The 131,328-nt window shown below is 44.3% G+C and overlaps 1 protein-coding gene across 1 annotated transcript; it reads left to right on the top strand.

The window, feature by feature from the left end:
- The first annotated feature begins 19,098 nt into the window (after nt 1–19,098).
- LOC132821483 (tumor protein p63-regulated gene 1-like protein) lies at nt 19,099–89,029 on the top strand. Its single transcript, XM_060834076.1, has 5 exons — nt 19,099–19,663; nt 30,785–30,876; nt 37,070–37,246; nt 83,034–83,187; nt 88,325–89,029. Exons 1-5 carry the CDS (start codon nt 19,427–19,429, stop codon nt 88,517–88,519), a joined length of 855 nt encoding a protein of 284 aa, XP_060690059.1. The 5' UTR covers nt 19,099–19,426; the 3' UTR covers nt 88,520–89,029.
- The last annotated feature ends 42,299 nt before the right edge of the window (nt 89,030–131,328 follow it).

The raw sequence follows: 131,328 nt of genomic DNA, 5'->3' as shown, positions 1-131,328 counted from the left end.
TGGTCAGTGACAAGCAGTGTCCTTCACATCAAAGGGCAATGCTGTGTGATCAAACAGTGAAGGGGAGGGCAGGGATTAAATCAAAATAGAGTTGGAGGGGTAAATAATGCACTCCACTCCCTGCGGTGCCCACCTCTCCCTGAACAGCTCCAGGGATTTAGTGGAACACTCCTGTTTATTTTTTTTTTCACACTGATCCAGCTCCCTCAGAGCCAGCCCTCAGAGTGAACGCTCCTGTTCTTTTATTTTCGAACAGAGCCTGACTCTCCGTTTTGTTTTAGAACCTTTGACACTCCTGTTTATAGTTTTTTTTAACCCCCACACTCCCGCCTAACTGCGCTAGTGCTTATTTTTTTCCCCAGCACCCATGTTGTGTGTGTGTAGATGTGAGACACAGTGAGAGCCACAAGGTGCACGAATCTTTATTCAATTTCCACCACCAGGAAGAAAGGAAACACCTGAGTGGCCAGTGACAAGCAGTGCCCTTCACATCAAAGGGCAATGCTGTGTGATCAAACAGTGAAGGGGAGGGCAAGGATTAAATCAAAATAGAGTTGGAGGGAGAAATAATGCACTCCACTCCCTGCGACGCCCACCTCTCCCTGAACAACTCCAGGATGTTGGTGGACACCGCGTGCTCCTTCTCCAAGGACACCCGGGCTCTAACGTAACCGCGGAAGAGGGGCAGGCAGTCGGCACTAACGACCCCATCCAAGGCCCGCTGCCTGAACCTGTTTATGGCCAGTTTGGCCAGGCCCAAGAGCAGACCCACAAGGAGGTCTTCAGACCTGCCCTCCCTCCTCCGTACCAGGTACCTGAAGATCAGGAGCGTGGGACTGAAGTGCAACCAAAAGCAGAGGAGGAGGTTTTTAAGAAAATCAAAAAGGGAGTGCAGACGCCCACACCCAATATACACATGGTCCACGGACTCCACAGCGCCACAGAACAAGCAGTTGGGCTGGGAGTCCGTGAACCACCGCAATCTGCGGTTGCAGTGGACTGCTACATGCAGCACCCTCCACCCCAGATCCCCGAGAGAAAAGGGGAGGACTCCCATGTAGACAGCCCTCCACTGGGGATCCCCATCGCCCGGTGGCAAATGGGCACGCCAAGGTGTGTCCGGATGGTGGATGACAGAGAAGAGGTGGACGGTGTGCAGCAGCAGTCGATACAGGGCCCGCCTTTTTACGTCCTTAAAAAGGACAAAATTAAAATTCCGGAGGCGGCTCAGGATGTGGTGCACAGGGTCCCGCGGGAAGTATGGGACCTTGGGGCCAATGTGAAATTCCGTCCGGGCTGGGGTGAGCGTGGACGGGATCCCACCGCACACGTGAGCATTCTCCAACTGGTGCACTACGTCGGGTCCGAGCACCGCCGTTTTAAGGCATCGGATGGCAGTGGCCACGTACCGGACGTCTACCGCTGCCCTGCTCGCTATGTCCTGTGGCAACGTCCAGCCCAGGCCCCCAGTACCCAGCACGTCCCGACCCTGGTCAACCTCACCATCACGGCCCTCCCCTCCGACAGCCACTCAAACCCACGAGTACGGAGGTGCCAGAGGGTAGGTGCTACGCGATTCAACCATGTTCCAGACAGTGATCAGGTCCTGGTAAAAGACAGGCAGCGTCATGAGAGCGACCTCCAAACCGGCACTGTCGACGAACAGGAGCTGCGTGTCGTAGTTGAGGTTACGCACCTGGTGGAAAAAATATGTCGCCAGGGCGCACCACCTAGGAGGAGGCTCGATGTAAAGGTATCGCTGCAAGGTCTGAAGGCGGAACATCGCCCCTGGGTGTGGACGCACACCAGCGACTGACTGCCCTTCTCAATAGGGAGGCTCAGAACCTGCGCAGTGACCCAGTGCATCTTTTTGTCCCAGAATAAGTCGACCAACATTCTCTGGATGTCAGCGACAAAGCCAGGAGGAGGGACCAAAGTGATCAGCCGGTACCACAGCATGGCGGCCACCAGCTGGTTTATGACGAGCACTCGGCTCCTGTAAGATAGCACTCGGAGCAGTCCTATCCAGTGGCCTAGGCGAGCCGAGACAACACTCCTGTTTGTCTTTTTTTTTTGAGAGACAAGGTGTACAAATCTTTATTCAATTTCCACCACCAGGAAAAGTAGGAAAACACCCGAGTGGCCTGTGACAAGCAGTGCCCTTCACATCAAAGGGCAATGCTGTGTGAACAAACAGTGAAGGGGAGGGCAGGGACTAAATCAAAATAGAGTTGGAGGGGGAAATGATGCACTCCACTCCCTGCGACGCCCACCTCTCCCTGAACAACTCCAGGGTGTTGGTGGACACCGCGTGCTCCTTCTCCAAGGACACCCAGGCCCTAACGTAACCGCGGAAGAGGGGCAGGCAGTCGGCCCTAACGACCCCCTCCACAGCCCGCTGCCTGGACCTGTTTATGGCCAGTTTGGCCAGGCCCAGCAGCAGACCCACGAGGAGGTCTTCAGACCTGCCCTCCCTCCTCCGCACCGGGTGCCCGAAGATCAGGAGCGTGGGACTAAAGTGCAACCAAAAGCAGAGGAGAAGGTTTTTCAGAAAATCAAAAAGGGAATGCAAACGCCCACACCCAACATACACATGGTCCACGGACTCCACAGCACCACAGAACAAGCAGTTGGGCTGGGAGTCCGTGAACCACCGCAATCTGCGGTTGCAGGGGACTGCTGCGTGCAGCACCCTCCACCCCAGATCCCCGAGAGAAAGGGGGAGGACTCCAGCATAAAGGGCCTTCCACTGGGGATCCCCACCGCCCGGTGGCAAATGGGCACGCCAGGGCGTGTCCGGGCGGTGGATGAGGGAGAAGAGGTGGACGGTGTGCAGCAGCAGTCTGTACAGGACCCGCCTTTTAACATCCTTGAACGGGACAAAATTAAAATTTCGGAGGCGGCTCAGGTTGTGGGGCACAGGCTCCCGCGGGAAGTACGGGACCTTGGGGCCGATGTGAAATTCCGTCCGGGCAGGGGTGAGCGCGGACGGGATCCCACCGCACACCTGAGCGTTCTCCAACTGGTGCACTACGTCGGGTCCGAGCACCGCCGTTTTAAGGCGTCGGATGCCGGTGGCCACGTACCGGACGTCTACCACTGCCCTGCTCGCTATGTCTTGCGGCAACGTCCAGCCCAGGCCCCCGGCACCCAGCACGTCCCCGACCCTGGTCACCCTCGCCGCCACGGCCCTCCCCTCCGACAGCCACTCGAACCCGCGAGCACGGAGGTGCGGATTCCTGAGCAACAGCTCCCTGACGACAGCCGCTACTCCTGCCGGAGGGTAGGCGCGACGCGATTCGACCATGTTCCAGACAGTGATCAGGTCCTGGTAAAAGACAGGCAGCACCTTGAGGGCGACCTCCAAACCGTCACGGTCGACGAACAGGAGCTGCGTGTCGTAGTTGAGGTTACGCACCTGGCGGAAAAAATATGTCGCCAGGGCGCACCACCTAGGAGGTAGGAAAGCAGAGTTCAGGCAACAATGAGATCAGCCATGATCGAATTGAACAGTGGCAGGTTTGAGGGGCTGAATAGCCTACTACTGCTCCTAATTCTTATGATCTTTACTGTCAGTCAAGCAGGCTCCCACCATCCCCAACCTTCAAGAATTAATAAGCAAAAATTAAATGTTAGCTGGGATGCAAATGTAATGATTTAAGCACTGCTAACAAGTCATTACAGACATTAGAAGAAATTGAGGCTAAACAAGGAAAATAGATAATCGCTTTGGATTTAGCCTTTTGTTTACATCTTGATTGAGGAATCTTTTGCTTGGCTGTCTGCTGAAAGTCACCTTCTATCAGAAAGAGTCCACAGGTATTAACGAACTCCCTTGCTCCAAGCCCTCACTCACTGTTCCCACTTGCTGCTGGAGGCCCCATTATACAGGTCAGATACTCCAATCCATTCTGTGAGAATCTTCTTAAACCATCAACCACACCAAAGTGACCAGAGTAAGTGAGATGGAAAGGCTGGGAACCTCATTATTTTCTCCAAGCATTGGGACACCCCTAAAATCCAGTCAATAATTCAGAAAAGCTGATGAGGGATAGAGATAAAGGTGGCCGTACATTAACCCAGAACAGGTGCTAGTGGATTAGGGACTGGTTTTAACCTCCACCTCATTATCCAGTAGATGCTGGTAGGGATTGGACTGAAGTCTCCAGGAATTGAAATTCAATCTCTGGGAAACTGCTGTGTTCAACCCAGGAGAAAAATCACAGGGAGACTGAAGAAGATTGTATTTCTTTTAGTCTTTTCTTTGAATATTGCTGTTTACCAGATATCAAAATATTGAATAAAAATAAAATACTGCCTAATACAGGAGATCTGACAAAGAAATGGGAAATAAAGGCTGTTTGGACAACAATGAAGTATTATATAATTGGGACATTAATCTTGTTCCTTTCTAATTGGCACAGGAAGGCAGTGTACACAAAGATGGATGTGCAGCTGACTATTGGCTGGAATATGGGGTAAGTCATGTGAAACATCCAGGAACACATTGAATCACAGTTGGCAAGAATTGGCATTCAGTTACACTAACTGCACAGTTAATTCCTACAAAGTGACCAGATTGTGACAGTGTCTGAGCATTCTTTCAGACACTGACCTGTCCTCTTGTAACATTTTAATCTGTTCAATCCATTCTCTTCCTTGGGACTGTCATACCTGTGGGATTAATTTGATTGTCTCACTATCTTTCTCCATGTCCTCTCTCTTTTGCTATCAGTCTCTCTCTCACTCAGTCTCTCTTTTTCAAATTCTCTCTCTCTTATCTCTCTCTCTGTCAGCCTTTCGCTCTTGGTTTCTCTCTCTCTGTTCCTCTTTCTATTCTGTAAGCCTCAAGCCTCTCCCTCTCTCTCTCTCGCTCTCTCTCTCTCTCTCACACATCCCCAGGTTCTCGACCAACAAAATATTTAAAGGGATAAACAGACTGGGTTCAGTCAAGGTGTTTCCCTTTTTGGGGAATCTGGAAGCGGGGGGCAAAATATAAAAACAACTTAGAGCTGAGACGAGAGGTTTTTTGTATTCAGACAGTGGTGAATCTTTGGAATTCCCCAACACAGAGGAGGTGAAAACTCAATCTCGTAGAATGCTTCAGGTAGAGATCAACAGATTTCTGATTACCAATGGTGTACAAGATTATAGCGATGGGGTGAATACAAGAAATTGAAGTGTTAAATCAGCCATCTTAATGGACTGAATGGCTTACATCTGTTCTTATATTTCTACATTCTTTCTTGGTCTCCCTTTCTCTTTCACTCTCTCTTTCTCTCATTGTCCCTCCCTCAGTCTCTCATTCTCTTGGTCTCTTTCCCAGTCTTTTTCTCAGCTCCCATTTCTCACTCAATCAGTTTCTTGATTTCTCAATCTCTCAGTCCCTCGGTGTCTCTCTCTCAGTCTCATTTTCTCTTTCGGCCTTATTTACACTCTCTCTCTCTCCCACACACTCATTTTCTCAAATACTTTCTAATTTAGTTTCTCTCTTTCTCTCTCCCCCTCAAGTGTGAAAACCTCTTGCAAATTCTTGCTGGTTGCAATGGGTTGACTAAGGGGGAAGACTCGTTCTGTGAGAGGACTGCATTCATGAGGTCACCATTTCATGAGGTTTGGCAATTGCTAGAATCACTGCAGCTGCTGTCAATTCATGGAAAGGAGTTTACCTTTACACTTACTAAAATGTCAGCCTAGTTCATTTTACTCTCAGCCCTTTATCGCAATTCCTTCAGTGTCATTGGGTCAAAATCCTGGAACTTCCACCCGCACAGCATTATGGATGCACCTACACCCTAGGAGGGAAGTGGTTAAAGAAGGCAGCTGACCACCAACCTTTCAAGGGGCAGTTAGGGATGGGCAAGAAAGTGATGCTAAACCCTCATAAAACACTGGTTTTGCCTCAACTGGATTAATGCATCCAGTTCAGGCCACTCACTTAAAGAAGACCGTGAAAGCATTAAAGAGGGTATAAAAAGACTCAAGAATCTGAGGATAAGGAACTTCAATTACGAGGTTTGATTGGAGAAGCTGAAACACTCCTTCTTGGAGAAGAGACAGTTGGTTGAGAGATTTGATTGAAGTATTCAAACTCAGTGGGAGTCTAAGCAGAATTGTCAGAAGTAAACTGTTCCCATTGGTAAATGAGTGAAAAATAAGGAGGAACTGATTTTAGTAATTGGTAAAAGGAAGAAAATGCAACAGAAAAAAAATTAACTTACACAGAGGTTGATTTTGGACTGGAACGCACTGCCTGTGAGTATAGAGGAAGTAGGTTTAATCAAGACTTTCAAAAGGGAACTAGAGAAAAGTATTGCAGATTTAATATCAGGGGAGTGGAATGGAGGAAACTGATCTTTCAGAGAACCAGCGCAGACAGGATGGGCAGATTGGCCTCCTTCTGTGCTGTAACCATTCAATGAAGCTCTGATTCCACACATGCACTTCTCCACAGGCTGGTATCACATTCCTGGAATCCAGCGTCCTTCACAGCTACTGAGAGCACTGCAGAATTCCATCTCTGATGGGAAGGTCAAATGACAGTACTCCTGTACTGAGCTGGTTTGGTATCAGGCAGGAGAGTGATGAGGGGATTATAACTAAGTTCAATGTCCACGGTTTCAAAGTCCTGGCTAAAACTTGGAATCAGTTACAATGAAACCCAAAATTAGCAGCCAGGCCGACACGAAAGCATGTCTAGTGAGCATATACAAGAATTGGATCTGAGCACAGCTCTGTCTGTAAACACTTTGAGACTCTCTCATGAGCATTTAAACTTGTAACTGCATTCTGTGCAAACCTAACAGGATGGGGAGCAAATTGGCAGGGTTTACAAAGTTTACATGTGGCTCATGAACATGTCCAAACAGTATGATCCCATCCAAGGATTCCAGGGAAACATAAAGGGTAGATTCTCCTTCACAACATGATGTGATGACAATATGTTAAAAAACTAGAATGGACCCAAGAAACTATCACACTAACAATTCCTCAGAAAACTCATCAGAGCCACTTGTGAGCAGGCATAGCTCCGCTCCAGAAACTTAAGTTTGTTCTTGCAGAAACCTGGCGTATAAGGATCCCAATAAATTAGCACCTCTCTTCATAAAATGTGGAATTTCCCACTTCTGACCTGCTCTTAAAGTTACTTTATTTAATGACCAGACCAGTTCAGCTTCTGGTCAATGGTAACCCCCAGGATTTTGATAATCCCTTTGAATGTCAAGGCCGATTGTTAGCTTCTGTCTTGAAAGTCAGTTGTGTATAGCAGTGTGATGCTGCCATCTCATGGAATCCCAGTTCACAAACTCCAGCACTCTCTCTGTGAATAAGGAAGAAACATTTGACTTCTCACCACTGGCTCGAATCTCAGCTGTCTTACTGGTGGCTGCAATCAGGATTTCGACAGGAATCTGATGGGACAATGGGATTTTATGAAAGGACAATACTACAACATGCAGCAACAGATTTTTTTTATAAGATGAAGAGATACAGAAACAGTGAGACGGATAAACAGAAAACCAATAAATACTGACAGCATCAGTGGAGAAAAAACAGAGGTAAAGTTTCAGGTCTGAAACCTATCATTAGAACTGAAAGCAGTGGGAAATTTGTAATCATATATTTCAGATTGCCAGTATCTGCAGTGTTTTGTCTTAGTTGCAGATCGATAAGTAAATATTGTAGATACGTTTATAGAGATAGAATGGGAGAGTAACAGACAGAGATAAAGACATATGGGGTACCAACATTAAGTTTGGTAAAGCATTGAGTACAGAAACAGCCCATTCAGTCCAATATCTAGGTCCCATATGAGCCTCAAATCAATCGTCTTTATCTCACCCAAATAGCTTAACCTTCTGTTCCTTTCTGGCTCTTTTATTTTTCCAGCTTCACCTTAAAACCGTCAGCAATGTTGAATTTTTAACTTTATTTCCTTATTTTTTTCCAACTTTGTGCCTAAGATTTTATACCCAGGTACCTTTGTGCCTAAGATGGTGCTGGGAATGGCGACAATGTACATTTTCATTGTACTCCTGTATCCCTGTACTTGTAAATGACAATAAAATCTAATTCTAATTCTAATTCTAAACTAATTGTAATTCTAATTGCTCATGTTCTCCTCACTGTAACAGTGAACTCCACACTCTCTTGGTTATGAATGTTCATCCTGAATTCCCTGTTGGATGACCGGCTTTGTTTGATGACCCCTTCATTCTGGCCTTGTCTCTATGTCTATCCTTACCCCACTTCCATGAATTAGCCCAAAATGGGATTCAGTCAGGGAACGGGAGCAGAGCCAGCTCTACCTGGCAACATTCCCAGCCCCAGGGGAGTTCTAACTTCCAAGCTCCAAGCATGCACTGATCTCAATCTTGAGGCTACTCAATATCTGTGCTTCCATAACCCTCTTTGGTCCAGAACTCCAAAAACTAACCACACTCTGAATGAAGACGTTCTCTTTATTTAGTCTGAAATAGCTTGCCCCATATTCTGAGACTGTGCTCTGTCTGTGTTCTCCCAGTAAGCAATCTCCCAGTATCAGAGTCTTAAATGTTCCAATTAAATCATCTCTCATTTCTTGAATCTCCAGAGGATAGGGTCTAATTTACTCAATCCCTTCTCACTGGACAAATCTCTCATCCCAGCAATCAATCTAGCAAAGTATATAATTTCTCAGCAACAGCACATAGTCTCTGAGCGGTACTCTCATCAAAGACCAATGTCAATAGTTGTTTAATAGTTCAATTCTGACTATGGCTGAAAGAATGGAGACATTTTGTTACAGCTCTTTCATTTATAGTGATGCAATGGCATTGTGATATTTTAATTGATCGAGTAATCCAGAGGAGAAAGTGAGGTCTGCAGATGCTGGAGATCAGAGCTGAAAATGTGTTGCTGGAAAAGCGCAGCAGGTCAGACAGCATCCAAGGAACAGGAAATTCGACGTTTCAGGCATAAGTTCTTCATCAGGAATGAGGAGAGTGTGTCCAGCAGGCTAAGATAAAAGGTAGGGAGGAGGGACTTGGGGGAGGGGCGATGGAATCCAGAGGCCTGGGTTAATACTCTGGGGACATAGGTTCAAATCTCATGACGGCAGATGAATTAAATAAAGGCGAATGGTAACCATGAAACCATTGCTCATTCGTGTTAGACTTCCATCTGGCTCAGTGATAGCCTTTAAAGAGGGAAATCCTTACCCGACCTGGCTTACATGTGACTCAGACCCACAGTGGGCCATTCAGTTACGTCAACCACGAGATAGTCTTAGAAAAGAAATGAAATGGGATACACCAATTGGCATCAACCAAGTTGCTGGAAGCAACAACAATAATCTTGACTCTGCAAAGTCCTCTTTAACATGAAGGCAAAGTGTCAAAATTGAGCAAATTTTCTCACAGACTATTCACACAACTATACTCATAGCCATGGAATCATACCTTAAACATAAAAGCCAGATAACACTATGTTCTGTCCCATCACCATGACAGACCTAGCAGAGATGGTGGCATACAGTTGGGTAGCAGTAGCCCCAAAAGTCCTCATCATTGACTCCAGATCCCATTATGTCCCCTGGCATCAGGTCAAACATGGACAAGGAAAGCTCCAGCTGATCACCACATAGTGCATTTGGGCCAGCATTTGTTGCTTATTCCGAAACGATCAGTCAAGTGAATGGCTTGCTCAGCCATTTCAAGAGACTGTTAAGATTGTTATGGATTTTGGGAGACATGAGGCAAAACCAAAAAATAATAGAAGATTTCCTCCCCTGAAGGATATTAATGTACCAGAATGGTTTTAGTAATGATTATTGGTAGTTCCACGGTCACTTTAGCTAAAAGTATTAATTCCAGATTTATTGATTAAGTTCAGGTTCGTTCAGCCACTATCGTGGAATTTGTTCCGTATCCCCAGACTATTTGTCTGGGTTTCCAGATTACTGGTTTATTGATATTACCACTAAAGCCCCATTTAATGGGCTCCATCCCATGAACTTAGAACATAGAACAGTACAGCGCAGTACAGGCCTTTCGGCCCTCAATGTTGAGTCGAACTTTTATCCTACACTAAGATCAAACTAACCTACATACCCCACATTTTACGATCAGCCATGTGTCTATCCAAGAGTTGCTTAAATGTCCCAATGTATCTGACTCTACTATCACTGCTGGCAGTGCATTCCAGGCACCCACCAAGTTCATCTCTGAAATAGATTGTCAAAAGAGCCCCCTGCACTTGACATGCCAGTCAAAGTCTCTGTGAGGAGTTATCTCTCCCTACCAATTGCAAGCCCATCTTCACTGATCAATATAAGCAATGGGACTCCTATTATCCTAGTAGATTATATTTTGGCAACCTTGTAATTATTGCCCAAGCCACCCTTTCACCGCACAATTTCAATATTGAAATAGGGTGAAATCCTGCAGGATCATGGTGACACTGATCTGATCGTTTAGATTAGACTTAGATTAGACTTACAGTGTGGAAACAGGCCCTTCGGCCCAACAAGTCCACACCGACCCGCCGAAGCGAAACCCACCCATACCCCTACATTACCCCTTACCTAACACTACGGGCAATTTAGCATGGCCAATTCACCTGACCCGCACATCTTTGGACTGTGGGAGGAAACCGGAGCACCCGGAGGAAACCCACGCAGACACGGGGAGATCATTTCTAGTTATACATCATACAAACTCATGAATGGCCCTAAGGCAGTCACTCTTCATCTGAAAATTGCCCAGTCAACCTCACATTAGCCTGGAAAGCTAAGGTATCTCAAAACAGGTGAACCTAGCTATTTCACTCTGCTACTAAACACAAGCAACACAAGTGATGTCCATCACTAATAGGATACTGCCATCAAGCCAAAGGTGTGTTCTGTCCATTATTCAAGTTTATAATGTGGTATGTGAATCTCATTGCTAATATGATGCGGTATGCACATCCCAAAGAGAGGCAGATCATATCAAAGAGCATGTTCATTTGCTCTTTGAAACAAGCAAAATACTGAATGCACACAGCCAATCTGTGCAATTTCACAACACAGTGTACACCATTAAAACTGACACCATGTTTGGCAGCATCTGCTAAATAATCCTGAGTGTTTTATGAAATTATGTTGACAGCTAGTTTAAGGGTGGCAAAGTGACTTCACTGTGTGTACTGGAAGTCATTAAAAACACAGACGTAGAGAACACACACCTGATCATCAACGCCACACTCACAGGAATCCGATTCACGAGAGAGGAAGAAAAGGACAACCAGCTCCCATTCCTGGATGTGATGGTACAAAGAACACCGAATGGAGAATTCACCATGAAGGTATACAGAAAAGCCACACACACAGACCAAGTCCTGAACTATGAAAGCAACCAACCCAACACACACAAATGAAGTTGCATCAGGACATTATTCAAAAGGGCCACAACACACTGCAGCACACCTGAACTACAAAAAGAGGAAGAACACCTATACAAGGTATTCAACAAAAACGGATACCCACGCAATTTCATTAACAGATGCCTCAGGGAAAGACAACGAAATGAGGACATGCCATAACCCAAAGGACTGGCCACACTCCCATACATCAGGAGCATTTCGGAACTGACGGCCAGACTGCTGCGACCACTAGGACTCATAACAGCACACAAACCAACAGCCACTCTCAGACAGCAACTCACCAGAACAAAGGACCCGATACCCAGCATGAGCAAAACCAACGTGGTTTACAAAATCCCATGCAAGGACTGCACAAAACACTACATAGGACAAACAGGAAGACAGCTAACAACCCGCATCCATGAACACCAACTGGCCACAAAACGACATGACCAGCTATCCCTAGTAGCCATACACTCAGATGATAAACAACATGAATTCGATTGGGACAACATCACCATTATAGGACAGGCCAAACAGAGAACAGCCAGGGAATTCCTAGAAGCATGGCACTCATCCACGAATTCGATCAACAGACACATCAACATAGACCCTATATACCGGCCACTGCAGCAGACAGCTACTGACAACCGGAAGCGGCAGATTCAAACCACTATAAATGCCGGAGGAATCAGCACAGAAGCGCTTCACAGGAAGCTCCCAAGCACTGAAGATGTCACCTAGAAAGGGGACGAAACGTTTGCAAGAAAAACTCCCAGCTCAGCGAACAGAACCACAACAACGAACACCCGAGCTACAAATCTTCTCACAAACTTGGAAGGTGTATATATTAATACTCAGGACCCAGTTTTGGCCCCAGAAACAATGTGTACATATTGTTATGATCCCAGCTGATGTTACTACAGGACAAGTCACACACAAATTGAAAACTGGCTTGATAGATCATATTTCTTTTATATTTTAACAAGGTAATCTCTCACTGAAACACAAGCATGCAAAGTTGTCAATTCAGTTTTAACAATAAAACAAATTTATTATGCAAAATATGAAGATCAAATAGAACAAATTTAACCATTTTTAAGTTCATTTCAAGAGAAAGAGGGCCTGGGGTGTGTAGTACAACCTCGATTATCTGAATGAGATAGGCAGAGAATATTTTGTTCGAATAACTGATAGTTATGTTACACAAATCTAAAGACTTTGAAAAATATTATTAAAATATAATCTCATTAATCCCAAAATCATTCTTTATATCATTCATACCAGTGAGAAATCTCTTCTTTGTATACCCTGTTGGGCTTACGTTAACTGTTTCTTTATTTCCCAGGCTTGAGAGTCTGATAGCCACTTCCTCAAATCTTCATACAGTTGAGCTTATACTTTCTCAGCTTCAAATGACCACTTCAGAATTTTAATTAAGCACTTCTAGTCTGAAACTTTTATTAAATTCTTCACACTGACGTATTTGTATTAAGTCTAAACTGTCTTCTCTCTTTTCCAGGAGCATGTGCTTTACGTGTCCATCTTCAGCCAACAGCCAAACTAAAACCAAGGGTTTTTTTTCCACAAGTTGTGGGCATTCCCTCATCAAAAGAAAACAATAATTCAATCATGGATCTTCCAAATTGAAGAAAATATGTACATCTGTTTATTTTGTTCGCTCATAAAGTTCTCCATATAAACAAAAACCCAGCCTCAATTATCTGAACATTAATTATCTGAATTTCAGATTATCTGAACAAGACCTCAAGGTCCTGTAAAAATGGCATTAGGCAACTCAACATTCAGTTACCAGTTAAACAACATTATGGTGTGCACTGCCAGATAACCGAGGCATGTTCGAATAACTGGCACTCATAAATTACCGCTTGTTTATGATCAGATCAGTTATCTGAATGATCAGTTATCCAAATGATCAGTTACCTGAACACGCTAATTCAGTGTGCTGCATGCATGATGTGAGAGGTCAGGGACACTGATGGTGTCTCTAGCTCCTATAGCTGTGGAACGTGTGTACACATTCAGCTTCTGAAGGACCATGTTGCAGCACTGAAGAAAGAACTAGATGACCTCAGGCTCATTCGAGAGAATGAGAATTTTCTGGACAGGACCTTCAGCAAGATCATTATATCGAGCATACTAGAAGAGAGAGAAGGGAGATGACAATGAGCAAGGAAGAGATGATTGAAGTACAAGAGACCCTGGGGGAGGTACCTCTCGTGAACAGGTTGAATCTCTTGGAAACTGTTGAGACAGATGACACTGCCAGTCCAAGAGGCGGACAGGTCTGGACTGAAAGGGGCTTCTGCGGCAACAAGTCGGATTTGAGGATGGTGTGTTGCCTTCCTGGCACCAGGATCCAGGATGTTACCGACAAAGTTCAGGGAATCCTCAAGGGTGAAGGTGAAGAACCAGAGGGGGTGGTGCATGTCGGTACAAATGACATTGGGAAGAAGAGGAGGGGCATTCTACAGCGGATCTTGAGAGAATTCGGAAGAAGGCTGAAAAGCAGGACTTCCAGGGTGGACATCTCTGGTTTGCTTCCAGTTCCTTGGGCTGGAGAGGGCAGGAATAGGGAGATAACGGACTTGAATGTGTGGCTGAGGAACTGGTGCAGGAAGCAAGGATTTAAATTCTTCGATCACTGGGGTATGTTTTGCGGTAAGGATAAATTATACAAGAGGGATGGGTTGCACCTTAATGGGCAGGACACCAGCATTCTGGCAGGCAGGTTTGCCACTGCAACACAGGTATTTTTAAACTAAGTAGTGGCAGGAGGGGACAAACTGGAAATTTAAGAAGAAAGTTAAAGGGAAAGTGAGAATAAGAGAAGTTAAGAAAGACAACAGAATCAACGGAGCAGAAAACTCAAGAAGGGATCATATAATATGGTCAAGTAAAATAGGGATTGATATGAAGGGTGAGGGGAGTACAAATCAAGGATATTATATATGAATGCACAAAGCATAAGAAATAAGGTGGATGAGCTTGAGGCTCAGTTGGAAGTTGGCAGGTATGATGTTGTGGAGATAACTGAGACGTGGCTTCAAGTGGACAGGGCCTGGGAAATGAATATTCAAGGCTATAAGTGTTATCAAAAGGACAGACTGACAGGCAGAAGGGTTGGGGTGGCCCTGCTTTTGCGGAATGATATTCAATCCCTTGCATGGGGGGACACAGAATCAGGAGATGTAGAGTCAGTGTGGATAGAGCTGAGAAATTCTAAGGGTAGAAAGACCCTAATGGAAGTTATCTACAGGCCCCCAAACAGTACCCTGGATGTAGGATGTAAGTTGAATAAGGAATTGAAATTGGCCTGTTGCAAAGGTACAGTTGTTATGGGGAATTTCAACATGCAGTTGGACTGGGAGAATCAGGATGGTACTGGACCCCAAGAAAGGGAGTTTGTGGAGTGTCTCCAAAATGGATTCTTAGAACAGCTTGTACTGGAGCCTACCAGGGAGAAGGCAATTCTGGATCTAGTGTTGTGCAACGAATCAGATTTGATCAGGGACCTCAAAGTAAAGGCGTCATTAGGAGGTAGTGACCATAATACTATAAGTTTTAACTGCAATTTGAGAGGAAGATGGTAGAATTGGGAGTGTCAGTATTGCAGTTGAACAAAGGGAACTATGGAGTTACGAGAGAAAAGCTGGCCAAAGTTCAATGGTGCAATACCCTAGCAGGGTTGGCAGTGGAACAACAATGGCAGGTATTTCTGGATATAATGCAGAAGGTGCAGGATCAGTTCATTTCAAAGAGGAAGACAGATCCTAAGGGGAGGTAGGGGCAGCCATGGCTATCGAGGGACGTTAAGGACTGCATAAAGATAAAAGAGAAGTATAACATAGCAAAGTTGACCGGGAAGCCAGAGGACTGGGACACTTTTAAAGAGCAACAGAGGATAACTAAAAAGGCAGTATGTGGAGGAAAATGTGGTACGAAGGCAAACTGGCCAAAAATATAAAGGAGGATGGTAAAAGCTTTTTTTAGGTATGAGTAAAGAACAAAATAGTTAAGATTAAAATTGGGCCCTTGAAGTCAGAAACGGGTGAATTTATTATGGAGAGCAAGGAAATGGCCAAAGAGTTGAATAGGTACTTTGAATCTATCTTCACTGGGGAAGACACAAGCAATCTCCCAGATGTAATAGTGGCTGAAGGAGCTAGGGTAATGGATGAACTGAAGGGAATTTATATTAGGCAGCAAATGGTGTTGGATAGACTGTTCGGTCTGAAGGCTACTAAGTCCCCAGGACCTGATGGTCTGCATCCCAAGGTACTTAAGGAGGTGGCTCTAGAAATCGTGGATGCATTGGTACACATTTTCCAATGTTCTATCAATTCAGGATCAGTTTCTGTGGATTGGAAGGTGGCTAATGTCCCACTTTTCATGAGGGGAGGGAGAGAGAAAACAGGGAACTATAGACCAGTTAGCCTGACGTCAGTGGTGGGAAAGATGCTGGAATCAATTATAAAAGATGAAATTACGACTCATTTGGATAGCAGTAACAGCATCAGTCAGAATCAGCATGGATTTATGAAGTGGAAATTGTGCTTAACTAATCCTCTGGAGTTTTTTGAGGATTTAACTATGAAGATGGACAAGGGAGAGCCAGTGGACATAGTGTACCTGGGCTTTCATAAAGCCTTTGGTAAGGTCCCACACAGGAGATTAGTGAGCAAAATTAGGGCACATAGTATTGAAGGCAAGGTTTTGACTTGGATTGAAAACTGGCTGGCTGACAGGAAGCAAAGGGTAGTGATAAATGGATCCCTTTCGGAATGGCATGCAGTGACCAGTGGGGTACCACAAGGTTCGGTGCTGGGACTGCAGCTGTTTACAATATACATCAATGATATAGATGAAGACATTAAAAGTAATATTAGCAAATCTGCTGATGACACAAAGCTAGGAGGCAGGGTGAAATATGAGAAGGATATTACGAGAATACAGGGTGACTTGGACAGGCTAGGTGAGTAGACAGATGCATGGCAGATGCAGTTTAATGTGAATAAATGTGTGGTTATCCACTTTGGTGGCAAGAATAGGAAGGCAGATTACTATCTAAATGGAGTCAAGTTAGGTAAAGGGGCAGTACAATGAGATCTAGGTGTTCTTGTACATCAGTCAATGAAAGCAAGCATGCAGGTACAGCAGGCAGTGAAGAAAGCTAATGGCATGCTGGCCTTCATAACAAGAGGATTTGAGTATAGGAGCAAAGACGTCCTTTTGCAGCTGTACAGGGATCACACCAGGAGTACTGTGTGCAATTTTGGTCTCCAAATTTAAGGAAGGACATTCTGGCTATTGAGGGAGTGCAGCGCAGGTTCATGTCTATTGTACTCCTCGCTTGTCTCACTTGGATAATTGTACTGTACTCCCCAGGACATCTTTGTATTGCAATGGATTTAAAAAGAAATCTCCATGGCTACAGAAATAATTAAAAGTTAATCATTTAACCCCTTCTCTTAGAAAATCCATATTCCACTAAATCAAATTTTAAAATCCTAACTAACAAAACAAATCATTTTAAAATACATATAAATCACTCACCCTACCTCACCACAGTGGAAGTACAAGGGCACAACCTTCCTGAGAATTGGGTGAAATACTGATAAGTTTCTCATCCCCATTCTCCCACCTTCTTGATCCCCTTTACAATCAAGAACCTGTCTATCTCCGTCTTACACGCATGTAATGACCTGGCCTCCACGCCTTCTGCAGCAGTGAATTTCATAGATTCACCACGCTCTAGCTGAAGAAGTTTCTCCTTATCTCCGTTTTAAAAAGTCTTCCCTTTACTCTAAGGCTGTGCCCTCAGGTCCTAGTCTCTCCTACCAATGGTAACATCATTCCAACATCCACTTTGTCCAGGCCATTCAGTATTCTGAAAGTTTCAACGAGATCCTGCCTGGTCCTTCCAAACTCCATTGAATACAAACCCAGAGTCATCAAATGTTCCTCATATGTTAAGCATTTCATTCTCATGAATCTCCTCTCAACAACGTCAGGGCCAGTACATCCTTCCTGAGACATGGGGCCCAAAACTGTGCTCAATACTCCAAATGTGGCCTGACCAAAGCCTTATAGAGCCTCAGAAGTACATCCCTGCTTTTATATTCAGGCCCTCTCAAAATAAATGCCATCATTGCATTTGCCTTCCTAACTACTGAATCAACCTGCAAGTTTACCTTGATAGAATCCTGGACTAAAACTCCCAAGTCTCTTTGCACTTCAGACTTCTGAATTTTCTCCCCATTTAGAAAATAATCCATGCCTCTATTCTTCCTACCAAAGTGCATGGACTCATACTCTCCCATGTTGTAGTCCATCTGCCACTTCTTTGTCCACTCTCCTATCCTGTCCAAATCCCCTTCTGCAGCCTTCCTGCCTCCTCAATGTCCTTCTACCTACCTTTGTATCATCTGCAAACTTAGCCAGTAGGTCCTCAGTTCCTTCATCTATATCGTTAATGTATGAAATGAAATGCTGTGGTCCTAACACTGAGCCTTGCAGAACACCAGATGGCTAAGATTGATTAGATTCCCTATAGTGTGGAAACAGGCCCTTTGGCCCAACAAGGCCACACTAACCATCCGACGAGTAACCCACCCAGACCCATTTCCCCCTGACTGATTCACCTAACACTATTGACAATTTAGCATGGCCAATTCACCTAACCTGCACATCTTTGGATTGTGGGAGGAAACTGGAGCACCTGGAGGAAACCCACGCAGACACAGGGAGATTGTGCAAGCTCCACTCAGACAGTCACCCAAGGCAGGAATTAAACCTGAAGCCCTGGTGCTGTGAGGCAGCAGTGCTAACCACTGACCCACTGTGCCGCCGGTGGCACAGGCCAAGGTGGCAACCTTGGATCAGGGTGGCAAATTTTGGTGCTATGGTGTCCTCTGCCAGTCCCAGGGCAAGAGATTGACTCTCCTTTGCATCATCCTCTCCTTAATCATTTCCCACTCTGTGATCACAAAATGGCCACCATAATCCCCCTATCTGCTATGTCCATGACAAATGTCACAAACTATTCAGGACAGATGAGACTCTCAGTGCTTGTCCAAGTGTGCAACAACCTTTTAATGATGCCAGGAATGACAGGAATGCTAGACCATTCAGAATATCCAGGCAGTGGTGAGTTCTTCTGGCTTCAATGAGGAATGGAATCTGGCCAGCTTTGGATAAGTGGGGTCCCACAGGGACATGGTCGTGGTTAATGAGGTGAACTTGGACAATTGCATGAAAAAAATTCACTCGGCTTAAAGAGAAACCCTCCTCAAACTCAACTGAAAGCTTGTCTCTTTCCATGTTGTATACCTCAATGATGATGGCAATGTCATAAAATGCCATAAAAACACACCTGGTTTACTAATGCCCTGTAGGGAAGGACACCTGCCATTCCTAATATGCTGTGACTCACCAATGCAGGTGACTTGAATACCGCCTCAAAAATAGTATCAAATGATGGCCTTGCTAGCTATGTCAACATTGAATTAAAGACGAAAAGAAATGTGTAACCCGCGTTTACTTTCTGCTAATTCCAACCAGGACTGGTCCAGGATTTGCAGACCAGATAAAAGAATGCGAGAAGCGAAGCATAGTGTCAGTGTTCATTTTCGGGTTCTTCAAGTTGGTGACGCTGGTTGCTGAGGGTGGGGAGGTTATACTGTGCTCGGAACACCTTCTGAGAACCGCCCTAGCGATGAACCAGGAAGCAGGTGAGAGAGTAAACAGGTGGGAAAGAGGGATATTGGACTTCCAGCCTTCCTGAAAGGAACACTCCTTCTGCAGTCCAACAGACCACACTCACCCTCGGGGAGGGGAGAAAGAGACAGAGACCCGCCTGAGAGAAGGAGAACGAGACTTACCTGTGGGTGCTCACCTGTCTGCAGCCGGAAGTGTTGCTCTGATCATTGGGTCCCCCTCTGTGTGTTGGTGACACTCCGGCCTGAGCTGCTCCCCCTTCACCTGCCCATTGCCGTGTGGGTGGTCTGCTCTCGGTCTCCCGATGGCAGCGATCCAGGATCCGGGCCACTTCCAGGCGGTGGACCTGAGCAGCGAGACCGGCCCTGGAGCTCAGCAGACCGCTGGGCTGGAGAAGACGATGCTGACTGATGACAGAGAGGGAGCTGCAAGAGAAACCGAGGACAGGCTGGGCCACCAGGCTGAGAAAGACCAGGCAAGCCCAGCTCCATCATCTCCTACACCCTTGGACTACAAACTCAGGAAGTTCTTTGTGCTCCGGGTAAATTACTGCCTCGTTACTCTTCCTGACCACTTCCTTTTCAACATTTGGGAACTTTGTGGGGCTTTAGCAAGTCACAGTGGGCAAGAGGGGGAGACAGGTGGTTAAAGGCAGGCAATATAGTTCTGAACTTTGTGGAATTTGGGAACTGGTCTGCACTGGGATCCCAATCTTTAGGTGTCCAGTCACAACTTTCATTTATATAGCATCTTTAAAATGTCCTGAGATTCCTCACAGGAAAAGCTGTATTAGTGTGCCTAAGGAAGAATGTTTTTAGAATGTCCGAAAGTGAGAGAAAGACAGACTGGAAGCTGTAGAGAGGGGATTTCAGAGTTTACAGCCCAGGAAACTGAAGAGATAGTGGAGAATTTATTTTATCGCTGGGACGTCGGTATTGCTGGCTGGACCAGCATTTATTACCCATCCCTGGTTGTCCTTTAGGAGATAATAGTGAGCTGTCTTCTTGAATTGCCACAATCCAAGGAGCACCCACACTGCTGTTCAGCAGGGAGTCTCAGGATTTTGAACGAGCAGCACTGAAGAAAACAAAAATACGTATGCAAGTCCAGATGGTGAGAGACTTGGAGGGGAACTTACAGGCAGTGGCGTTCCAATGGATCTGCTACCCTTGTCCTTCCAAATGGTAAAGGTCATGGGTTTAGAAAGTGCTGTCTGAGAATGGATTTCTGCAATGCACCTTAGGTAGTTTATACACACTGCTGCTGTTGAGTGTCAGTGGTGAAGGGATGAAATATTTGTGGATGTGGTGCCAATCACATAGGCTACGTTATTAAATCAGGGAGAGCTCAAGGGGCTACAGTTGGAAGAACACAGAACTCTTGGGCTGTTGTAGAGCTAGAGGATGTTATGTAGGAAAGGGAGGGTGGGACTATGGGTGGGTTTGAAAACAGGTCTATTTATTGTCGCGAAAACACTGTATTGACTAGAATAGACAAGAGACTGGGTGAGGCTTTTAAAAGTTTGTTGAATCTCTGTGATCTGTTTTTTTCAATTCTGTCCAGTTCTGAATTCACCCCTTCAAAATGTGTAATGCACTGATAGAAGAGGAAACAAGTTCTCTGCATCTACCCTGTCAAATGCCTTAAGAATCATATATGTTTCAATGACATGTTCTTATATTCTCCTAAACTCCAGTGAATACAGACCCAATCTACTCAACCTCTTTTCATAAGAAAATCCCTCCATACCCGGGATCAACCTAATGAAAAGTGTCTGTTTTGACTCCAATGCCTGTATTTCTTCCCTTAGACAAGAGGAACAAGTATTCTGGCTGAATTGAGTGGTCTGATTAGAATGTTGTATAGTTTTAAAGAGATCCTGACTTTAGGAATCCATTTCCTTTGAAATAAAGGACACATTCCATTTGCATTCCTTATTATCCATTGAACGTGGATAGACAAGCAGGTGACTGGAAGAACACAGCAAGCCAGGCAGCATGAGGAGGTGGAGAAAAAAAGTTTCAGCTGTAACCCTTCTTCAGGACTGGGGATGGGGGTAAGGGAAGCTGCTGATAAAGGAAGGGGTGTGGGAGGGTTTTGGGTGGGGAGAGAGTCGGAATGGTGAGTTGGGGATAGGTGGACACTGGTAAAGGGTACGACCTGGTTGGCTGATGGGAGGAATAAATCTGGTCGGTAGCTGGAAGGAAGGGTCGATCAGAGGAATGGGAGGGAGTCGGAGGGACTGGAAAGGGAGTCAGGGGATGGGAAGGGAGGTTATTTGAAATTGGAAAACTCAATGTTGAGTCCTCCGGGCTGTAGACTGCCTAGGTGGAAGATGAGGGTTGTTCCTCCACTTTGCAATCTGATTCGCTGTGGCAATGGAGGAGGCTGAGGAAGGTCATGTTGGAGGAGAAATGGAAGGGGAATTGAAATGGACAGTGACTGGGAGGTCAGGTCAGCCACTGTGGACCCAGCTGGGATGCTCGGTAAAACGTGCCCTTACTTTACACCGAAATAGAGAAGACTTGTGATCCATGCACACTGTCTTCCAAATCTCTCTGCGCTGCAGCTTTCTGCAATCTTTCTTCATGTAAACAATATCCACTTCTTCTTTTCAGATAACCTTACATTTTCCAAATGATACTTCATCTGCCATGTTTTCATCCACTCGCCTAACCTGTTTTTAATCCCCCTGTAGACACTTTGCGACATCCTCAGCACTTGCCTTCCACAGACCTGACGATAACTCATTCACTTTCATCATCTGCAGATGGAAGTGGGGTTTCAGTTCCTGTTGAGAAACTGGAGACGGTGGTATTGTTCTCCTGAAAAGCAGAAAAGATGAAAGGAGATTTAATCGAGCTGAAATACAAGAAGGTGTTTGGTTGAGTAAATAAGGAGAGACCGTCACAGGTAGTGGTAGCACCCAGGAACTGGAGCACACAGATAATTGGTAAAAGAACCAGAAATGACAATGAGAAAAAAAACATTATTGACAGCAAGTTGTTATGATCTACAATGCACTCTTCTAAAGAGAAGCAGGTTCAATAATAAATTGCATGAGGGAATTAGGGAAATATTTGACATGGAAAACATTTCAGAGCTACAAGAAGCAAGCAAGGAGAGCGGGAATTACAGAGCACTGTGGCTTATTTCTTTATAAAAACACAATTGAAAAGCAGAGAAGTTATGTTAAACATATATTAGGGAATAATTAGACATTTGGAGTCATGCAGTGTTTTTTTTCCACTTTGTAAAAATGTTGCTGAAGCAGTGGAGAAGGTGCAAATATTTTAAAGGACAATATCAGAAATGGACTCTTACAGCAGTTTGGGAAGATTAACTCTGTAAGGCTGAGGGGTGAACTGATACAGATCTTTAAAATACAGAAATGACTTGATAGGGAACATATAGAGAAATTGTTTACACTTTTGCAGTGCCTAAAACTAGGAGTCATTCATAAAAAGAGGGTTTGTACTCATCCAATCAGAAATCCAGGAAAACCTTCTTAATAGGGAGACTGGTGATGATGTGGGAATTGCTCCCACAGGGTGTGGTCAGGGTGAATCATGTCAATGTATTTATAGAGGAGCTAAACAAACAAATGAGGGTGGAAGATATAGAGATACAAACATATGAATATAAGGCCATTCAGCCCCTTCAGCTTGCTCTGCCTTTCAATAAGAACATGACTGAGCTGATTGTAGTCTCCAACCCATAGACACTGATTATCTTTCATGCTCTTGCTTAACAAGATCCTATCGATGCCTGCCTTAAAAAATATCCAGGGATTCTGCTTCCAGCACCTTGTCAGAGAGAATTCCCCAGATTCAGGAGCCTCTCAGAGGAAACAAAAATTACTTCACCTGGTTTAAATGATTGATCTCTGATTTTTAAATAGTGACACCCAATCTAGTTCTAGTGTTGCCCATAGGAGAAAACATTCTCATCACATCTACCATGTCACGATCCCTCAGGATTTTATATGTTTTAATCAGTCACCTCTTCGCCTTCTAAACTCTAGAGGATATGTTTAGCCTGTCCATTGTTTACTCATAAGACAATCCATCCATTCCAAATACTGGTCTGTAAACCCCATCTGCGATGCCTCCAATGCATTTACACCTTTCCTTAAATAAGGTGACCAGTATTATGCATAGTAGTCCAGATGCAGTCTCACCTTACATGGTAAAGCTGAAGCACAACTCTCTACTTTAGTATTCAATTCATCTCACTGAGTGCTGAGATCACCTCATTGTCAATTTGGGTATTTGGATTTAAAACTAGCCAGTAGAGCAGAATATAGAGTCAGAACTCTGAACCATGTGCTGATTTCCTGACCGGACTTTTAAAACTTGGCCCCATTTTACTTTCATAAAGTTATTTTTATCCTGTCAAATTATTATATGGTTTTTCCAAGAGTATTGTTTCAACTTCTTTTGTAAAGAGTTTCAGCATTTTCCTGATAACTGGTCTCTAGTTTTATTCTCCCTCTTTCTAAATAATGGTGTTATATTTGCTAATTTTTAATCCACTGAGCCCATTCTACAGCCAGGGAATTCTGGAAGGTCAATACATGCATTAATGTCTGTAACTAACCAGCTCTTTTAAAAGATTAGAATATACAGCATTGTTTTAATTCCATTAATTTCTTCAAAACCTTTTTTATTAACATAATTAACTTTCTCACACATCAGATCATTGCTTCCCATATTATTTTTTGTGTCTTTAACTGGAAAGACAGGCACAAAGTATCTGCCATTTCCTATTTCTAGTTATAACTTTCCCTCCTTCTGCCTCTAATAGGCACAGATTTGGTTTTGTAGCTGTCATCCTGTCAAACTATTCAATCGGTTGCTTCCTGATTTATTTTCTCATAGAGTCATACAGCATGGAAACAGACCCTTCAGTCCCTGCCGACCATGTTCCTAAACTAAACTAGTACCCACCTGGCCTGCACTTGGCTCACATCTGTCTAAACATGTCCTATTCATGAACTTATCCAAATGTCTTAAACGTTGTAACAGTACCTGCATCCATCATTTTCTCTGGCAGTATATTCCTGTATGAACAACTCTCTGTGTAAAACAGTGGTCTTTTAAAAATATTTCTCCTCTCACCTTAAAAATATGCTTGGGAAAAGACCCTTGTCTTTCACCTCATAATGTTATAAATCTCTATAAGTAACCCCTCAACCTCCTATGTTCCAGTGAAAGAAGTCTCAACCTATCCAGTTGATCTTTATAACTCACGCCTTCCATTCCTGGCAATATCCTAGTAAATCTTTTCTGAACCCTTTCCAATTTAATAATGTCCTTCCTATAGCATGGCGACAGAACTATACACAGTACTGTGGAAGTGGCCTCACCAACATCCTGTACAACCTGAACATGACATCCCAACTCCTATACTCAGTAAGTCTAAGCAATGAAGGCAAGTGTGCTAACACCTTCTTGACCACCCTGTCCACATGTGACACAAATTTCAAAGAATTATGCACGTGAACCCCCAGATTTCTCTGTTCTACAACACTACCCAGGAAGCGAAAGTGAGGACTGCAGATGCTGGAGGTCAGAGACAAGATTAGAAATACACAGCAGGTCAGGCAGTATCTGAGGAGCAGGAAAATCGACATTTCAGGCAGGAACCCTTCATCAGGAATGATAAAGGCCTCCTGCCTGAAATGTCAATTTTCCTGCTCTTTGGATGCTGCCTGATCTGCTTATTTTTCCAGCCCCACTCTAATCAACATGACCCAGGACCCTACCACTAATTGTATCAATCCTGCTCTTGTTTGTTTTACAAAAATACAACACCTCGCATTTATCCAAATTAAACTCCATTTGCCCACTCCACAGTCCATTGATCCAATTGATCAAGATCTATGTGTAATCCTAGATAACCTTCTTCACTATCCAGTATGCTATCAATTCTGGTGTCATCTGCAAACTTACTATCCATGTTTCCTAAATTCTCATCCAAATCATTTGTATAAATCACAAAACAAAAGTGAACCCAGCACTGATCCCTATGGAACACCTCTGGTCACATTTTGAACTTTCTGTCTGTGTCAATATTTGCTTCTCCTTTGCTCATTTTTAACTTCTCATCCTCACAAACCCACTTTGCAGGTTTACTAAGCTTCTCGGTAACATTGCAGGACACCTTTTAATTTAAAAACAATATTCTTTTGTTGGGTGTTGGCATCACTGTCTCAGCCTGGACTTATTTCCCATTCCAAATTGCCCCAAAGAATTGAAATTTGTCTTTAACTTCCCGCTGTAGCCATGAATTGGTTATTTTTTCTGTGGAGTTTTTATTTCTTAAGGGAACATCGATTCATTGAGCATTATGAAATATATCTTTAAGGGCATGCTGTTTTCAAGGGGGTCTGTTAGCTCAGCTTGCTGGATGCCTGGTTTGTAATGCCAACAGTGTGGGTTCAACTCCTGCACGGGCTGAAGTTGCCATGATGGACTTTCCTTGTCAACCTCTCCCCTTGCCTGAAGTAGGCACCTCAGGTTAAGCCACCACCATTTGTCTCTAAAGAGAAAGCAGTCCCACTTTCAAACTTGATTTGAAGTTGAATCCTGAGTAAAGGTACAATTGGAACTCAGTGTTCATGTTATAGAATATTTATTGAGTCAAGGAGCGGAGCACTTTCAGAATCACAGTTACAATCCAGCTTCTGCGTGACTTTAAAACGTATTGGCAAATCTCATCTTAGCCTTTTTCTGTCCAAAGGAAACAGTCCCAAACTCTCCAATCTCTCCTCAAACTCAAGTTTCTCATCCCTGGAACTAGTGTATTCATGTCCTTCCTCTCTACATATCCTCAGAAGGGTACTGCCTGGTGTGCAGAAATGTAAATGTTAAAACCTTGGTTTAATTTGATGTCAATGCGTAAAATGACATTAAAACAGAGGGAACAGAAACAGCGAGTTTAGAGATATTGAGGTGTTTAGAGATATGATTAAGTAACACTGGGGAGCAATAGGAATATCTTACACGACGGTGAAACTATGGAAATCATCAACAGAATTCGTGATTGATAGAGACTGTGTCAAATTTTAGGAAACAGAAGTTTGAAGAAAATGGGAATATTAGAGATTAAGGACTGTATGATTTTTAATTTTTTATTCACATGTAGGACATGGGTGTCATTGCTGGCCAGCATTCATTGCCTGTTCCTTGTTGCCTTTGAGAAAGCAATGGTGTGCTGCCTCTTGAACAGCTTCATTTCGCGTGCTGTAGGTAGGCCTACAAGGTCCTGAGCGAGGGAGTTCTGGGATTTTGGCCCCACAGTAGTGAAGGAATGATGATACATTTCCAAGTCAATGGTATTGGCTTGAAAGGCAACTTGCAGGAGGTTGTGTTCCCATGTATCTCCCATGTCTTTCTGGATGAAAGTGGTCAAGGGTTTCAAAGGTGCTAATTAATGTTCTTTGATTTGATTTATTATTTACACATGCACCTAGGTACATTGAAAAGTTTTGTTTTGTGTGCATTACAGGCAGATTATACCATACAAATTGCATGAAGGTAATAGAACAGAGCAAGGAATACAATATTTTGTGGTAGGTATAGGACAGATGTTAGGGGTAGATTCTTCACACAGCGGGTTGTGAGTTCATGGAATGCCCTGCCCGTATCAGTGGTGAACTCTCCTTCTTTATGTTCATTTAAGCGGGCATTGGATAGGCACTTGGAAGTTATTGGGCTAGTATAGGTTAGGTAGGACTCGGTCGGCGCAACATCGAGGGCCGAAGGGCCTGTACTGCGCTGTATCCTTCTATGTTCTATGTTCTATTATAGCTGCAGAGAAGGTGCACAGAGAGCAAGATAAACGTCAAATTTAAAATATGAGTGGTCCATTCAGAAGATGAAAAAAAGCAGGAAAGAATCTGTTCTTGAATATACTTGTATATGTGTTTTAGCTTTTGTATCTTCTGTCCAATGAAAGAGATTGGAAGAGTTTATAACCAGGGTGGGAGAGGTCTATAATTATGTTGGCTGACTTCCCGAGGCAGTGAGAAATATATCAATGGGTGGAAGGTTGGTTTGCACAATGGGCTGGGCTGTGTTCACAACTCTGTAGTTTTTCTGGTCCTGGGAAGGGCAGTTGCCATACCAAGCCTTGATACATCCGGGTAGAATGCTTTCTATTGGTGACAGTTTTTATGGACATGCTGAATTTCCTTAGCCTTCTGAGGAACTGGAGGCATTGTTGTGCTAACTTGACTGTTGCATCAGTGTGAGTGGACCAGGACAGACTGTTGGTGATTATCACTCCTGGTGATGAATGAGATGATGGGATGAGGATATGGTTGGGTCACTGAGTTAGCTGCAATTGAATCACAGAAACACAAAATCATTACAGTGCACATGTAAGCAATTTGGCCTATCCTGCCTACACCAGCTCTTCAAATAAGAATCATTACTTTGTGCCAATATTTTACTTTTACCCCATACTCTTTCACACCATTTCTATCCAAATGGTCATCCAGTGCTGAATTGGAGTTGAGGGGTTCTGTTGGCCTGATTACTGCCTTGTGATTCCCACAGTGATGATGGTGTGTTGTGTGCAGTCCACACCACAAAGTGCTCACTATTGAAATACCCCCCAACAATTACTGGGCAGTGAAATCTATGTGGGTGTTAGGCCCTCTAGATTAACACTGTCCTTTCAGTTCATCCAAACTTTTGGACAGAATCTTGTTGAGATGTTGGGTTTCTCATCTACCGGGTAGGGAGATGAGGAGAGAGCTACAGAGCCCCTTTCAGGGAAGATCTACAGAATGTCAAACCAATCAAGCAATGATGAGGCCACTAGAAAGTTTTCCCCTCAAATTGGATCCTAGAGACATAAATCCCACTGAGTGAGAACTAACAACCAATTGGAGCCTGGAAATTCTTGTGCTCAAAAGTGCCATGGAGGAGGCTGTGGCTACTGCTGGACATGTAGCCACAAAGTCCCAGAATTGCAGGTGACCCAGGACATTGGCCTTCATTGCAAGAGAATTGGAGTTCAGAAGCAGACATGTCTTACTGTTGTCCTACAGGGCATTGGTAGATCACAGCTGGAGTATTGTGTGTGGTTTTGGTCTCCTGACCTAACAAAGGGTATACTTGCCATAGCAGAAGGGCAACAGAAGTTCACTAGGCTGATGCTGGGATCTGTCCTTTGGGGAGAGAATTGTTTGACTGAGCCGGTGTTCCCAAGAGTTCAGAAAGATGAGATGGGATCTGATTGAAATGTATAAAGTTCTAACAGGGTTAAGCAGTCTAGGTGCAGAGAGGATGTTTTCTCTGTTTGAGGAATGTAGAACCAGGGGACACTGTGTCAGGATTAGGTGAGGTGGGAGTGGGGGCAATGGGGAGACCATTTAGGACTAAGACAAAGAAATGAAATCTGCACTCAAAGGGTAATGAACCTTTGAAATTCTATTCTGTAAGACCCCCGTGAAGGCCAAGTCACTGAATATGTACAACTATGAGATAGATAAATATCTAGATTTTATAGGCATCAAGGAATATGGGTGAATGTGGTATTGAGATATAAGATCAGCCATAAAGTCATACAGCATGGAAACAGACACTTCAGTCCAACTCATTTATGTCAACCAGCTTTCCCAAACTAAACTAGTCGCATTTGCCTGTGTTCGGCTCAGATCCTTCTAAACTTTTCTTATTCACGTACCCATCTAATTGTCTTTTAAATGTTGTAACTGTGCCTGTCTCTACAACTTCCTCTGGTAGCTCATTCCACATAGGAACCACCCTCTGTGTGAAAAGATAATCCCTCAGGTCCGTTTTAAATCTTTCTCCTCTCATCTTAAAATTATGCCCTCTAGCTTTGAACTCCCCTAACTCAGAGAAAAGATCTTTGCTATTCACTTTCCCTATGCCTCTCATGATTTTATAAATCTCTATAATGTTCTCTCAACTTCCTATACTCCAATGAATAAAGACCCAGCCTACCCAGCCTCTCCTTATAACTCAAACCATCCAGTCCCAGTAAGATCCATGTAAACCTTTTCTGAACCCTCTCCAATTTAGTAATATATTTCCTATAGCAGGGCAGCTGGAATTATACACAGTACTCCAAAAGTGGCCTTACCTATATCTAGTACAATTGCAACATGACGTCTCAACTCTGATACTCAATGGTCCATGATCTTATTGAATGGAGCAGGTTTGAAGGGCCGAATAGCCTACTATTACTCCTAGTTTCTATGTTTCTATTTAACAAATGTAAGCAATGTGGGCTTTAGGGGTTCTTGGATTGGGGGTTATAGGTGTCAGAAGCAAAGGTAAAGGGGCTGGCCTCAAGTGGCTATCCCCACCCAATGTTCAGACCTTCGATCCGGCATTGATTGCTATTGATCAAGGACTCTTGAGGAAACAAACTGGCTGCAGGGTGATGTTTTTTGGCAGTGGCACACAGTGACAGGCCTGTCTGCAGCTGGCTTAGTCTCAGAGGCCCTGGACTCAGGCCCTTAACAGGTCCTCAATTGGCCACGTGTCAGGTTATAGTGGCCTACCTGCCCAGAATGTAACTCTGACTGAGGTTAGAAGACCATGCTGGCTGCCACTCCATTATTAATGTCCTTCCCATCTCCAAGTTCACCATCTCCTTTGACTGGAAAATATCAGACCTCACTTCTGGCATTCCCCTGGGCTACTAGTCAAAGACGAGGAGCAGGTAAGATATTGTACTGGACGCAGTCATGGTGTGGAAAGAGACCATTCAACCCATTGAGTCTGCACCAACCCTCTGAGAAGCATTCCACCCCAGGCCCAACCTTACACCCTCTACCAGTAATCCTGCATTTCCCATAGCTAACTCACCTACCCTGCACATCCCTGGACATTACTGGACAACTTAGCATTGCCAATCTACTAGCCTCACATCTTTGGACTGTGGGAGGAAATTGGAGCACGCAGAGGAAACCCACACAGACACTGGGAGAATATGCAAATTTCACATAGACAGCCACTCAAGGCTGGATTAGAAGCTGGGTCCCTGGCATTTGGAGGTAGCAGTGCTAACCACTGTGCCATCCCTCAATCATTCATCAAAGACAGCCAAGACCCGGGAGAAATTAGTCACACATTTTATCTCGGCGAATAAAGGAATTAGAATCAGACATTGAACATTCACTCTGACAAGCCTTCAACTCTACCTTTCTGTCCCTTCTCCATATCACTTGATTCCTTGAAAGACCAAACATCTGTTCATCTTAAACTTAAACAGAGCATCCACAACACTGCAGGTTAAATAATTCCAAAAATTCAGAACCGCTGAATGAAGAAATATCTCTTCATCTTGATCCTAAATGATCTGTCCCCATCCTCTTATCCTAGACAGTGGCCTTGTGTTTTAGAACATTCAGGCAGCGGGGAGCAACCCCCTAGTGTCGACCCACTCGAGCCCCTTCAGAATTCTGTGTGTTTCAATGTAATCATTCTCCTGGTCTCCAAAGTATAAAGGATGTTTGTGGGATCTGCTGGTGTATTAAATGTCTGTGTGATATAAGTGGCAATCATGCTCCAGGCATGTGAACAAGGACAGTAAATTTCAGCTGGCAGATACTTGTCCATGTGTACTTCCTTGGATGAATGGATTATTAATCTCAATTCTTATTTTAATGTCCTCACAGCCAGGAACATTTGACCAAGCATTGGCAGATATCAAAGCACAGATTAATCAGCAAGAAGATGGAACTTTACAAAGTACCTGGCTTCTTACTGAGTAAGTGTGAATACCTCATCTCCCTCTTTGGAAATGCTTTATCTTGACAATTACTGTTAGAAAGTCATTCTCAACAAAGCAATGCTGCTTTAATGGTGTGACAGGTAGATGTCAGAACTGTTTCGTCCTGATTCACAGAGTGCCTAGATTAAAAGTAATATGTGTTGTGTTTCTGGCTGGCCAGCACTTATTGCCTATCTCTTATTGCCCTAGCGAAGATGATACTGAGCTACCCTCTTGAACAACCGAAGAACATTGGGGAGTAGGGACACTATCAGTGCTGGCAGGAAGGGAGATACAAGATTTTGACCCAGTTACACTGAAGGAGCGATTGCATATTTCCAAGTCAGAATGCTGCATGGTTTTGTTCCCATGTGTCTTCTGCCCTTGTCCTTTTCTTTGGAAGTGGCTGTGAGTTTGGAAGGTGCTCTCTAAAGAGCTTGGGTGAACCTCTTCTGCAGTGCATCTTGTAGATGGTCCACTGTGCTGCTGCTGAGTGTCTGTGGTGGAGGGAGTGAATGTTTGTGGATATGGGGCCAGTCAGTGAGCTGAGTGATGTCAAGTGTTTTTAGAGCTACACCGTCCAGCTGAGTGGGGAGTATTCCATCTCCCAACCTGATGTGTGCCATGAAAATGGTGGACAGGCTTTAGGCAGTCAAACTGTGAGGTACTTGCTGCAACATTCCTAGCATCTGACCTGTTCTTGTAGTCAGTGTTTATATGGCTAGTCTAGTTCAGTCTCAGTTTTCAAAACCCCAGTATGTTGATAGTGGGGAATTCAGCGATGGCAATGCCATTGAATATCAAGGGGTGATAGTTAGATTCTGTGTTATTGGAGATGGCCCTTGTGTGGCATTTCTGTGGTATGAATGAGACTTGACATCTGTCAGTCAACACTTGGATATTAACCAGGTCTTGCTGTATTTAGACATAGACTGCTTCAGTATCTGAGGAGTAATGAATGGTGCAGATCATTGTAAAATTGTCAGCAAATGTCTTTAGATTAGATTAGATTACTTACAGTGTGGGAACAGGCCCTTCGGCCCAACAAGTCCACACCGACCCGCCACCCACCCATACCCCTACATTTACCCCTTTACCTAGCACTACGGGCAATTTAGCATGGCCAATTCACCTGACCTGCACATCTTTGGACTGTGGGAGGAAACCGGAGCACCCGGAGGAAACCCACGCAGACACAGGGAGAATGTGCAAACTCCACACAGTCAGTCGCCTGAGTCAGGAATTGAACCCAGGTCTCTGGCGCTGTGAGACAGCAGTGCTAACCACTGTGCCACCGTGCCACCCACCATACTTCTGATCTTATAATAGAAGAAATTATTGATGAAGCAGCTGAAGATGATTTGTTCTATGACGCTACCCTGAGGAACTCCTCCTGTGATGTCCTGGGATTCAGATTATTGACTTCCAACAACTACATTTTGTATTCACTACTATTAAAAGGTACTGTTACTTTGCGAATCCATATCCCACAGAGAATGAGCATGTGGGATACTTGGTATTTTTCTAGTTGGCAATCAGTGGCTAGTGATGTGTTTCAGGGACAAGTGTTGTGAGCACAATTGTTTACAATTTATGTGGATGATTTAGAGGTGAGGACCAAGTGTAGTGTGTCAAAGATCGCAGATGGCATATCTTAGTGAGAGTGGTAGAGCAAAGTGTGCAGAGGACATAAAGACAACAGAGTGATATAGATAAGTTAAGTGACTGGGCAAGGGTTTGGCAGATGGAGTACAATGTTGGTAAATGTGAGGTCATCCATTTTGATTGGAATAACAGTAAAATGGACTATTATCTAAACACTGAAAAATTGCATCAAGCTGCTGTGCAGAGGGAGCTGGATGTCTTTGTGCATGAATCACAAAAAGTTGATTTGCATGTGCAGCAGGTAATTAAGGCAAATGGAATATTGTCCTTGATTGCTTCACTGATGGAGTTCAAAAGCAGGTTATGCTGCAGCTGTATAAGGTGCTGGTGTGGCTAGGCCTTGAGTACTGTGCATACTTTCGGTCTTCCTACTTTAGAATGAATGTACTAGCCCTGGAGGGGGTGCAGAGGAGATGCATTAGGTTGATTCTGAAATAGACTGGAACTATACCCATTAGAATTTAGAAGAATGAGCGTGGAATCTCACAGAAATTTACAAATTTATGAAAGGAATAGATAAGATAGAAGCAGGGAGGTTGTTTCCACTGACAGCTGAAGCTAGAACTAGAGGGCATAGCCTCAAAATAAGGGGGAGCAGACTTTGGACTGAGTTGAGGAGGAACTTCTTCACCGAAAGGGTTGTGAATCTGTGGAATTCCATGCCTAATGAAACAGTTGAGGCTACCTCGTTGAATTTTTTTAAGCAAAGGTAGACAGGTTTTTGAACAGGAAAGGAATTAAGGATTATGGTGAGCAGGCAGATAACTGGAGCTGAGACCTCAAAAAGATCAGCCATGATCTTATCGAGTGGCGGAGCAGGCTCGAGGGGCTTACTCTTGCTCCTAGTTCTTAGATTCTTGTGCAACATAACCAGTCACTGAATGTAAACATGCAGGTACAGCAGGCGATGAAGAATACAAGTAGTTTGTTGGCCTTTATAATGAGAAGATTTTAGTACAGGAGCAGAGACATTTTGCTTCAATTTTATAGGCCTTGGTGAGACCACATGTAGAGCATTGTGTGGAAGGATATTCCAGCTATGGAGGGAGATCAATGAAGGTTACCAGACTGATTCTTGGGATAATAGGACTGACATTTGAAGAGTTTCACTGAAATGTAGAAGAATGAGGGGGTGATATCATAGAAATCTACAAGACACTAACAGGAGTTGACAGGGTAAGTACAAAAGGATGACTGAGGCATCTAGAACCAGGCATCACGCTGTAAGGAAACAGGATAGGACACTTAGGACTGAGATAAGGATAAATTTCTTCACCTGGAGAGTGGTGAACCTGTGGAATTTCTCTGCCATAAATAGTGCTTGAGACCAAAACATGTTTTCAAGTATTAGATAGACATAATTTTAGGACTAAAGGGATTGAAGAATATGCTGCAAAAATGGGAACAGGGAACTATTAGCATAATCAGCCATGATCATGTTGAGTGATCTACTCCTGTACTATTTTCTATGTTTATGTTTCTAAGCCAGTGACAGTCTATGTTTGTGGAATCCATATCCGAAAGAGAATCAATGTACTCAAGTGAGTGTCAATGTGTGTGGATCCTTGCCCCAGTGAAAGTCAGTATGTGTGGAATCTGCATGTCACTGAGAGTCAGTCTGTACGGAAACTCTACTCCAGTGAGAGTCAATATGTGTGGAATCTGTGTCTCAGTCAGGATCAATGTGTGTAATCCCTACCCCAGTGAGAGTCAATCTCTTTGAAACATGTATCCCAGTGAGAGTCAGTTTGTATGGATCCTGTTACCCAATGAGGGACAGTAGGTGTGGAACCTGCATGTCAATGAAATTCCATACGCTACTGAGACTAAGTGTGGAATCTGTACCCTAATGACAGTAAGCATGTGTGAAACCCATACACGAGTGAACATCAGAATGTGTGGAACCTGAATCTCAGTGGGATTCTGTACTTACGAAATCCGTATTCCAGTGAGAGTCACTGTGTGTGTGGAATAGTAAGGTCAGTGATTTAAAGAGATATAGAGGAAGGACAACTGAAAGTAAAATTGTTTGCCAGTTGATTTGCTGACTTTCTCTATTTCTGCAGGTTTAGAAACCTTTATCCTTAAATTGGACTGAACCCCTTGGAAATAAAAATATACAATGAAAATTATGTTCCTGAGTAACAAGAGTTTGGATTGTGTTTGGTTTACAATCTTCAATTAATTAATCATTGATTCTGATGTACAGTTTGGATTGTGGTGTGTCTGACTGAAAACCATTTTTTTTATATGACTTCTCTTTTTCATTTCTGGGGATCGGCAGTCCATCCATGTTCACTGCAAACCCACAACACCTTGACTGCACTTCCTCATATCCTACTTCCTGAAAGAATTCCCTTCTATTTTCCCAGTTTCTATCCATCTCCATCACATCTGCTGCGATGAGGCTGCAAGGGAGATACACCAGAATGGTTCTGGGATGAGGGTTTTTAGTGACAGGGTTAGATTGGAGGAGCTGGGAGTATTTTCCAGGAAGCAAAGAAGATTGAGGGAGATTTGATCAAGAGATGATGACAGCTTTAGATAAGGTAAAGGGAGAAGAGCTGTTCCCATTCACTCATGATTGAAGGACAGGGACTCAGGTAGGAATACGGAAGAGGATGAAGCCATTTGGCCCATTGAGCCTACTCCATTATTCAATAAAATCATGGCTGATCTGGTTGTGCCTTCAACCCAACATATTTACCCAACCCCACCCATAACCCTTGACTCCATTGTCTATTAAAAATTATCTATTTCAAACTTGAGTAAATGCAATGAATGAATTTTCACTATCTTCTGGAGAAGAGAATTCCACAACCCCTCTTAGACAAGAAAGGTTTTCTCATGGCTGGTATGAAGCTTATTCATGAACTGTCCTGCTTAGTTTTAGCCCTCTCCCACAAGAGGAAGCATCCTCCAGGTTTCCATCCTACCCCACCACCTCGGGATCTTGTGTGTTTCAATAAGATCATCTCTCATTGTTCTAAATTCCAAAAGATACAAGGTCCAACTTGTTCAACCTTTCCCTGTGAGATAACCCTTCATCCTAGGAATGGGACATGCAAACCTTCTCAGAGCTGATTTTAATGCAATTATGCTTTCTTTGAAATAAAACATCCAAACTCTCCACAGTGTGCCAGATGTCATCTCACAAATGCCCTCTATAGTTTCAGTAAAAGTCTCTTACTTCCTTATTCCACTCCACTTGCAAGAAACAACAACATCATGTTTGCCTTCCTACTCACTTGCTGCACCTACATATTAATATTTTGTAATTCATGTACCTCAGAGTTCTGCAACCTCTTTCCATTTAAATAATATGCTGCTTTTCTATTCTTCCTTTCAAATTGAACAACCTTATGTTTTGCCACATTATACTCCATCCAAGAAGTGTTTATCCACTCACTTAATCTGTCTGTATGCCTTTTCAGCCTCTCTACCTCCTTTTGACAACTTCACTTCCAAACTCTCCTTATGCTGATAGCAAATATAGCTCTCATTCATTCTAATGATGGATATGACTTGAAAGTAGTTGAGGGCCCAGCACTGGTTCCTGTGGCACTCCCCTAGTTACGGCTCGCTAACCTGATGTGAGGCTCTGAGTAAGCATACAGGGGAATATGAGACAGTATTTTTTCTACAGCATGTGGTAATGAGCTAGAACTTGTTGCCCATATGGGGAATGGAAACAAAGACAATTAATGATTTCTAAAGGACGTTGCAAGGGTACTTTAGTGAAATACAAGGAGAGCATAGAGAACTGGGGCTAACAGCATTGCTATACAGAAGGCCTGCAGGGAGGCAGTGGGCTGAATGGCGTCCGTATATGTCATAACAACTGTCTGCCTCTATTGCTATCCAATCTCAGATCATCCCTTTTGTTTTTGCCTTGATTTTCAGAATCTCATCCTTGTTTACAAATTCTTTCATAGCCTCACCCCTCCCAATCCCTGTAATCCCCAGCTTCACACTCTCGCTATCTCGGAGCTGCGTGAATTCTGGCCTCTTGAGAATCCTCAATTTTAATTGTTTCAGCATCAGCAGCTGTGGTCTTCAGCCGCATGAGTCCTGAAATCTGGAGTTCCATTTCTCACTTTCTGTCTTGCTGCCTTTAAGAAAGCTCCTTAAGACTATCTGTTTTGGTCACCTGCACAAATATTACCTACTGTATCTCCGTGTCCAATTCTGATTCATAATGCTCTTGTACAGTACCTTGAAACAGTATTATATTAAGGGTACTTTGTAAATATCAATTCCTTTTGCCCTCTCCTCAATTCCCTGCCTCTGTACTTGCTTAGACTCTGTTACATTAATGATTTTTTCTAATACGATGAAGATATTAGATCTGAAATGTCAACTCTGTATCTCTCTCCACAGACGTTGGTTATTCCCACTTCATTGGCTTGTTTCTCAGGTTTCCAGTATCAGCAGGAACCTACCTTTGTAACCCTGGTAGATTGGGCAGTGTAGGTTGCTGTTTTCTGCGGGAGGTGCTGACGTTGCCTTTTTGGTCTCATTGCAGAATCGATCATTGGAACAATGAGAAGGAACGGGTTGTTCTGATTTGTGAGAAGACCCTGCTCATCTGCAAGTATGATTTCATGGTTCTCACATATCAGTACTGTCGACGGGTGCCACTCAATTACATCGACAGAATCTATTATGGAGAATTCTCTTTCCCTGAGCGATCCATCAGCAGGTACCAATTTTCCCCAGATCAGTGATCTCCTCTTACTTTTTCAGATTTTTTCCAACTATCTCCACAGTAAATGTCACATAATGTTTTCATTTCCACTTCCAAACAACTGGGGTAAGATTTGAACTGTTGTCTCTGAACGATTAGTCGATGCTGCTGGACACTATTTCAAAAACATGACCATTCCCACCCCCATCACCCGACTGAGTGAGGGAGAGTGGTCTTCTTGTGAATACAAATTCTCGCCAACTCTCCTGCAAAATGAAAGAAGGAATTACTTTTATGTAGCTCCTTTCTCATCCTCAGGATGTCACATAGTCAATAGAGAGCCTTTGAAGTGTTCGAGCTGTCATAATGTAGGAATAGTAACAGCATTTATTTACAGCAAACTACAACCAACATCACAAAGGAACAGATTGTTTTATTCCAAAGATATGAAAGGATAAAAATTAGTGAAGATAGTGCAGGGAATTTCTGTGATCTTTCAATCCTGTTGTGGGAAGTCTTAAATCATCTTAGAGGGTCTTCGTTTAACACCACACCAGACAGACTGCACGACTTAGTGTGACGCTCCCTCAGTCCTGACCCTCTGTCAGTGCAGCACTCCCTCAGGACTGACCCTCCAACAATGCAGCACTCCCTCGGTACAGATCCTTTGACAGTGCAGCACTCCCTCAGGACTGACCCTCTGACAGTGAAACATTCCCTCAGTACTGACCTTCTGCCAGTGAAACATTCCCTCAACACTGACCCTCTGACAGTGACACATTCCCTCAGTACTGACCCTGTGACAGTGAAACATTCCCTCAGTACCGACCCTCTGACAGTGAAACATTCCCTCAGTACTGACTCTCTGACAGTGAAACATTCCCTCAGTACTGACCCTCTGACAGTGCAGCACTCACTCAGTACTGACCCTCTGACAGTGAAACATTCCCTCAGTACTGACCCTCTGACAGTGCAGCACTCACTCAGTACTGACCCTCTGACAGTGAAACATTCCCTCAGTACTGACCCTCTGACAGTGCAGCATTCACTCAGTACTGACCCTTTGACAGTGAAACATTCCCTCAGTACTGACCTTCTGACAGTGAAACATTCCCTCAGTACTGACCCTCTGACAGTGCAGCACTCCCTCAGTACTGACCCTCTGATAGTAAAACATTCCCTCAGTACTGTCCCTCTGACAGTGCAGCACTCACTCAGTACTGACCCTTTGACAGTGAAACATTCCCTTAGTACTGACCCTCTGACAGTGCAGCACTCACTCAGTACTGACCCTTTGACAGTGTAGCACTCCCTCAGTACTGACCCTCTGACAGTGCAGCACTCCGTCAGTACTGATAGTACTGTGCCATCTGATGCCATGCATGAGGGGAATAATACCGTCCAGTCAAAAAAGTGCTAATACCAATTGGACTTGAGTGATATTTGTCCCTAGTTTGGAATACAATTAAGTTTATTTTGACTGCAATGTTACTATGTCAGCAGAGGCTGTTTGCAGTAACTCCATGTCATTGAAACCTGTATCACTTGAGGGAAAAATACTTCCCATACTGTTCTGTGACTTTTCCACTGGTTCTTGGACCTTGGTTGTTTACTATAGGAACAGAAAGATTTGAAAAAATGCTAATCAAGCCTTTGCTACCCGAGAAGTTATTACCCGCTAATTGTTTTCTGTCAATTCAGAAAATTTGATCAAAAGTGTCTGTTTCTGAGGGGTTCTTGTTCTTTGCCCAGCCAGCTGGGGGCGCCATTGGCCAACTCTTGGAGCCTTGCTGCTATTTGTTTTATGTCTTCAGTGTGGTCATGAGGAAATGCGTCAATGGATAAGACTACACAGGGACCATCTATTTAACCCACTGTGAAGGATAGATGTCAGAAACATCTTGCACTGTGGAAATGTAACCACAATTTGCAGCTTAGCCCTGGCCTCACACCCCACTTTTCCCTCCACCAATCCACTCAGACTTTCTCTCTCTCTCTCTTTCTCTGTCTCCCTCTCCCCCGCCCCCATCCACTCCCCCATCTTTCTCTTTCCCACTGTCTTGCCATCATTGCCAACTGGTCCAGTCCATGTTGTATAATACCTTGAATGTGTGATAATTTTTTAAGTTGTTTTTATGGTTCTTCATGAGCAAACCCTGCTCTCTCTGTCGAACTCCAGTGTTAGTGTTTCTGGTTTTGTCTAAGTGCCAATTTTTAATTTGGTTCAGTGGACATTGTCAGAAAACCATTCCAGGTGTCCTGTTGTATTTCTTCACCTCCCATGCCCTCAGTCTGTCGAACTCCAGTCCAGTGTAGCGTATCTGACCCACCCACACTTACATCAGCAACTGATGATGAATTCCTAACAGTGACACTTTCCTAAAAGTCCTCTGAATAGATTCAGTCAGGCATACTCAATACAAAGCCTGTTTTTCTTTTGGCAAGAGAAACAGGGAAGCAGGAAGGTGAAGAGAGAGAATGCAAGCATTTGTACTCCTTCAGATTCCCGCACTTGTCTCCAATTCAATCCAGGTACTTAAACAACACCCCCATCTTCTAACTCTCATCCTGTCATCCATGCTCCCATTTGTAATCCTAGTCCTATCTCCACCTTCTAACTTCTACCCCCATTCTTTCCCCCACCAATGATTTTCCACCCCTCCCTCCAAATCCGATCACTTCACAAATATTTCATGCCATTTAATGTATATTGATCAAATTATGGGACCAAACCCATTGGGTATTAAGCAACAAGGAGACGTCGTAATGTTACTGACCACAGGCTGGTGTTTATACTCAGTAATACATGGGCAAGAATAAATACCATGATTGACAGTTGTAGAAGTTAATTGGATTTGGAATCCACTTGATTCGATTGTATTGTCTGCAGTTTCTGCAGGAGGTTCCAATCAGTCTGGATCCGACTGTACATTCAGATAAAAGGGGCTCCTGCACCTGTCTGGCTGGAACCGATGTAGTTGGAACTTCAGCTCAGTGAAGGCTGGGCTTGTGCAAGAGAGTCCTCGATGTGAATGCTGGCCCAGGAGGATGGGGATGGATCCTGAGTCTCACCCTGAATAATGTCATCCCTGGTATTGACAGCCACCTTCTCATCCCAATCACCCAGAGTCCCAACATTGCAGGGGTCACTGAGTCATGGAATTGTTACAATGCTAAAGGAGGCAGTTCAAGCCACCGTTTCAACTGCAGCTCTCCATATGAAAATCATATGTCATTCTTGTACTATTCCATGCCCTTGTACTTGATGTGTTGAAATGGTGTACTTCTGCTCCAGTGTCTTACAGTCTTATCATTTCAGTTCTAATTCTTCTGCCATTTCTTTGATCTCCATTATAAATTGTCTTGTTTCTAACCATAAGAGACCTACATTTGTATCTACTAATATTTTTCTCTTCACATTTTTATAGAAACTTCTTTAGTCAGTTGCTTGCAATTTTACTCAAATACTCTATTTTCCTGTCTCAATCAAAGTCTTTGTCACTGTTTGCTGAATTTTTAAATGCTCCCAATCCTTAGGCTTGCAATTTTTTTCTGGCAGTTTTCTATGTTTCTTCTTTGGATTTAATACTATCCCAAATTTATTTTGTGAGCCATATTTGAGCCAATTACTTGGTTTATTATTGTGCGGGAGTTAATCATTATTGTAATTCATGCATACAGTCTATAAATATGAGCATTGCCTATACGTTATCAACCGTTTCAGTAAGGTTCTCCAATCCATTCTTGCCAATTTGTATCTCAGACCCTCATTGTTCCCTTTATTTAGATTTAAGATCTTCATTTTAATTTGACTACTTCACTGTTAATGAAGAATTTTATCATATGATTGCTGTTTCCTAAGGAACTCTGCATAACAAGATTGCTAATTAATCCTCTCAAATTGTACAATACCCAGACTAGAATATCATTTCTCTGTTGGTTCCTCAATATACTGGTCTAAAAACCATCACGTACGCACTCCAGGAAATCTTTCTCCACAATATCATTGCTATGTAAATTGATATTTAAATTAAATTAACCTTTGATTACAGTTGCATCCTTTTTGCATGCATCTCTAATTTCTTCAATTTCTTAATTTCCTTACGTCTCCATTTCTTTTTGTGGGTTGTAGAAAATCCCACATAATGTTTTCTGCTCCTTATTGTTTCTAATCACGACTCATACAAGTTTCACATCATGATTTTCTGAGCCAATATCCCTTCTCAGGATTGCATTAATGTCAGCTTTTCCAAACAATGCTGCTCCAACTTATTTCCCTTTTTACATGTCCTCCGTAAATAATAAATACCCATGGGTGTTCAGTTCTCATCCTCGGTCATCCTGCAACCAAGAATGTAAGTACAACTAAGTCATAACCATTTATATCTATTTGCACTGCTAATTCATCTACACTGTTGCAAATGCTCTAAACATTAAGACGCAATGTCTTTAGATTGATCTTTATACCCCTATTAGTCACTTTAGCTTTATTTTGCATTCCAGCCTCATTTATTTTTATTCCATGCATTTTTTCTGCCTTACAATTTTGCTTCTTGCTTTTCTGTTTTCTGAGCTTTATTCCTGTTTCTCCCTCCTCTGACCCTCTTATCCGTTTCCCATTCCCCCGCCGTTCTAGTTTAAACTCTCCCTGACAGCACTAACTAAGCCTCCCTTAACCTGAAGGCATTAACCCTAGTCCTAACCAGATGCAACTTGTCCTGCTAGTGCTAGTCCCACGTTCCCTAGAATCAGTCCCAATGTCTCAGGAATTAGAATCTCTCTTTTTTCACACCATTTCTTCAGCTAAGTGTTCATTTGCTGTATGATATTATTTTTACACTCACTAATATGAGGCACTGGTATTAATCCTGAGATTACTACCTCCATTTCAACGTGCATCCTAACTCCATATATTCTGTTTGTAGGATCTCATCCTCCTTTTAAAACCTATGTGGCTGGTACTAATGTGTACGATGACCACTAGCTGTTAGCCTCCCTTATCAGAATGCTCTGCCACCACTCTGACCCCTCTTTGATCCATGCACCAGGGAAGCAACCTACCATCCATAAGTTAAACATCACGCAACACCAGGGTGTGATTTTTAACTGTGTACACCCAAGTCCAACGCTGGCATCTACATATCATGACTACCACCCTGAAGTCATCTGTGGCCACAGAACTGCCTGTGTGTTTCACTTACTATTGAATCCCCTTTCACTATAGCGCCTGCTGGTCCTCCTCCTCCCCTTTTGTGTAGCAGTGCCACCCGTGGTACCTTGGACCTCACTCTCATTGCTATCCCCTGAGAAGTCGTTTCTTAACTGTTGCCAGGGGCACAGTCAAAAGGTCCTGCTGCACTCTCTGCCTTGCACTACACTGCTTGGTTGTCCCCCATTCCCTGTCTGATTTGATTTGATTTATTTTTGTCTCATGCACCTAGATACAATGAAAAGTTTTGTTTTTCATGCAGTACAAGCAGATCATACCATACAAAGTGCATTAGGGGAATAGAGCAGACCGAAGACTACAATGTTACGGCTACAGAGAAGGTACACAGAGAGCGAGATCAATGTTAGATTTAAAATTTGATTGGTCCATTCAGAATTCTAATAACTGCAGGGAAGAAGCTGTTCTTGAATCTGTTGATATGTGTGTTTAAGCTTTTGTATCTTCTGCCTGACCTAAGAGGTTGGGAGAGAGTATAACCTGGGCGGGAGAGGTCTATGATTATGTTGATTGCTTTACTGAAGCAGCAGGAAGCATAGATGGAGTCAGTGGATGGAAGGTTGGCTTGTGTGATTTACTGGGCTGTGTTCTCTGTAGTTTCTTACACGTACGGATAGAGCAGTTGCCATACCAAGCTGTGATGCAGTTGAATGAACGCTTTCCATGGCGTATCTGTAAAATCGGTAAGGTTCTTTACGGACATGCTGAATTTCCTTCGTCTCCTGAGGAAGTAGAGTCATTGTCGTGCTTTCTTGACCGCAGCATCAACGTGAGTGGGCCAGGACAGATTGTTGGTGATTATCACTCCCAGGAACTTGACCGTCTTGAGACCATCTCCACCTCTGCACCTTTCGTGTAGATGGGGCCTTCCTTCCATCTTGCTTCCTGAAGTTAATGACCAGCTCTTTTGTTTATCTGGTATGAAGGAGAGGTTTTGTCTTTATACTATGCCACCAAGCACTCTATTTCTTTCCTATATTCTGTCTCATCATTGTTTGAGATCTGGCCGACAATGGAGTTGTCATCAGCAAACTTGTAAATGGAGTTAGGATGACATTTGGCCACAGTCATGAATATATAGGGTGATAGTGAGGACTGCAGATGCTGGAAAGTCACAGTCGATAAAGTGTGGAAATGTAAAAAAACACAGCAGGTCGAGCAGCATCAGAGTCAATGCATAGGGAGTTTAGTCAGAGGCTGACTCTGCCTGTTCAGTCTCTACCTATGGTATGGCCATCTCACTGTAGATGGCAATCTCAGCATCACAGATGCTCCATAGTAACAGCATTCACTGCTCCAGTTCTGAAATATGGTTAGCCAGTAGCTACAGCCAGACATACATCCTCCATACATGGTCACCAGGCAAACTGGAAACATCCATAGTACAGGAGGGTGTGGGCTCTGCTGCCATCACTTAACTAGTTTAGGCTGTTAGTTACACTACTTATTTCACTCCTACTGCTATGCAGAGTCCTTATTTTAAGTCTCTAGAGACCTTAATTTAAATCTTATCTTTACTTCCTTTCATTACTTTCATTAGTTTACTAGATTGGCCTAACTTACTCAGTTAAATCCAAGTATAGCAACTTGGCTATAAGTATATGCTTTTCTCATTTCCGTTGATTTGTAGACAGTTCCTAACAGCAGTTAATTTATGGTTTCCTATTTGCCAAAACGCCTTGTTTTTCCACTCAGTTTGAAACTTAGTGGTAGCTGCTCCCTTCCTCCCACTACCTCTCTGACTCCCATGTTACCAGGACTCCAGTCTGCCCTCGAGGAGCAGCCTCCTAGAAAATCCTTCCAGTCGGGATTGGACCGGATCCCCTGTAGTCTCCCTGTGATGTTGGTTTGAAATGATGTTGTGAGAGGCTGATTGAAGACTGGACTAAACTGGAGAACAGGAATGGAGCTGTCTCATTGAAGGAAGATGCTGTAGACTGCATCACTGCTGATGCCTGAACCATGAGCTCAATCCATGTAAATAAGGAGTGGAAATGTTAATAGGAAAATTTAAGTTGGAAGAGGTTTGAGACGAGTTTGAACAAGTTGTGAGCACCAGGTGTTTGCAGCATTCAGTTCAGTGTTTCTCCGATATTATCTGGCTGGCTCCAGACACCAAACAATTCCTGACACCTTCAGCTGCCTTAAAAAAAATGGGAAGGAAACTCTTCCTGAGGAGCAAAAAAAAATCACTTCATAAGTGAAATACTAAATCTTTCAGAACTTATACCAGCTTTGAGTTTTCTTTAGTGGCAACAGGAGGACACACGTTAACATAAGACAGTCTCATACACACACAGACACAGACATATACAGAGACACAGATACAGTGACACACAAACGCTGACAGACAGTCTCACACACACACATACATGCATAGGCAATGACACATAATCATAAACACAGACGCACATGGAAAAATACAATCACACAGAGACGGGCACAAAGTCACTCCGAAGCGCGCGCGCGCACGCACACACGCACACACACACACACACACACACACATCCTTGCCAGTTCATGATATCTCTAGCTAGTGAACAGCCAATTTGCTTCTCTTCCCATGATGTCAACAAACAGTTGGAAGCATTGGATACTGCAAAAGCTGTGGGCCCTGATAGCATTATAGAAATAATTTTGAAGGGGCAGCATGGTGGCTCAGTAGTTAGCACTGCTGCCTCGCAGTGCCAGGAACCCGGGTTCGATTCCCACCTCAGGCAACTGTCTGTGTAAAGTTTACATATTCTCCCCCTGTCTGCATGGGTTTCCTCCCACAATCCAAAGATGTGCTGGTCAGGTGAATTGGCCATGATAAATTGACCACAGTGTTAGGTGCATTAGTCATGGGAAAACATGGGATGGGTCTGGGTGGATTGCTCTTCAGAGGGTTGGTGTGGACTTGTTGCGCCGAAGGGCCTGTTTCCACACTGTAAGTAATCTAATCCAATCTCTAATCTAAAAGGTCTTCCCTATACTCAAAGGTTGTGCTCTCATCTCTGGGGGTTACCATTGACCAGAAACAAAACACATAAATGCTGTGACTGCAACAGCAGGTCAGAGATTACGAATTATGTTCATTAATGGTAAATGTATCACTGTTCTTTCAGTGTTGTGTTAAAAGCATGGAATTGCCTCCGTAATAGCATTGCAGTGTACCTACACCCCATGGGCTGTAGTGATTCAAGAAGGTAATTCAGTATCGCCTTTTCCAGATATTTGGAGATGGGTGGTAAATGCTGGCCTGGTCAGTGATACCCACATACCATGAACGAATAAAAAAATCCAATGTGGAGAAGTGTGAGGTGGTATGTTTTAGTAGAAAGACTATGAAGAGGCAATATAAAATTTTACCTTTTCATAAAATAAAGTGTACTTTTTTAAAATGGGTGCAGGAGCAGATGGACCTGGATACATATAGATAAGCCGCTAAAGTTGGTCGGACAAGTATAGTGAGCAGTTAAGAAAGCATACAGTATCCTGTGCTTTATTAATAGAGAATACAACTGCAAGAAGGTCATGTTGAACTTGTATATAACACAAGCGCAGCAGGCGTATTGTGTGTAAGTCTGGATGCCATACTCTTAGAAGAGTGTGAACACAGTGGGGAGAGTACAGAGGAAATTTACAGAAAAGATTGCAGAAGAGAGGTTCCAGGGACATGAAACTTCATCTAAGTGGATAGATTGAAGAGATTAGGTCTGATATCTTGGGATGGAGAAGGCTGAGAGGAGTTTAGAAAGAGGATTTTAAATCATGAATCAGGAAGGATCTGACCAAAGTAAACAGGGAGAAACTATCCCCTCTCATAAAGGGTCAAGACTGAGAACGTACAGATAAAAGATAAATATGACATGAACAAATATGAGATGAATCTGCTTTACTCAGTAGGTAGTGAGATACTGAAAGTGAAGAGGAGGCAGGCTCAATTGAGTCATTCAAGAGGACATTGGATGGTTATTTAAATGAAAGTAAAGTGCAAGTATATGGAGAAAAGGCAGCAAATTGGTACAAAGTTATAATGCTCACTTGATGAGCCATGCAGACATGATGGGCTAAATGGTCTCAAGTGTTAAAGAGATTTTATGATGAGAACAAATTGAATAAGATAGGCCTCTACTTGATGGAATTTCAAAAAATGAGAGGACACCATTCATCAGGAATGAGGCTGGGAGCTGAGGGGGTGGTGAGATAAATGGGAGGGGGAGGGGGTGGGGATGGGGGGAAGGGCTATCACACTCTTGCACCTATTGCACTCTCAGCTACCTTTCCCCCATTCCCAACCCTCTCCCATTTATCTCTCCATACCCTCAGCCCACAGCCTCATTCCTGATGAAGGGCACTTTCCCGAAACATTCCTGCTCCTTGGATGCTGTCTGACTTGAATTAGAATTAGAATCCCTTTAGTGTGGAAAGAAACCCTTCAGCCCAACAAGCCCATGCCACCCCTCCCAAAAGAATCCCACCCAGACCTATTACCCTATATTACCCTAACCCACACACCCCTGAACACTCTGGGCAATTTAGCTTGGCCAGTTCACCTGACCTGCACATCTTTGGACCATGGGAGGAAACCTGAGCACCCGGAGGAAACCCACATGGACACGGGGAGGATGTGCAAACTCCATACAGACAGTCACCCGAGGTCAGAATTGAACCCAGGTCCCTGGTGCTGTGAGGCAGCAGTGCTAACCACTGAGCCACCATGCCACCCCCAAGCCACTGTGCCGCCCCTTGCTGAGCTTTTCCAGCATCACATTCTCAACTCTAAATTATATAATGTACAAGATTCTGGAAAATCACAATCACTGAATTCAGTCTCTCTGCAGCTAATTCTTCTATAAGCCTAGGGTGTAGGTTAACATCTTCTAAAGTTTAGTCTGCTTTTATCCCCATTAATTTCTCCAGTTTGATTTCTTTATTAATATTAATTACTTAATGTTTCACACACACATTTGACACCCCTCCCCCATTCCAACCTGTCACCTTCACAAAGTGCAGCCCTCCACTCCCTCAGCTCCAATCCCAACCTCACCATCAAACCAGCAGATAAAGGGGGTGCAGTGGTAGTTTAACGCACTGATCTCTTCACCGCTGAAGCCAGACGCCAACTCAAAGACACCTCCTCCTACCGCCCCCTCGATCATGACCCCACCCCCCTATCACCAAACCATCATCTCCCAGATCATACAGAACCTCATCACCTCAGGTGATCTCCCACCCACAGCTTCCAACCTCGTGGTCCAGGAACCCCACACCGCCCAATTCTACCTCCTTCCCAAGATCCACAAGCCTGACCATCCTGGCCAACCCATTGTCTCTGCCTGCTCCTGCTCCACTGAACTCATCTACACCTACCTTGACACTGTCCTATCCCCACTAGTCCAGGAACTCCCCACATAGTTCGAGACATCACTCATGTCCTTCACCTCCTCCAAGACTTCCATTTCCCCGGCCCCCAACGCCTCATCTTCTCCATGGACATCCAATCCACCAAGACCAGGGCCTCCAAGCCCTCCGTTTCTTCCTCTCCCAATGTCCCTAACAGTATCCTTCCACTGACACTCTCATTCGTTTGGCTGAACTGGTCCTCACCCTTAACAATTTCTCCTTCAAATCCTCCCATTTCCTCCAGACCAAAGAGGTAACCATGGGCACCCATATGGGCCCTAGCTATGCCTGTCTCTTTGTTGGCTACGTACTCCATCTTCCGGCACCACTCCCCACCTCTTCCTCTGTTACATTGATGACTGCATCGGCACCACCTCGTTCTCCCGCGAGGAGGTTGAGCAGTTCATCAACTTCACCAACACATTTCACCTTGACCTTAAATTCACCTGGAGCATCTCTGACACTTCCCTCCCCTACCTGTACCTCTCCATCTCCATTAATGAAGACCGATTTGACACTGACATTTTTTACAAACCCACCGACTCCTACAGCTACCTGGATGACACCTCTTTCCACCTTACCTCCTGCAAAAATGCCATCCTGTATTCTCAATTCCTCCGCCTCCGCTGTATCTGCTCCCAGGAGGACCAGTTCCACCACAGAACACACCAGATAGCCTCCTTCTTTAGAGAACGCAATTTCCCTTCCCACATGGTTGAAAATGCCCTCCAATGCATCTCATCCACATCCCGCACCTCCGTCCTCAAACCCCACCGCTCCAACCATAACGAGGACAGAACACCCCTGGTCCTCACTTTTCACCCTACTAACCTTCGCATTAACCGCACCATCCTCCAACATTTCTGCCACCTCCAAACGGACCCCACCACCAGAGATATATTTCCCTCCCCACCCATATCCGCTTTCCACAAAGACCGTTCCGTCCAAGACTACCTGGTCAGATCCACGCCCCACAACAACCCACCTTCCCATCCTGGCACCTTCCCCTGCCACCGCAGGAATTGCAAAACCTGTGCCCATACCTCTTCCCTCACCTCCATCCAAGGCCCTAAAGGAGCCTTACACATCCATCAACGATTTACCTGTACATCCACCAATGTCATTGATTATATTCATTGCTCCCAATGCGGTCTCCTCTACATTGAGGAGACTGGACACCTCCTAGCAGAGCACTTCAGGGAACATCTCCGGGACATCCGCACCAATCAACCACACCGCCCTGTGGCCCAACATTTCAACTCCCCCTCCCACTCTGCCGAGGACATGCAGGTCGTGGGCCTCCTCCACTGCTGCTCCCTCACCATCCAATGCCTGGAGGAAGAACACCTCATCTTCTGCCTTGGAACACTTCAACCCCAGGGCATCAATGTGGACTTCAACAGTTTCCTCATTTCCCCAACCCCCCCACCTCACCCCAGTTCCAAACTTCCAGCTCAACATTGTCCTCATGACCTGTCTACTTGCCAATCTCCCTTCCCATCTATCCACTTCACCCTCCTCTCTGACCTATCATCTCCATCCCCACTCCCATTCACCTATATATTCTTTGCTACCTTCTCCCCAGGCCCCTCCTCCCTCCCATGTATCCCTCCACCCTGGAGGTTTCCTGCCTCTATTCCTGAAGGGCTTATGCCCAAAACGTCGATTTTCCTGCTCCTCAGATGCTGCCTGACCTGCTGTGCTTTTCCAGCACCACTCTGATCTAAACCCTGTTTTTCATACTTATTCTTTTTGTTTTTGGATATGAAGACAGTCACAAATGTTTTTTTAAATATCTCTAAAACTTCCTTATTCATCGAAGTACTTTTATCTGTATCTGTCTCTAATGTTTACTTGCACACCTCTCCTTTTACAAATGAATAAAATCTCACACAATCTGATTTTGTATTTTGGGTTAGATTTTGTTCATTCTTTTTGTCTTTACTAATATGCTGCTTATCCTTTGGCAGTTTCTGAATTCTTGCGTTTACCTCTCTCTGTCCGGGCTGAATTGAACTTTTCTTTCAATCCAATACCGTTGTTTTGATTTTTGTGTGAAGAACCTCTGCCTGATTTCACTGCTGAACAGCCTGGCTTTGGATTCAAACATCTGCTCCCTCTCCACTGGAAGAAATCATTTCTATCAATTCTGTTGAATCCTTTAGTTGATGTAAAACCCTTGATTTGATCATCCCTTCACCGTTTGCACACAAGAGAAAACAAGTGAAGCCTTTGTAACAGAGCCTCATGATTAAACCTTTTCAGCCCCAGTATCTTTCATTGTTTTTATTTTTTCATAGAAAGTGGGAAACACGGCTAGGCAACAATTATTTTCATCTGCCCACTCCAGCAACTTGTCAATGACATGGAATCATAAAATCCCTGTAGTGTGCAAGCGGTTCAGCACATTGAGTCCACACCAACTCTCTGAAGAGCATCCCACCCAAACCCCTAGCTCCCCTAGTTGAAAATGTGTTGCTGGTTAAAGCACAGCAGGTTAGGCAGCATTCAAGGAACAGGAAATTCGACGTTTCGGGCATAAGCTCCTGATGAAGGGCTCTGGCCCGAAACGTCGAATTTCCTGTTCCTTGGATGCTGCCTAACCTGCTGTGCTTTAACCAGCAACACATTTTCAACTGTGATCTCCAGCATCTGCAGACCTCATTTTTTACCCTAGCTCCCCTACCCAATCCCTGTAACCCTGCATTTCCAATGGCTAATCTACCTCACCTGCACATCTTTGGACTGCGAGAAGAAACCAGAGCACCCAGATGAAAGCCATGCAGACGTATTTTATTTGCTTTAACTTTTCTCAAAAGTCTGTTGTATGAAACAAGCACCTTTAAAAATCATTGTTTACCACACCAGTAATGTTACCCTCTTTTTGTTACCTCATCAAAAATCTCCAATGAGCTAGGTAAACATAATTTCCATGTTGGAAATCCATTCCGATCTTCCAAATTAATTACCACTTCTCTCCACGTGACTATCCCAAACAATTGTTTCTTGAGGTTTCTCCATCAAGTTAAACTGACTGGTCTCTAATTGCTGAGCTTAATCTTACAATGTTTTTTTCTGAACGGGGCCTTGATATTACAATTCTTTTGTGTTCAGTCATGTTGCCAGGGTTGAGGGAAGAATGAAAGATTGTAACCAGTGTCTCTGCAGTTTCCATTCTCACCTCCTCAAAATCATCTGGTCCTAGTATTGAACAATTAAAGTACTTCCTCCCTCTCAATTTTGAGCATTTCTAGTGACTGGGATTCCTCCTTTGTCACAATGGCTTGGGTAGCATCTCCTGCCTTGGTAAAGTTAGATGCAAAATATTGATTTAATGTCTCAGCCATTCCTCTTGCCTGGATGTGTAAATCCCCCTTTTTCCTCCCTAGATGACCCTATTCCTTTTACCATTTATGTGCACATAAAGGATTTCCTTTAATGTTAGTTGCTGGTCTATTATTATGATAACTTTTTGCTTCTTTTATTTGCTTTCTCACCTCTCTCTCTCAAGTTTATATATTCATCTGGGTTCTCAATTTTAATTTCTACTTGATCCCCTCCCATATGCACACTTTTCGTTCCTTTACCTTACTTTCTATTTCCTCTACCCAATCCAGCTTGCTCTGGATTTGTTTTCCGTTCCATTCCATTTTGAGGGAATATACCTTGACTGGACCTGAACAAGGTGGTCCATTATTCAGCCACCTATTTTCCCACCAGCCATGGATTCCAATGTTTCTAGCCCAGTCTGTTCTTGTAACATTGAAGTCAGCTCTCCACCAGTTAATTCTTCTTACCCTGCATTGTCCTTTGTCTTTTTTCTGTAACATCCTACACCTTGTTATGCAATGATTGCTGTGCCCCAAATGGTTCTCCATTAGAGCTTGATCTACTTGGCCCACCTCATTTCTAAGAAAAAAACCTTTCTTGTTGGATTGAATACATACTGCTGTAGAAAATTCTCCTGAATACAATCTAGAAATACTCGCCTTTCATTGGACATCACTCTATCACTAGTAAAAAGTGAGGTCTGCAGATGCTGGAGATCAGAGCTGAAAATGTGTTGCTGGTTAAAGCACAGCAGGTTAGGCAGCATCCAAGGAACAGGAAATTCGACGTTTCGGGCCAGAGCCCTCATTCCTGATGTAGGGCTCTGGCCCGAAACGTCGAATTTCCTGTTCCTTGGATGCTGCCTAACCTGCTGTGCTTTAATCATCACTCTATCACTACCTTACTCTACTTGGGTATTAAATTCCCTTTTTCTAACTACCTTACAATGATAGTGTTGCTCTGCAAGTTTATTACTCCCCTTACTAAGTGGCCCATAGACTGCAAAGGCATTGTAATTGCACCCTCTTTTGTTCCTTAGATTTAGCCAAATATTAAAACAAGGAAGTAAAAAATATAAGCAAAGAGGTTTTAAAGAGCTTCTTGAAGATGGAGAACAGGCAGAGAAATGGTGGAGAAAATTCCAGAGGTTGGGGTACAGACAGCCAAATGCATGGCTGACAATAATAAGGCAAAAAATGTGCACAGGACCAAAATTAGGGGAGCACAGAGTTATGGCGCATGAGTCACAAAATGTTAGAATGCAGTTAAAACACTTAATAAAGAAGAGTAATGGGATTTTAAAAACTTTATTATGACATAGACTGATCATAAAGTAAGGGCGTTACCTGCAGTTAAACAGGATGTTGTTGAGTCTACATCTCAAGTCTTGTGTGCAATTCTGGTGTCCTATATTAAGGAATAATGAGGTCCTTTGAGAGAGGTTCAGTAGCTTGGGACTGTACTCATTAGAGTTTGGAAGAATGAGAAGCGACCTTATTGAAACATGCAAGATTTTTAGGAGGCTTGACAGGGTAGATGCTGAGAGTTACTTCCCCTTGAGGGAGAGTCTTGGAAATGAGGGCATAAGCTCAGAGAAAGGGGTCACCCATTTAAGGCAGAGGAATTTTTTCTCTCATAAGGTTGTGAGATTTTGGCACACTCTGTCTGAAAAGGTGGTGGAAGCAGGGATTCTTGTTCAGGAGAGCTTTTTGAGAGTAAATGGGAATTTGGAATTCAAATCAAAAACAGATCAGCCATGACATTATTGAATGATGGAGCAGGCTCAAGGGGCTGAATGGTCTACTTCTGCTCCTAATTTGTAGGTTTGAATGAGTTCTTAGTGTTGTAGTAATGGTGGAGGTTAGACATCTCAATTAATTGTCTTTTATGAAGAAAATGCAAAGACCTTGCGTTAGGGTTTTCATGATTATTGATCGTCTCAAAGTCCTTTCCAGCCAAGGAAATCCTTTTTGAAGTGTAATCACACTGTCAGGTAAAAACACAGCACCAGCTTGCACAAAAAAGACTTCTGCAAATAACAGGTAATAATAACCAGATTATTTATTTTTTTGGTCACATCGGTTCAGAAATAAGTATTTGCCAGCAAATACCTCCCCTCTATTGAACATGTTGTATGAAACACAAAACCTTTGACATTGCTGCATTGCCTAAGTACTACATTGGTATATCAATTGAGACTTTTGTGCTGAACCGTGGAATGTGGCTTGAGCTAAAGAAGGGGGGAGTGACAGTGACATGGGCTAGGGACAAGGAAGGATTTGAGGAAGTGGCCAGCGGCTGTACAGGTCGCTTTGGCTGAACTTCATATCATTATTTCCCAAATCTAGGTGCAGCTCTTTCAAAGGATGAGCACTAACAATAACATACTATTTTGTACAGAAATATCCTTTAAACAAGCACTCACCTGGTTTGAGGAAGTTACTAACTGAGTAGACAATATTATGTGGAGCAGTCCAATTCACGTTTTTGCCAACAGTAACATATCAGACTGGCTGAGCTAAGGCCTGAACTGGTACTGATTGATCCTACAGCTCTAGAGTGGCCCAGGACTGTCTCTCTCTGTCTCCTTCTGCCCCAGACTGTAATCTGATTGCAATTGTGTTCAATGCAAATGACTCAAAATCATAGCTAGTGGTGAAAACAGGCAGAGAAAACATCACATTTCATTGAGAGAGAGAAATAATGATACTGAGACGGAGGGAGATAGTTACAAGACATAGATGGATAGGAGAAAGTGAGGACTGCAGATGCTGGAGATCAGAGTTGAGTAAAGCACAACAAGTCATGGGCAGTATCCGAGAATCAACTTTTCATGGATAAGCCCTTCATCAAGAAAGCTGGAGGGATGAAGAGAGCGCGACACAGGCAGAGAGGTACAGAGACAAGAAGGCATAAAGATAGAGGGACAGAAATAGACTGGCTACGGTAGTAATGAAGTCAATTTATTCTTGAATAGTGAACCTGTGCCAGAGCTGTAAGTGGAATTTTCAAAGCACTCCTGTTAAAGGACAGCTTGTCTGAACTGGCTGTTGGATCTAATCCCAACTTTTGGAACTTTGTGGTTTTGTTTGCTGGCTGTTAGAACAGAATAGAGAACAGAGAATTCCACCACCCTCAGTGAGTAGCTACAGTTTATCACTGAGGCCCATTAACCCTCTGTGATCCAATGTGTAGATATTTACACGTGAAAACCCCTTGGAATATCAACACCTAAACTGCGATCCCCAACACCCTACCAGGGCCTTCAGATATTGACAAAAACCTGAAAATCCACCACACCCAGGCTGTGAATATGAATACGCTCTCCGGACTTTTGATCCCAGGTGATGAGGCCGTGATAACCTTTCCTTCAACAACGTAAACTATATTTAAATAGCGGTCCCAGATGTTTCAGAGGAGCTTCAGGACCAGGAAACTAAATGCAGAGCCACAAATAGCTGTTTAAAGTTGGGGCACACAGGAGTATGGAATTACAGGAACACAGAAAAAGGACAAAGTCAACAGATACATGGAACACCACCACCTGAAGTTCCCCTCCAAGCCACTCACCAGTCTGACTTGGAAATAGATCTCTACTCCTTCACTGTCTCTGGGTTAAAATCCTGGAGTTCCATCCCTAATGGCATTGTGGGTGTTGCTAACCCCTGTAGTTCAAGAAAGTAGCTCACCACCACCACCACCTGAAGGAGCAACTAGGGGTGAGCAATTAATTCTGGCCCAGCCTGTAACTTCCATATCCCCTTACATCAACTATCTCCATCCAATCCATAGGAATTGTTCCAGAGCCCACAGAATCTTGAAAAGTGATGACCATGTATCTAATGTTTGGAAGGGCCACTTCCTTAAGTGCTCTGGGATGTAGATGATCAGCGCCTGGGAATTTTTTGTCCTTAAATTTCATCAACTTCTCCAACACTATAAGTCTACTAATGCTGATTTCCTTCTGTTCCTCTCTGTCACTAGATCTTGAGCACCCCATCATTTGTGGGATGTTATTAGTGCACCTTTTAGTGAAGATGGAATCAAAATATCATTTTAATTGGTTTGCAATCTCTTTGTTCCTTGTTTCTGGCTGTAAGGGAAATAAATTTGTCTTCACTAGCTTTTTCCCTTCATATACCTATAGAAGTTTTCACAATCAGTTTGGATGTTGCCAAAGGCTTACGTCCAACTATTTTTTTTCCCACTTTTAATCGATCCTTTGTCTTCCTTTGCTGAAATCTAATCTTTTCCAAACCCTCAGCTTTTCTGTTTAGATTAGATTCCCTAACAGTGTGGAAATAGGCCATTTGGTGGAACAAGTCCACACCAACCCTGTGAAGAGTAACCACCCAGACCTATTCCCTTACATTTACCCCTGACTAATGCACCTAACATATATATTCCTGAACACTATGGGCAATTTAGCATGGCCAATTCATCTGATCTGCACATCTTTGGATTGTGGGAGGAAACCGGAGCACCCAGAGGATACTCACACAGAAACAGGGAGAATGTGCAAACCCCACACAGTCAGGTGGCATGAGGCTGAAATCGAACCTAGGTCCCTGGAACTGTGAGGTAGTAGTGCTAACCACTGAGCCACCAATGTTTGGTCAATTTGTATGCTCCTTCCTTTGATCTAATGCTATCTCTAGTTTCGCTTGTTAGTCATGGTTGGACTATCATTCATATTTAATTTTGTGCCAGAAAAGAATCAAAATTGTTGCAGTTCCTCCATTTTTTCTTTAAATGTTTCCCATTGCCTGTCCACTGACATTCCTTTGAGTAACATTCCCCAGTTTATCATCGCCAGCTTGCACCTCACACCATTGAGGTTTCCTTTATTTAGATTCGGGAGCCTCCTCAAAATCAATTCTGTCATTATCCATCTTAGTGAAGAATTCTATTATATTGTGGTCATTATAAGGGGAGAGGATTAAATAATTAGCGGAAATGGAGCTGAGAGAGGGAGAACAGCAGTTGGGCAGATAAAAGAATGGATAAAGATCAGTCTGGGAGAATCAGTAGCTGTGAATGGGAGAATCTTGAGGCTGTTTTTGTTAGAGTGAAGAAGGTTGAGAGGTGATTAATTGAGACATATAAGATAATCAGAGGGTTAGGAAGGCTGGACAGTGAGAGCCTTTTTTTTCTTGGATGGTGATGGCTAGCACAAGGGGACATAGCTTTAAATTGAGGGGGATAGATATAGGACAGGTGTCCAAGGTAGTTTCTTTATTCAGAGAGTAGTGGGGGCTTGGAACGCACTGCCTGCAATAGTAGTAGACTCACCAACCTTAAGGGCATTTAAATGATCCTGGATAAACATATAGGTGAAAATGGAATAGTGTAGGATAGATAGGCTCCAGTTTGGTTTCACAGGTCGATGCAACAGTGGGGGCCGAAGGGTCTGTACTGCACTGTATTGTTCTATGTTCTAATACAAAGTGGCAAATATTAGTGGTAATCCAGAGGGTTGAGAAAGTTTTAAAAACAAACAATGACAACCAAAAAAAGTAACAAAGAGGGAGAAAATAAACTTTGAGGGCAAACTTAGAAGGTAACATCAGGACAGACAGCAAGAGCTTCTTTATTTGAAAAGGAAGGGAGAAGCCAAAGTGAACATGGGCCACTTAAAGGATGGGCTCAGGAAATAATAATGGACAACCAAGAAATGGCAGCAGGGTTGATTAGATATTTTGATAAGATCAGTCTTCACAGTAGAAGAGACTAATAAGATTCAAAAAATTTCTAAATAATCGAGGGGAAAAAGGAGGAGAGAAAATAAATACAATCACTTTCACTAGAAAAAAATGGGGCTAAGTAAATCCCCTGGACCAAATGGGACCCATCCTCGGATATTGAAGGAAGTAGCTACAGATATTGTAGATGTCCTTGTAGTTATTTTGCAGCAAACCTTAGATTCTGCGAAAGTCCATGAGGTTTGGACTACAACTAATGTCAACACCTTTACTTCAAAATTGGAGGAGACGAAGAAAAGGTATCCGTCAGCTAGTTGCTGAATGTCTGTTATTGGAAAAATGTTAAAGTCTAATATAAAAAATGTAATAGCATTTACAAATACATTGTATGATCAGGCACAGTCAACTTGGCTTCATGAAGGGGAAATCATGCCTGATAAATTTTGCTTGCATCCTTTGTGGAAGTAACAAGCCAAATAAATAAATGGGAAACTGTGGATATGACATATTTGGATTGTTGGAAGGCGTTTGATAAGGTGCCACATATAAGGTTACTTCATAAGCTAAGCGTCCATGACGTTGGAGATAATATATTAGCATGACTAAAGATTTGGCTAGTTAATCAAAGACAGAGAGTTGGGATGGCGGGGGGGGCATTTTCAGGATGGCAACCTGAATCTCATGGAGTGCCACAAGGATCAGTACTGGGGATACAATTATTTGCAAAATATATTCATTATTTGGGTAAAGAAAGTAAATGCACTAGAGCCAAGTTTGCACATGACACAGAAATAGGTGGGAAGGATAGCACAAAATGTCTGCAGAGGATGAGCGGCAAGTTGTGTGAGTGGGCAAACAAAACGTGGCAGGTGGAACTGAATGTGGGAAAATGCGAGATTATACACATTGGCAAGAAGGGTAGAGGAAATGCATATTATTTAAAGAGAGAAAGACTGCAGAAAGCTACAGCACAAAGGGATTTGAGAGTTCTTGACCATGAATCCGAAAAGGAGAAAGTGAGGACTGCAGATGCTGGAGATCAGAGCTGAAAATGTGTTGCTGGAAAAGCGCAGCAGGTCAGGCAGCATCCAAGGAGCAGGAGATTCCTGAAGAAGGGCTCATGCCCGAAATGTCGACTCTCCTGCTCCTTGGATGCTGCCTGACCTGCTGCGCTTTTCCAGCAACACATTTTCAGCATTAATCCAAAAAAGCCTGCATCCAATTTCAATGGGAAATTGGAAAGGCAAATTGGCCTTTTATTTCAAAGGGAATTTAATATAAAAGTAAGGACCTCTGCTAAAGCTAAATAAGGCTCTAATCAGACCCTAAATGAAATACTGTGACAACCTTTGGGCCCTTTATCTATGGAAATATGTACTAGCATTGGAGGTTCATTAAGTTGACACCTGGTATGAAGAGACTTTGAATGAGGAAAGGTTGAATAGATTGGGCATATATCCATTTGAATAAAGAAGAATGAGAGGTGATCTTATTGAAACACATAAGATTCTTCGAGGACTTGACACAGTAGAGGCAGAGAGGGTGTTTCCCCTTGTGGAGTGCCTAGCACCAGATGGCACAATCTCAGAATAAGGGCTCACACACTTCAAACAGAGATGAGAAGGTATTTTGTCTCTTAGAAGGTCATGAACCTGTGGAATTAATTACTGTAGAGAACTGTTAAGGCTGGGTCATTTGAATATATTCCAGGCTGAGAAAGACAGATGTTTAATCAGTTAGGGAATCAAGGGATATAGGGAAAAGGCAAGAAGTGGAAATGAGGATTATCAGATCAGCCACAATCTCATTGAATGGAACAGACTTAACAGACTGAATTGCCTACTTCTGCTCCTATGCTTTATGGTCATTTTGTCTAACATACACCCATACACCACGAGCCCTTGTTTTGTGCTGTAATCTTTGTTGTGGCAAGTTATCACTTCTTCACGAAATTTAGGTACACAACACCTGCAGATTTTTCTTTATTCACATTGCTTTTTACTTCCTCAAATCACTCTAGTCATCTAATCAAACATAATTTTCCTTTCACTAAACCGTGTTGACTCTGCCTGATTGCACAGTGAATCTCTAAGTCTCTGCTGTAGCCTCATTAATAATAGATTCTCGGGCTTTTTTTCTCTCTCTGATAGATGCTATCTAATTGACCCCTGGATTCTTGTTTTCCATATCTTCCTGGCCTGAATTTAGGGATTACTTGTCAATCTGATGGGATCCTTCCAGAATGTAGAGAATTTTTGAAAAGTAAACTCAAAGCAGTCATTTCTTTTAAAACCTCAGGATTAAGTTAATCAGGACGTAGGGTTTGGTCAGTAATTGACTCTAATAATTCTATTGGCAGTTTTTCCTGGTGAATGTAATTATTTAATATTATCATCCTTTTACCCCATGATTCAGAATAATTTTGTGAATGTTATGTGTACCCTCTATATTGAAGGCAGACACAATATCTGTTCAATTCATCCACAATTTTCTTATTTTCCATTATTTATTCCTTAGACACACTCTCCAGAAGATCAATGCTTCTTTTTCTTTCTATTTTTCTTTCATAGCTATACAAACTCTTACTTTCTCTTTTTATATTTCTAGCCAGTATTTCATAATTTCTCATTCTTTATTTGTCTTTAAGTCTTTTTTGTTAAGATTCTATCCAATTCTCTGACTTGCCACTTACTGTGGAATTCTACCTGGCTAGTAACTTTGATACTATCTTTCCTTGCCGGTCATTATTTGGATTGGGTCTTTGTGTGACGATGATCAGGCAGCAACTCGTTCCAAAGCTTTCAGCAAGTATTCGGATGGGTACGAAGTGCAAACCTTGATGGCATATCCACATCTAAACAACATGCTACTTTAAGGGAAGTTGGTGGCATATTGGTAATGTTACTAGATTAGTAATCCTAACCCCTGGGTTAAAGTTCTGGGGATACGGGTTCAACCCCACTATCGCAAATGGTGAATTTTATTTCTATTTTAAAAGATCAAGAATAGAAAGCTAATCCATCTGGTTTACCAGTCTCCATTTTGTGAAGGAAGTCCACTATCCTTACATGGCCTGGCCTACATGTGTCACTGGATGCACAGCAATTACCCTCTGTCCATTTAACAGATAGACAATAAACACAAAACAAAAAACGGAGTGAACTGTGGATGCTGGAAATTAGAAATAAAAACAGAAATTTCATGAAAAACTCAACAGGTCTGGCAGCATCAGTGGAGAGAAGGCAGGATTAACACTTCTAGTCCAGTGGTCTGTTCTGAGGAAGGGTCACATTTGCAAGGGAAAGAAATACAGTTACAATTCGGTGGTGGAGGCCTGGAGGCTTTTCAGGCTGGAGGCCTGTGACTATCGGTGTGTCACAAGGGTCGGTGCTGGGTCCGCTGCGTTACGTCATTTTCATAAGTGATTTGGATGTGAACATGTGCGGTGTGCTTAGTAAGTTTGCAGATGACACCAAAATTGGTGGAGTAGTGGACTGCGAAGAAGTACAATAGGACCTTGATCAGATGGGCCATTGGGCTGAGAAGTGGCAGATGGTGTTTAATTTAGATAAATGTGAGGTGATGCATTTTGGAAAAACAGATCAGGGCAGAACTTACACACCTAATGTTTGTTTCCCTGGGAGTGTTACTGAACAAAGAGACCTTGGAGTGCAGGTTCATAGTTCTTTGAAATAAGAGTCGCAGGTAGACAGGATAGTGAAGAAGACATTTGGTATGCTTTCCTTTATTGGTCAGAGTATTGAGTACAGGAGTGGGGAGGTCATGTTTCAGCTGTACACAGCATTGGTTTGGCGACTTTTGGCATACTGCATGCAATTCTGGTCTCCTTACTTTAGGAAGGATGTTGTGAAACTTGAAAAGGATCAGAAACATTTTACAAGGATGTTGTCAGGGTTGGAGGGTTTAATCTATAGGGAGAGGTGGAATAAGCTGGGGCTATTTTCTCTGGAGTGTCGGAGACTGAGGGATGACCTTATAGGGGTTTATAAACTCATGAGAGGCATGGAAAGGGTGAATAGACAAGGATTTTTCCCTGGAGTGGGCAAGTCTAAAACTAGTGGCCATAGATTTATGGCAAGACGGGAAAGATTTAAATGGGACCTAAGGGGCAACATTTTCATGCAGAAGGTGGTGTATGTATGGAATTAGCTGCCAGAGGAAATGGTGGAGACTGGTACAGTTGCATCATTTAAAGGGCATCTGGATGGGTATATGAATAGGAAGGGTTTGGAAGGATAAGAGCCAAATGCTGGCAAATGGGATTAGATTGATTTAGGATATCTGGTCAGCATGGACGAGTTGGACCCAAGTGTTTCCATGCTGTATATCTTTATGACTCTCTGTCAGTGCAGCACTCCCTCAGTACTGACCCTCTGGCCGTACAGCACTCCCTCAGTACTGACCCTCTGACCGTACAGCACTCCTTCAGTACTGACCCTCTGACCGTACAGCACTCCTTCAGTACTGACCTTCTAATAGTGCAGTGTTCTCTCTGTTCTGAAGCATTAGACTGTACTTCCTGTTGATGTGGTAATTTAACCATTGTTCCCCATTTGTTATTACTCCTGTTGTACTGCTGCTTCTTAATTTTCACAGTTGCTGAGGCCGTCCAAGTAGAACCAAAGTGCACTGTCAGAGTTGCCAACTTCAGATGAGATGGTAAACTGAGACCCTGTCTGGTCTCTCTCGGGTGGTGTAAAATGCCAAGGGAAGTAGAATTTTTCACAAAACTCCTACCTGTTTTTGCATTCTCCCACTGACACCAGGATAAAAGGTTGCCTTGTCTTTACACATTGTTGCTGTGCAAAATCTCTGTACGAAACAAGGGCTTCAATTTTCTAAGTAATTACTTGGTTGTAAATTGCTTTGGGTGTCCCTGAGGCTGTGACATTTACTGTATAATTATTCCAAGTTGGTATCTTTAGTGATTCTGAAGTTCTGTTCGCAGCCACTTCATGAACTTGTGCAGAACTGGGAAAACCCTCACGATGGCGCTGGTGTCCCGTAAAATTTCTCTGTGCTCAGTAGTTCTTCCCTGAGACATTGTGTGGTCTTAGCAGTGTCATCTCCTCATGCTGTTAATTGATTTGATGTGGTCACATTAACTGGAATCAAATCCTTTCTGATGTTATGTTTTGATCAGCCCATTGATATGAACATTAACTAACAGTACAACTTACATTAACTAGTGCTAGAACATATAGGAACTGGTAAATATGTGTCTGGATGGTATCCATAAGATTATAAGAAATAGGGATAGAAGAAGGCCATTTGGTTTCTCCCCTTGACTATGCTTCTCTTTCGAGCTGACATTTTTCACGTTCACTTTCTTGCCCTATTCCCAGCTCTTGACTCCCCTACTGACCCAGAATCTGTCTTTACTTTATCTTGCAATAAAATTCCCTGGTGACACATTGGAGTTACTGCTCTGAGGATATTGGATTTGACAAATGTCCGGGTTCATCCCAGGCATGGGAGACAGGGTTTCAAATGGTTACACCAGTTACAGGATTGACTAAATAGCAAAATCAGTCAAGCCCATTCCCACCCTCCTGTATTGAGCTTGTTGCAGGGAGCAGAAACTGAAATGTTCAGTAGTTGCAGAGCTAATTCTTTCCTGAGTGCAAGTGCAGGATAACTGGGGGCTTAGGGACAAGAGCTTGGAAGGAGCTCCGTGATGTGTGTGTGCCGTACTGGGTGGTGCAGTGACTCACTGCAGTGCATTATCCGTGCTTTCTTTCAAAAAGAAGTCATTGTCAAAGTGAAGCTTCCCCTGGGCTTGCTGCACATTCCACAATCATTATTTAAACTGTGCCAGAATGGATTATTCAAAAAGATAATATTCAGCATATGAATCACACAATGCAATGAGGCAAAAGGCAACCACAGAATCAAATTTACACCTGGAGTGGGTGCAAGTTCAGCAGAAAAAAAATCACCTGGCCTTTTAGTGATAATATTTTGGTGAGAAAAATGCTTTTAAAAAAACAAATTCCAAAGCAGGGCTTCGCTGGAAGGGAATCTTGTACTGAGATCAGTTAAATGAGCCGTTGATTTTTAGGAAATTGGTGTGTCCAAAGATAAAGGGTGTCAGCATTGTGTTCAGCCTGCTAAATGGAAAGAGGGAATCTGAGGCAGGATGGGAATTGATTGATGCTGCTTATAATTCTCATGGCTATTCCAACATTTCTTCTTCATAGCATCCTGCTCCATTCTGCTAAACTGTTGCCCACATTTTAGTAAGAAAACCTTATCCTGAACACGGCACCTCCACCCAGTGAAAAGAATATTCCGTCCACCCAATAACTGTTTAGATGTCCGTTGACTGTGAAATGAGAAGCTGACTACCACTTCATTCAATACCAATCAAATTTTAGAGTTTTCAGCACAGGAAGACACCCTTCCGCCCCCGTGTCCATGGTCGTCATCAAACACTTGGCCAGTAGGTTTGTATGTTATGGTATTTCAAGTGTTCATCTAAATACTTATTAAATATTCTGAGGATTCCCATCTCCACCAACCATTTCAGGCAGTGAGTTCCAATCCCATCTCCATCTTTAACAGATCTCCCCTCTGCCTTCTCTTCCCAAAGGAAAACGACCCTAGCTACTCTTGTCGCTCTTCATACCTGAATTGCTGCAGCCCAGGCAGCACCCTGGTTAATCTCGTCTGCACTTTCTCTGGTGCAATCACAACTTTCCAACAGTAGGGGAATCAGAACTGCGCAGATTACTCCAGCTGTGGCCTAACTAACCTCTTGTATGGTTCCATCATAACCTCCCTACTCTTGTATTCAGTGTTTCAACTAGTGCGGGCAAATATCCCATGTGTCTTTTTAACCATCTTATCACCTGTCCTGTTGTCTTCTAGGATCAATGGACACGTACACCAGGGTCACCCTGATCATCTATTTCCTTGGGTCCTACCATTCAGTATGTGCTCCCTTGTTAGTCCTCCAAAAAGGCATCACCTACACTTTTCAGGAATAAATCCTATTTGCAACCGACAAGCCCATTTATATGGAACGTAGAACAATACAGTGCAGAACAGGCCCTTTGACCCTCGATATTGCACCGACCTGTAAACTATTCTCAGCTCGTCCCCCTACACTATCCCAAAATCATCCATATGCTTATCTAAGGATTATTTAAATCTCCCTAATGTGGCTGAGTTGACTACATTAGCAGGTAGGGCATTCCACACCCTTACCACTCTCTGCGTATCATCCTGTGGTCCAACACTTTCCTTTTCATGATTTACCGTGTCACCAATTTTAATGTAATCTATGAACGTACTTATGGAACCTCCTACATTTGTATCTGGATCATCAATGCACACAACAAACAGCAAGGGATCAACACGAAACCTTGGGTCTGCCACTGGACCCAGATTTCCAGTCACAAAAATACCCTTCGACCATCACCCTCTACTTCCTGTCACTCTGCTAATTCTGAATCCAAATATCCTGCCTTCTGTAGAATGTTTCCCAATTTGAACGTGTGCTGGATTACACAACTAATGAATTACTTGATGAAACATAGTCAGGAACATGGTAGCCAGTTGGTGCAGAGCAAAAACCCACAAACAGCAATGTGAGAATGGGCAGACACTCTGTTTTAATGGTGTTGATTGAGTGATAAATACTGATCAAATCCTGGCCAGCGCAGTCCTCTTATTCTTTCCTTCAAACTTATGTGATGGGCTCTTATCTCTGCCACTCCCCACCCCCACCCCCCAAAGATTTCATTTTGTTACCCCATATGCATTCTCATCTCAGAGGTTTGAGGGAGGTAAGGAGCAATCTGAGGGAAGTGAGGAGATGTCTGAGGAGGTGAGAAATTTAAAGACGAGCCTAAAGAAGGTGCGGAGAAGACTGGAGAGGTGAGGAAATTGAAGGGAGATCTGAGGGAGGTGAGGAAGAGTCTGAGGGAGCTGGGGAGAAATCTAGGAAGTTGAGGAACTTGAGGAAGAATCTGAGGAAGGTAAGGAGGTATCCTTTGTGAATGCTTTACGAGCTTCAAAAGATCTAGATCCACTCATATCTGCAGGGGGCTGTCTTCACATTTTGACTGACAGCTTTAAGACGTTATTAAAGAATTATCTGTCTCTGGTTTGAACATAGAACAGTACAGCACAGTTCAGGCCCTTCAGCCCTTGAATGTTGTGCCAACCTTTATCCTACTCTAAGATCAACCTAACCTATATACCCTTCATTTACTATCATCCATGTGCCTATCCAAGTGTTGCTTCAATGTTATTAATGTATCTGACTCTATTACCTCTGCTGGCAGTGCATTCCATGCACCCATCACTCCCTGTGTAAAGAACCTACCTCCGACATCTCCCCTAAACCTTCCTCCAGTCACCTTAAAATTATACCCGCTCATGATACCCAATTCTGCCCTTGGAAAAAGTCTCTGGCTATCCACTCTATCTGTGCCTCTCATCGTCTTGTACACCTCTATCGGACTGTAATTGAATGGTCTCCTTTTGCTATTAGTGTCCTAGGAGGTCACACAGGATTCCTGGTAGTTCAGCTGTAAGTGTCTAAATGTATGGGTGTAGACTGAATGTGAGTGCTTTGGTAAGAGTCTAGTTAACTGGGCTTGGTAAACGATGTTGTTCATGACTGGCGGGATGAATGCAGCAGCTGCCGTTGACTCGTCGATTGCCTGAAGCCATGAAGAATTGTAGATGCATAGCGGAGTATCTGACACTGTGCCAGCATTAGCTCTCCTCATTGTATCGAGGATTAGTCTGTGTTCAGTTCCACAGCAAGGTAGCTACTCCCCGTAATCAGCTGTTCTGGGGACATTTTCCCACTTGTGAGGGCTCAGTGAATAAACCCTGTTGGGAGGAATGTGAAGCAATTGAATCAACAAATGGATTTGCCTCTTTGACTTATTTCCCAGGTTGGATTGTTTCAGAGTTGGGCTGGGAAAGTTATTGTACGCTGCTCTTGTACATAAACATCTCCACCCAGTATTTAATTGCTCAGATTTATGTGTATGCTTTCACATCAATCTCTCACACACACCTGCTCCCGGCATTATCCCATTTGTGTTTTCTCTAAAGGTTGAGTTGATCACCAGTAAGACGCTTACAAACCTCCACATTTCCAAAAATTCCCATTTAAGTTTCAAAACCACCTCACCTCCCAGTTCGATCTGAGACAGGCTGTTTGACATTGAACAGGGATCAGAGCAGTAATTTTACCTCAAATCCCCGCATTGCCAAGATCACTTTCAGAGGGCCTCCACTGGGAAGGTGACCACAAATGGCAGCCACACCCAGAGCAAGTGGCTTCAGAACAAAAGTAGGTTTTAAAGATATGAGCACAGATTACATTCATGAGGCCCATATACTCTTGATCCACAGGGTTGGGGGGTGACGTTTCTGATCAATGCAGGGACCATGCAGAGAAATCATATCTTGTAAACACTATACTGCCTTTAAAATTCCACAAAGCCTAATCTCACTGCCCATCTCACTCCCCACACTGTCTCATATCCTACCCTGTCTAACTGTCCTTGCCCCCCTTAATCCCCACAGCCTCTAATATCCCTCCCAGTCTAATCCCAATTACACCTCACTTCCTGTTGCCTTTTGGATCTACCCTTTCTAATCCTACTCTGGGCCTTGCTCCTGCACCCTCTAAAATTCCACTCAGCTCAATCCCAATCTCCCCCTTATTCCCTGCACCCTTTAATGTCCCTCCCAGTCTAATTTCATTCTCTTCTTCACTCCCTGCGCCCTTTAAACACCTTTAAAATCACATCAACTCACTCCATTTTATTTTATTGTCAAAGTGTATGCCCTTAGTTACTAACCCTCCCGCCACTAGAAACAGTTTCTCCTCAATTCCTCTGTCAAAAATCCTCATTGTTTATAGAATTCTATAAAATCTTCCCATAAGCTTCTGTGGTGTCATGGGAGACATGTCCAGCTTCTCCAGATTATGAAATTATTTACTGTAATTGTTTTCAATGCCTTAATGTTTGGGAATGGGGTAAAATGATTTGTTTTTGAGCTGTAATGTGATACCTAACCATCAGAGCAAGGAAATGGAATACCACACCCGGGTGACGCGTGCTGTGAGCTGAGAGCTTTGTGTTTCGTTTGCCTGGAGCCTTTAGTGATACAAAGATTGAAATCACATTTCACTGTGTTTATGCAACACCCGTCTTTCTATGAGGGTCATTAATGGTTTCAAATGTTGCCGTGCGTTGTACCACAACAATCTTTTACAATTGGGGGCCCCCACCTCACTGGCCTGGTCAGGTGTAGAAAAGTTAATCTCCTCCCATTTCTTTTGAAAAGCGTTTGCAGTCCTGAATCCAAATTGAGCAGCAAGACCCCCACGACTACTTTGTTAGTTTAACTCAGCTCAGGGGCTAGGGAGGAGCCACATAACACCTTCACCAACTCTGGCACAATGGAGGTGCTAAGAGATATCAGCAGTTTCTCTTTTTATCTGAGGAGTTCGCTGAATGTTTCAGGATAGTTTATGAAAAGCAGACTATATACCACAAGCTGGTATTGTGCAACGAGACAGAATTAATGAATGATCTCAGAATTAAGTCCTGAAACCTCAGCTTTTAAAATTTATATAATTGCAACATTTAAAAGGTGAAAGTGAGGACTTGCAGATGCTGGAGATCAGAGTCGAGAGTGTGGTGCTGGAAAAGCACAGCCGTTTAGGCAGCAGTTTAGCAGCTTATTCCTGAAACATTGATTTTCCTGCTCCTCGGATGCTGCCTGACCTGATGGTGCTTTTCCATCACCACACTCTCGATCCTCACTTTTAAAAAGTATCTAGATAGGTGCGTGAATAGAAAGGATTTAGAGGGATATGAGCAAAATACTGGCAAATGGGAGTGAATTAGTGCAGGATATCTGGTTGGCATGGACAAGTTGGATTGAATGGTCTGTTTTGTGCTGTACAAATCTATGACTCTGTGACTTAGATGAAGGAATAGAAGGTACACAATTTCTAAATTTGATTAGATTACTTACAGTGTGGAAACAGCCCTTTCGGCCCAACAAGTCCACACCGACCCGCTGAAGCGCGACTCACCCAGACCCATTCCCCTACATTTATCCCTTCACCTAACACTATGGGCAATTTAACATGGCCAACTCACCTAACCAGCACATTTTTGGATTGTGGGAGGAAACTGGAGCACCCGAAGGAAAGCCACGCAGACACAGGGAGAATGTGCAATCTCCACACAGAGTTGCCTGAGGCGGGAATTGAACCCGGGTCTCTGGCGCTGTGAGGCAACTGTGTTAACTACTGTGCCACCCATATTTGCTGATGACAACAAAGATGGATAAGAAAGTATATTGTGAAGAGGACGCAAGGATGGTACAACAATGTGTAAATAGATTAATTGAGTAAGCAAGGATCTTGAAAATGAAGAGACTCAATTTAGTAGGAAGAACACGGAGAATTGATTTAAAATAAAGGAGCTGAATGACTTGGTTATAGATGATTTTGAAACACAATTCAATAAATTAACTAGATTAACTAGCAACAGCCCCTGAAAGAAATCAGAACGTAAACAAAAGCTTAGCAAATTAAGTGAAACTTTTTTTGTGGAGAGATTATGTATTTTCCAGCATGGAGGGGAGCTGGGTCTCCAACTGCATAAGTCCTTAAAGATGACAAGACGGATGGAGAGGAAAGTTAATAGAATTTTGTTCAGCTTATTTTTGAGCTGGGTTTTATTAATAGGATCATGGAGTACAAGAGCAAGGAGGTCATGCTGATTTTGTGTAAGATATTAGGTCAGCTCAACACAGTGTACAAGTCTAGGTGTTTAGCTTTAGAATAGGATATGAAGTGCAGAAAAGATTGATGACAATTGTTCCAGTGATGAGCAATATCAGTTATGAAAATAGATTGGAGAAGGACTGGTTTTCTCGAAGAAAAAGCTGTGAGGAGTTTTGAAGTATTCAAAAATCATGAGGGGTCTGGCCAATTGGGAGAAACTGTAATTACTCTTGAACAGATGAGGAATAACAGGGCACAGATTTAAAATAATTTTAAATTGGTGCAGAGACAAGATGAGGCAAAGCTTTTTCACAAGAGTGTGGCTCACGTCTGGAATACATTGTTCGAGAGTGTGGTGGAAGCAGGAATGAGATGGTTATTTGAATTATGGAGAGAAGGCAGGAGAATGATACCAGGTGAGATGAAGATTCCGTGATGGGCTGAATGGCCTCTGTCTATGCTGTAATGATCCTGTGATTCTGTGATTTATAAAGTGCTTTTAGAATCATGTTCTTCCCACACTATCTCATATCTTCATCTTGTGTTTTTAACGTTAGAGATTCTCTTTATACTTAGGTACTTTGTGCAGTGCTCTACAATTACTTGACTGGAATTCAAACAAAAGATTGTTTTCTATAAATCAGAGGTGTGTAGGTCTCTATGGAAACTAGTACACACCAAAGTAACTTGGAGTTGAGGTAATAAGCTGTGTCTGTGCAACTTGTATAGCTGGTCTCAAGTAGCTCTATTCATCACTATCCAAAAACTCAAAAGATGTTTATTTTATTATTTCGTGGGAGGTGGGTGTCAGTGTCAAGGCCTTTATTCATTGCCCATTCCTCAATGCTCTTGACCAATGTGACAATTGATCATAGTTTCACCATTGGTCAATATCACTGAGACTAGATTTCAATTCCAGATTTATGAAGTGAATTTAAATGCCACCAGAGGCTGTGGCATGTGTCCCCAGAGTATTAGCTTGGATTAGAGGTTCATAAAATCACGAGGGGCATGGATAGGGTGAATAGCCAAGGTCTTTTCCCCAGGGTAAGGAAGTCCAAAACTAGAAGGTACAAGTTTAAGGTGAGAAGGGAAAGATATAAAAGGGACTTAAGAGGCAATCTTTTTACACAGAGTGCAGTGCATGTATGGAATGAGCTGCCAAAGGATGTGGTGGAGACGGGTACGATAGCAATATTTAAAAGGCATCTGGATAAGTACAGGAATAGGAAGGATTTAGAGGGATATGGGCCAAATGCTGCCAAATGGGACTAGATTTATTTAGGATACCTGGTTGGCATGGACATATCAGACTGAAGGGTCTTTTTCTGTGCTGTACATCTCTATGATTCTGGATTACGGCTCTTCTGATCCTTACAGTATGTCAGCACCCATGTGTGAAGCTGTCTGAAAGGGTGCTGGTAGCTGATTCAAAAGGAATTGGATAAATACTTGAAAAAGAAGTCTTTGCAAAATAATCTCCTCCTTTTGGTGGATCACCGTGGGAGCAGCCATCATTCTGCAGGTTTCCTCACCCGTCCTCTTTGCTTTGAGCAGCAGTGTCATTACAGAGAGGAATCAGGAGGGACCTGTGTTAGGAAACGTTGGAGCTCATAGACTGCTCTATTTCCTTTTCCTATGCCATTGTTGATCTGTGGGTATCGGTAAAACTAATGAACCATACAACCTTCATTAGAGTCATAGAGTCATAGAAATGTACAGCATGGAAACAGACCCTTCAGCCCAACCCGTCCATGCCGACCAGATATCCCAACCCAATCTAGTCCCACCTGCCAGCACCCGGCCTATATCCCTCCAAACCCTTCCTGTTCATATACCCATCCAAATGCCTCTTAAATGTTGCAATTGTACCAGCCTCCACCACATCCTCTGGCAGCTCATTTCATACACGTACCCCCTCTGCGTGAAACAGTTGTCCCTTAGATCTCTTTTATATCTTTCCCCTCTCATCCTAAACCTATGCCCTCTAGTTCTGGACTCCCCAACCCCAGGGAAAAGACATTGCCTATTTATCCTATCCATGCCCCTCATAATTTTGTAAACCTCTATAAAGTCACCCCTCAGCCTCCGACGTTCCAGGAAAAACAGCTCCAGCCTGTTCAGCCTCTCCCTGTAGCTCAGATCCTCCAACCCTGGCAACATCCTTGTAAATCTTTTCTGAACCATTTCAAGTTTCACAACATCTTTCCAATAGGAAGGAGACCAGAATTGCACACAATATTCCAACAGTGGCCCTAATCAATGTCCTGTACAACCGCAACATGACCTCCCAACTCCTGTACTCAATACTCTGACCAATAAAGGAAAGCATACCAAACGCCTTCTTCACTATCCTATCTACCTGCGACTCTACTTTCAAGGAGCTATGAACCTGCACTCCAAGGTCTCTTTGTTCAGTAACACTCCCTAGGATCTTACCATTAAGTGTATAAGTCATTTTTATCAATTCTGGGACCATTCAGGGATACAAGCTGAAACAGCAGCAACCCTCATTCTCCGTACCCCTACCACCCTTTTTCTTCTTACCCCAAACCCTCCTCCCTCAGCATGACAGCATGGTGGCTCAGTGGTTAGCACAGCTACCTCACAGTGCCAGAGACCTGGGTTCGATTCCAGCCTTGTGGAGTTTGCACATTCTCCCCGTGTCTGCGTGGGTTCCCTCTGGGTGCTCTGGTTTCCTCCAACAATCCAAAGATGTGCAGGTCAGGTGAATTGGCCATGCTAAATTGCCCATAGTGTTCAGAGATGTGTAGGTTAGGTGCATTAGTCAGGATTAAACATAGGGTAGGGAAATGTGTCTGGGTGGGTTACTCTTTGAAGGGTTGGTATGGATTTGTTGGGCAGAAGGGCCTCTTTCCACACTGTAGGGATTCTAATTGTAATTCTCTCAGCCTTGCAACAGACTCATTACCAACCCCATTCCTTCTCCTCCCTTTTCCCACCTCCTCTTTCCCTAAGATGCTCACATTCCCTCCCACTCCCCTTCTCTTCCCATTGACTCACTTGCCCAACCCCATCACTCCTGCCCATTCGCATCTCACTCCCTGTTTGCTGCTTTTTCTCCTTGTCTGCTCACATTGCATACTGTACCACCATTCCACCTCTTTATTGTTTGTTTGTTTAAAGGATGTGACCATCAGATCCTTTTAAAAAAATAAATCTTACTCCACTGTCATTGCACCTTGTCTCCATGGATACCACGTGAGAAATCAGTCGGGCAGTTTATCGAGGTTTATATGAATCATTTCCAGTCAGTGATTAATGTGGAGTTCAAGCCAGTCAGCCCAGGTGGAAGCCACATATTTTAGCAGCATGTTGAGACCGATTCCATCCCCCATTCTTGTTTTGAGTTGGTTCTATCGCTCATTTCTGCTAAATGATAATACAGGGTTTTGTACATGGTTGTAGAGATGTTGAGTTAGGAAGTGGGTGTCCCCTGGAGTGAGAAACATATCCTAATGATTGCTTCACTTCACTCAGACAGACAGCCAATAGCACAGCAGGAATCCTAGTTCAAGCCCAAGATGAGGACTATTGACAAATTTGCGGAAAAATGTCAACCTGATTAATGAGGTGAATGTATTACTGCTCTGTACTGAGGGGCTCATTGACACTCATCCAAACTCCCAACTGAATTCAGACCTGTCCAAAGATCATTCGGTGCAGCAGTCCCACCACATCCCCTCTCTCAATCCCATCTCAGCCCTTATGTCAATCCCATTCACTTCTTCTCTCAATCCTATTATACCCCATTAAAAATCACACAACACCAGGTTATAGTCCAACAGGTTTAATTGGAAGCACACTAGTTTTCGGAGCGATGCTCCTTCATCAGGTGGTAGTGGAGGGCTCAATCCTAACACAGAATTTATAGCAAAAATTTTTACGAAAGAAGTGAAACTATCACTGTATTCTAACAGAGGAAAGGCTTAACAGACAATCAATTTTTCAATGTATAATTTCAGTTACATCATACTGTAAATTTTTGCTATAAATTCTGTGTTACGATCGAGCCCTCCACTACCACCTGATGAAGGAACGTCGCTCCGAAAGTTAGTGTACTTCCAATTAAACCTCTGGACTATAACCTGGTGTTGTGTGATATTTAACTTCGTACACACCAGTCCAACACCGGCATCCCCAAATCATGACTATTATACCCCAGTCTCAATCCCATCTCAGCCCATCTGTCTATCCCATTCACTCCCTCAGTTCCATTTACCCACACTCTCTATCCCATTCAGTCCCTCCCTCAATCCCATTCACTTCTTCCCTCTCTCAATCCCATTGACTCCCTCCCTCCCTCAATCCCATACCTTTCCTCCCTCCCTCTCTCAATCCTAATCACACACTCTTCCCCTCTCAATCCCATTCACTCTCTCCCTCCCACAATCCAAATCACTCCCTCCCTCCCTCAATCCCATTCACTCCCTCTCTCCCACAATCCCATTCACTCCGTCCCTCTCTCAATCCCATTCACTCTCTCCATCCCACAATCCAAATTACTCCCTCCCTCCCTCAACCCCATTCACTCCCTCAATCCTATTCACTCCACCACTCCCTTAATCCCATTCACTTTCTCCCTCCCTCAATCCCATTCACTCCCTCTCTCCCACAATCCCATTCACTCCCTCCCTCTCTCAATCCCATTCACTCCCTCCCTCAACCCCATTCACTCCCTCAATCCTATTCACTCCTTCCCTCAACCCCATTCACTCCCTCAATCCCATTCACTCCCTCCCTCATTCCCATTCACTCCCTCAATCCTATTCACTCCCTCCCTCCCTCAATCCCATTCACTCCCTCTCTTCCTCAATCCCATTCACTCCCTCCCTCAATCCCATTCACTCCCTCCCTCAATCCCATTCACTCCCTCCCTCCCACAATCCAAATCATTCACTCCCTCCCTCAACCCCATTCACTCTCAATCCCATTCACTCCACCACTCCCTCGATCCCATTCACTCCCTCCCTCAATCCCATTCACACTCTCACTCCCTAATTCCAATTCACTCTCTCAATCCCATTCACTCCCTCCCTCCCACAATCCAAATCACTCCCTCCCTCCCACAATCCCATTCACTCCCTTTCTTCCTCAATCCCATTCACTCCCTCAATCCCATTCATTCATTCCCTCCCTCTCTCAATCCCATTCACACTCTCACTCCTTAATTCCAATTCACTCTCTCCCTCCCTCAATCCCATTCACTTCCTTCCTCTTTCAATCCCATTCACTCTCTCCCTCCCTCAATCCCATTGACTCCCTCCCTCTCTCAATCCCATCCACTTCCTCTTTCTCTCCATCCCATTCACTCCTTCCCTCTGTCAATCCCATTCACTCCCTCCCTCTCTCAATCCCATTCACTCTCTCACTCCCTAATTCCAATTCACTCTCTCCCTCTCTCAATCCCATTGACTCCCTCCCTCTCTCAATCCCATCCACTCCCTCTTTCTCTCCATCCCATTCACGCCTTGTCTCTGTCAACCCCATTCACTCTCTCCTTCCTTCAATCCCATTCACTCCCTCCATCTGTCAATTCCATTCATTTTCTCCCTCCCTCAATCCCATTCAAATTCTCCCTCATTACCATGTCACTCCTCTCACAATCCCATTCAGCCTCTGTCAGTCCTTTCACCCCATTCTTGAGTACCACCTCATCCCTTCCCTCAGTCCCTCATCCTACGTATACCACAGAGAGAGTATCAATTTGCTTCCTTTGCTTCTGAATTTCACTTCCAAAAGTTCTGTCTCTACATTTTCAACTCTGTCTCTCTTAAACCAACTTGCATTTGGCCCATATTGCTCTAAATCTTGCTTACTTATATGTCAATCCAAATGTCTTTTAAATGTTGCAACTGTACCTGCCTCTTCCACTCCATCTGACAGTTCATTGCACATACAAACCACCCTGTTGTGAAAAGGTTGCCCACCAAGTCCCTTTTAAATCTTTCTCCTCCCACCTTAAAATATGCCCTCTAGTTTTGAACTCCTGCACCCTAGGGAAAAGACTTTTGCTATTCATCTTGTCCATGCTCCTTATGAATTTATAAACCTCTATAAAGTCATCCCTCAACCCCCTACACTCCAGTGAAAGAACTCTCAGCCTATCCAGCCTGTCCTTATAACTCAAGCACTTGATTCTTGGCAACATCCTGGTAAATCTTTTCTGAACTCTCTCCAATTTACTAATATCCTTCCTGTAGCAGGGCATCCCGAACCGTACATAATACTCCAAAAATGACCTCACCAATGTCCTGTACAATCTCAACATGACGTCCCAACTCTTGTACTCAATGGTCTGGGCAAAGACAGCATGTGTGCTAAACAGCTTCTTAACCACCCTGTTTGCCTGAACTGTGCACCTGAACCTTTACGTCTCTGTTCTACAACATTAACCAGGGCCCTACTGTTAACTATATAAGTCCCGCCATTGTTTTTGTCAAAACGTAATACCTCACGTTTATCCAAATTAAACTCATTGCCATTCCTCAGCCCATTGGCCCAATTGGTCAAACACTCTTTGTAATCTTAGATAACCTTCTTCACTGTCAATTTTACTACCAGTCCTGTTGACATTCGCAAACTTCCTAACCATGCCTCCTAAATTCTCAATGATTGGTGGGGCAGGCTCGATTAGCTGAACGGCTTACTTCTGCTCCTACATCTTTTGGTTCCGAAGAGGTGAATGTTTTTGCAACATTAGCTCCATCCATTCTACTGATGTCACACAAAGCCTGCAGGTGGAGACAATGAGTTTTACTGAAGCATTCAGAGGGAGCTGATCTATCTCTATCAACTCCAAAATGCTGTAATGTTGCTGATTTAAAACTTGACAAGACTTTACAGTAATAAAATTTATCAAAACATTGAGGAGAGGCATTTAAAAATATACAACTTCCTGGAGATTTATGGTTGGAGACAGGCCATGCACAACACAAGATTGGACTTAGAATAGAACATAGAACATTACAGCACAGTACAGGCCCTTTGGCCCTCAATGTTGTGCCGATCTGTGAAACCAGTCTGAACCCATCTAACCTACACTATTCCATTCTCGTCCATGTGCCTATCCAATGATGATTTAAATGCCCTTACAGTTGGCAACGCTGAAAATGTATTGCTGGTTAAAGCGCAGCAGGTCAGGCAGCATCCAAGGAACAGGAAATTCGACATTTCGAGCTAAAGCCCTGATGAAACGTCGAATTTCCTGTTGCTTGGATGCTGCCTGACCTGCTGCGCTTTAACCAGCAACACATTTTCAGCTCTGATCTCCAGCATCTGCAGACCTCACTTTTTACTTACGGTTGGCAAATCTACTACTGTTGCAGGCAGTGGGTTTCGCGAAAGAAACTACCTCTGACATCTGTCCTATATCTATCACCCCTCAATTTAAAGCTATGTCCCCTCGTGCTAGCTATCGCTGTCCAAGGAAAAAAGGCTCTCACTGTCCAACCTATCTAACCCTCTGAGCATCTTATATGTCTCAATTAAGTCGCTTCAACTTTCTTCTCTCTAACAAAAACAAACTAAAGTCCATCAGCCTTTCCTTGTAAGACCTTCCCTCCATACCAGGCACCATCCTAGTAAATCTGCTTTGAACCCATTCCAAAGCTTCCACATCCTTCCTATAATGCAGTGACCAGAACTGTAGACTATACTCCAAGTGTGGCTGCGCCATAGTTTTGTACAGCTGCAGCATGATCTCATAGTTCTGAAACGCAATCCCTCTACCAACAAAAACGAACACACCGTATGCCTCAATAAAAACCTGATCAACCTGGGTAGCAACTTTCAAGGATCTATGTATCTGGACACTGAGATCTCTCTGCTCATCTACACTACCTAGAATCTTACCGTTAGCCCAGTACTCTGCATCCCTGTTTCTCCTTCCAATGTGAATCACCTCACACTTATCTGCATTAAACTCCATTTGCCACCTCTCAGCCCAGCTCTGCAGCTTATCTATGTCTCTCTGTAACCTACAACATCCTTTATCACTATCCACAACTCTACCGACCTTAGTGTCATCAGCAAATGTACTAACCCATCCTTCTATGCTCTCACCCAGGTCATTTATATGAATGGCAAACAACAATGGACCCAAAACAGTGCCCACTAGTAGTGAACTCCAGGATGAATATTTCCCATCAACCACCACCCTCTATCCTCTTTCAGCTAGCCAATTTCTGATCCAAACCGCTAAATCATCCTCAATCCCATGCCTCCGTATTTTGTGCAATAGCCTACCGTGTGGAACCTTATCAAATGTCTTACTGAAATCCATATACACCACATCAACCACTTTACCCTCACCCACCTGTTTGGTCACCTTCTCAAAGAACTCAATAAGGTTTATGAGGCAACAGTTCCTAAGATACAGACTTGCCTCAAAATCAAACACTAAGTGCAAAAGTAACACATAGTTACAAAGCTGCAGAGAAGGAGGTTACATATGCAAACATCTCAATATGGTAAAGCAATCACCCTTAGAAAACAAACCCAGGCATCATCAGTAGAAATAGGTGATCCCAACAATGCAGTTTTGGTAAAATTTGTTTGTGTCAATCGATGTCTTATTAAAATTGAGCTTGATACAAGTGCCAAGATGATTATTCAATCAGACTAGTCAATATAACTTAGGAAGCAGATGTTGCAGTCTGCAGTCTGCAGAGATGAGACTGTATGATGGAGATGGAATAACTGTCAGACCACAGGAATGCTTCGTTATTCTGTAACATAAGGAGGTTGAACATTTACACTTTGCTTGCAACTCATTAACTGCTCAATCCGCACGCCTATCCTTTGTTTTAACTTCCTCCGGAGAGCAGAAAGTGTTCAACCACCTCCCAAAGGGCAACTCGTCCAAAAACAAGCTGTAGTCAACCGGTCAAGATTTCATTGGGTTTTCTTGACTCACAGTAGAACCCAATAAGAAGAAAGAATCTTATAAGATTACTTGTATAAATGAAGCATTTAATTGCAGCTGAAAAGAAACAGTGGCCAATAAACCAAAAGGAGCTCAACCGAGTTTGCATCGAGCAAAGCAGTGACCAAGTCTGTGCTCCCATTTATTGGTGTGGTGCTGAAGGGTGGCCAGGCCAAATCTTCAATGGGTGACTGAGAACACATTCATTTGAGATCCAGCATTGCACAATCAGAGATGATTTAGTAGTTTTTGACAATACACTAGTTATTCCAGTTTCCCTTTGGGATGATGTATTGGAAAGGAGACTCTGGAAACACTTGGGCATTGCCAAGCATACAGCCAGAGGTGGTATAGCGGCCAGAGATTTCTCAAAACAGACTGAAAGTTTGATATCTCATTGTGCAATTAGCAATTATATTGGATTATCAAGTCTGAAAGACACTCCTGTCATCTGCGATGAAGCAAACCTTCAGCAAAACTAGTGACAGGAAGCCAATACTGAGAACGGGAATGAGCAGCAACTTCTACATTCATCAATCTTTGGTGGGAAGCTGGCACTTGCACCTTGGGAGGGGTGCGTGCCAGCCTGCCCACCCACTCCCACACCCCTCCCCATTGCACCCTGTCCACCCACTCCCACATACCTCCACACTGCCCCCTGACCACTCACTCCCACACACCTCCACACTGCCCCCAGCCTACCCACTCCCACACCCCTCCACACTGCACCCTGTCCACCCACTCCCACACCCCTCCACACTGCACCCTGACCACTCACTCCCACAAACCTCCACAGTGCACCCTGTCCACCCACTCCCACATACCTCCACACTGCACCCTGACCACTCACTCCCACACACCTCCACACTGCACCCTGTCCACCCACTCCCACAAACCTCCACACTGCACCCTGTCCACCCACTCCCACATACCTCCACACTGCCCCCTGACCACTCACTCCCACACCCCTCCACACTGCACCCTGCCCACCCACTCCCACAAACCTCCACACTGCACCCTGTCCACCCACTCCCACACCCCTCCCCACTGCCCCCACCTATCCACCCCCACACACCACACCACTGCCAGCCTGCCTACCAATTCCCACACCAGTCCCCACTGCCCCCGCCCACCCACTCCCACATACCGCCCCACTGCACCCTGCCCACCTACTCCCACACACTTCCACACTGCACCCTGACCACTCACTCCCACACACCTCCACACTGCCCCCAGCCTACCCACTCCCACACCCCTCCCCACTGCACCCTGTCCACCCACTCCCACATACCTCCACACTGCACCCTGACCACTCACTCCCACACCCCTCCCCACTGCACCCTGTCCACCCACTCCCACAAACCTCCACACTGCACCCTGTCCACCCACTCCCACATACCTCCACACTGCCCCCTGACCACTCACTCCCACACCCCTCCACACTGCACCCTGCCCACCCACTCCCACAAACCTCCACACTGCACCCTGTCCACCCACTCCCACACCCCTCCCCACTGCCCCCTACCTATCCACCCCCACACACCACACCACTGCCAGCCTGTCTACCAATTCCCACACCAGTCCCCACTGCCCCCTGCCCACCCACTCCCACATACCGCCCCACTGCACCCTGCCCACCTACTCCCACACACTTCCACACTGCACCCTGACCACTCACTCCCACACACCTCCCCACTGCCCCCAGCCTATCCACTCCCCCCCTCCACTGCCCCCTATCTATCCACTCCCACACACCACCCCACTGCCAGCCTGCTTACCAATTCCCACACCCCTCCCCACTGCCCCCTGCCCACCCACTCCCACACCCCTCCCTACCTCCAGCCTGCCTACCCGATCCCACACCCCTCCCCACTGCCCCCTGCCTACCCACTCCCACATACATCCCCACTGCCCCCTGCCCACCCACCTCCCCACTGCCCTCTGCCCACCCACACGCACACACCTCCCCACTGCCTCCTGCCCACCCACTCCCACACCCCTCCCTACCTCCAGCCTGCCTACCCGATCCCACACCCCTCCCCACTGCCAGCCTGCCTACCCGATCCCACACCCCTCCCCACTGCCAGCCTGACTACCCATTCCCACACCCCTCCCCACTGCCCCCTGCCTACCCACTCCCACACTCCTCCCCACTGCCAGCCTGCTTACCCACTCCCACACCCCTCCCCAATGCCCCCTGCCTACCCACTCCCACAACCTTACCAGTCTCCTGCCTACCCAAGCCCACATCTTTCCCCACTGCCAGCCAGCCCACCCACTCCCACTCCCCTGCCAACTACGAGCCTGCCCACCCAGTCCCACACCCCTCCTCACTGGCAGCCTGCCTACCCACTCCCACACCCCTCTCCACTGACCCCTGCCTACTCACTCCCACAAAGCTTCCCACTGTCCCCTGCCTACCCAAACCCACACACTTCCCTACTGCCAACCTGCCTACTCTTTCCCACACCCCTCCCCACTGCCAACCTGCCTACCCACTCCCACACCCCTCCCCACTGCCAACCTGTTACCCACTCCCACACCCCTCCCCACTGCCAACCTGATACCCACTCCCACACCCCTCCCCACTGCCAACCTGCCTACTCACGCCCACACCCCTCCCCACTGCCAACCTGCCTACCCACTCCCACACCCCTCCCCACTGCCAACCTGCCTACCCACGCCCACACCCCTCCCCACTGCCAACCTGATACCCACGCCCACACCCCTCTCCACTGACCTCTGCCCTCCCATTCCCACACCCCACTCCACTGCCAACCTGCTTACTCAATCCGACACCCCTCCCCAATGCCCCCTGCCTACCCACTCCCACAAACCTTCCCACTGTCCCTGCCTACCCACGCCCACACCCTTCCCCATTGCCAACCTGCCCACCCACTCCCACACCCACACCCCTCCCCATTGCCAGCCTGCCTACCCACTCCCACACCCCTCCCCATTGCCAGCCTGCCTACCCACTCCCACAAACCTTCCCACTGTCCTCTGCCTACCCACGCCCACACCCTTCCCCACTGCCAGCCTGCCCACCCATTCCCAAGCCCCTCCCCACTGCCCCCTGCCTATCCACTCCCACCCCCTCCCCACTGCCAGCCTGCCCACACACTCCTACAGATCTCCCCACTACCCCTGCCTACCCACTCCCACACCCCGCCCCACTGCCCCCTGCCACCCACTCCCACACCCCTCCCCACTGCCCCCTGCCTACCTTCTCCCACACCCCTCCCCACTGCCCCTGCCTACCCACTCCCACACCCCTCCCCAATGCCTTCAGCCTACCCTCTCCCACAAACCTTCCCACTGTTCCCTACCTACCCACGCCCACACCCTTCCCCACTGCCACCTGCCTACCCACTCCCACACCCCCACCCCTCCCCACTGCCAGCCTGGCCACCCACTCCCACACCCCTCCCCACTGCCAGCCTAGCCACCCACTCCCACACACTTCCCCACTGACCCCTGCCTATCCACTTCCACACCCTCCCCACTGCCCCCTACCCACCCACTCCCACACACCTCCCCACTGCCAGCATGCCTACCCACTCCCACACCTCTCCCCACTACCCCCTGCCTACACACTCCCACACTCCCCCCCCCCCATTGCCCCCTGCCCACCTACTCCCACACCCATCCCCACTGCCCCCTGCCCACTCACTCCCACACCCCTCCCCACTGCACCCTGTCCACCCACTCCAACACACCTCCCCACTGCCCCCTGCCCACCCAACCCTACACCCCTCCCCACTGACCCCTGCCTACCCACTCCCACGCCCATCCCCACTGACCCCTACCTACCCACTCCCACACCCTCCCCACTGCCACCTGCCTATTCACTTCCACACCCCTCTCCACTGCCCCCTGCCTACCCACTCACACCACTCCCCACTGCCAACTGCCTACCCATTCTCACACCCCTCCCCACTCCCACACCCCTCCCCCCGCCCCCTGCCTATCCATTCCCACACCCCTCCCCCCTGCCACCTGCCTACCCATTCCCACACCCCTCCCCACTGTCCCCTGCCTATCCTCTCCCACACTTGAGATGGTGGATAAAGCAGTAAATCAGGGAGGCGATGGCCTAGTGGTATGATTGCTGTAGTGTTCATCTAGAACCTCGTTAACGTTCTGCGGACCCGAATTCGAGTCCTGCCACAGCAGATGGTGGAATTTGAATTCAACAAATATTTGGAAGTAAGAATCTAATGACTGCTAGAAATCCATTGACAAATGTCGGAAAACCTGTCTGGTTCACGAATGCCCTTTTGGGAAGGAAATCTGCCATCCTTACCTGGTCTGGCCTATAGGTGATTCGAGACCCACAGCAATGTGGTGGATTTTCGACTGCCCTCTGGGCATTTAGGGATGGGCAGTAAATGCTGCCTAGCTCATGATGCCCTCATCCTCTTATTGAATACAGAAAAATCTAGATTATCTTAGAATCAGGAGTTTAGTGAAAGTCCAACATGAGGTCCCAGATAACATCCTGATGAGGTTTGTTTAAGTTGAGGATGTATGAACTCAGGCATATGAAAGCTCCATATAAAGCCTATCAGATTTTCCAGATTGGGAGTTGTACTCATAGTTAAAATAAACCTATTGTGGCATTAGAGAAAAGAGATTCTTCTCTAATGTGAGGGGGTGCTTTTGACAACATGTAATGGAATGTTTTAGGATAATGTTTCTTCCATGTATTTCAAAATATCTGATGTCATATTATATGTAAACAGTTTTGTCTATTTGAATGTATCTCCACTTCCTTTGCTGAATAAGCTTCTGTTTCATTGTTAAAACTAAATCTGCAATATTGCATGTTTATGTTTAAGTGAGAGACACTCTCATTAAAAGGCAGCACGGTGGCTCAGTGGTTAGCACTGCTGCCTCACAGCGCCAGGGATCCAGGTTCAATTCCAGCCTCAGGTGACTGTCTGTGTAGAGGTTTGCACATTCTCCCCATGTCTGTAGAGTATCCCACCCAGACCCACCCCATCCCCATAACGACATGGAAATCGGTGTTCAGGCTTTAAAATAATTGAACTTGATGTTGATGCCTGAAGGCTGCAAGGTTCCCAGGCGGAAGATGAGGTGGGTCTCCCTCCAGCTTGCATTAAGCCTCACTAGATCACCTCAGCAGGCTTGAGTCAGAAAGATTGGGCATGGGAACCCATAGTGTAATGAAGAGGCAGGTATCTGGAAGCTCTGGGTAATTTTTGCAGACTGAATGTAGAGGTTCGCAAAGTGGCCTATGATCTATCAGGCCAGATTTCAGTCTGGGATCTGAATTGTCGAATAGTAACATTAGGTGAATTCCCAAGAGTGTAACTGAGTGCTCTCTGCAGAATGGAACAATTCATTAACTGCTGGCTCTTTTCCCTCACTGCTGTTTGTTTCTAAAGGAGAGAAGGCAAGGGAGTTCGTATTCACTGGGACAAGCTGCGAGAGGCTTCCTTCCTATCCCGTTGGAACCCTTGGAGCACTGAAATTCCATATACAACCTTTGCTGAACATCCAGCCGTCAATGCCACTGAGAGATTCACCAGCCTTTGTCAGGTAACAGTGGACTTGGAAGTGAGGGAACAGTAATGTAGGAGCAAGTGTAAGCCATTCAGCCCCTTAAGCTTGAAGGTGTTCTATCTCATTTTTAGAATTGAAGACAGCCAGTGTGTAGCTTGTATCTACAAAGAGCCCAAGACCATATAGTGTCTGTTCATTGGCTTTTGGAATGAGTGCACATACTGGCTGCTGTAATACTAAGCACAGCAGTTAAGGGTATACTCACAGTCACTTGCCCCCAGCTCAGCACCCTAGACTGCCCCTGGTTACTTGGTTACCTGGTTAGATGTTCAGAAGGTGGATGTGCACCTATCTATGGTGTCCAAATTCTCACTTTGTAAAAACTGGCCACCCTCGTTTGCCTCTGCTCTGCCCTAATCCTCTCACTTCTAAAGCCTTGTATCCATTTAAACTGTTGCCATTTAGTGAATAACCTCTCCTATATTTTAAATGTATCACCTCATATTTCTTCCAGAAAGTTTCATCCATTGGTCTGTTGCCCTCCCTGTGATCTCCTGCCATCACATGCAGTTCTCCTCACTGTTTATCTCACTGTTGTTTTGATCTTAACCATGTACCAAACAGGAGTTGTGTTCCTCAGCTTGAACCGTGCTGTTTCTAATACAGTTGACCAACAATAAGCTTTCAAAACTGTCACCTCAATAACAGCCAAACCTTGATACCAATTCTTTACCTGTTAGTCACTGTCGGTTCCCACAATTTAAACATTTCCCTCAGGCAGATAAACTTTAATGAAATGATGGTGCTTAATCTGTCTAATGTCTTTCTTGGCGTAGAGTCACTGAACCGGATTTGGTTCTCACAGCATGAAAAGAACTGGCGCACTTTCCTTCAGTTCAGGCAATGCCCCGGGCCATTAGTGCTTCAACAACGAGTTCTGTGTGTGTGAATCGGTTCCAATTAAAGACAGTCACACCTCAACTTCAGACAGATCTGCTGAAAGCAATTTTTAATTCACCCTCTTTCCCCAAATTGTGGATCTTCCCCCTCCCTCAGTTAGTGCTGCAGTCCCCTCACATCTCAGCAATAATTACAGGAGAAGCTCGACATGCAGCTGGTAACACAGGCTCTTTCTTTCTTCTTCTTCACTCTTGGGATGTGGGTGTTGCAGACTTTTATTGCCCATCCTTAAGTTTGCCAGAGGCAACAGAATGACCTGCTCTGCCAATTCAGAGGGCAGCTAATAGTTAACCACACTGCAGAGGATTGGGATACACATTACATTTTAACCTGTTCTTATAGCCTGATGGGTGGAGCTTCTCACATAATGTTAGTTAACCCTTTCAGGTGCTAGACTTATGTTCCAGCCTTACACAATATAGCACTCCCTCAGTACCTACTCTGTCAGTAAAGCACTCCCTCAGTACTGACTCTCTGTCAGTGCAGCGGTCCCTCAGTACTGACTCTCTGTCAGTGCAGCGCTCCCTCAGTACTGACTCTCTGTCACTGCAGCACTCCCTCAGTACTGACCCTCTGTCAGTACAGCACTCCCTCAGTACTGACTCTCTGTCAGTACAGCACTCCCTCAGTACTGACTCTCTGTCAGTACAGCACTCCCTCAGTACTGACTCTCTGCCACTGCAGCACTCCCTTGGTACTGACCCTCTGTCAGTACAGCACTCCCTCAGTACTGACTCTCTGCCACTGCAGCACTCCCTCAGTACTGACTCTCTGCCACTGCAGCACTCCCTCAGTACTGACCCTCTGTCAGTACAGCACTCCCTCAGTACTGACTCTCTGCCACTGCAGCACTACCTCAGTACTGACCCTCTGTCAGTACAGCACTCCCTCAGTACTGACTCTCTGTCAGTGCAGCGGTCCCTCAGTACTGAGCGAAAGTGAGGTCAGCAGATGCTGGAGATCAGAGTCTAGAGTGTGGTGCTGGAAAAGCACAGCAGGTCAGGCAGCATCCGAGGTGCAGGAAAATCAATGCTTCGGGCAGGAACCCTTCATCAGCCCTTCCTCATTCCTGATGAAAGACTCCTGCCTGAAACGTTGATTTTCCTGCTCCTCAGTTACTGCCTAATCTGCTGTGCTTTTCCAGCACCACTCTAATCTTGACTCCCCCAGTACTGTCACCTTGTCAAATCTTCTCAGGACTCACTATCACCCTGTCAGTGCAGCACTCCCTCAGTACAGACCCTTTGACAGTGCAGCACTCCCTCAGTACTGACCCTCTGACAGTGCGGGACACCCTCAGTACTGCCACTCTCACAGTGCAGCACTGCCTCAGTTCTGACCCTCTGACAGTGCAGCACTCCTTCAGTACTGACCCTCTGACAGTGCAGCACTCCCTCAGTACTGACCCTCTGACAGTGCAGCACTCCGTCAGTACTGACCCTCTGATAGAGCAGCACTCCCTTAGTGCTGACCCTCTGACAGAGCACCACTCCCTTAGTACTGCCACCCTGACAGTGCGGGACACCCTCAGTACTGCCAATCTCACAGTGCAGCACTGCCTCAGTTCTGACCCTCTGACAGTGCAGCACTCCTTCAGTACTGAATCTCTGACAGTGCAACACTCCCTCAGTACTGACCATCTGACAGTGCAGCACTCCCTCAGTACTGACCATCTGACAGTGCAGCACTCCCTCAGTACTGACCCTCTGACAGTGCAGCACTCCGTCAGTACTGACCCTCTGATAGAGCAGCACTCCCTTAGTGCTGACCCTCTGACAGAGCACCACTCCCTTAGTACTGCCACCCTGACAGTGCGGGACACCCTCAGCACTGTCACTCTCACAGTGCAACACTCCCTTAGTACTGACCCTCTGACAGTGCAGCACTCCCTCAGTACTGACCCTCTGACAGTGCAGCACTCCCTCAGTACTGACCCTCTGATAGAGCAGCACTCCCTTAGTGCTGACCCTCTGACAGAGCACCACTCCCTCAGTACTGCCACCCTGACAGTGCGGGACACCCTCAGTACTGCCACTCTCACAGTGCAGCACTGCCTCAGTTCTGACCCTCTGACAGTGCAGCACTCCCTCAGTACTGACCCTCTGTCAGTGCAGCACTCCCTCAGTACTGACCCTCTGACAGTACAGCACTCTCTCAGTACTGACCCTCTGTCAGTGCAGCACCCCTTCAGTACTGACCCTCTGACAGTACAGCACTCTCTCAGTACTGACCCTCTGACAGTGCAGCACTCTCTCAGTACTGACCCTCTGACAGTGCAGCATTCCCTCAGTACTGACCATCTGACAGTACAGCACTCCCTCAGTACTGACCCTCTGACAGTACAGCACTCTCTCAGTACTGACCCTCTGTCAGTGCAGCACTCCTTCAGTACCGACCCTCTGACAGTGCAGCATCCCTCAGCACTGACCCTCCAACAGTACATCACTCCCTCAGTACAGACCCTCTGACAGTGCAACACTCTCGGTACTCCCACCCTGGCAGTGCAACACTCCCTCAGTACCGACCCTCTGACAGAGCAGCACTCCCTTACTACCCTCTGACAATGGAACACTGCCTCAGTATTGACCCTCTGACATGCAGCACTCCCTCAGTATTGACTCTCTGATAGTGCAGCACTCCCTCAGTACTATCTTCTGATTGTGCAGCACTCCCTTCGTACTAACCTTCAGTGTGACACTTCTCTGGAGTAAGGATAGTCTTTGCTGCTGGCCTAGTAGCTGCATCAAGAGTAAACAATCAAATCTGTCATTAAGTGGGAAAAATGCCAAGTATTTCATAATGTTGATGTTCGGTCAGTAACCTGATCAAAGGGCGTATTCTTTGGAAGAAAATTATTATTGGCAAAAGATTAGGTTTGTTTGTTTGGGATGAAGAAGATGCGTGTGTCATGTATATGTAATGAACACTTCACTCCAATTCTTGTCATTTGTCTTGTGTTTGCCAAACTCTGGCTGGTGAATATACACTTTTAATTTGAGTTGAACAGAAATGGGAAGTGACTGAATTGGGTTGGGATTGAATAGCATGGGTCTGGGCTGGGATGAATCTGTGTTTGTGGACTGACCATGGTGCTCATTCACTGTTAAAGTGAGAATTCCACTGCATTCAGTGAAGAGGGGTCTTTTTGGGAGTGCATCTTGACTGAGATTTCCCTGCTTGGAGATTCTTGAAGGCTAGACATTGTCAACATCTCTGTCTACTGACTGAAACAGATCATGAGTATGTTGGCTGGTGACTTCTGCATAACATCTCACTCAGCCTGGCTTTTCATGGTACAACCTAGTGCTTTCCTGCTGGGGTTCAGTCTTGGTAAAGCCTTGCATGAGTGGCATTCTTGGTGAACAGTAACACTTTGTCCATGAGTATTCTGGATCAGTGGATAGATTGTCAAGTATTTTCATTCATCCAGAGAATGTGGGAGATGGCTCCTTAACCAGCATTTACCATCAATCCTTAAATGCCCTTTGAGAGGGTAATAGGAATCCTCTTCACGAACCATTGCAATTGTTCTAATTTTGACAGAACTGAGTGGCTAGCTGGGTCATTTAGAGGGTGTCTGAGAGTCGACCACATTGATGGCTCTCGAGTTACATGTAAACCAGATCAGGTAAGAACAGCAGATTTCTGTCCCTAATGGACTTAGTGGAAGCTGAAGGACTTTTACAAGAATGCAGGTATATTAGATATATTCAAGAGGGAGCCGGACCTGGCCTTCGTGGCGAAAGGGATCAAGGCATATGGAGAAAAAGCAGGAGAGGGATACTGAGATTATATGACCAGCCATGATCATATTGAATGTGGGACAGAGCCATGATCATTTTGAATGTGGGGCAGAGCCGAGAGGTCTACGTCTGCACCTATTTTTGATGTTTCTCTGTCTCTATTTCTTCAATTAATTTAATTTCAATGTCACAGCTACTGTGGTAGGATTTGTACTCCTACCTCTGGATAATTGGTCCAGACCTCTCGATTCACAATCCAGTAATGGAACCATTAATGTAACAAAACAGAGTGTGTTGGAAATACTCAGCAGGTCTGGCAGCATCTGTAGAGAGAGAAGCAGAGTTAACATGTCAGCTCAGTGATTTTTCATCACCAGATTACTGTACCATATCTTCAATATCTGGTCTCAGTGGACCTTTGTACATGTATCTATGCAATAATTTGATGTTCCAATCTACTTCTTTTACAGCTCGAAAATTTCAAAATACAGCTGTCTCAGGCTGTCCAAAAAGCCTACCAAGTGGATCCAGTTCCTGGGAGGGCGAATGGAGCGCTGATACTGAATCATCCAATCGCCATTGATTCCTACATGGGGGTGATGTCTGTCATCAGCAATCAGAACAGGCTGGGCTATTCACTGGCTCGGGGCTCTGTGGGCTTCTAGCCTGACTGCACCACTGGCCTGTTGCGATTCCCTAGACAAATGGTTTCCTTTAGGTCTCTTGCGATTGCTTCCTCACTATTTAAAGTTGTTAAGATTTTGCAGATCACATGTCAGTCCCTAATTCTACAGATATCATGGTCCATTCTTGAATCAACATTAAATCTATTGAGTTTCATACATAAAGTGAATACTGAATCTGTCATATGTCACAATTCTACAAACAAGAGTAGACTGAGAATATTAGACATTGCTTGCATTCATTGAAAGTAGTAACATAAGAGCTGAGATAACATTTAATAACAACATGCATTGAGATTTATTGTTCCACAAGATGTTATCCCTGGGTGTATTGGTGTTTTAATACGAGACATTTCCAAAAAAATATTGTTAAAACAATGCACTAATGTATGGTACATAACGTTTATGAGCGTTTTATGACATCACCAATTAGGCTTTCTCTGTCATTTGTATATTGTTGTTAACTTTGACTAATAAATGTTATTCTGGACAATGATTTAATAAAGAAGGCTGCAATCTTGTCTGTGTGCTTCACTTTGTCACAGACTGAGACCGAACACCTTCTGCATTTTCAACCCATTCCTGTGGCAGCTGCAGTTCACATTCAGTGTCCAGTATCATCTCTCCTCCTCAGGTCATGTACTGGGTCTCTAGTCATAGTTAATGGTCAGTGCATTGTGCTGTCTGGTAAAAATCCCCATTGAGAGGCTATGGGACAATAGAGATAGATGTTAACAAAACAGGCCATTGAACTGGCTGTTTATAACAATACAAAGGGTAACACTGAGAATCCAATTATCAGAAGTTTCCATTTTAACCCTGAATTATCATTGTTCTTGGTAGGTTTAGATCACATGCACATTTCTCTAAAGTTCCCCTGAATGCTAAGCTGTCCAGATAATTTAACCTGAGATATCTGTGCAGTCAATATTGGCATTCTCACCTCAGATTCAGAAGGTAATGGAATCAAATCCCATTCCAGAGAAATCAGCAAGAAATCTAGACTCAGACATTCACAATTATGTTAAAAGGAAAGAAATGCATTTGTATAGAGCCCTTCTGGATGTCTCAAATCACCTTTTAACCAATGCAGTACATTTAACAGTAGATGTTTTATTTGCATGTTGTAAACACAGAGGTTCACTATAACCTATACACTGTCTGTTGCAACCAATTTCCTTAATCATCAGTTTTTTTTTGGAATACTGTCCCATTGAAGGGCAATTTTCAAGAGACCAGGCATTTTTCAAGTCAAAAAATGAGTCTTTGGCGCCTGCGCCAATTTCTGCTGTAGACTGAGCAATGATTGATCAGGATAGCCATTGCTTTGCAGGATAGCTTGGATGTGTCCTGTTCTGTATCAAATTTTCATGTCTCATGTTACTGCTATAGAGTGACTACACAAGTGATATTCACCATGATCAGGATACTGCCACCAATCCATTTTACCTACCACACAAGGAACAATGCTGTGTGACTAGAGACCCAGTACATGACCTGAGGAGGAGGTCAGTGCAATGTCAAGTCCAGTCTGAAGACGGCTGATGGAAACGACATGTTCCTTCAGTTCTTCATAGTGATCAGTTCAGTAATCTCATACAGTTGCCTCGGAAGCATAATTTGCTTAAGAAATATAATCTAGAGATGTTGCTTCAATCACTTTTTTATATCACAAATAGATTTCAAATGGAACTGACAGGGAGGGTTTGCTTTTCAGAAATGGGAAAGATCAACTGGGCAGCGGGTTCATAACAGACTTCATCCAGTGAACCAGATAAAACACAAACTTCTCTAAGTCAGTTATTGTTCAAGGCAGCTCCAGCAGGGACTAACCCTAACATAAGCAGTTATCGCTAGCACCAGGCAATCTTAAATATAATCATTTTTGTAACAAACCTCCCTATCTCTATAACCGCCTCCAGCCTTTACAACCCTCCCCTATTTCTGTAACTTCCCTATCTCTCTAATCTCCTCTAGCCCCTACAATCCTTTCTATCTCTGTAACTACCTCCACCTACTCTATCTCTGTAACCTCTTCAAGTCTGTACAGCCCTCTTTAACATTGTAATATCCTCCACACTCTATAATAGACCCTATCTCTGTAGCTTCCTCCAACACGACACCCTCCTTCACACTGTAACATCTCGCAGCACCTTGAACAATCCCTATCTTTGTAACCTCTTCCAACACGGATAACATTTCTTTTCTCTGTAATCTGCTCCAATCCCACAGTCCTCCTTATCTCTGTGACCTCCCCAAGCACCTACAACTGTCCTTATCTTTGTAATTTCCTCCAGCCCTTACAACAGTTGCTCCAAAACCTCTTCCAGCCCCTGCAATCCTTTCTATCTAGTAAGCTCCTGCAACCCTCCCTGTAGTTTGAAAGTTCTCCAGCCCCTATACCCACACTGTCTACTGAAGTCTCCCCTTTCTCTGGGTTTTGACTAGGTAAAAAAAAGACTGCAGATGCTGGAAACCAGATTCTGGATTAGTGGTGCTGGAAGAGCACAGCAGTTCAGGCAGCATCCGAGGAGCAGCAAAATCGACGTTTTGGGCAAAAGCCCTTCATCAGGAATAAAGGCAGAGAGCCTGAAGCGTGGAGAGATAAGCTAGAGGAGGGTGGGGGTGGGGAGAAAGTAGCATAGAGTACAATAGGTGAGTGGGGGAGGGGGTGAAGGTGACAGGTCAGGGAGGAGGGTGGAGTGGATAGGTGGAAAAGAAGATAGGCAGGTAGGACAAGTCATGGGGACAGTGCTGAGCTGGAAGTTTTGAACTAGGGTGAGGTGGGAGAAGGGGAAATGAGGAAACTGTTGAAGTCCACATTGATGCCCTGGGGTTGAAGTGTTCTGAGGCGAAAGACAAGGTGTTCTTCCTCCAGGCGACTGGTGGTGAGGGAGTGGCGGTGAAGGAGGCCCAGGACCTCCATGTCCTCGGCAGAGTGGGAGGGGGAGTTGAAATGTTGGGCCACAGGGCTGTGTGGTTGATTGGTGCGGGTGTCCCGGAGATGTTCCCTAAAGTGCTCTGCTAGGGGGCGTCCAGCCTCCCCAATGTAGAGGACACCACATCGGGAGCAATGGATACAATAAATGATATTTGTAGATGTCTAGGTAAAACTTTGATTGATGTGGAAGGCTCCTTTAGGGCCTTGGATGGAGGTGAGGGAGGTGGTGTGGGCACAGGTTTTACAGTTCCTGCGGTGGCAGGGGAAGGTGCCAGGATGGGAGGGTGGGTTGTAGGGGGGCGTGGACCTGACCAGGTAGTCACAAAGGGAACGGTCTTTGCAGAAGGTGGAAAGGGGTGGGGAGGGAAATATATCCCTGGTGGTGGGATCTTTTTGGAGGTGGCGGAAATGTCGGCGGATGATTTGGTTTATGCGAAGGTTGCTAGGGTGGAAGGTTGAGCACTAGGGGCGTTCTGTCCTTGTTATGGTTGGAGGGGTGGGGCCTGAGGACGGAGGTGCGGGATGTGGATGAGATGCGTTGGAGGGCATCTTTAACCACGTGGGAAGGGAAATTGCGACCTCTAAAAAAGGAGGCCATCTGGTGTGTTCTGTGGTGGAACTGGTCCTCCTGGGAGCAGATACAGCGGAGGTGGAGGAATTGGGAATACGGGATGGCATTTTCGCAAGAGGTAGGGTGGGAAGAGGTGTAATCCAAGTAGCTGTGGGAGTTGGTGGGTTTGTAAAAAATGTCAATGTCAAGTCGGTCATCATTAATGGAGACGGAAAGGTCCAGGAAGGGGAGGGAGGTGTCAGAGATGGTCCAAGTAAATTTAAGGTCAGGGTGGAATGTGTTGGTGAAGTTGATGAATTGCTCAACCTCCTCGCGGGAGCCGGAGGTGGCGCCAATGCAGTCATCAATGTAGCGGAGGAAGAGGCGGGAGTGGTGCCGGTGTAATTATGGAAGATCGACTGTTCTACGTAGCCAACAAAGAGACAGGCATAGCTGGGGCCCATACATGTGCCCATGGCTACCCCTTTGGTCTGGAGGAAGTGGGAGGATTCAAAGGAGAAATTGTTAAGGGTGAGGACCAGTTCGGCGGAACGATTGAGAGTGTCGGTGGAAGGGTACTGTTGGGGACGTCGGGAGAGGAAAAACATGAGGCTTGGAGGCCCTAATCATGGCGGATGGAGGTGTAGAGGGATTGGATATCCATAGTGAAAATGAGGAGTTGGGTGCCGGGGAAACGGAAGTCTTGGAGGAGGTGGAGGGCATGGGTGGTGTCTCAAGCGTATGTGGAGAGTTCCTGGACTAGGGGGGGATAGGACAGTGTCGAGGTAGGTAGAGATGAGTTCAGTGGGGAAGGAGCATGCTGAGACAATGGGTCGGCCAGGGTGGTCAGGCTTGTGGATCTTGGAAAGGAGGTAGAACCGGTCAATGTGGGGTTCCCAGACTATGAGGTTGGAAGCTTTGGGTGGGAGATCTCATGAGGTTCTGTATGGACTGGGAGATGAGGGCATCAATGTGGACTTCAACAGTTTCCTCTTTCCCCTTCCCCCACCTCACCCTAATTCCAAACATTCCAGCTCAGCACTGTCCCCATAACTTGTCCTACCTGCCTATCTTCTTTTCCACCTATCCACTCCACCCTCCTCCCTTACCTATCACCTTCATCCCCTCCCCCACTCACCTATTGTACTCTATGCTACTTTCCCCCCACCCCCACTATCCTCTAGTTTATCTCTCCACACTTCAGGCTCTCTGCCTTTATTCCTGATGCAGGGCTTTTGTCCGAAACGTCGATTTTTTGTATATGTCTTCACTTTTTATTGGTGTTTTGACTGAGCCCTGTGGAAGACATACATTTCACCAGAGGAACCGTTCCTGTGGGGAGGCCTAGCCCTAGGACTGGGCCTCTGAAGAATGAACATGTGTGTGTGCTGGGAGGTGAGCAGTTGCTGAATCCTGGAGTCTGGCAGCAGACCTTTCCTTCAGGAGTGGACCAAACCCCTGTGAGTTAACAGCACCTGTACTATGTTCCTGTGAGTGGGCCTGGTTTTCCAAGGCTGGGCCAGGACTCTGGAGACTGAACACCTGTGTGCTGTGTGGCGTGCATCTGCTGCCTTCAGGAGTGGACTCTGCCCTTGGTTGTGGACTCTGTTTTTAGCAACTGACTCTCCAGTTTGGAGTGGACTCTATTTCTGACAATGTACATTGTATACTGGAGTGGACTCTTCCTAGAAATGGATTCTATATTTTGAAGACTGTATAGATTCTGTGTAACATAAAGGACTGTTCTTGGTAAGTAACTGTATTGTGGTGTTTCCTGGGTCTATCACCTGCACTGTCTTGTGTCCCTGCGTCTGGCAGGCCTTGTTGTGAGATGGGAGGCTCATGTGGTGTTCTGAAAGCTGTCACCCTGAGAGCTGGAGGGTGGGTGGGCATCCTGTGAACCTGAAGGTTGATAGGCTGTCCTGAAAGCTGGAGGGTGTGTAGGCCACCCTGATTCCAGTTGCCCTGAGAGCCAGATGGTGGGTAGGCTGTTCTGAACACTGTCCTCCTGAGAAGGGGTAATCGGGATGGGCTGTCCTAGAGGTGGTCAAAAGGTGTCAGCAGCCAAGAGCCAGAAGGTGCGTAGGAGTGGGCTGAGATCCGGAAGGCTTGTGGGCTACCCTGCATGCTGTCGTCCCACGGAAGAGGACGGGCTGTCCTAGAGGTGGCTGAAAGGTGTGCCAGGATAGCCCACTGGTTGGAGGTGCAATGGGTGGGTAAGACCAATGGTATGTAGGGGCAGACAGAGCCAGAAGGTGGGTAGCTGTCCTCAGTGCTGTCACCCTGGGCAGGTACCAGGGTGGTTGCCCCCAAGATGGTTGAAAGGTGTCAGGGTGGACTGAGAACTGGAAGGTCCATGGGGTGGACTGAGAACCAGAAGGTGGGTAGGGGTGGGCTGCTTTAGTGGTTGGAAAGTGGGAGGGGTGGGGGCTTGCTGGGTCTGTATTGTCTGTGCTTTTGTATGTAACAGTATTTTTTAATGTACAAATGTCATTCTCTCTTTATATTTTAATGTGAAACTGGGTTTTGAGGTTTGTCCTCTTGTCCCTGTAAACTGTTTGAATGGTAGGGTTTGGAGTCTGGCTTTGCTGCTCCTCTCCCTTGTAAAATTCCTGTCCCTTGTATGCAGCTGCAAATGTAACTGTTTGTTGTAAACTGCATTTTGTAATTTGTTTAATAAAATAAAAATATAAACAGGAGATTGTGTCCCCTCAGTTTAGGGGACTGACTCTGTGCTGTTGGTTTCTGCTTCTTTCCTGGAGGGGGATACCTGATTCCTGAACTGGCTGAATATTTAGCCAGTTTGTTAACTGGCATTCCTTTTAGTGAGGACTGATTGCTAATCCCCTGATGCACATAATGTGTTTCAGGTGTAACTCAGTTCTCATTAGGGGATTGTTGTTTTACTGGCTGGTTACAGCCTATTACTCTTTTCTCTCCTTCCTCTTTCTGAGAAAAGGACAATGTTAATTTTGTGGTAGGGCTTATCCCTTGGACTGTCATTTTCTTTACTTTTTGAATGTGTTTTCTCTTTTTATTGGTGTTATGACTGAGCCCTGTGGAAGACATACGTTTACCAAAGGAGCTGTTCCTGTGGGGAGGCCTAGCCCTTTGAAGATTGAACACTGTGCTGGGAGGTGAGCAGTTGCTGTATCCTGGAGTTTGGAAGATGACCTTTCCTTCAGGAGTGGACCAAACCCCTGAGTTAACTGCATCTGTACTATGTACTGTGTTCCTGTGAGTGGGCCTGGCTCTCCACAGCTGGACCAGGACTCCATTGAGACTGCCTGTGCTGTGGGGTGTGCATTTGCCTCTGGGAGTGGACTCTGCCCTTGGTTGTGGACTTTTTTAGCAGTTTGGAGCAGACTCTAATTCTGATATTGCACATTGTATACTGGAATGGACTCTTCCTGGAAATGGATTCCATATCTTGAAGACTGTGTATAGATTTGGACTGTTACCAAAAAAGTCTTTTCTGGTACTAACTGTATTGTGGTGTTTCCTGGGTCTATCACCTGCACTGTCTTGTGTTCCTGGGTTTGACAGGCCTTGCTGTAAGCTGGGAGGCTCATGGGCCATCCTGAAAGCTGTCACCTTGAGTGCCAGAGGGTGGGTAGGCTGTCCTGAAAGCCAGAAGGTGGGTAGGCCACCCTGATGCCAGTTGCCTCAAGAGCCAGATGGTGGGTAGGCTGTTCTGAGCGCTGTTGTCCCAATAAGGCATAATCAGGACGGGCTGTCCTAGAGGTGGTCGAAAGGTGTCCGAACAGCCAAGAGCTAGAAGGTGCGTAGGGGCGGCCTGAGATCTGGAAGGCTTGTGGGCTCCCCTATGTGCTGTTAGCCCAGGGAAGGGGATGGGCTGTCCTAGAGGTGACCAGAAGGTGTGCCAGGATAGCCCACTGGTTGGAGGTGCAACGGGGTGGGTGATCCCAATGGTATGCAGGGGCAGACTCTGCCAGAAGGCAGGCAGCTGTCTGAACTGGCTGAATTTAGCAGGTTTGTTAACTGGCACAGTCCTTTAGTGAGGACTAATTGTTAATCTCCTGATGCACATAATGTGCTTTCAGGTGTAACTCAGTTCTCATTAGGGGATTATTGTTTCACTGGCTGGTTACAGCCTGTTAGTCTTTTCATTTTTTTTCTCTCTCTCCTTTTTGAGAAAAAGATGACTTTGTGGTAGGGTTTAGCCCTTGGACTCTAGTTTTCTTTTTTGTATTAGTCTTCACTTCTTATTGGTGGTTGGACTGAGCCCTTGTGGAAGACATTCTACCAGAGGAGCTGTTCCTGTGGGGAACACATGTTATAGGCCATAAACCAACCAGTTTCCATGGCATCTTGGTGGAATCCTCTCAATTTACAATGTTTTGCTAACCTATCTAAAGTGGACACAGATTGGGTAATGGATTCTTTCCTGAACTTTTTTTATAAAAATGGAAATGTTCCATGATCATCAGTGACTTTGGTGCAGGGTGACTTTCCAATACTTAATTCTTTATTGCTCTTCTCCACTGGTTACAAAACTCTTGCTCCCAATGGTGCTCCAGAAAACAAACATTTAAGTCTTTAGCTACTTTGTTTACCTTGAAATTATTGTTTAAAATGTTCAGTTGTACAGAATCTAGCTTTCTGCCTCTTTGTCAAACAGTCTGATTATTCCAAGCTGGCTCTTTGTTTTCTCAATGGTGAAAATGTTTCCTGCCACTTGAGTCCGTTGTCAGTAGCCGATGGCCACTTGCAGCCTGAGTCTACTCCGTGAACATTGTGATTTTTGATTAAGCTTCCAGGTGCATTTATCTCTTTTTAGCCATTAGCTGCAGCCTCAGTCCCTTTACATCTGCCACTTGTGCCTAGCTCCCCAGTGAGTACTCTTCATCCCCACCATTGGCTGTAGCCCAAACTCTCTCTTCCCCATTTCCCTCAATGGTTTGGTCTGTCTCCCAGCAAGTCTAAAACCCTGCATTGTTTCCAAGTTCTCAGTGACGTTCTGTCTCCTCCATCCCTCCAAAAATGGCAGGAGTGGGCTGTGTTATGTTTACATCAATTCATAAATTATGAAAAACCGTGCAGCAGGCCTATAGAAATTGAACCAGGAACAACACATCTTTTACAGCTGCCCAGACATTCCAAAAGTGGCCAGTGACAGTAATAAATATGTATCGAGGTGTAAGTGCCTGGCTGAGAGGCTGAGGTTGTAACTTTCCAGATTGTTCTGAAGTTTCTGGATGTTCAATCACCAGGCCACAGTTGCCCGCTAATCAGAGTCAAAACAAAGGGCATTCAGGAAAAAGCTTCATTCATGATATTTAAATATTTCATGAAATATTCCAGGCTGCAATGGATTTATCAGACATGGGTTGGCTCTTTTGGAGTACTGTGTGCAATTCTGGTCTCCCTGCTATAGGAAAGATGGTGTGAGACTAAAGTGTCCAGAAAAAATTTACAAGGATGTTGGAGGATATGAATTATGGGGAGAGGCAAAATAGACTGGTTATCCTCCCTGGACTGTTGGAGGCTGAGGGCTGACCTTAGGCTTATTAAATTGAGGGGCATGGATAAGGTGAATAGACAATGTCTTGAGCCCAGAATGGGTAAGGCCAAAACAAAAGGACATAGGTTTAAGGTGAGAGGCAAAAGATATAAAAGGGAGCTAAGGGGCAATTTTTTTTCAAGCAGAGGGTGGTGCCGATTTGGAATGAGCTTCTAGAGGCAATGGTGGAGGCTCATATGATTACAACATTTAAAAGGCATCTGGATGGGTATATGAATAGAAAGGGTTTCGAGGCATATGGGCCAAATGCTGGCACATGAAAGTCAATTTATATAGGATATCTGATCAGCATGGATGAGTTGGACCAAAGGCTCTGTTTCCATGCTGTACGTCTCTATGGTTCCATGACACACAGTCAAGAAATTCTTAAGGAGGTAACAAATTAATTCTTTTTCTAATTAATACGAATAAGCTTGGCATATTGCCTTCACCATTGACCATCTGATGGATTTATAATCAATGTCATGTAACAATGGCCAGCAAAAGTTTGAATTCCTGATTTCAAGTAAAAACAGAATCGTGTGCAATATGACATCTGACCCCTGCAATTAATTGTCTATAACCATTAACTGTCCTGGTTGCTACATGCATGGCGGGGGTGATGCCAGAGAAAGATACAGGACAAATGGATTCAAAATCGTGTGAGTTAGTGGTGTCAAGCAAGAGGAGCAGGAAGTATTTAAACACAGCCAATCTCCAACACAAACAGCAAGAAATGGATTTAATGGTGAACAAACCAGAGAGCAGTGAGCTTCCTGCAATCAGTGCAGGCAAACCAAACGCAAGCTGAGTCACTTCCCCTCGGGGCTCAGATACATTACTTACGTTAATCAAAAGAACCTAAAAGCTTGCTTGGGAAACAATTATAATTATCAAATTCATGTTAAAAAGTCTTATAGTTGGTGTGCTCAGTATGATACCACATGAACTAAAAAAGCTTTGGACACATTTCATTCATTTCGCCTGTAGCCATCATAAATTTTGCAAATGTCACATCAAAATTTCAGGTGAAAAGCTGGATGAGCAGGTGGCAAAGGTTGAATTCCAACTGGAAGAGGTTAGCTTGTTGGTAGCGGCACACCTGGCAACCAGTGTTTGCTTATTTTTTTCACAGTGAAGCCAAGCCTGCGAGCTGCCATGTATAGTTGTAAATGTTCTGTGCTGAAGTGATTTACTTTTGCCTTCTTTCTTTAGGTGGGGCTGGCAACTGCACATAAATTCAGAATGACTTTAAACAAGGTGTGACTGAACTCCGAATGGTGAGCAGCAGTGCAGTCTGGGACTTGGTTGCTTGACATCTGATTTTTTCCAAATGTTTTGCTATAACCTACATTGTTCATGGCCAGGGAAGATCCTTCCCCCTCATTTTTAATGTGTGAAAATTGCAACAGCCCCTTGTTGAGAACCAAGAGAGCAGCAGGGGAGGTTCCAGGGAATGTTGATAATACCAGCATTGATAATTATTTTTTTAAAGCTATGCAGTCAAACGTAACCCTTGGTTTAATCCTGTTGTTTACTCTGCCACTTTGCATTACAGGTTTTAACATTGCTGAGATATGCAATTAAATAGTATTTTGTTATGATTCCAGACCCAGCCAAAAGATCATGGAACATAACCCATTTCATGGGTGGCAGGGTAGCTCAGTGGTTAGCGCTGCTGCCTCACAGCACCAGGGTCCCAGGTTCAATTCCAGCCTTGGGCAACAGTCTGTGTGGAGTTTGCACGTTCTCCCCATGTCTGCGTGGGTTTCCTCCGGGTGCTCTGGTTTCCTCCCACAATCCAAAGATGTGCAGGTTAGGTGAATTGGCCATGCTAAATTGCCTGTAGTGTTAGGTGCATTAGTCAGGGGTAAATGTAGAGGAATGGGTCTGGGTGGGTTTTTCTTTGGAGGGTCGGTGTGGACTTGTTGGGCCTAAGGGCCTGTCCCCACACATTAGGGAATCAAATCTAAGACACAGGAGTGGAATTCGGCCAGTCAGCCCATCAAATCAGCTCTGCCATTCAATCATAGCAGATATGTTTCTTGCTCTGATTCTCCTGCCTTTTCCCCATAACCTTTGACCCCCTAACCATGGATTTTAAATTACAATCCTGGATGAGATTACTAAATTATGTTATGTTCTCTTTAAGAACTGGTAAACTTTACTTTTAAAATAGACAAAGTGAGATCCAGAGGATTTATTAAGAAGGTAAAGCCACAAGATTTTCACCAAACAATGATAAGTTTTACTTTACAATACTAGAACTACAATACACATGTAACTTATTCTAACACCCATAATTAAGATGATGCTAATTTTGTTAATAGTCTGATCAACATATGCACATCATATAGCAAATACAACCAAGTTAGATGCCATGGATTTCTCAGCAACTCCACACTGATGTTACTGATATGTTGGGTCATCAAATCTCATTAAAACTTCATAGGGAGTCAAATCCTTCATGTTTACAGATCTGGCCTTGGAACCCCTTTCAAGATGTGTCCCATCATGAAATGACTCAATGCGTTTTCCTATTCTGGTTGGATATCCTCTATTTTGTCCACAATACCCTGGAACCTGATAACTGCACTCCAGCACCACCCAGCTAGCTTCACCAAGCTCCTGTATTTCTCCCTGCACTCCCATCTTGTCCAGCTATGTCAAACAGACACTACTTGTGCATTTTGAATGCTGACTCTCAGCTGCCCTGACATATTAATGGTACCCAGCTTCTTGTGGGTTGTCGCAACTTTGAAGACTTTTCATAAGTCTTTACCGCAACATCTAGCTACATAATAACTTGTAAAACTTGGCCTGAGTTGGAACAGGACAGAGATTTCCAACTGCTATTCAGATTTAACTCCCTGTTCACTACAAAGCTTCTGTAACCTTCTCCACAATGCATCTAACGATCACACCTTCAAACATGGAGTGCACTTTCTGCCTCTCTCATGACCTATTGGCCTTTAATGCCTGTCTATAAACTATTACACACCATAGGATAGCACATCAAAAATCAAGCCATGCCATTCCTAGAGTCACCTTTAAAAGTTCAAAACTTCATCAATGTATGCATGATACCCAAGTTATCTCTGGATGGACTTAGGTTAACAGAGAACATGAACCAGGTTCCTGCACTTAACAACAATGACTATGTATTACATATTTTAAATTGTAAGCACAAGTGAACAGTCACGAACTTTCATCAAAAGACCAGAAGTATGACATTTGATCCATCAATGTCCAGTTTTCCATTCACTTTCCTGCCTTATCGTCATAACTTTTGATTCCCTTAATGATTAGAAATGTCTATCTCAACCTTGAATGAGCAATCTCTGCAGTCCTCTGTGGTAAAGAGTTTCAAAGATTAACCACCGTCTGAGAGAAGAAATTTATCCTCGTCTCTGTCTTAAGTAGGTAACCACATCCTGTGCTCATGGACTCTCCAACAAGGAGAAGTATCCTCTCTGAATCTACCCTGTGAAGTTCCTGAGAAATGTGTATGTTTCAATAAGTTATCTTTCATTCTCCTAAACCTTAATGTGTACAAGCCCAACCCACTCAATCTCTTTTCATAAACATTCCTTCATCCCTAAGATCAATCTCGTGAACCATCTTTGGCCAGCTTCCAGTGCTAGGTAAGACAGACGATTCACAATCTTTCAATAAGCTATTCACAATATTTCAGCCTTGGTCTATGCTGTACCTTTTACAGTTTTGGCAAGACCTCCCTATTTTTGTACTCCATTTCAAAAGAAATGAACGTTTCATTTGCCCTCCTTATTACTCGCTGAACCTGAACTGTGTTTTTTTTGTGATTCATACATGAGGACCACCAAATCTGTGTTTTGAAGTTTTCTGTGGTCTTTTCTCATTTAAATAACATTAAGCCAATCTTTCTACCAAAAGTTCATAACCTCACATTTTCACACATGACAAAACCGTGGCAGGTGGAATGTTCACTCAATTAACCTATCGATACCACTTTGTAGATTCTTTCTGTCATCCTCCCTAGTTGACTTCCCAACTATTTTTGTCATCCACAAACTTAGCAATATGGCTCTATTGGTTAAAACTCTAACCTCATTCTAAAACAGTCAGTGTGGAGAGAAAAAACAAACTGGGAATTATGGTTCAAATGTACCAAATGAATACATGTAACCCTCTGTTCTCTGTACAGAATCTAATTGATTCATCTATTTGAGGAACTAATACTAATGGTGAATTCTAGCTGCTTTGACTAGATACAATCAAATGATTTTCTAGGATGTATTGAACCTCTGTTCTCACCTCGGGTTGTGTGCTTGGGCTCAACAGTCAGGATGCTGTTTTCCCAGTCCAGACTCTCCTAAATCCTCACCATGTCAACTAATGTTTCTAATGAAGAACTAAAGACCTCCTTGTAGGCCAGTCAATGAAGAATAAGTGTTTGTTCATTAAGCAATGGCACTGCCCAGATATTGTAATGAAGCAGTGCAAACAGCACAATACATTCCTATGGCACCGCATACAGGAATATGGAAAAGAGCTGTTTTATACAGCCAGGATTTCATAAACATTTGGTGCAGTTGTGTAGAATGTGTCATGCCCTTAGTAGTGGGCAAACCTCAGCTATAGTGAAACCAGCATATTTGATACCCAGTTTAAGAAGTGTCATTTAGTCATGTGTTATGAGGTTGGAACCATTATCAAAAATGAAAGCAGGACATCAGTCTCTGCTTATATTTATGGATGTGATCTATAAGCTATTCCTTTTAAGAGCAATAACAGCTAAGGTAGTGGTGGAAAGGTAAAGTGAGTTTTTTATTCTTCATAGATAATAAGTTGAGACACAATTTTATTAGGCTTCGAACTTTGTCTGAAGTTTTCCAGAAAAGCATTAATGACTTGGTGGGTGGGTGCCAGTGACGTGGGGATGGTTTAGTCCTGCTGCAGGACGATGAGTCAGAAAATGAAAAATAGGTGCTTTTTGAAGAAATTAAACTAATAGCAGCTTCAGGACTCTTAAAATGAATTGTGTTTGGACAGCCTCCAATAGTGGTAAATCTTTCCCTAGGTAAGGGGGCCATCGCTGTTCACGATATTTCAACCTTGGGGGAAAAAAAAAGGCTTTGAGATTATAGGTAGGTCTTCAACAATCCCTTAACAAACATTGTATGGTTAGAGAAATGCCTGCAACATTAGCTAATTGGTCTAAGGATGAGTGACTTATCATCGATCACAAAGATCCTCTGCTTGCTAACGACAATGTGATTGCCTCCCAGCTAGGTGGACAACTTGGTACTGTGAACAGATTGGAAGAAGCTATTAGATATACAGTCATAGAGTCATAGAAATGTACAGCATAGTAATAGACTGCTCGGTCCAACTAATCCATGCTGACCAGATCTCCAAAACCAATCGAGTTCCATTTATTAGCACTTGGCCCATATTGCTCTAAACCCATCCTGTTCATATATCCACCTAGAAACCTTTTAAATGTTGTAGTTGTATCAGTGCCCAACACTTCCTCTGGCATCTCAGTCCATACACGCATCACCCTCTACGTGAAATAGGTCCCTTTTAAACATTTCCCCTCTCACCCTAAACCTATGCTGTCTAGTTCTGGACTCCCCGACCCCAGGGAGAAGATCTTGTCTATTTATCCTATCCATGCCCCTCATGATTTTATAAACCTCTAAGGTCACCTCTAGCCTCCAAGACTCCAGGGAAAACAGCCCCCTCTCAAATCCTCCAACCTTGGCAATATCCTTGTAAATCTTTTCTGAACCCTTTCAAGTTTCACAACATCCTTCTGATAGGAAGGAGAACAGAATTGCACACAATATTCCATAAGGGCCCTAACCAATGTCATATACATCTGCAACATAATGTCCCAACTCCAATACTCTTACCAATAAAGGAAAGCATACCAAATGCTGCCTTCACTATCCCATTCACCTGTGACTCCACTATCAAGGAACTATGAACCTGCACTCCAAGGTCTCTCACTTTGTTCAGCAACACTCCCCAGGACTTTACCATTAAGTGTATAAGTCCTGCTCTGATTTGCCTTTTCAAAATGCTGCACCTCACATTTATCCAAATTAAACTCCACCTGCTACTGCTCAGTCCCTGAGAACAGGGACCACGGAACCAATTTCATTATCTAACCTTTGGACCCCAACAACCAGGCTTTTCTTAACTGTCAGTGCCTTTTTATGTGGGTAGAGGAGTTTAATACATGTGCTAGAGTTCTAATTAGTAGTGTTGACTGTTCATAATTGTTTACCTGTAGCTAGAATGTATTTACTTGTCATGAACAGCAATTCTTAAGTACTGAATGCTGGCCCATGCCTTCTATGAACCTTTGTCTAAATAACAGGTAAATTGGGGAATTGTACTTCTTAACATCCTTAACATTTGTGCTTGATTGTTCACACATTATCCTAGTGAGGTGTAACAAGGAGTACTGGAAGTGAAGGAGGGTTGATAATGACGGGAACTGTGCTGGTAGAAGGTCAGTAATAAGCAGATTTGCGCTGCTAGAGAGTAAGCAATGTTGCACTGTTGAGGTAAATACTGAGGGAGTGCTCTGTTGTTGGAGGGCCAATACTGAGGGAATGCTGCATTGTCAGAGGTTCAATGCTGAGGGAGTTCTGCAGGGTCTGTACTGAGGGAGTGCTGCATTCTTGGAGGGTCAGTACTGATGGAGTGCTGCATTGTTGGAGGTTCAATGCTGAGGAAGTTCTGCATTGTTGGAGGGTCAGTACTGAGAGTGCTACACTGTTGCAAGGTCAGTTCTGAGGGAGTTTTACAATACTAGAGGTGCTGTTTCCCAAATTGTGTTGAATGGAAGCCTTTTTACTAACTACAGTGGAATGAAAGTTCTCACAGCCACTGTTTAACTGTTCTCATCAACGTTTATCCTTTAAACAAAGGAACTTTTCATCCAACTCGGATACTCTTTATGGCACCAAATCTTTCATTCTGATGAGGGGGATTTCATAGATTCTAAATGAATACCAATAAGATTCTGGCAGGAGGAGATGAGGTGCACATAGTGTGGATGTTCCTGATGATCAGAGAGTCAAGAAGCAAGGGTCGCTGAGATGAATAGAAATTTCTTCAACTAGAGAATGTTAAGTCTCTGAAATTCTCTGCCACAGAAAGTGGTTGAGGCCAAAACATTATACGTGTTCAAGAAGAAGTTAAATATAATTCTTAGGGCTAAAAGGATCAAAGGGTATGGGAAGAAAACAGGAAAATATATTGAGTTGGATGATCAATCATAATCATATTGAATAGTGGAACAGGCTCAACACCAAGTGATCTACTGTTGCTTCAAGTACCATGTTTCTGATTTAAGCTATGTATTAAATTTTTGCACTTCAGAAGTTTGTCGTACTTTCAGGTAGCCTGATGGTCAGCGTTTGCTGGTTTGGTTCTTGTCTGAATATTTGGAGCTAAATGCAGCCTGCAGTGGCTTGGTTGGTTATACTGTGTGCAAACGGTATCACACAGAGCAGAAAGCTTCAAGGGGGTCGTTCTCACCCTCGGCAGCGTCAGTCTGGAGTGTGACCCTTGGCCCCAGCACAGAATGAAAATGAAAGATTTTGGGACGCCACCCAGCATTCAGTGGCGTCTGCTGTTCCTTGTTGATCCTGGACAATTTCAAAGCCTCCTGAATGAAGGTGTGTGTGTGTGTATATGACAATAATGATACTTAGCGGTGGGATTGAGTCCAACTCAAAGTTTGGAAGTTCATGGAGGCTAATGTTTCAGATTGAAGTCCATTTGAAACATTACACAGGATATAAACATAAGCTGCTGCAATATCAGAAGAGCAGAGCAGGCAGACTGATAACAATGAGCTAATTATTTGAGACGCACTGTCCCAGAGCAGAGATACTCTAGATTACGCTGCTAATGATGTTGCCGCTACACTGTTCTCCACAGGAGTGAGATCAAGGCAGGTGTGGAGAGAAAACCAGTCAGCCTTACAATGAACACCAGTGGGAAGTGAATCCCTCAAATCAGACCCAACACATTTTATATCAAGATCTGTATTCAGAAATGCTCATTTATCACCACTCTCAATTCGAAGGCAAGATTTGTCTTCTCTACGAAAGATGGCAACACGAGCAAAGCAACAAAGAGGCTTTGAGATTTCAATGCTGCCTGTTCTGTGCTCTGTAAATAGGGCTCTACCTGGCATGGTGGCTCAGTGGTTAGCACTGCTGCCTCACAGCACTAGGGTCACAGGTTTGCTTCCAGCCTTGGGGACTGTCTGTGTGGAGTTTGCACATTCTCCCCATGTCTGCTTGGGTTTCCTCCGGGTGCTCCAGCTTCCTCCCACAGTCCAAAGATGTGCAATTGGCCATGCTAAGTTGCCCATAGTGCTAGGTGCATTAGTCAGAGGGAAGTGGGTCTGGTGGGTTACTCTTCAGAGGTCAGTGTGGACTGGTTGGGCCGAATAGCCTGTTTCCACACTGTAGGGAATCTAATCTAATAAGCATTTCCACTTAGGAATAACACGCATACTGCTCTGTCTCATCCTGGATAGAGTAAAATGGCGCTCCAGTATGACCAGTACCTTCAGTTTCAAAGTGTACTGGGCTGAATCTTATCGGGGTCTGAGTGATATGGATGGACTGTACTGAGATTCATGGCAGAATCCGGTAAGAAGTCTGGTGAGGCTGATCTCAGAATTGGCATCCATTTTTAATGCTTTTGACAAGTGCCATGTTGCGATTCTTGCTAGGCATTATCGAGTTGCCAATTAAGGCAGTTACTGCTTACTAAATGTCTTACTAAGGCCATATTCCACCTAATTTGTATTCAGCTTCCTATCATACTAAAAGTGCCAAACATGCTCAGTGTCAGAAAATCTTGACATAGAAATCAGAGCGGGTACGTGGTGACTTCAGCTTACTCTGAAGAAACATCATGCTGTAAATGGCATTCAGGGGACAGTCCACAGCTACCAGCTGCACACATCTCCCAGCCATGGCCATTTGTATCCAGCATTTTCCAACTCTTCATGACCATCGTGGCACTTCCCTGATCGACATCTCGGCTGTGCAGGGATAACCGAGTTACATTGCAGGCTGACCAGCAACTAGCTTTGAAAGGGTGTTGCAACCCAGTTGAAGAATTGGTCCAATTTGCATTGCATGATGTTGTTTGCTTGCTCTGTTAGTGTTCGCTCCCTTATGACAGTTGGAGCTTTGCTCTAGTCAGTAGGGGGACATGTGGTGAGTTACTGTTCAGCCCCTCCTTTCTCCTTGTCACCTCCCAACCTCTGTCTCACTCTCAGAACAAACATGCAGCTGGATGACTCCACGCCCCACCCCTCTTCCCCCACTGGAGGAAGGTTTCTCCTCGGGCCTCGCTGATAGCTCAGAGGAACTGGAGGATAAGAAAAGCCAGGTGAATGAGACATCATGGAGAGGACAATGTAACAAAATGAAATATCCTTCAAAGCAAAATGAAAGGCCTCACATCCTCCAGGCTTTCCTAAACTTGCAGCCTCAGAGTCCCTGAAATGGTGAATGAAGGGATTGTCATTCATGCAAACGCAGAAAATAAGCTTCTAAGTGTCAGTGAGTGCCTTCCAATGAATACTAAGGAAGGGGGTACACACTAAGTTGTTCTAATCTCAGGAATAATCTTGGAAGTGAGTCAATGAAAGTCCTGGACAATTTCTGGCTGCATTCACATTTTATTCTTCTTTCCCCATCCCTGGATGAAGAATTGAATTTATTGTCATGTGTATCAAGGCACAGTGAAAAGCTTTGTGCTAACTACAAGGAATACCGTCTGATAAAGACTGCCCCTTGATGGGTAACACTACCTGACTCTGAGCACTTGTACCTACGCTCACTCGGGGTTGATAGCTTACTCCATGCCAGCCTCCTTTCTTTTCTCATAGTCATTCATATTACAAGAGTGTTGCTGGTTGTCCCTAGTTGCCCTTGAGGAGGTGCTGGTGGGCTGCCTTCTTGAACTGCTGTGGTCCATGTGCTACAGGTCGACCCCCAGCGCTGTTAGGGAGGGGATTTCAGGATCTTGATCCAGCACCAATAAAGTAACAGCAATGTATTTTCCAAGTCAGGATCGTTAGTGGTTTGGAGAGGAAATTGCAGATACAATGGCCAAAGGGCAGTGTGGGATCTTAGAGTCAGAAATATTCAGCATGAAAGCAAATCCTTCAGTCTAATTCATCCATGCCAAACAGATACCCTAAATTAATCTAGTCCCATTTGCCAACATTTGGCCCATATCTATCTAAACCCTTCCTATTCATGCACCCATCCAGATGCCTTTTAAATGTTGTAATTATACCTTCCTCCCCCACTTCTTCTGACAGTTCATTCCATACACGTAACACCCTCTGCATGAAAAAGTTGCCCTTTAGGTGTCTTTTAGATCTTTCCCCTCTCACCTTTAAACCTATACCCTCTAGTTTTGAATTTCCCTATATTGGGAAAAGACCTTAAATATTCACTCTATCCATGCCCCTCATGATTTTATAAACTCTCTAAGATCACCCCTCAGCCTCCAATGCTGCAGAGAAAATAGCCTCAGCCTATTCAGCCTCTCCCTATAGATCAAACCCTCCAAACATCACAACATCCTTGTAAATCTGTTCTGAGCCCTTTCAAGCTTCACAACATCTTTTCTGTGGCAGAGGGAACAGATTTGAACACAATATTCCAAAAGGGGCTTAACCAATGTCCTGTCAGCCGCAACATGATTTGCCAAATCTTATACTCATTGCACAGACCAATAAAGGCAAGTGTACCAAACACCTTCTTCACTAATTGTGCTGTAACCCATGCCTGTTTCAGAGAGTTCATTTTCATCATGAGTTTCCAGTAATCTTTGGCATCAGATATTAATCTATCATTAAGTGAAATTCAACAGATGCAGTGTGATACAGTATGCTTATCAGTATGCATCAGTGGTTTTCAATTCTGTTGAGTATCATTTCACTTTACTATATTCTCTGATAGGGAACTTATGCTGGCATTATCATAGTATATCAAATGTGGTCAGGTAAAGCAACACTAATGATATTTGAATATGTCTGGCAAATTCCTTAATTCCCCAGGCAGCTACAAGTCCAGTTCATTATCTTCAATGATTTATATACACTCTTCTGGAGACAGATACACCTTGGTTTTCAACTTAGTTTGTGTGGGAAAGAACAAATGAGGTGTTTTCTTCTCTAGAGTGGTGGGGGGGGGGAATCAGACATTTTCAGGACTGAAAGCAATTCATTTTTGTTTGGGAAAGTGAAAAGAATGATTTCCCTGGAGGAGACCAATGCTGAGAGGTTCTAACCACCAAGAAAGAGTGAATGATTTGGATTCCCTGTTTCTCGAAAAGCAAAAGCTGAGGGAATGACCTATGTGGAATGTTTAAAGTTAGGAAGAACTTTGAAATGATAGAATTAGAGATATTTTTGCTCACAGAAGAGACCACAACCAGGGGTCATAGTTACTTACAGACCAGGAATTCAGGAAAAACACTTTTCCCCAGACAATGCCTCCCACAGGAAGTGGTTGATGTGAATATTGACAATACATAGAAGGGTAAGCATATAAACAAGGAACAGAAGTCTACTCCTACTGCACGCCCAGCTTCCTGAACTCTGCAGAACTGCAACCAGATTTAGGAGATACGTGCTTCAAACTTGACTGACAACACCCATCAGAAATTAATTCCAAAAGTGCTGCATCAGATTACATACCTATCAGCTATGTGATGGAACAGACCAGTGGCGCACTGGAGATATGCTTCCAGTGCCTGGACAGCTCAAGATGCCCCCTAGAGGTTGCACTATGCCATTTCTCCAGAGCAATCCTGCACAACATTGATGACGCGGTCCAGAAGAGAAGACAGGTGCTGAACCTTGACTAACATTTCTATAGTTGAACTAAGATTTGAAACTTCACACTATATTTTCTCATCTATTCACTTGCAAACATATGCACTCTACCCATGTCATTCAGGGACTGGAAAAATTCTTCGCAGAGCGTTCCAAACTCTCTCAACCTTCTGAGAGAAAAGAAATTCTCTTCATCTCTGTCCTGAAAAGGTGAAGCCTAATTTTACAACAGTGTCCCCTTTTCTAGACTCCTCTAATGCATCCTTCCTTAAATAAGCAGTCCAAAACTACTCGCAGTATTCAAAATATGGTCTCACCAATACTTTGAATAGCTGACCCATAACATTCTAACTTTTATGTTCAACTCCTCCTACAATAAAACATAGAACAATACAGCACAAGAACAGGTCTTTCGGCCATTGTATCTGTGCAAACCATGATACCATTCTTAACTAATCCCATTTGTCTGCATATGGTCTGTATCCATCTATTCCCTGCTTGTTCATGTGCCATAAAAGGATTACATTCCATTGGCAATCTTAATTGTTTCCATACCAACCTTTTCCCACATATGTACTGGAACACATACATTTCTGCACTTAAATTTTGCAATTGTTCTTAAATAATGCTGTGCTTTTTACATCCTGTGAAAAACTTCAATATTTATACACATTATTCTCCATCAGCCAGATTTTTGCCCACTCACTTGAAAGCAGGAATCTCCACAGTTCCAGAGGACCATAGGCTGCTCTCTCATGAGAGAGAGGTGACTGGTGATGCGTATAAACTGAGGGTCACCGTGACTCAAAGAAGAGACAGTATTGAGAAGGCAGGGCTTTCATGGTGATCTCAGCCAGTTTCAGGAATTGAACCTGAGCTGTTGGGATTCACCCTGCATCCCAACCCAGTCAAATAGTTAACCTGCACACACATAACCTATCCAGATGCAAATCATTTTGTACTTCGTTAGTTTTCTATTTATTATTGTATTGTTTGCAAATTTATCAACCATGTCTTCTAGTCCCTCATTTAAATCATTGATAAAAATTTGTAAGAAGTTGAGGCTCTAGCATAGACCCCTGCAAGATCTCACCGATCACGCCTTACCAATCAGAAGAAGACCCGTTTGTGAATATATTGCTAGCCAATCCTCTATCCATGTTGCTACATTAACCTCGACACGTGTTTCTACTTTGCACGACAATCATTTACGTGACACCTTGTTGAACACCTGAGTACAGTGCATCAGTGGACTCCCCTTTACCCGCAGTACAAAGAACACAAGAATTAGGAGCAGGGGGAGGTCATTCTCAAGTCTGCTCTCCCATTCCATAATATCATGGCTGCTCTGATTATGACCTCAGCTCAACCTTCCTCGCTCTCCCCACAGCTCTTGACTCTCTTGAATGATGCAATAAATTCATTCAAAATGCAGATTGGCTAAATTGGTGCGAGGAAGTAATGTGGGACCTGAAATACAATAGTGGCTCAGTGGTTAACACTGCCATGGACGTGGGTTTGATTGCACCATCAGACGACTGTTTATGTGGAGTATGAACTTTCTCCCCATGTCTGCTTGAATTTCCTCCAAGTACTCGGGTTTCCTCCCATATTCCAAAGATCTGCAGGTTGAGTAGTTTTGCTATGCTAAATTGCCAGAAGTGTCCAGGGATGTGCAGGCTAGGTGGGTTAGCCACAGGGAAAGTAGAGTTACAGGGATAAGGTGGGATAGTGGGTCTGGGTGGGATGCTCTTTGAAACGTTGGTGTGGATTCAAACAGCTGAATGGTCTGCTTCCACACTGTTGGGATTCTATGAATACTTACATTCCAAGATGGGTGAAGTGTGTATTCACTTGGAAAGAATGGCTGCCTTTGGGCCTTTGATTGTCATGTCTTTTCACTGTTAGTGCTGTCCTTACTTCAGGCAAAACCTTTCCAAGTTTATGGAAACTGATTCGGAGGAGAGAATGAGAATCCATGCTCAGCAATTGCAGCTAGCCAATGCGGCCCCTTTAAAGGAAAGTTGGGGGCACATTTAAGGCCACATGGATTTTTCTGTCAACTGTTAAATTGGAGTCTCCTAGCTTAATGGAGGCAGCTTCCTGGAGAAAGGCCTGAGTGGACCATCTGAACCTTCTTATCGCTGCCCCAGATTGGAGCTGCCGGGGGAGGGTACTATGGCCATAGCAATAAGCCACCCTGCAGTGAGAAGCAGACTGTGTCTCAGACAGAACTGCTGCCTTCACTGTCGCAGCCTTGCCATTGAATGTGGAATTCCTGGAGACCTTCAGTCTTTAAGGGTCTGACAAGCTTACAGCAGCCCCTGTGCTTCCCTGCTCCCTGGGGCTCAGCATTGCCCCCACTGGCCACACACACACACACACACACACACACAGTGTGGGCTGCTGGCCTCCCTTGCAGTGAACTGTCCTGTCCTGACACTCTGTTGCAAATTAAACAGCAAATATTGAATTTGTGTGATTAGTAAAATTGCTCATCGTGATCCAGTTCCTTGAGTTTCACATCTACAGATTTTCAATTTTAACAGAAGAAATGGAGAGAGATGTGAAACAAACAGTTGATATCTTCCTGGATGTGCATTATCACAAAAAGATCCACCTCCGTGTTGGAGACTGACCACAGTGGTCACTCAGCTGCTACATTGCATCATGAGAGTCATGAGCGTGGTCAGTGGGGATCCAAATGGAGATTAATCTTTTATCATCCATAATTTTTATACTTTATGGTGGAAATGAGAGCCTGTGGTATAGTTAAGAAAAAGCACATGCTATTGGATTTAGTGATAAATAGATAGACAGTTTGTAGGTGTGTCAGATTCCTGTGATTAAAGCAAGTGAATGGCTTGCAGGTGGTAGCAGAACAAATTCACGTGTATTCAAAAAAAATCCAAACTTTGCAAGTTTAAACATGTTTAAGGTATTTCCAAGGAACCTGGATCAAAATTGCATCGTTTGTTCTCTTGGATTTAATTTCCTGGCAATGAAGTGACAGGATGATTGAGGTGTGGATAATGGTAGCACACAGTGTATTTGTTCCTGTTTTCACTGTCATAAGCTCCTCCTATCCCATTTAAAGTTGTCTTCTGCTAACTCCCAGGACCTGTGCTGCTACCTAAAGACTCACCTGACAGGGGCCATGTGCCTCAACCTGGAAGACATGGGAGAAACAATGGCAATTTAACCCTCCCCCACCTCCTTCCACCCCAACCCCATCCCCATCAGACTCTCTGTCGAAGGCCAACTTTGATATGAGTTTTCGTGTCTTCAGGTGCTGTACAGTGAGTTAAATGAAAGCCCAATTCTTGGGTCTGCACTTCAAGGCTTCGCAATAAAAAGTTAAAGTCTACACCGTGTCACTAACCTGTTGGGTGAGCTGAACTCTGTTTTAATTCTAGATTTTGCGTTAGTGTTTTTTTTGAGATGATATAAATGTAGGCTGCTGCACCAGACCGTGGGCATGAGGCTACAGCAGCGAAACAATGGCAAAATATTCAGGGCAGAACTGATTAAACTCTAATTGAAAATGACAAATGACATTTTTCATTGATGGGCCAGGATTGTGAGAGTCAGCAAGGTGTTTGCCCCTGAAAGGGGGCATCATTTCGATGCCTGGTTCTGTTCTCACCTGTTTACTGCACAGACCAGGGTACTCCCAAATTCGGGTGAGTGGGAGCTGGCTATCTCCCTTGCTAAATGTTGCCTCTGCAGTGATTGTGACACCTTCATCACTAGGTGCTTAAGAGCAGATTCAGCTCAGGCAGCAGTTTGTGGTATTTCACCGTCTTGGAGACTAAGTGTACTGGATGACAGAGCAGTGGGTTAAGGCAATTCTATTCATTGTATCACTCCCATTCAGCAACTCAATGATTGCGCTCAATGATATTAACATAATCCATGAACCAAGCACAGGCCCAGTATTGTGGCAGTAAGGAAGGCAGGATGGATGAAATGAAATGTAGAATGCAAATAGAATTCCTTTCACAAGTTAAATTCTCAAATTGTCATCTTGCTCACTGGATCTAACAATGCCCACAGGTAGTGAGCATGCATGTTGCAGTGGCTGAGCATTCAAAATAGGGTTTAATCATCTCTTTGCTTGCTCATTATTATCTCTGAGTCTAAAAACCACACTAATTTAAAATTCTTCCATGGCCTTTCCTGACCCTATCTCTGGAACTTTCTCTTATCCTACAACCCTCTGAGCATTCTGAGTACCCTCCCGTTCTAGCCCCCTGTGAATCTGCCTGCTCCCTTCACTCCATCAATGACACTCCATGTCGTCAGCTACCTCATCCTTAAAATGTAGAATTTCTTCCTGAAATCTCTTGGCCTCTCCCTTTTCCTTTATGATCCTTCTCAAAATTTACACTTTTGATTAAAGTTCTCAGTTACCCATTCTAACATCTATCAGGTAACGTTTCAGTGAAGTGTTTTGTTGGCTATTTACATGTAAGTTGTTGTTGGGTTGAGGTAACGATAAACAGTAGCTCACTTGTCGCACACTCAGCTCTAACTTAGAAGATCACAGGTTCAGTTCCCACCCAACAAGCCTCAGCAGATAATTCAGGCCATCAGCTCAAAGTATTGAGGGAGGACTGCATTGTCATTGTCACAGACTGCGTTAACTATCCAGTTCAGGATATTAAACAATGTGTAAAAGTGAAGTGATAAAACACCTTGTGGAAGTTAAAATTTGTGCAGCTTGTAAATGGAACCAATTTATCGGAACGTAGGGACAGGAATAGCCCTTTGAGTCTGCTCAGCCAATTAATATAATCATGGCTGATTGAACACATCAATGCTTTTTACCCACATGGTTTCCAAGACCCTTTACACCTCTAGTAACCAGAAATCTATCAACCTTTACTTTAAACATACTCAAAGAATGAGCTTCCACAGTTGTTGTCAAGAATTTCAAAGATTCACAAATCTCTGAGTAAATATATTTCTCCTTGTCTCGATTTAGAAATAGCATCCCCCGTTAATTTTAATTTATGATCTGTGGTTTTAGACTCCCCAACCATTCTTGTTCATCCCTCATTGCCCTGAAGAAAGTGGTGGTGAGTTTCCTCCTTGAATTATTGCAGTCCGTTTGATGCAGATAGACCCACAATGCTGTTAGGATACGAGTTTCAGGATTATGACCCAGTGACAGTGAAGGCAGTGAAGTGATATATTTCCAGGTCAGGATGGTGAGTGGCTTGGAGGGGAACCTGCAAGTGGCAGTATTCCCATGTCTCTGCTGCTCTAGTCCTCCTAGATCGTGGTAGTTGTCAGGTTGCGAGGTGCTAGGTAAAAACAATGACTGCAAATGCTGGAAACCAGATTCTGGATTAGTGGTGCTGGAAGAGCACAGCAGTTCAGGCAACATCCGAGGGGCAGCAAAATCAACGTTTCGGGCAAAAGCCCTTCATCAGGAATAAAGACAGAGAGCCTGAAGCGTGGAGAGATAAGCTAGAGGAGGGTGGGGGTAGAGAGAAAGTAGCATAGAGTACAGTAGGTGAGTGGGGGAGGGGATGAAGGTGATAGGTCAGGGAGGAGGGTGGAGTGGATAGGTGGAAAAGAAGATAGGCAGGTAGGACAAGTCATGGGGACAGCACTGAGCTGGAAGTTTGGAACTAGGGTGAGGTGGGGGAAGGGGAAATGAGGAAACTGTTGAAGTCCACATTGCCCTGGGGTTGAAATGTTCCGAGGCGGAAGATGAGGCGGGGGTTCTTCCTCCAGGTGTATGATGGTGAGGGAGCGGCGGTGAAGGAGGCCCAGGACCTCCATGTCCTCAGCAGAGTGGGAGGGGGAGTTGAAATGTTGGGCCACAGGGTGGTGTGGTTGATTGGTGCGGGTGTCCTGGAAATGTTCGCTAAAGCGCTCTGCTGGGAGGCGTCCCGTCTCCCCAATGTAGAGGAGACCGCATTGGGAGCAATGGATGCAAGGTGCTGTCTGAGGAGCCTCAGTGGATTTCAGCAATGTAACTTGTAAATGATAAACACCAATTCTACTGAACATCAGTAGGTGGAGGGACTTAAGATCAGTCTCTGGCTCTCCCTTGCTATGTTTTAAAAACACCCCAATATATCTCTTTTTTTTAATCATATGGAATCCTGATCTTCCTTTGTTAGTCATAGTTCACTGACCATTTTGAGCTTTTGCATTTGAAGAAATGTATAATTGCTGTTAAAGATTATGCATTGCCTTTGTATATTCATGCCTGTGTGTGTGTGTGCTTTTTAACCTACCTCAACTATTGTGTCTCATGCCTTCCTAACCTCCCTTATTCAAATGTTGTAGTCTTGCTTCAGAAAGAACTATCTCACTTTCAAAGACAATGTAAAATTCTATCATAATGTGGTCACTCATCACTGAAGGCACTTTTATAACAAGGTCATTAATTTGCCCTTTTTAATTGCATAATACTCCAATTAAAATTGCATGTCCTCTATTTGGCTCCTCAAAATTCTCCTGTAGAAAACCATCCCTAACACACTCCAAAAACTCAAACTTCACAGCTTTTGTACTCCCCTGGTTTTCCCAGTCTATTTGCAGGTTAGAGTCGCCCATGGTTGCCAGCTTTTCTCATCTATTTGACGGTTCACAAATAACTCCAACTGATGTCTGCTGCCTCTTGCTGTTTCTTATTTCTACCCAAACAGAATCGATGTATTGTTCTTGCAATCTGAGATCCTCCCTAACTAATGTACTGATCCTTTCCTCATTATCAGTGCAACCTCTGTCTCCTTTCCGTTTTGCCAGTTCTTCCTAAACATTGAAAGTCCTTGAATATTCAGTTCCCAGTCCTGGTCACCATGCAACCACACTTCTGAAATGGTGATTAGATCATACTCATGCCTTTCTATTTGTCCCGTTAGATGATCTACGTTGTGGCTAATGCTGTGTAGATACATGCAGAACACCCTTAATATTGTATTTTTGGCACCATTCTGCTTTTGAAGCAAACTCAATGCTCAGCTTTGCTTCTTATCTCTTCTAGTTTTCCCAGCATTTTATTTTTTGGTGTGGATTAGATTCCCTACTGTCTGAAAACAGACCCTTCGGCCCAACAAGTCCACACTGACGCTCCGAAGAGCAACCCACCCAGCCCATTCCCTTGGTTTTACCCCTGACTAATGCCCCTAACACTTTGGGCAATTTAGCATAGCCAATTCACCTAACCTGCACATCTTTGGGATGTGGGAGGAAACTGGAGCACCCGGGAGAAATCCACGCAGACACGGGGAGAATGTACAAACTCTACTCAGACAGATCTTGTTGACTTTTGTCCACCTTTACCACCTTTCAATTTGGGTTACTCTGCAGCACTAGCAAATCTTCCTGTGAGAATAACAGTCTCAGTTATGTTTAGAGAAAACCTGTAGAGTTTGTACAAGTCGCATCTGCCCCAAAAATTGTCCCAATGTCTCAGAAATCTGATGCCCTCCCTCCTACAGCAGTTCTCCAGCTACCTGTTCAATTGATCAAGCCTCCTGTTCTTCTACACATCAGTGTGAAGCAATGAGAGTAATAATTAGATTACTATTTTTGATGTCCTGCTTTCTAATTTCATTCCTAACTCCCTGACATCTGCCTTCAGAAGCTTATCTCTTTTCTTAATGATTTTGCTGGTACCAAGGTGGATCATGATTTTGGCTTGATTCTCCTCTCTCAAAAGATTTTCCTGCAGTTGTTCCATCACATCCATGACTTTGACACCAGGGAGGTAACACACCATCCTGGAACCATATTTACTGCCACTGAAATGTCTGTCTGATCCCCTGATTATGGAGTCTCAGTAACTATTACACTTCCAATCTTTGTCCTCCTCCCCTATATACCTGATGCACTCTTAGTGACATGAGCTTGGATCTAACTGTGCTCCCTGAGGAACAATTAACCTTACCTGTTTCCGAAACAGAATATTGATGATCGTGCACATTAGACTCAGGGACTCCTGCAGTACCTGCCGAGTTTTCTTAGATTGCCTGGTTGTCACCCATTCCCTCTCTGCCCATATACTTTTAATGTGCAGTGTGACCACCTCACTATACACGTAGCCCACCCTCTCAAAGAGGCAAAACTGTGGCTCTAGACCTCAGTCAAGTTCTGAAACTTGGGTCTCCTGCTTCACTCACCAGGCATCCTTCAAAGTCAAATCTTCTGTTGTCTGCTAGAAATCTGAGTCAGACCCACCAGCCATTACAGCTTTTGATTGAAGTTACTCATGACAACCAGCATTCCCAAAGCATTCACTCTATCTTTGCTTGACATCTATTAGTGATCTATTAAAGTCAATGCCCTTGAAATGAGACCACTCACCTCTCAAACCACATTGATTGCAACCATGTATTTGCCTGTAAAGTGGTCAGCAGCATACAACTGAAATTGTCAGAAATCAATTACGAAGTTAAAACTAAAAGTACCAAAACAATTCCTCAGCTTAGAAGCGAACAAGGGAGAAAGTGTTTAAGAATTGATCATGAAGCCTCAGACATTTGTGTGTCAGCTGCCAGCATGAAGTGTGTGATAGTTCACTACTGGCAAATTCCTGCAATGATCATTTTAATGTTATTAGTAATAGATATTTTACTTGTTCTAACGTCATGGGGGATTTTTGTTCTGTTATTATATTCCTTCCTCCTTCACTTCCTCTCTTGTTTCAACCACTCCCCGCTTTTCTTCCCCTACCACTTCTGTTCACCTCACCCTGCTCCTCTCGCCTCCTCTTTCAGTCTTCCTCTAGGTACTCTTTTCAGCTTCTTTCCTCCCCTTTGCCAGACCCTCTCTCAACCCCTCTACCCATCTCTCACTGTCACTCTTTCTAATCTCTCTTCCACTGCATTCTTCTCCACCTCTCTCATACTCTCCCTTTCCGCTCTGCACCTAAATGTCTCTCCTCTCTCCACCATCTCTTCGCATCCTCCCTCTTTACTGAACATCTCCTCTCCACACTCCCATCCTCCCTCTCTATTCTCCCCCTCTCTCCCCATCCTCCCTTTCTACTCTCCATTCCCTTCTCTCCCCCAAATGCCTCCTCTCTCCTTTGCTCTGCTTCCCCTCCCCCATGGTCCCTACTCTCTGCTCCCCATCATAACCACCTTATCCTGTTTTTAGTTCTGCCACATCCAACTCTGCCCTTCCCCAGATCTCCACCGCTGCCAGTTTACACATGCACCACAGAGCTCAGTGCTGTTTGAGGCAGCAAGTTGCTGCTTGTCCCCAGAAATGCTTTGCTGCAAAGTCCATCCAAAGGCCGAGGTATCCCCTGAGAAAAAGGTGAGGAGCAGCTTTTATCCTGTCTCCCCTCACGTGTTGGCAGGTTGCATGTAATGTGGTCAAGGATCTAAATAGCACCTGGAGGCCAAACTGCAAAAAGGCCATTGAACATCTTGCAGAACAAGGCCCAGATGGCACTGTTACCCTTTGGCGCTGGCAGTGTCAGCAGTATCGATCCATGCACTCTTCACCATGTTTGGCATCTGTCTTCATCTGGTCTGGGAAAATTATGCTTCTCCTGTCCCTGAGGTCAACGAGAATGTGAAAGTCTGAAGCTTGGGACTGGTGTGTCTGTGCTCAGCTGGTTGCTGCATGACTCTGATACTCCAGCACTGCAGTTCAGTGAGCACACAGGTCAGTATGTGCATCTGCTTGATACCAAGTATAACACCAGCTGGGCATGTTTATGTGATGTGAGAGGCTAGTGAGTTCTGAAGACCTCACAAATGAAATATGTGAAAACATGCTTGATGTTCAAATATCCAGGCCAGGATAGAATGTATTTGTGTCTGCAACAATATTTTTGGTGGATAAATTTTCTGGAGGTGTTCTCTTCATTGCAACTATGTCAAATTAGAAATGCCCCAGGATTCACAAAGAATCACAGAATCATAACAGAACAGAAAGAGGGCATTCAGCCCATTGTCTGCAATGGCTGTCCAAATGATCATCTCAGATAATGGGATTCTCCTTACTACTCCCTCTAATCTCCTCATTCTTTCTTCCCAAATAACAAGTCTTATTCCCTCTTGAATGCCTCAATTGAACCTTCCTCCACCACATCCAGATCCCAACCACTCACAGCAGGAAAAGGATACTCTTCAAATTTAAATCTGTGCCCTCACATTCTGCTAATGAGTGGAACATTTTCTCCCTGTCGATTCTGTACAGAGTACTCATGATTTTGAAAACATTGGTCACATGTCCTCTCAACGTTCTCTTCTCCATGGAAAGCAGTCCCAGAGTGTCCAATCTACCTTCACAATTGAAATTTCTCATCCATGAAGCAGTCTTGCACACTCTTTTCAATGAATCTCACATCCTTCTCATAATATGATGCCCAGAACTGGATACAATATTCCAGCTAGTGTCTAACAAGTACAAATACAGCACCATTGCCTTGCTCTTGTACTCAATAACATTTTTAATAAAGCCCAGGATACTGTATACTTAATTATATATCTCTCAACCTTTCCCACCATCTTCAATAACTTATGGACATATACATCCAGTACTCTCTCCTCTTACATTCCCTTAAGAGTGTTATGATCCGAGCTGCTGTTATTACTGGACAAGACAGATCACAGATTGAAATCTGGCTTGACAGATCATAGTTTGTTTTGTTCTGGTTTTAGTAAGTTAGTCTCTCACTGAAACATAAACATGCAATGACGCAGACTTGGTATTAACACTAAAACTGATATTTATTTCACACAAGAAATGATAATAAAATCAAACAAACACAATTTATTTAAATATAAAAGATGATTAGAGATTTAGAAATACACAGAATGATCTAAGCCCATTAGTCCCAAAGCCACTCCTTTACAGATCCCAAAACATGAGGAATTCTCCAAAGTACTCCTCATACAATACTCCAAAGCACTCCTTGTACAGTACTCACATCAGAGAGGAATTGCTTTCTGTAGGGTCTCACTGAGTTTAATTTAACTGACTTCAACTTTGGGAAATCCTTTTCCTGAATGCTGAACAAACATCCATCAACAAATGATCCCTGTTACCTTTCACTTAGCCAGTGTTGTACCCCTGTTCTCACTGTCCCCTTTATTCCATGAGCTCTATCTTTGCTCACAATTCTGCACACAGCATTGTATCAAACACCTTCTGGAAATCCATGTACATCACATCGACCTTCTCTGTTGATCACATTGATCTTCTCTGTTGTCACATCAAAAAACATCAGCAACTTAGTTAAGCATGATTTTTCTTAAGAAATTCATATTGGCTCTCATTACGTAACATACATTGTCAATGTGGCTTCATAGGGGATAGGTGGTCAGACTGGGCTAAAGGGACAAGCACTTGTGGAGATTGGCCCCTAAAATGGACGGCACGGTGGCACAGTGGTTAGCACTGCTGCCTCACAGCGCCTGAGACCCGGGTTCAATTCCCGACTCAGGCAACAGACTGTGTGGAGTTTGCACGTTCTCCCCGTGTCTGCGTGGGTTTCCTCCGGGTGCTCCGGTTTCCTCCCACAGTCCAAAGATGTGCGGGTCAGGTGAATTGGCCATGCTAAATTGCCCGTAGTGTTAGGTAAGGGGTAAATGTAGGGGTATGGGTGGGTTGCGCTTCGGCGGGTCAGTGTGGACTTGTTGGGCCGAAGGGCCTGTTTCCACACTGTAAGTAATCTAATCTAATCAAAATGAGCAGTTATGGTCAATAGCAGCATTCAGTAGCAGCTGGACATGACAAAGCAGAGAGAGGAGGGCTCTGGCCCGAAACATCGAATTCCCTGTTCCTTGGATGCTGCCTGACCTGCTGTGCTTTAAACAGCAACACATTTTCAGCTCTGACCTCCAGCATCTGCAGACCTCACTTTTTACTTGATCATTTCAATCAGCCTGCTTCAGAATCTGCCCCTTTCCATTTCCACCTTGGGTCTCCTGGAAGGTCTGGGGGGTGCTGGGAGCAGACTTACCTCCTTATCTGCCAAACCAAGATCCACAGCAGGCTGGAATGGAGGATCCAACCCAATGCCCATGGGAAAATCCAGTGGTGGTTAAAGTGTTAAATGCTTTGATAATGCTACTTTTACAGAGGTGTACAGTGGACTGTTGTCTGCCTCACATGGAGCTGTTTGACAAATTTCCCACACACGCCCATTTCCTCTCTTTGTCTGAAACCTGTTCTCAATGTGCAACAATAGAATCATTATTATTTATTGTAAAGTTCAGCTGGCCTCAGCAACAGGTTAATAGACCCTATGATCACTTCTGTCAATTTGTCTGAAACTTTGTGTAATCTCAGCATGTTTATTGTCTGAGGTGAATGGCAGAGAGAGGAGTGCACACTGACCCTGGGCCCTGAGCAGTATATGATGTGTATGATCAACCTAAATTATAATGAAGATTCCTGACGGAAGAATAAAAGACTTGCATATTTAAAAATCCATTCTGGAACTGTGGGCATTGCTGGCCACGGACCATCATTTCACCCAACCTCTAGTGATGGAGCTGAGCCTTCATTTTCAACCATTATTCAAAGACTGTTACAACTGAGTATCTTGTTTGGCTGATTCAAAGAACAGTCAAGAGTTAACACATTGTGGTGGCTGTGGAGTCACATTAGTTCAGAATTGGAGATTTCCTTCCCTAAAGAACTCAATGTTTCCAAATTATTTCATGATCACCATTACTGAGACTGTTCTGTTACTCCTGCTTTATTTAATGGAATTTATACTTTCCAAATGCAGCAGTAAGAGTTGAATTTAAAACTCTGGAGTATGAATTCTGACCTCTCATCCAGTTGCATGACTGCGAACCTATCTGTGAACCTTCCTGAACTCTGAACTCTGAACTCATGTGTTAGCTTGCTCAACTTATGGAACAATGATCTGAAGAGGATGGTCATTGTCCTCCAAGATAGCTTTGATGTACTTGATTTCTGTGACAGCCTTGCAAAGGTGAGCCAATAGAGAGACTGAACTGTTTAGGCCTATGAATTTTAGACGAATGAGGGGAGATCAAATTGAGGTATTCAAGATAATAAACATTATGGATAAAATAGACGTAGAGTGGATGCTTCCTCTTGTGTGGTATTCTAGGAGCAGATCACAGTTTTAGGATATTTAAATTTAAAACAGAATTGAGGAGAAACTACTTCTCCCAAAAGGGTTGTGAATGTGTTGAATTCACTACCCCAAAGTCCAGTGGATGCTGAGACAGTGAGTAACTTTAACAAGAAATTAGATAGATTTTTAATTGGCAATTGGTTGAAGGGTTATGGGGAGAAGACAGGAAAATGGGGATGAGGAGCATATCAGCCATGAGCAAATCGTGGACCAGACAACGTGGCCAGATGGCTTAATTCCATTCCTATATTTTATGATTTTATGAAGATATGAGCCATTGTTGCCTATTTATAGACAATGCCTGGTCTATGACTCCAGAAAGTCAAAACATCCGAGACAGTTGAAGAACAGATTAGGAAGGTGTTTCATGCTGTTACTATGCAGTACCAAGTGGTATTTTCACTAGTAGATGCTTTCACAAACTGAATAACACAGTGTCTAAGTTTCAGAGCCAGTGCTATATATAACACTGATTGGCTGATCCAATCAGAAAGCATGTCTCTTGAGTTGATTGTAATAGGCGAAGTAACTCAATGTACAGATGTTTGCAAAAAATAAAATAAAATGTACACTTTCAAACGTGATTGTGCAGCACATGCTAAACAATTCTGAGTGGTTAATAGCCACTGATTATCCAACTCAATAGCCTGTTCTGCTTTTCCCTCTTTCCTTTGATCCCTTTATCCCCAGGTCATACAGCCACAGACGTAGAGAGATTGACAGCACAGAAAAAGGCACTTCGGCCTATTGCGTCCATGCCAAGCAAAAAATACCCACCAAAACATTCTAATCCAATTTCCAGCACTTGGCCCGTACCCTTGTATTCTGTGGCGTTGCAAATGGACAACTGAATACTTCTTCAGTGTGATGATGGTTTCTGTCTCCACCATCCTGACAAACAGTGAGTTCTAGATTTCCACCCCTCAGAGATTTAAAAAAAAAGATTTTCCTTGCTACCCTTCACCTTAAATCTGTGGTCTCGGTCATTGATCCCTCCATCAAGGGGAACAGTTTCTTCCTGTCTTCCCTCTCTATGCTGGGTAATGATTTTATACATCTCAACCATGTTCCCTCTCAATCTCTTCTACTCTAAGGAAAATAACCATAAATCTGTCCAATCTCTCCTCAGAACTGAAACTCTCCAGCCCAAGCAATGTTCTGGTAAATCTCCTCTGCACCCTCTCCAATGTTATCATATCCCTCCTATAATGTGGACTCTAAAACTGTACACAATACTCTAGCTGCAGCCTAACCAATGTTTTGACCACTCTGCTCTTAATCTCTATGTCTCAACTCATAAAGACAAGTATACCGCATTTTCTCCACAATTATAAATTGTTGTGATTATTTGAAATTTGGCATTCTTGTGCATGTCCTGATGAATGTATGATAAAAACTTTCAGTGAAGTACCTTTGTCCTCAGCAAAACTCTAATTCAGTCATATCAAGTAACTTACAACTGACGACCTAACTGTGAACTCTGAAAGAACAGGACTTGTGTGTATTGAATCCTGGTCAATAAAAGAATTCCAGGACCAGGGACATTTTTTTTGGTTTCCTAAGCCGCAGGATCCCCCGTGGATGACACCCAATCTGAAAGGCCATGAATTACATCTAATTATGGAACAGGCCTGACTCCACCCAAATTGTTGAGAAGTTTGAACTGCTTACCCCTGACATGCAGGAAGGAGTGCTGTTGGCTTGTACATAAGGGATAGTTCCTGTTGGAATGTGCAAGGCTGAGTTTCAGCAACAGCCTTCTGTGACCAGCCCCAAGGTTACATTGCGTTAGTTGAGCTCTTCCAAATTCAGCAGCAATTTACTCATTACAACAGGCCTCTGCATTCCTGCAATAGGCAGAGGAACATGTATGAGTGGGCCTTTCCTCTGCTAAATAGACACAGGGAGTGCTAAATGTCCTTCCAAGAATTTAATTGCAATCTCACAATACCAAAGGTAGAGCAGAAATCTCCAATCACCACTCAACAACGTTGTGATGGGGTTAGTGAAATAAGCCCCTTTCCTGAGGCAGTAAAATTCATCGTCTGTGTTCCACCCAATTGGAACGCTTCCAGTAGATAAGATGAAGAAAATATGTCAATTGGAAAGCTGATGTGGTTTACAGGTCAGAGGCGACATTAGCTTTAAACTCAGCTCCCTGACCAGACTGAATGAAGGTTACTGTACCATGATTTGGAGATGCCGGTGTTGGACTGGGGTGTACTAAGTTAAAAATCACGCAACACCAGGTTATAGTCCAACAAGTTTATTTGGAAGCACTAGCTTTCGGAGCGACGCTCCTTCATCAAGTGATTGTAGAGAATCACCTGATGAAGGAGCAGCACTCCGAAAGCTAGTGCTTCCAAATAAACCTGTTGGACTATAACCTGGTGTTGCATGATTTTTAACTTACTGTGCCATGAGCGAGCAAATTGTGAGACTTTCAGTTTGACTACACTTTGTAAATGACACACCTTGCAGACGTTGCACCACTGCAGAGATTACCAAGAACTGAATTCATATTTTTGTTTTAATAGCTGCACTCCAAAGGAAGGCAGAGGATTGGTGTTCAACCTCACCGAGATCCCGACAGCTTCTCTTTGCCTGGATTTGCTGTGGAAAGTATGCCTCCCACTTCCATATGATTGATCCTCTGTGACTTAGAGTACACAAATCATTTCAGTGAAAAGCTGTCATCAGTGTAAATTCATTTGATCCAAAAAACCTGCAAGCAAACCTCCAGAAATTAAAGAGTAAAATTTGAGTTTTATCACAACCACCTTAATTTTTCAAAACAAAAAGTCAATCCAGCTTCAAAAGTGGTGAGGAGTCATCATTTTACCTTCTCTTAGGTTTGGAATTCATTGCTGCAGAGTGCAGTGGAGGCCGGGACGCTAAATGTCTTCAAGGCAGAGATTGATAGATTCTTGATGTCACGAGGGATTAAGGGCTACGGGGAGAATGCGGGTAAGTGGAGTTGAAATGCCCATCAGCCATGATTGAATGGCGGAGTAGACTCGATGGATCGAATGGCCTTACTTCCACTCCTATGTCTTATGGTCTTAAAATGATGAATTCTGACAGTGAGGTAAATGTGAGATGGAAGATGTCCTTTGTTATTTCACCCAGTCTAATCCCCCTCTCCCGGTCACTGTGTGTATTCATTGACATCCCAACCAGGCTAATTCCTGCACATATTAATATCGGATCCCAATCTCTACCTCGTTCCCTGCAAACTTTAATATCCTGCCAGTCTTATCTACTGCCCTCCCTCACTGCCCCGATAAACTATTCTGTTTTAGGTTGCCTTTCACAAGCCACTATCATATTTTGTTTTAAATATGACTTATGCACTGGAAATTTCCATTTCATGAGTAATTCCTTTTTTTTTAAATGGCCTGAAATATGTAATTCTTCTTCCATTCTGCACCTTGCCATTGATGACTTTTCCTTTGTATTAAAGGAAGTGCTGCTGCTATTGTTGAGAAATAGAATGAACTTTCACATTGAGGGTCATTGCTGAGCCTGAAAGAGAGAGAGAGAATGAAGTCTTATTGAGTTGGTTCAGATACAGATACAGATACCGAGATGAAACAGCGCCAGGGATGCAGGTTCGATTCCACTCTCAGATGACAGCCTGAGTGTAATTTGCACATTCTCCCCATGTCTGCGTAGCTTTCCTGACACAACCCGAAGATGTGCAGGTTAGGTGCCCATAGTGTTCAGGGATATGTATGCTAGGTGGATTAGTCATGGGGAATACAGAGATACAGTGAGACTAGGTGGGATGTTCTTCAGAAGGTTGATGTGGACCTGATGGACCAAATGGCCTGCTTCCACACTATAAGAATTCTAAGACTAGTTTAGACCCCATTTGGCTTAGCGGCACGGTGGCACAGTGGTTAGCACTGCTGCCTCACAGCGCCAGAGACCTGGGTTCAATTCCTGACTCAGGCGACTGACTGTGTGGAGTTTGCACGTTCTCCCCGTGTCTGCGTGGGTTTCCTCCGGGTGCTCCGGTTTCCTCCCACAGTCCAAAGATGTGCGGGTCAGGTGAATTGGCCATGCTAAATTGCCCGTCGTGTTAGGTAAGGGGTATATGTAGGGGTTTGGGTGGGTTGCGCTTCGGCGGGTCGGTGTGGACTTGTTGGGCCGAAGGGCCTGTTTCCACACTGTAAGTAATCTAAAAGGAAGATATCAATAATGAGATGCCTTCCCACTCCCCAAATATTTAGGCAATCCTGTCTACACTGCAACCTATAGATTCCCCAGAATCCCCTATTCTGGGATGGTAGGCGTCAAGGCCTGAGAAATCCCTGGCCGACATAGTTCTATTCTTTTTGTTGGAGATGGACATTGCCTGGCACTTGTGTGGCTTGAATGTTAATTGTTTCATGTCAGTCTGAGACTGGATGTTGTCCAGAGCTTGTTGCTTAATGAAACACAATGTTTCAGTATCTGAGGAGTCACAAATAGTGCTAAAAACAATGCAATCTTCAATGAACAGCCCCACTTCTGACCTTATGATGAAGCTAAGGTCATTGATGAAGCAGCTAAACTACTCTGAGGAACTCTTGCAGAGATGTCCTGGAACTGAGATGATTGACTCCAACACCACAGCCATCTTCCCTTGTGCCTGGTACAACTTTAACTAGCGGACAGTTTTCCCCCCGATTCCCACTACATTCAATTTTGCTAGGGCTGCTTGATGCCATATTCAGTCAAACTTATAGAAGTTCATAAAATCATGAGGGGGCATAGATGAGATGATAGCCAAGGTCTTTTTCCTGGAGTAGGGAAGTCCAAAACTAGAGGGCATAGGTTTAAGGTGAGAGGGAAAGATTTAAAAGAAACTTGAAGACAATTGTTTTACACAGACAGTGATGCGTGCAAGGAATGTGCTGCCAGAGGAAGTAGTAGAGGTGCATACAATTACAATAAAAAGACATTTGGGCAAGTACATGGATCAGAAAGGTTTGGAAGAATATGGGCCAAACACAGAAAAATGGGGCTAGTTCAGTTTAGGATACCTGGTCAGCATGGGCAAATTGGACCGAAGAGTCGGTTTCCATGCTGTATGATTCTATGACATTATAAATAATAGCCTTGAAATCAAGAGTTGTCACTCACACTTCAACTCTGGAATTTAGCTCATTGGTTCATGTTTGAATCAAGACTTTAATGAGATCAGGAGCAGTGTAGCCCTGGTGGAACCCTACCCTAACGTCAATGAGCAGTTTATTCCTTTGCAAGTACTGCTTAACAGCACCATGGATGAGACTGTCCATCATTTTGCTAATCATCATGAGTAGACTGATCAGGAAGTATTTAGTTGGGTTGGAGTTGCTCTGCCTTTTGTGTACAGGACATACTGGGGTAATTTGACAGATTGTCAGAAAGATGCAAGCATTGTAGTTGCACTGGAATAGCTTGGAACAACGATCCCAAGTATTCAAGACTATTATTGGAATATTGTCAGGACTCATGGCCTTTGAAACATCCAGTGCCTCCAACAATTTCTTCAAATCATATGGAGGGCTGAAGACTGGCATCGGTGATCCTGGCGACCCCTGGGATGGGCCGTGATGGATTATTCACTCAGCACCAGTGGGTGAAGGTTGTTGTGAATTCTTCAGCCTTATCATTTCCTCAGATATGTTTGACTTGCTCATCATTGAAAATTGAGCTATTTGTGAAGCCTCCTCCCCCTCCAATGATTTGTTTAATTATTCACAATCATTCACAACTGGGTGTGGTAATGTTTCTTCAGCATTTTCTGCTCTAATTTTAGATTTCTATCATGTGCAATATTTTGTTGTTAGTTGCAGGATTGCTTAGCTCTGTCTATCATTTGCTGCCTAAGCTGTTTGAAACACAAGTAGTTCAAATTCTGCCATATTTAACATGGTGACAGAGCCACGCAATATGATGAAGGGCATCTTCAATGTGAAGATGGGACTTTGTCTCCACAAATCTGCGTTGGCATCCCTCCTATCAATGCTGCCATGGACAGATGTATGTGCAGTAAGTGGCTAGGTGAGATTGAGATCAAGTATGTTCTTCCCTCTTATTGGTTTCTTTACGACCTGCTACTGACCAAATCTAGCAGCAACATCATTTAGGACTCAACTAGCTCAATTTGTAATGGCGCTACTCAAGCACTCTCAATGATGGAAATCTCTGTAGCAGAATGCATTCTGGGTTGTTGCTACCTCCAGTGGTGTTCAGCATGGAGGAGAACTGATTCATCATCCAGGGCAGTAGGGAGCAGCACTGTAGTTTGCCATCAGCAGGACGTTTCCTTGCCCATATATGCTCTGATACAATGAAACTTCTCAGTGCCTGTAGTCGACGTTAAACACTCAGGATAACTCCTTCCTGATTTTATGCCACTGTACCAACACCTCTGGTGGATATGTTCCATTGGTGGGCAGCACATACCTGGGGATGGGGATGGCAGACATTGTCTATAAGGTGCAAACTTGTGAGTATGGCCATGTCAGGTTGTTTCTTCAATAGACTGTTAAAGAGCTCTGCGAAATTTAGCACAAGCCTGCGTTGTTAGTAGGAGGGTGATTTAGGATTGGTACTGCAGAGTTTACTGTTATCATTTCTGGTGCCAAGGATGATGCCAGGTGGTCCATTCAGTTTCATTCCACATTTCTTGGACACACATAATGAGGCATTGATTCGACCATCTGGAAATCTGCATGACTCTATTTCACTGGGGAACTCTTCCCTCACTTTATGCCAAGTCTTTTCTGCTTTTCAGGGGATTGTGTGTCACTGGCTAGCACAGTATTTATTGCCCATCCCTAATTGCCCAGATTGACAGTTAAAAGTCAGCCATATTGCTGCGGGTCTGGAGTCAAATATAGGCCTGCCCGGGTAAGGGTGGCAGTTTTTTTTCCCCTTTGGGCACTTTTACTGTGGAAAAGGATATGGAAGATATAGACTGTAGGAAAATAGATGGTGACACTTTGCAAAATGTCCATATTACAGAGGATGAAGAGCTGGATGTCTTGAAACGGGTAAAGATGGATAAATCCTCAGGGCCTGATCAGGTGTACCTGAGACCTCTGTGGGAAGCTAGACAAGTGATTGCTAGGCCTCTTGCTGAAATATTTGTATCATCGATAGTCACAGGTGAGGTGTTGGAAGACTGGAGGTTGGCTAATGTGGTGCCACTGTTCAAGAAGGGTGGTAAGGACAAGCCAGGGAACTATAGACCAGTGAGCCTGACGTCGATGGTGGGCAAGTTGTTGGAGGGAATCCTGAGGGACAGGATGTACATGTATTTGGAAAGGCAAGGACTGATTATGGATAGTCAACATGGCTTTGTATGTGGGAAATCATGTCTCACAAACTTGATTGAGTTTTTTGAAGAAGTAACAAAGAAGATTGATGAGGGCAGAGTGGTAGATGTGATTTATGTGGACTTCAGAAAGGCATTCGACAAGGTTCCCCATGGGAGACTGATTAGCAAAGTTAGATCTCATGGAACACAGGGAGAACCAGCCATTTGGATACAGAACTGGCTCAAAGGTAGAAGACAGAGGGAGGTGGTGGTGGAAGGTTGTTTTTCAGACTGGAGGCCTGTGACCAGTGGAGTGCCACAAGGATCGGTGCTGGGTCCTCTACTTTTTGTCATTTACATTAATGATTTGGATGCAAGCAAAAGAAATACAGTTAGTAAGTTTGCAGATGACACCAAAATTGGAAGTGTAGTGGACAGCGAAGAGGGTTACCTCAGATTACAACAGGATTTTGACCAGATGGGCCAATGGGCTGAGAAGTGGCAGATGGAGTTTAATTCAGATAAATGCGCAGTGCTGCATTTTGGAATGAAAATCTAAGCAGATTTATACACTTAATGGTAAGGTCCTAGGGAGTGTTGCTGAACAAAGAGACCTTAGAGTGCAGCTTCATAGCTCCTTGAAAGTGGAGTTGCAGGTAGATAGGATAGTGAAGAAAGCGTTTGGTATGCTTTCCTTTATTGGTCAGAGTATTGAGTACAGGAGTTGGGAGGTCAGGTTGCAGCTGTACAGGACATTGGTTAGGCCATGTTGGAATATTGCATGCAATTCTGGTCTCCTTCCTATCGGAAAGATGTTGTGAAACTTGAAAGTGTTCAGAAAAGATTTACAAGGATGTTGACCATCTTGGAGGATTTGAGCTTCAGGGAGAGGCTGAACAGGTTGGGGCTGTTTTCCCTAGAGTGTCGGAGGCTGAGGGGTGACTTTATAGAGGTTTACAATATTGAGGGGCATGGATAGGGCAAATAGGCAAAGTCTTTTCCCTGGGGCTGGGGAGTCCAGAACTAGAGGCATAGGTTTAGGGTGAGAGGGGCAAGATATAAAAGAGACCAAAGGGGCAAATTTTTCACACAGAGGGTGGTACGGATATGGAATGAGCTGCCAGAGGATGTGGTGGAGGCTGGTACAATTGCAACATTTAAGAGGCTTTTGGATGGGTATGTGAGTAGGAAGGGTTTGGAGGGATATGGGGCGGGTGCCGACAGGTGGGACTAGATTGGGTTGGGATATCTGGTCAGCATGGACGGGTTGGACCGAAGGGTCTGTTTCCATGCTGTACATCTCTAAGACTCTCTGACTCTCAGTGAATGAAATGGGTGTTGGCACCAATGGAAGATAGCTTTATGGTCACTGTTCCAGTGATGAGTCCTATCATTCTAGATGCATTCTTTGACTTTAACGTCCATCAGCTGACACAGTGTGACTTAAGCCCATGACCCAGGGTATCGGTTTGGTCTTTGGATTATATTCCAGTGACAAAACC

The sequence above is a fragment of the Hemiscyllium ocellatum genome, chromosome 13 (assembly GCF_020745735.1).
Source record: "Hemiscyllium ocellatum isolate sHemOce1 chromosome 13, sHemOce1.pat.X.cur, whole genome shotgun sequence".
Taxonomy (NCBI): Eukaryota; Metazoa; Chordata; class Chondrichthyes; order Orectolobiformes; family Hemiscylliidae; genus Hemiscyllium; species Hemiscyllium ocellatum.
The sequence above is the reverse complement of the archived record's forward strand: the minus strand, read 5'-3'. Positions and strand labels throughout refer to the sequence as shown.

Coding starts and splice junctions, on each gene's coding strand:
- LOC132821483 (XM_060834076.1), top strand. CDS start 19,427: ATGGCAGCGATCCAGGATCCGGGCCACTTCCAGGCGGTGGACCTGAGC. Junction 37,247..83,033: donor CCTGAGCGATCCATCAGCAG/GTACCAATTTTC, acceptor TTGTTTCTAAAG/GAGAGAAGGCAAGGGAGTTC. Junction 83,188..88,324: donor GATTCACCAGCCTTTGTCAG/GTAACAGTGGAC, acceptor CTTCTTTTACAG/CTCGAAAATTTCAAAATACA.